Source organism: Clytia hemisphaerica, unplaced genomic scaffold (genome assembly GCF_902728285.1).
Source record: "Clytia hemisphaerica strain Z4C2 unplaced genomic scaffold, Clytia hemisphaerica genome assembly, whole genome shotgun sequence".
In the NCBI taxonomy this organism is placed as follows: Eukaryota; Metazoa; Cnidaria; class Hydrozoa; order Leptothecata; family Clytiidae; genus Clytia; species Clytia hemisphaerica.
The window spans coordinates 338,814-456,720 of NW_027104475.1; the positions used below are offsets into that span (position 1 = coordinate 338,814).

The window sequence follows — 117,907 nt, forward strand, 5'->3', positions numbered from 1 at the left end:
TACTTGGTGCTTCTTCTACAACAATAATGACACTCATCCAGTCATCTGGGGTAAGTGAAACCTCTTTGTGAGGGAAATTCTATAGCGGCCAATTTACAAATTTTAAAGCGCTGACAACCCGAACATACACAACGCCCACGGTATACGACCAACGAAGAACGTTAACTTCTGAAAAAGTTAGCTAATCCCATTGAATATGGATGTAGACAATTGAAAATCACCTCACATATACACAAACACTTTTATCGCAAACTTTGAAATTATCTTCCGCTTGCGATTGAAATGTGGAAAACTTTTGTCGTGAATTATGGACTTTCCTTTGCATGCGTTCCAAATGTGGAATACTTTTGCCATGAATTTAGAGATTTTCTTCAACGTGCTATTAAAACGTGGAAAACTTTTGTCGTGAACTATTAACTTTTCCTTTACATGCGTTTAAAATGGGGAAAATTTTTGTCGTGAACTATTAACTTTTCCTTCACATGCATTTAAAATGGGGAAAACTTTTGTCGTGAATGATGAACTTTTTCGTTTAAAATGTTGAATATTTTTGTTATGAATTTGGAGATTTTCCTTTGCATGCGTTCAAAATGTGGAATACTTTTGCCATGAATTAGGAGATTTTCTTCAACATGCTATTAAAACGTGGAAAACTTTTGTCGTGGACTATTAACTTTTCCTTTGCATGCGTTTTAAATGGGGAAAACTTTTGTCGTGAACTATTAACTTTTCCTTCGCATGCGTTTTAAAATTGGGAAAACTTTTATTGTGAACTATTAACTTTTCCTTTGCATGCGTTTAAAATGTGGTTTAATACTTTTGTCATGAATTTTCCTTTTTTGCATTCTTTTGGAAAAATGAAATTGTTTCCCTGGAAAAATGAAATAGTTTCCCTGGCTTGAAAGTTTTTCTTTTTGGCATTAGGTGAGACCAAATTAATTTGTTGTACTACAGGCCTGGCCGACCCTATTTTTTCAAAATAGAAAAAATGATAATATTTCAAAATAGAAAAAATAATAATATTGAATTTGCAACTGAACAAGTTGAAAATCAATTTGTAAATTCATCCCAAAACTTAGATGAATTCAAAATATCACAATGGAAAAATGACACAAATATCATTCATCAATAAAGAGGAAAAAGTCTGGTGCTTCAAAATGTTACAATTTTTTTAGATCTTGACCTTCTGACCCAAGATTTTCAGAGATTTAATTTTATTATATGCTGACTTGCTGACCAGGACTGACCCATACTGTATTCTTTGAAAGGCCTTCCTGTAGAACAATAAATAAAATTTGTTGTGCCTTATTTCAAAAAAATTATAGAATAGACCTTTTGTTATTTACGATTTCATATTGAATAATTAAAAACTCTAACATTAAAACAATAAATCACTAATGTATAATTAGTTAAAGTGGATTCTAAATATTATCATGTCATTGTTTGATACTGATGACTGAAGTCTGCTCTCAGAGTTTTTTATTCATTCTGACATGACATTGCAAATAGCAAAAGGTCTATACTGTGCTTTTCTTCCTTTTTTTCTGTATTTTTACACATGATAGTATGCAAAAAAAATCATCTCTCAAACTTTGACATTTTACTTGGTTTATTGTAAAACGGTCTCCATTTTGTAAAGTAAAGGTGTAAGGTGAAGCATGACGCTACAGATCAAATCTGTGTTTTGACTGGACTCACCAACCTTTATGATTATAAGGGTACAGTCTGTTTATTGCGACAACTCTTTTTAAATTCAAGATCCCCTGAGAGTGTTTAGTGTTTTCATCATAACTTTAATATACGGCGTTTGTTTGTCATTAAATTTTTTGTTTACAACTTGCAATAATCGAGGAAGCTCTGGATCGCTTCGCAACTTATAAACATGACTTTTACGGCTTTTTTTGTCACTCTCGTCTCTCGCATGTCTTTGCTATGCAAACAGAGTGGAGGGACGGAAGAGTTCTGAAACGCGCGCAACCCCTTTTATATTGATTCTACAAGATCTTCATTTTTTTCTTCTTCATTTTCATCTTCATTTTTAGAATTTTTTTAAAGATTTTTTTATTTCAAATTGTTCCACTCCCTATAATCTTTCCAACGAGACCAAATTAATAAAGATTGAAGAATTCATTCAAAAGTTACAGGTAAATGAAAAAAGAGTGCACACTTATCGTGAATAGACTTTTTTTTTAATACACTATTTCGACCGTAGCCGCCAACCCATCACGCTACTGATTTCGTTCCACTAAAATACACTTTTTCGATAATAGCCGCCGATTGCCGCGTGGGCTTTTTTTGTCCGTTTTACAACCCTAAAACCGTCCCAGTATTTTTTTTGCGCGTAAAGACAATAGAAAAAAGTGTAAAAAATGGATTGGGTCGAGTTTAAGGTGGTAAAACGGACAAAAAAGGCCCGCGCGGCAATCGGCGGCTATTATCGAAAAGATGTACTTTAATGGAACGAAATTAGTAGCGTAATGGGTTAACCAAAACAACGAAAGCGATTTTCAAAAGTTGGGATTTTGGTCCTTTGGAATGTAAAATATCTTTGTAAAAATGTCACGAGCGGGGAAGCGAGTCATGAAGGTTTTTGGGTATTTTTGGTATTTTTGGCTGAAAACTGCTGTTTCTAAGGTGTAATAAAGCAAACGAAGCAAAAGAGCGCCAAATTAGTAATCAGAGGCGCCTTTTTCCACCCCTTGTCTTTCGGCCCCACAAAAAATCGACTACTGGGAGCAATTGCCCTGTTGGTGCCAATTTTTTCTATTACGTTATATTTAAAAAAGAACCTTTCGTTTTATCAGTCTCTTTAAAGAGCAATTAAGCCTTCATGAACAACGGTGGATTAGTGCCAGTTAAAGGAACCTTTATGATTCTTATTTTGACAATACAAATTATTAGATTCATTAAAACTTAGAGGTATTGAGATTATGCAAGAGAATCTTTAAAAAGACCTGAAAACATGCGTATCCAGGTTGTGGCCTAATACACCTTTTCAACGGTAGTCGTGCGGTCAGGTGCATACCACTTTATTATTTAATTTACCACCCTAAACGAAAAAGTGTATATGTGACGGTTCCACACAAAATAGTTCTTATACTTTTATACAAATTTTGATTGCATTCAAAACAACAAAAAGCTCCTAAAAGGTAACTTGAAACCATCATCTTGCAACCATGAGGTAGTTGAATAGAAATAGATATTCGCACACAATTTAATAGTTGAAAAGCTACACACGTGTTAAAGAGTGCACAGTAAGTTGCAATATTTTAAAGGGTAGGTATTGAATGAGAAATTATATTATTGTGATTTGGCTCTTTATCACTCGCATACATATTTTTAATCATGATTGTATAACTGTTATGCAACTTGCGTTTGGTATACTGTTAAACGAAGGGGCTGTTGTGAGGTTTCTTGTAGACGAAAGGTTTTGAGAAAATGATCAAATTTTTGGTCCAGACCGTGGTATTTTGTAAGTTGGGATAGAATTGGGTGTCACTGTCGAAGATGAATCGGACATGTTAGTTATGCGTAAGATTGAGAGATCTGGTGCATGGGAACGTTAGAAAACAAAATAGAATACTATGAGGTTTTCGAATATAAGAAAATATGAGTCAATAACACCAGTTGCCTATACTTTCTTTCTTCCAGGGTTTTAGATTTTTCAGGGTCTTCCATAACATCTAAATTAGGTTTGTACTGACCATAATCGTTTGAGATGAAGGTTCCATAGTTACAAAGCCGAGGTACTAAAGATACACCTAAAACAAACTTTAATCTCATAGGATATCTTTTGGGCAAAACTGGATTACTAGTCCATGTCAGGGTCACTTCTTCCTTCGAGTTGAAAACAAATTGATCAATTCACAAGATGAGTTCCACGTAAGGTTTTTTTTTGAACGATAACAAAAGAGGCCCGAATTCCCGAGTTGAAAAATGAAAAATAACTCGAAAAGCTAAAAGAACCAAAAATTCACGAGTTAAAAAAATGGAAAATAACTCGGAAAGTTAAAGGAAGCAAAAATTCCGGAGTTAAAAAATGGAAGATAACTCGGAAAGTTAAAGGAAAAAAAATAAACCGAAATGAAAATGACGTCACTAAATTCCAAAATTGACGTCATAACTCGGAATAACTCGGTTTTTTCTTAACTCGGTTTTTTTAACTCGGAAAAAATAACTCGGGAATTCCAGGCCTCATAGCAAAACGCCACTGTCGGCTCTAGACTGTGTACGAGTCTAATTAAAATATATTTTGCAGATTTTTTAACGTTATTCAAAAATGTCAAAAAATCAAAGTCATTGCCGTTTTATTTAAACCGCAAAATTACGGAAAAGAATTTCAGATTTTAAAATAATGCCATTTTACATTCATACCACTTAATAGACTAAGGTCTACTTTTATGTCAAATCCAATACATAGCTCATAGGCAATGGGGAAAGTAATAATAAATTCATTTCATATAAGATTTGGTCAAATAAGATTTCTGATATTGAGCTGTAGTATTGAGCAAACCTCCTACATTCGTGCTACAATTAAATTTTTTTGTAAAAGTATATCCAGCTTGTGCGTGGCTACACAGAGCATATTTTTGCCAAATAGCAGTAAAACTGTCTACACTGTCTCTTACAGTCCCTGCTGGTTTCCGTTAAAATCCCAATGGGGATAGAAATTCTATTGTTCAAAGTTTGAATTATCCAGTGGAGATAGATGGTTTTGGAGTACAATTTTCATACACTGAATTTCAAATGGGGATGAAATCAAAGTCAATTTTCTAGGGAGGGGCTGAAATTGTAAGTTATTTTTCCTACTGGGAACGAAATTTTGGCAAAATTTTCCAGTGGGGTTGGCGGAGTCAACATTCCAAACATAAATAATCCCAAATGAAAATCGTTGAAAATGTGTACCCATTTCTGATGTAAAATGACATAACATCAATCTCATCGTATGAGACAGTAGTCGTATGACAGATTGACAATTCCAACAGACACCACAAGGTCAATATTTACTCAGCATGAAACCAAAGCCTGAAAACCGTCTCAAATAATTTTTTGGAAGTATCTAATTTTCAAGTTTTAAAGATTTTAACAAGCTGTTTAGTAATCCTTTTGTTAAGGGCACTTGACTCTATCTCAAGGGTTTGCTACTTGCTATAATCCTCTCAACCGGTCATTGATAGCGAGTTTATGTATGGTAAGTGAAGTCGATGCAAAACAAAGTCGATAGTAGATGTACTATATTACTTTTGTTCGCCTTGTACAAACGACGGTATATTGGTGTTTTTACCATCGTCGAGCAAAGCGGACGGCGATTTTGGGGACATGTCAACTTTACTTTGTACCGTCTCCTTCGATTTATGTCGAATACATAAACTCGCTTATATTATCCTCCCGGGGGGTAATACCCTTGTCGACCGACGGGGGTGCTCCGCTGAGGTTCGAAAAATGGACCTTACGTGGGACTCGAAATTTGCGAAAAAAGTGACCCTGAATGGGACTGAAATTGCAAAATTTTCTCAAATTTTCTACTTTTTCCCTAAATTTTCCAAAAATAGTCACCCTACGAGGGACAGATTTTTCTATTTTGGTGTTTTTGCGACCCTACCTGGGACTCGTGGAGTTTAAAAAAGGTACCCTGACCAGCGGAGCATCCCCGTAACCCGTCTTGCCCTAGTACCCCCCCCCCTCGGGATTATCCTACAGAGGGCAAATAAAGTATATCTACGTCCAACATATCATCAACGACTGAATCACCATATAGTGCTGACGTGTTTATATGTGTATGTTATTAACCTGAGGAATGGAGTAGGGCTAGAGTAGGGCTCTTTGTTGACCCTTCATCTACTGTCCATAACTCGAAACATAGACTTTTTGGGCCAAAACCCTCTAGGACAGACAGTTTCCCAAAGGTAGTAAGATTTTTATTTAGAGGCCGTTTTTTTAAGATCTCCATTTCGTCGTCCACATGACTAAAGATTCAAATTCAAAATAAGTGTTTTGGATGATTGAAATTCTTGCAATTCTGTTCTGCCTTTGAGGTTGGCCTTTTTGTCATGTGAAAACACTGACTATTCCTCTATATGAAAAAGGGCCATATAAATCTCAAAAATAACCACCACAGTAAAACTTTAAATCTTGTAAGGTACTAGTTTGAGGATTAACAAAAGACAAAAAAAAAATAAGGCTATCCTCAAAAAAGCAATGTGCCGTTCCATACTTAATAACGGTAGAAAGTTTTACATCGTTATGCATAACACGATGACCAATATACGTAATTGCTTCTCTAATATAGAAATTTACCATTGTCGCGCGCGGATAATTATCTTGGAGTCATCTTGTTTAATCCTGTACCCAACATCCACTTAAAGAATTCAGCCAACCTCACACCCATTGCCGCTTGTAACCAATTTTTCAATTTTACTGATGGGTGGACGTGATACAATAGTGAGCGCTATCAGGATCACCAAAAAACGAAATCTAAGGGATTAGACACGAGTTTGGACTTCAGCAATAAGTATTGACTGGGTTAGTTAGGTACTGGCTTTTTCATTTATAACATAAGGAGGAAGCTGCAGTTTATCTTAAAATGGAATTTTTTGTGCATTGGATTGAATATAATGTGGTTATTTGTTTGTGTGCTCGCTTGTTAGGGGTTCAGTTGAAATAATTTGGGACTGATAGATGGAAGAAGGTCAGAAATGAAAGGTGTGTAGCCTAAGGAAGCAAGCCTGTGATAGTTTTGCAGTATAATCTTTCTATAACGACTCTGGGTAACCTGGGTAAAGCTTCACCAGGCAACACCTGAAGTTCTTAACCCTTTAAGTACCACGGTTTTTTTTTCTAAGTTTTTTAAAGAAAATTGCTAGCTCAAACTTTAAAGGCTTATATCTCCGGATCTAGAAGAATTTGGAAACTCGTTTATAGTTCGTTGGATAGCTTAGAATCTCTTCTTTCTTTCGCTGCGCGGACCTGCCTGAGTGATAGAAAGGTTCCCAGTAGTAAAACTTCAAATTAATTCGCTAGAGGACAGAATCAAGTAAAGCGGGGCCAATAATTTTGGATGTTCTTGAATCACCCGTTGACCAAGAATGGTCAAAAACGGTCAAAATCTTAAAAAAGTAGATTTTTGTCAAATTTTTGCATTTTTTTTCACTTTTGGCTTAAAATTTCGCTGGAAAGACCATGAAACTCAATCAAGTTCCTATGAGTTAGACCAAAAATGACGATTTCTAACTCAATCTGGGCATTACAGGAGGGCTTAGGTTGGGAGGGTAATTTTTTCCATTGAATTTTAATCGGGGATGAAATCAAAGTCAGTTTGCTGGTGGGGCTGAAATTGTAGGATATTTTTTCCACCAGGGACGAGATTTTGGGCAAAATTTTCAGTGGAGCTGGGGTCTCAGCGGGTCTGTAACACGAGGGTGTATGTAACGAGATTTAAACGCTATGAACATTACAATATCTATATTGTTTTTACGTTCACGTGCGAACTTTAAATGGACTATGATACGCCATTTAATTATAAAGCGGTTCCATGTCAATATAAATTCTGAAATTTGTTTAATTTTAAAGCCACAACTATTAAGACTGAACTTTTGTCAAACGCTCCTTAATTTTGAGTCTAATTCATTATCTGCAACATATCTATATTGTGTGTACAAGCGCAAAGACTCAAAACGCACTGCTGTCTCTGTTTCTAGCGAAATGCTGATGAAGATGGAAATTGCAAGGGTATTTTTGTTATTTTGTGCTGTTTTTTCTAAAGCTTAAAACTGATATTCCTAGTGACGAAGGGAGGGTTCCTTGTGTTTTTCCAATCGAGATGCATCTTCTGAGACTGTTCTTTGCCCAATAATTAGAATCTATTTTATATACAAGATTGAAAATTCCTTATTTTTTATCGATGGACATAGTGTAAGATTATACCCCCTTTTACAATTACTTGACGTCAATAGGGGTGCAGTAAAGTCAAGGATCACAAGGAATCTAGAAACCTCTTTTCTTTTTAAGTTATGAATAATTGGGGCTTGGGATTTAGTGATGGGTGAAAAATTATTGCTATGATCATAGAAGGGATATGAACCTCTTAATGTTATTTTCAAATGAGATATTTTCTGGATATTTTTTCACCGTTGTGGAGATCGTGTTCCATCTTTGCAGTCGAGATTAGGCTGGTTTCGGCTTCCTTGAAAAATTAGAATTTTCTTAATTGAAGAATAGGAAATATCACCCAAATGCAAGCTTTTCTGCTTTTCTAGTTACGCCTAATATTTTTTTAACGCAAAGATTATACTAGTTCATTGGGGGAAATGAGATAAAATTTTAGTTCTTCGTTCTTCGATTGTTCTGGACTAATTACTAAAGTCTGTCCAGATATAATTGGCAGTGGAAACAAGAATGCCTGTAACTTTTGATAGTCAAATATAATTATGAAAATTTTTTTTGCTTGTTTTAGAGAATCAAAAGCGCTATATTTGAATGTATTTTTGGTTGAAAAATTCGCGATTTTTAGCGGTTAAATTTGCGATTGTAAAAATTGAGCTTTTTTTCTACTTATGCTATAACGTTCATTTTTACACCAGTGGTAGTTCAACCTTAGGTTAAGAAGTTTGTTGAATTTCAAGGCAAACAAAAGAGTCCTTCGGAAGATATGGGACCCGAAATACCCCTTGGTAGCACTTTTCTATGAAATATCAAATCTCCAACTTATTACTAAAAACGGGGGTTATGTTATCTTTTTTGAACAGTTCAATTAAAAGTTGGAAAATGTTAAGTGTTGGTGCATTGGTATTATTGGTATCATTGATTATTTCGAAACGAAGTGAAATCATATGCAATATAATTGTTTTTATTGAAAGGATAAGCATGAACTTATATTGCCTTTGTTATTTTTAAGTCATTAAAGAACTTTGCTAATTCCCAAAACACTAAACACAGTTTGGCTATGAGGTCATTAAAGAGATTGTAAAATGTGTTATGATCGAAAAACTGTTTCATCAATCATATCACTACCCCCGTTTTTAGTAATAAGTTGGAGATTTGATATTTCACAGAAAAGTGCTACCAAGGGGTATTTCGGGTCCTATATCTTCCGAAGGACTCTTTTGTTTACCTTGAAATTTAACAAACTTCTTAACCTATGGTTGAACTACCACTGGTGTAAAAATGAACGTTATAGCATAAGTAGAAAAAAAGCTCAATTTTTACAATCGCAAATTAAACCGCTAAAAATCGCGAATTTTTCAAACAAAAATACATCTAAATATAGCGCTTTTGATTCTCTAAAACAAGCAAAAAAAAATTTCATAATTATATTTGACTATAAAAAGTTACAGGCATTCTTGTTTCCACTGCCAATTATATCTGGACAGACTTTAGTAAATGCTCTCAGTACGAAATGACTATATAAGGCTGTCTTGAACAAAACTTATCTGAAAAGGCTTTTATTTTTCTAAGAACAGTTATTATTTTCTCAGTGTGGTTTTACTTGTATTTAAGCCCTCCTAAAAAGCCTATCTGCAATCTAGTGCTATTTTAAGGTCTACCTAAACTTGCTAAATTAAGTGTTAACTCACGATAAGATATGTGAAACTGTTCATTACTTTGCAGCTAATTTAAAAAGTACTTTTATAGAAAATGTTTTACATCCGGTATTCAAGCAACGAGCTAGCTTTATTTAATGTTTTGTTTTTTTTCAATCACAAAATCTGTCCCAGTAGTAAAGTTGTCCACAGGGGGGTCGTTAGAAACTTTGGCGGCTGCTCAATCCTTTTAACTTTTAGACGTATGGGAACCAAACTTCAAACGGTTTGAATATCTATAACAGGCCTTACCAAAAACTTGTTTAGCTATCATTGGAAAAAGTATTGTAAAAGATCGCCTGTCAGTCTAGAAAGGATTGAAGTAAAACCACTATATTTTTCAGTAGCGTGGTGGCAAGGGGGCAGGGGACCCGTAGAAACTCCCTCCCCCCAGCGGCCGATGTTTTGGGGGCGCCAAAAGACAAGGGTCGGAAAAAAGCGCCTCTGATTACTAATTTTGGCACCCTTTTGCTTTTTTACACCTTAAAAATAGCTGTTTTCAGCCAAAAAGAGAAAATATCAATAAAATGTTTCGAGCCCGCTTCACTTCATTTTTGTAAATATATTTATCTTTATTAAAAATAGAGGGCGCCAAAATCCCGACTTTCAAAAAATCGCCTCCCATTGTCGGACCACCACTCTACTGTCTCATTTTCTCCATAAAAGACTGCAAATCGTGAATATTCTGAGAAATAACAAATTTATGTTACTACCTAATAAGGAAAACACTGAATTCCTTATGTTTCCTATACTCCCCGCAATTTTTTTACTTTTTTATAAGAATGGTGTAAATTCATTTCATCATGGATATTCTTAACTTTTTTGGGAAAATCATCCTAAACGAATATTCTTACAGCATTCTTAGGTTAGGATCCTAATTCAGACTAGATTTAACATTTAGTACATACGTCTCACAATTCCATGATGGTGATATTCTTAGCATATTCTTAATTTGCCCATTTTCATCATGGACATTCTTATAAAGTGTATTCTTATAAAAAAAAGCGTGTAAATCCTAAAAGCCTAAAATACGAATTTTCTCGGAACTAAAAAGGTTCTTTTTCTTCAACTCCTTTTCTGATAAATCTTTTTGATTAATTATTAATCAAGAACGAAAGTACAAATTCGGAAAAAGTGGCACAAAAGTCTAGTAATTGAAATGGTTATGGTTGTGGTGGATTTTTTTGGTAATGTGGTCGGGGTGTGATCGTTTATCACAGTTTTTACACCCCTGTCTCACAGCCCCGGTAGAACTTTTTCCTCAGTGGGGATAAAAATTCAAATTGAAATACCAATCAGGATAGAAATTCTATTGTTAAAAGATTAAAAAATCGGAAGGGAATGGTTTTGAAGTGCAATTTTTAAACATTGAATTTCGAGTGGGAATGAAATCAAAGTCAATTTCCCAGTAGGGCTGAAGCTCCAGGGTATTTTTCCCACCAGGGGACGAAATGACCAAATTTTTCAAGTGGGTCCAGCGGGTCTGTGACGCAGTGGTGTGTTTTTACATGAATAATAATGATGCTGTGAATTAGAATTCGGTAAAAATTCCATGGTATAAAAGGGCAGGGCCCCCTCCCAGTGAACGATATTTTTGGGGGCACTAAGTAACAAGGAGTTTAAAAGGTGCCTCCAATTATTAGTTTTGACACCCATTGCTTTTTTATACCTTAAAATTAACAGTTTTCAGTCAAAAAATGAGAAAATTCCCTAAAATTTCCGTATCCTCGCTACACTCGTGTGATTTGAAAAAAAATATTTCCATATAATAGGTGGCGCCGAAATCCAAACTTTAAAATCTACCTTACCAGTTTGGCCCAATTTTAGTGGGATTCTAGTCTACGCATCACACTTCTGAAATTAACATATTAATATTGACTTTTGTGAGGTAATAAAAATCAAGTCAGAGTTTTTTAAAGCTTCCTTTCGATTATTCGTATCTGATGAAAGTTCGCCACTGTTTCCTGGCCCCTGCAACGACCAATGATGCCCGCTTACTATATTGGAAATTTATTGGTAGAAAATAAGATAATGACAACTTATCCCCACCTAGTCATAAAACAGGCATCTCAAATTAATGCAGTCTTTTTATCTGTGCTTCCTGTCTGCTCGGTTGGTGAAAACTAAATTTGCTTTTTTTTATTATTTTGGCATTTAATTTTGAATAGGAAAACCTTAGTGGTAATAGGCTTAAATGAAAAATAATCTTACTAAGTTCAAAGTCCACTACCCCCGTATGCTATATATAATTTCTCTCTGAACCTCGCATTAACACTTGAGAGAAAGCTTTTAAAGTGCCACCAGGTTGTCAAAAAGTTCTATTGATTGAAATAAGTGAATATTTTTGTTTTCTACACTCGCTTGCGTTTCTAAGAAGATAAACAAATTTCAGGGATTTGAATAGTTCTAAGAAAGTAAGTTTTTCTTGAGAAATTTATAGGATCTCGCAATGTTGAATTGGCGCTGGGTAGCAAGAACAGTAATTGACACTTTCCAATTCTACTGATCAAATATTTCCGGGAAAAAAGTTTTTTCTTGATACATTTATACTTTATTGCCGCCAGTTTAACTGAAACAAAATCAATACCTATATTGTTTTAATACCAACTATAGGTATTCAAAGCATTTTGTTTAAGATAAGAATCTGTGATAGAGAGGTATCAAAAGAGGGTTTTAATGCTGAATTCGATGCCATGAATAATAGAATGAAGAAAGTTCGAAATTGCGAAATTTATTGCCTGATTTTCATCATTTTGTCTCAAGAGGTAGCAAAGAAGTTCATTGGAATCTTACTTTTTATCTAGAAAAGTTGTTTCATAAGAGAAAGGAGAAGAAACTCAAAAGAAGAACATTGAAAGAAATACAGAAATTGAAAATCACAAATTTGACGTTAGCAGGATATAAATTAAAACGTGGTTTGTTTTGTCCATCGTGAATTTTCTTTCTCACGTTTCAAGACGGACGACTCCCTATGAGGAGGCACACAAAAGCCGCCAATATGCAGTATGAATTTAGGATTAGTTAACTTGTACGTCGTAACAATGCTCATTTTTATTTCTCCTTACACAACGAAACACGTAACACGTAACTCGACCACTCAAGACGTACTACGAATTATGGAAAACGCAGGGAAAGTGCGCCGAAACAGCAATGAAGTTTTGCAAAATGAAAATGCTACAGTAAAAAGTGTACTAAAAAAACCTCAGAATATTAAATCAATTTTATTTAAAAAACTTAGAGCAATGCTCGATTTGAATAAATATCGTATTCGGAACAAGAGACGTATCTCCAACAGACAATTGCGAGCCGAAAACTCGGTAGCTTATTTTTATGGACACGAAATTATTCGATATTCAAATTTGGATTTAAATTTCGACAGGTTCACGATTAGTTTTTGGATTTACGCGGAAGGCGGACAACAAAACAACGCACCTATTGTTCGAATTTACAATCATTGTTCTTTTGTCGAACTCTCTGCTTTGTCTTTCGGAATTCGAACGATCGAACTTGAGACTATCGTTTATTTCACAATGACAACGAGCCAATCAAATTCAACTTCAACGATAAAGTCTGAGTCACCGATCAAAATACAGACTTGGGTTCACATAGCTGGGTCTTATGACGGCCATAAATTGGTTTTGTATGTCAACCAAGCTAAAGTCGCTGCCAGTTATGAACAAAAAGGTATTTTTACATCTAACGTTTACCCAAAATGTACAACCCTAGACGTTGGTGGTGACTCAGAGAATCACCTTCATTATCGGGGTGCTGTTGATCACATCTTGATCGTAAACGAGGCTTTAAATCATAGAACCATATCGCGGAAACCATTTGTGAATTTAAAAAAACTTTTTGTACTGAGAGAGAATTTTGAATCTAAATACAATAATGGATATCATACCGTGCATGGACATTCACCAGGTCTAATAAAAAGGGAAGTAAAATCCGAAGAACAGGTTGAAGTGAAATTAGAAATTCCGAAATGTGGACATGCGATATGTGATAACTCTGAAGTAATTCAAAACTATGTTACGCATCCAAATACCTATATGTCGTTGAAAAAGATTCGATATAGAGTTGTACTAATAACTCAGGATGACCGGCGAAAATGCCGGCTGACGACAAACGATATACAAAAGAGACATAAATATTTGGTATCTGTTTTCAACCGAGAGAATATTCATCTTCATTTAGATATTGTCAAATTTAGGAACTCAAATTTATGTAATAAAACTGTTTTGATTTCTTGTTACCGGCCTTGTCCTGATGACACAGTTCATTGTCAGCAAAGTATACCGGTTGATCCTGTTGGTTGTGACCGGAAATGTACCCCGGATAAGCTAAATAACGGACATTGTGATATAGAATGTAATAATCCGGACGGAAACAATGATTGGGATCAAGGGGATTGCTGTAATCCAAAAGTCACCGATGTGACTTCGACTTGTTATGATCCGAAGTCGCCTTACAGAGCTTTCATAGAGGAAAGGGAACTCAAGAAACATTTGAATCTATCCAATAAAGAGGCTCTGGTGATTTATCCAGTATCTTTACCGGCGAATTTCCTTGGTAAATCTACTTACCCATGGACGGAAGATATATACGGTGTCAATGGTGGAATCACCATGAATTATAAGAGTTTTTTGCCATCATCAGATGGGAAGGAAAACGTGAATGATATTATCCATGAATTAGGACATGCTCTTGGGTTATGGCATGTACATAGAGGTGTCAGTGAAGTATCCTGCACCAATGAATGCATCGAGGACTCGCCATCTATGATTACTGGTGATCTATGTTCCGATACCACCCCGACCCCGATCAACTACAAATGCGAGGACAGAGTATTGCATCATAGACAATGTAATGGGAAGAATGAATCAATGGTTTACCAAAATACACCGTACAAGAATTACATGGGGTATGTCACAGGTATGTGCCTTCTATTCTTTTTATGTATATTATTCTATTCTATTGCATAGATAGATTGTTTTATTCTAACGCTTTCTAATTCGACGTTCTAATATTCGATAGGCTCCCTTATTTGATGAAATTTAAAGTCCCCGTCAACAAGAAACTCTCATAAACGACGCTCCCTTATTCAATAAGCTCCCTCATTCGATGAAAATCCAATTCTCCTTGAAGATCGATTTAGAGAGCGTCGACTGTACATTTCCGAGGCCGGGAAAATACTTCTTGTTTTTTTGGTAAAATTCCAGAGCAAGCTCAAAAAATGGATCATTTTATTGGAAGAGCTAAAAGATGATAAAGGTTTTCTGTCTAGCGCGTGTAGATTACGTAAATGTTTCTAATCTACTTTGGGATTTAAACCAAAAAATCAACAAGATCTAGGTCAACCTTTCTTAATAAATTTGGGACATTTGCTTTTATCAAGTTAGAGTATATACCATGCTTTAAAATTTCAATCGAGGTATAAAGAAAGCTATATAGAATGATACCGCTAAACTCTATTTTTGCATAATTTAATAATGCATATATAATCGTATTCAGCCATTTTGAATGCGTTATTTGAGCAGGTGTCTTTTGGTTTTCCTATTCAACTCAGGTTTCATATTTGCACGTGGTAATTGTCTTGGGAGATAGGAGACACCAAAAATGAAGTTATGATGAAATAACACATGTAAATGTCTTCCTTCATATTAATTTTTTGACATTTGTTTGTGTGTTTGGTGAACCTTGAATTGAGGATTTCAACCGGCATTTTGAAATACCGAGATTTTAAAAAAACTTTCGACCTTTTTCCCTCGTTTTTTTCTTTATTCAGATCGCATCCGAAAAAATCTCATGCATCATAACTTCTTGAAGCCATTAAAATCTTATTCTACTTTTGCAGAATACTCATAGAAAGTACCTGCCACTACACTCCTGATATCAGCATTTTCCTTAAATCATAAAATCGTAAAATCGGGATAAAATTCACGCTTTCAGGCAACAATTTGCGATATTTAAGTATTCATGAAAATCAAACGCCTAAAACTCAAAATAAAGAGTACATCAATGAAATTCCTTCCTAAAAGTAAAACCTTTTTCTTAGGTAGCTGTGCAAGTGAATTCACTAAACAACAAAGAGCTCGCATGCATTGCTATTTAGATAGCCATTATCAAAGATGGCAGATTAACAGTGTGCCACCATCAACCATTCCATTAAAACCAAGTTTGGTATCATACAAAAACAAAGCAGTATGTATGTTTGTTTAAACTTCATTTTCATTCTTTGTTTTCAGTGAATGGAATCCCAGTTCAGGCCGGCGGGAACTATTTTTCCACTTAGAAGTGAGCTCTTACGGGGCTCTGAGCCTGCTTAGAGATCCTTCCTCCTTAATGATTCTAATAAGTGCAAGGAAAGCGTTTTGACGTTAGAAATAGCGAGATTATACATCGGAGATATTCTACGGCTACGGTTGTGGGGCGGACCATGTCGTTGTCTACTTTGCTCTGTACGGGAAAAACAGCAAAGTCAACATAATGCCGTACGTCAAATATCGAAATTGCTTTCACCCACCATTACTTGCCTTACTCGCCATTTCCCTCCCCGCTTTAACCGTAGCCGTAGATATACTATGCAGCTACTGAGCAGGTTCAAGATAAAAAGCAAATCTACTGATGGAGAACCTAATGATCTTCATTAGCTGTTCATTATGACCGGCCTGAAAAGGTTGTTTTACGTCGGGGAGATAAATCGGGATAATCATTTTCAGAGGTGTGAATTTCTGTAGTACTTAAACGTTTCCAGGTGACGATAGCTTGGCATCCACCGGTAGGCTCTGGTAAACAGCACCAAAGATTTAAATGTCAAGATTGCCAACGAAATAACAGAGAAAAACAACAGTATGTTCAAAAGGTATACAAATTACATACTTTTTTGCCATGTGAATGACAGCAGCTTCCTCTCCTATTAGTAACTATTCGTAATTAGTTCGATGAAAATCAACAATTGAATTTGCCTGTAAGAGGCCTCCAAAAGGGCCCAAAATTCACGCTATTATGCCAATATTTTTACCTTCTGTAAAGACAAAATCACAAACCTCTATAACACCTAAGTAGTATAAGGATCACAAATCCGTTGGTTGGTGTAGTAGCCTTGGGTGTATTGAAATTTACTTTATTTTCTAGGTAGCCTTTAACAATGAAACATCTACTTCAAATTCCCTTTACTCACTGAACAAAATTATCGGACCACCAGATGCAAAGACCACGTGCTCCAGAGATGGAAACACGTGGTTTAGACAACACCCTGGCATAAATGATTACCTTGATGTATGGTTTAGTAAAGCTGTTGTACCGACTGGTTTGAATATATGGATAAATTATGATGCTTCGGATTCAATTGAGGATTTGCAAGTCATACATACGGACGGATCAAAAACGTCTCTAGGTAAGTTATTTTAACTATAACCAACAAAGATAATCGCGAAAGAGAAGGCGATCCTTAAAACGGCGACGCCTGAAAATAGGGGCTCCTGGTCCGAAGCCCTTTTTTTCTCAATGTTCCGTTCATATATGACCGATCCAATTAGTCGTGCACTCCTGGAAAACGATCAAGAGAGTCTAACAGTCCTGAGTCACTGGGCTGTCCAAGTAAAACGCCAACACATACACTTATTGGTCCAGCGCGCAGCAAAATGGACCTTTAAAAAGCAACTGATCGAAAAGATTTTGTCTTTGTCGGGGCCTGTGCGCGCAATAAATTAACAAATCCAGGCTAAACCAACCGCCGATGGCGGTTGCGAACCTTGAATGTTTGCCTCGCCTACCCGCGCGATGTTTGACCTATAATGTTTTGGATTGAATTGGTAGTAGAGTCAAATTTCCCGGTTAGATTAAAGGGTTGTTTCAGGTAGGGTCAGGTAGGGTCAGGTAGGGTTAGGGCTAGGGTAGGGGATGGGCGGGGGGATGGGAGTTAACCCCTGGTTAGGGTTTTAGCCCCGGGTAGAGTTTGGAGTAAATACCATGTTTATAAGGAACTTTGAAATACTTGAAACAGTTGTTATTCGATGGCCGAGTGGTTAAGGCGCTGGCGTTTTAATCATGGGTGCTCTGTATATAGTGGGTTCGAATCCCATCAGCGGCAAACGTTTCGGAATTTCGGTAAATGCAACAAAAACATTCAAAACTCAGCAATACAAAGAAAGTGTCAAAGAATAGAAGTTCAGAGTGGAGAATGGGAAGGAAATTTTTTTGCGTCACTTATAAGGAACCCGGTACGAACGACATTCGGTTATTGCCACGTCAGCTGGACCTTCACGCCGCTCCGGCTTCTTGTTGTACTTTGAACCAAATTGGGCAAAGAACGCATTTTTATCCTGGACACTCTCATTGACGGCCCCAACATCAGCAGGTCATTGTTTTTGATCACTTTACACTCAAAATATAAAGTTAGAACGCTAAGGTCGATGGTATGGTAAATGGATGTTTGCATTGCATCCCAGAGAAGAATAATAGAAGATAGTAATTTTCCAAATTATATTTTCTATTCAACAGGTCCAATAAGTACTAATTGCAGAACACCTTTCACAACTCTGGTCAAAATAACAAAACCCACCAAACATCTCCGTTTACACCTCACAAAAGATATCCATCGTAAACCTTCCATTGATGCAATAATGTTGATATCACGGAAAACATTTGATGAAAAGAAATGTAGAAATTGCGAAAAACTTCAACTCAGATATCGAGTATATCGACAACCTCAGTTTAAAGGTTCAAAACTATATCGATGCTCCGAAACAGTAAGCTTCACCGACAAGTAAGAACTGTTTGTTTTCAAAAGCCCTAAAGGCCACAGAAGTTGCTTAGGTCCCAGAGTAAGGTAGACAAGAAAGGAGCGCAAAATTTGTGTCGGAGAGCAGATTTTTGTGATACTATAAGTTTGTATTCATAATATGAAAAAACATTTAATGTGTAATAGAAATCTGCTCTCCTACACAAAATTTTCGCCCCTCTTTTGTCAACCTAATTGGGACCCCTCACCTTCACCTAAGTCTTTAGTCTTTCATCTATGAAGGTTTCGATTTTTTTTATGTTGCGTAATTTCTGCTACTCTTTAAACAATGTTGAAGCGTAAGCCTTTTCGAGCAACAAACAGAATTCAGGTATGCGTCCGATGCACTAGTAGCCTCTTCGGGTTGAAATTTTAACAACGCGTTGTTTTTAGAGGAGTCGAACCCAATACACTTTACACATACCGTATCCAAGCATTATCCGGATCCCTCCAAAGTCAACTCTCTCCACCGTTGACGTTTCGTCAGTCAGACGGTTTCTGTGGCAACGGAATTATAGAAAAACACCGCGGAGAAGAGTGTGACGATAGCAATCTCCGTGACGGAGATGGATGTGATGTAGAATGTCGGATCGAGGCTGTATTCAATTGCAAATTAGAACCCAGTCTATGCTATAGATATGATCGAGACGGTAATTATAGTAATTATCAATTTCTTTGCTCACTCACTATCAACATTCTAATACCTGGATTAGAAGTATCGTTTGGTTTCTACAGGATAGACCATTTAACAATTTTATCATTTTCCTTTCCTCAAGTGTATAGCCCCCGCTATATTTTTTTCGAATGTTAAATGCATTTTTTGCATATGTTGGGGAGCTTTGTCTTGTTGCGTATACACGTAATAGACAGGGTAAAGGCCGGACCACCTTCGCGCGAAATGAACGAAAAGTTTTTAACGTTTTTGTAAGGTCATTGGTCGGTTGAAAAATGAAACAATTCTATATTGTTTGAAAAAACTTTTTTTTTTCGTTCGCGTGAAACTTTTTTATTTTACGTAATCTTTTCTTTAGGCAAAAAGGTTGACAAAAAAATGTATCGCCCATTTTGCGCGAAAGTGGATGCAGGCCTTAAGGAATAAGTAGCAGTAAAACTTCAGCTAAACTGAATAAGAAATATTTTGTACATACGTGTGGGGGAAAAGCTCAAGTTGTGATTTTTCACATTCTCTCACTAGGTGTTTGTGAGGAGGAAGAACGCAAGCTAGAGACGCGTGACTGTGGTCTGTACACACCGAATGGTTATATTGACCAATGGGCGATCGATATCAAAGGGAAACCTTTGCAATCTTCTAATGAATTTTGTCCTGAACATATCATCACTGGTACACCACCGACGGATCTGGTAATTTTGATTATTCATGTGTGAAGAGGTTGATTGCGTTTCTGTTTTTTTAACTAATAGCGTGATAGATGTTCGTTTGTATCAGCTCCGTTGAGATTAATGCCCAAAGGGCTAGAGTATTATATTCAACGTTTCCCAAGTAGGCAAAACTAAAGCCTTAAGATATTTGCCTCATTTAGTATGACGAATCTAGCCTTTTCATGCGACATATTTTTCGCAATATATATTTTACTTCAAATCCAGCGTTTTTGTGAAAGTCACAGTGATCACGCGTTATGGGATTTGCTTTATTTTTTATCTAAGAATTTCATTTCTAGCCACTGCAGGACTCAATAGTTAACTCAATAGTTAGCGCCACGTGAATAAATATCAAATGTAACTTATTAAACTGTAATTTTCATATTCTTTTAGAAATGCGTGGATGGAATTGCAGAGGTGGATCCAAAGATTGGTTGGAGACCTTGCAATGGATTCAATCCAGAAACATTTGAGATATTCGAAGATTATTGGATCGAAGCGCATTTTGAAACAAGCGTTCATCCGGTTGCTGTTATTGTTCATATATCTTCTGACGGCCGATTTGACCCTTTCTCTCCGAATGAAACCCTATCTATTCGCTTACGAGATGATCAAGGGAAGTTAGAGGTCATAAATAGTAGGGTGGACATCAGTTGTAAAAGTAATCCTATTTATGTGAAAGTTGACAATAACTCGATCAAGAGTAAAATAGTACGTATAGATTTCGCGACTTCAAATTTAGCCATCTCTGGAATAGCAATGCGTTACTTGAAACCAAAAATATGTCCAAGAAATCAAATTTATGACAAAATAACGAAAACTTGTCAACCGAGAACAGAAGAGATTTTACCATGTCCGGAACTGACTTTACCGAACGCTAATACCACGTGTTCGAATGATGGCCAATCGTGTAGCGTCAAATGTCACGTGGGTTTTAAGAGAGCCAATCAGAATCCATCATTATGTGATCATGGTACATGGAGGAATGCGATTGGTTGTTCAATCATTGATTGTGGTCAGCCAGTAATTGAAAATTCCAAATCAGGTAGAAAAACATTTTTGAGATTTAAATGTATTTTACCTTGGATTCAGAAGAGAGTTATGCGAATGTGTTTTTCTGCGCCAATGAGTGTTAGCTTAGGATATGTCTGTCGACTGACGACGATAGCAAATCAGTACTTGGCCGTTCTTGAATTTAGGGTTTAAATCTGTGGGTTACTTCAAATCACTACGTGCACTCCGTTGTCCTCAGGAATGCAAATACAAAAATTGGAAGCTTGAAAATTTTGAATACTCATTTAGAAAGGAAGGACTATGGCCTTATTTTTGAAGATTAATGTTTTGTTTTTTTATAGCATGCGGTCATACTACTTTTGGAAGTGACTGCTCATTTATCTGCGACCCTGGAACTTCACAACATGGTTTCATCAATAAAATCACATGTCAATCTAACGGTCATTGGTCAAAACAACATTCATTTTGTGTGAAATTTTGTGCTGAATCACCTTTGAAAGAGAAAATGGAAACTTATAAAGAACAATTACCAGGATGTCTTTTGATGGAAGGCTCGAAGAATGGAATGGGTGCAAGATGCAGGTAATTAATTTACCAGAAATTGCCCAGCTACATACCCGTCTCACATCTATACAATTGAATCGTTCGAATTCGATCTTCAAGGGACCAAAAATTTTATTCAAATTACAGAGAGTAATTTAAACCACTTTGCAGCTGAAGGGACAAATACTTTAGTTCGAGTTATAGAGATTCGAATTAGAGAGAGTTGACTGTTTATCGTTTTCTTTAGGTGGGCAGCAAGTTTTCATATTAGGCATTTGAGCCAAATGTAGATAAACCTTCAAATTAGATATCTGTAACTTCTTTCTGGTGCTCGAGAATGTGAAATTCGGTATAACCATTCGTCAAGAAATGAAACTTTTGCATCTTTAAGCTTCTATAATTCGAACTCGAATATTTCCACTAATGAAATAAACCCTTAGAAACAAATTTCTAATTCGATTCCCTTGTGTTCTGTAGCTCAAAAAATATCACTTTCCTGTTCGAGATCGAATGCGGAAGATTTGGTATTTAATATATATAGAAGATGAAATTTTATTTCGCTTTCTTTGTATTTCAAGGTTACAATGTAAAAGAGGATACAGGGCTTCACAAAAACTAAATGACCGTTACCAACCAAACATCATCAATGCATTATGTAATCAAAATGGTAGATGGAGCTACGATAATGATTGTGATAAGATAACATGTCCGCTATCAGGTTATCAGAAAATGCTGTATTCGTGCACAGATGACAATCGATATGGAAGCATGTGTTCCACAAATTGCAGTGGTACAAAGGTTAGTTGTATTTAGGCTTTCCTGTGGTATCTCCTAACCGAAACTGACGAGGCAAATTTAATGTTTGTTCTATTCTGTAATTTGAAGATTGTTTTTAGTCTGGCACACTAGACCAATAATCAAGACATTAGTGGAAGATCGGCAGAAATAACAATCATCGTATTATCATATTACTACATTACCCATATTACTGTATTATCCATATTACTGCATTAAAAAGATTATGCTACTCCGGTCTAAGACTCGTTGAGCCCAAAAAGTCAAAAAAATTAAATTTCTACGTTACAGGCTGAGAATAAAATCGAATGTTTAAACACTGGTGAATGGTCTGGTTCTCTCGATGTATGCAAAAGTAACAAACAATGTCCGAAACTAGAAGACACCAATGGTGTGAAGTTTTCATCTTGTCATGATACGAGGGTTGGATCGAGTTGTCAACCGACATGTGATTTAAGAAAAGATTTGGTTAACCAGGTAGGATATTAGGTGGATGACTGGAAGGGTATTAGAGATGTCTGGTTTGTCCAGACCGGACCTCGGAAAACTGACTCATAGAGAGACAAAATCTGAAACTTTTTTGAATTTTCTTGCATTTAGGTTAGTATTCAGAACCTTATGGAGACTTTTCTGACTTTCCGTTGTTTTTGTAACCCTTTAAGAGAGCTGGTATGGTCCCGAAAACCTACCAATATGACACGCCAATACCAGACTATTTTTTGCCTGAAATATCCCCGGTTTTGGTGTTAACCTGTAATTTCTCTGGCTGATTCAAATCTTTCTCAGATATTGATCACCAATGTTCTATGAAATACAAATTTTTCTTGTTACTGACTTACTGCAAAGAATGATTTAACGGGATGAAGAAAATAGGACAACCTTACACTGTGATAGCTCATAAAAACAAACTTTTTACCATTTTAGAAATCTCCCACAAGGATTAAAAGCGCTGGTGATCAAAACGAGCTCCTATACTGTATGCCCCACACCAGATGGTCTAGATCCGCAACAGATTTCAGATGTGAGGAGAAATGTTATATTGGAGGTATCGGTGATAGTTTTTGTGACTGCCAAAACAATAGAGCACATTGTGACTTTGATGGTGGTGACTGTTGCAAAACGCCAGTTAGATTCTTAATACCAGAATTCGGGACATGTGGATGTTTACAACGATGATTGGATCTGTATTTTCTCCAATCCTGTCATCCTGTCTCAAAAATATTGAAGATGATTGACGGTGATGGTATACAATCATAAACTAGAAATTTTTGAGAAAAACACTTCAAAGACAAAGAAAATATCCCCCTTGATCCCAAATGAACATTGCAAATGGGTGGAGGGGGAATAGCTGGGAATATGCTTTTTTCTCATAATTTTTGTCCATGATTGTAGATCTGCAATCTTCAAATGCTTTTTACTGCTAGATATTGCCCAATAAACGGCCGATACTTAATCTTCCTCGCTTCTCGATTAATAAAAAGACTTTTGTTTCCATGTGTATTTTACTTGCATAGCGAATCTTGGACATTTTTTAACAAAGTTTTACGAAAAGTTTTTTCGATCCTATTTTCGAGCCTCTTTGGCACACTCTAAACCATTAATCAATGATTTTACCAAACTCCAGTATCTGAATAATCAATTCATCTTAGTGGTTGTCAGCGGAGCCGGGAGTGAAAAGTCTATCCCCTTTTTCTATTTGCGGTAGACCTGGGGAGATCAATGCTGAGTTGGAGCGCCACATCTTTCATCTCCCAGTAATTTGCCTCCTAGATCAGATTACCCAATCTAAGCTACTCATCATCTGCTGATTTGACCACAACTGGCCCACAACTCTTAGACTGTAAGGTGAATGCTCTACTGAGCTACCCGACCACAAACTCCAGGAAAGCTATCAAAACAATAAAAAATCAGCTTAAGGGACTTTATCTTGATTGATTTAGTTAGTCAAATATATTTAGGGACAACCATACCATACTAAGTTTTTATCTTGCAGTTAATGTAATCAAAATATAAGAGAGCCACGGCTTTCTTATAAGATGGTTTAATTTTATTTTCAACAGTATACATATATAATATTTTACAAAAACTTTATCAATTACCATATTTATGAACATAGGAGAAAATGTATTATTCAATTGACAACTTAAAGAAATATTACCCAAATTATGTTATTTTAAGTAAATTTAGCTTACTACAACGTGGTAGATATATTAGCATTTTGGGCAATTTTCAAAATTTAAAGCTCACTAGAGAATGGCGATTTCAGCATTTTTACCTTATTTTTGCAGGAAATTTCCTTTTCGATCTGAAAAGGAAAATATTAAAATATTTTGAAACGGCTTGTTTCATTTGGACTCGTGAAAGACTTAAGAGCTTCTAATTGTTCTATCAATCACCAAGGGAATTGCTTGGGTACCTCTCCTGTTTAGAACTGTAACGATATCTTTGTCGACCTTCTGATAGAATCTCATACACCCCTATCTCACAGCCCCTGTGGAGCTTTTTCCCAACGCGGGATAAAAAATTATATCGAAATCCGATTGGGGATAGAAGTTCTAATGTGATGGTTTTGGATTGCAATTTTTTTAATTGAATTTCAAAAAGGAATTCCCCAGTGCAGATAAAATTGTAGGGTAATTTTCCCACTGTGGTGAAATTTTGGCTACTTTAAGGGCAGAAACTTTCGCGGGCAGAAACATTCGCGTTTTTCGCGTTTTTGGCATTTTTTCGCGAAAGTTTCTGCCAGGTAAGAAATTTAACAAGAAATTCGCAAAAGTTAATTTTGCGAAAAATGAAATTTTCCTAAAAATCGCCAAAGTATTTTCCAGGTTTTAAAAGCCGAAAAATCGAAATAAAACGAGGACTCGGGGAAAGACCGGAAGAGGGTAAAAATAATTTCTTCCTATAAGGGAATGTAGATTCTCAAGACAGTTAATAAAAGACAGCTTCGATAGTTTATTTTTGTAATTTCTATAATGATTTACTCAATAGTGATACAATTTCCCTGCTCTTTTCTCTTCTTTTTACCACCTGACAACATTTCACGAATATCTCTGCTTCCATTTCCAGCTTCTTCATTCGACTTTTTCTTCCTTTAATTTTTCATGAATGGGGTGCTGGGTAGCTGAGGTAACGTCATCACAAAATGAGATTTGAAATAATTTCTTATTCACTTTCCCTAGCCATTCGCGAACGTTATTGCTACTAAAAATGAACATTAAAAAAAAACCGCGAAAGTTTCTTCCGTAAATTTTCTTCGAAAATTAAAAATCGTGAAACTTAAATCCGCAAAATTTCGCGACTTTTCGGTCTCGCGAAAGTTTCTGCCCGCGAGACGGGGGGTTCCATCGGTTCTGTGATACAGGGGTGTACCTCGTGATTACCAAAATGAATAAATATGGTGGACGTGGTTCAGTTAATTATTTCAATCAAGAAAAAACCGTCACGAGAGAAAAAAGCTTCCTCTTTAATGGCGAGCGAAAAATACAAATTCTTCCGCTGTTCATCTGAGATTTGTCATGATTGATGTGGAAACAATGAGGAAAAATGTTCATTTAATTAGCAAATTTACTTTCGGCTTTACTTAAGTTTTAGTTGTAAACAGAATGGTTGGTTTGAAGAGAGTTTGTTTAGGGTTGAATATCACAACTTGAATGAACTTTGAGAAATGAAGAACGCTGAGAGCTCTTTGATTATACACGAAGATGAAGGTACGTTCTAAATTTTGAATGATTTTATAACCATAATTTTACCACCTTTATCATTGATATTATACTAGTTGTTTGACATTTGAAGCTGAAAAGCCTGTGATGTTTTCCCGGAGGTAAAAGTGCTAGAAATTGGTAGATTCTCAAGAAGAGATACACCCCTATTCCTATATGTTATCAAAATATTAATTGCTCTGTATGACAAAAACTGATATTTTCAGATATGTCATTTAAAAAGTTAAACTCTTTTCTTGTTGCAGACACTATCAGTTATCATTTTGTTATCGATCCTCGGAATTAAACAATGTTCATCGATCAAAAAAGAGTTGTTGGATAAGATTGTTGACGATGTTACCGACAAAATACTCAGGTTAAACAAGTCTATTATTGGTTAAAAATGACGGTTGCCAAAAATTTGAGTCAATAGAAAGACCTTTTCATAAATTACGTCATGAGTAACTCTTACCTCGTTTTCAAAATATTGCTATGGTAATTGATTCCCAGAGGAGTTCATGATAAGTGTACTTTACTTGTGAAAGTATAAGGCTTAAGAAACAAGGCAGTTGTTGCACTCAAAATATAATTAATGAAGGGGCCTATTGCAATGTCTTGCGATATTACACCGTAGACCCAGTAGCTGATTCGTTGTAAAGGTTGTAAAATCAATACGTCACTTGCGACCAATCAGTTAGAGAATACCATGAATTTCATATCAACTGATTTTCTCTCTTTATCAATCAGTGATTTGGAAGAATTTAATGGTCTAGACATCGATAATGATGAAAATGAAGAAGATGAAGATGATGACGTCATGATGGAAGTTGAGAATGATGAAAATGAAGATCTAACTCCCAAAAGTAATACTTCTTTCGATTTGTTGATACCCGGAGCACAAAATTTACGCTTAAACAGTCCTTAAAAAAAGGGAACCGATTCTATACAAAACTTACATTTTTTTCAGACTAACAGCTTTAATCCAGATTTTTTAACCTTTTTATGGGGTGGAACACGAAACTTTTATTTTTGCTTGGGTTTCCTTAGGTAATGAAATTACCAAGTCGACATTAAAAATTACAGCTTTTTCTAAATAGGTTCTTGTAAATATTTGAATTGACATAGTACGCATGCACTGTCTTCTGCTTTGGAAATCGGTTTAGGAAGACCAGGTGATAAACCACAAACATCAAAAAGTTTACAGTCTGGATATCCAGGTTCTATCCAGGCTCAATGTTAATTGTGGCGCATCGAGCTTAGCATTAGGTAAAATTAGAGAATATTAGGAGAAAATCAGAATAAGTGTATGAGAGTAATATATCATGTTTCACTATTTTAGGGAGAAAAGCGGACCCATGGTTGAGAGTGCCACCGATTAGAATTAGAATTCCAGTTAATCATCCTCGACCTCATAATTGTCAAATCCATCGTGATCGTAAGTGATATTCTTTTTCCACGTCTCTGATTTCTAAACCTTAGAAGGATCTTAAACCAGCAAGGTGATTCAAGCAAATCTGTTTCTAATCACATTAATTAAGTTCAAACACATTCAATAAACTTTACTGTATAAATATTTCTGGCAAAATGTATGTATTAAAGGCTTGGTGACATCTGCGCTGGTGCAATGCAACATGTTCCATCCCACCAACACAAGAAAAAAAGTGCGTGTGTCATGGTTTCTTTTTTTGTTACATGAGACAAAAAGTGAGGGAAATACCCAAAAGACACGCTGATTTTGTCCCAGGGACAAAAGAGAGATTTAATTTTTATTGGTAGAAAGAAAAATGGGATGGAGACAAAGCGTTTCAGGTTGGTAGGATGGAGCATGTTGCATAGCACCAACGCGAAAAAAACTTTTCGTGTCCTTAAGCCTTAAGAAAGGGTGATTAGAAAGACTTTTAAGTCCAGACTAAATACAGCGCGGTTTTGCAGTCGGATGAAAAATACACTAGGAGTTGATAATATAAAATATTAAGACTTCAGACTTCAAAAGTGACTCACAGAGTGACTCACAAAACCGCTATCTATTTCAAATTCTGTCAAAAGATGCAACCTATTTTGTCTCCGCTGCAAATTAAAATGAGACAGTCTTTATGATTCGCTAACTGAATGAGCCAGTTCGAGAGATTAGAATAAAAGTTGGCGCTTCTTTTACTCCAATGAGTTATGCCCCATATGCTGTTATAAAAATAACCTTTTTTAAATTTAGAATGTGGAAGATTCAAGAACGGCTGTGGACCACAGTTCTACACAAAATATCTTGGTGGAAAAAATTTCTTGCCCCATGAGAGTACTTTCACTCAAGCATGTAACAAACATGACTCGTGTTTTGATTGCGTAAGTATGAGCTCGGACCCAGCCTCTTACAGTAGTTCGCTACTTTTTGATTCTTTAACAATCTCGAAGGATTTTACCAGCGTCCATCAGTGAAATAAGCTTCAAGAGGCTCTGGGTACGAATTCGGGTGACCAATCATCGAGTTGAAGCCACGAGGGAGCTAGAGATGAATCTCCAAAACCTTTCTATAGCAAGAAAAGTTTGCCTTTAAGTTTGCCCCGCATTCACGGCGATCTTTAATCGGATTCAGAAATGTTCAATTTTGGTCATAAATAAAAATCGATGATGTCTAAAGACATGATTTTTCCTTTATCTGATGATGAACTAAAAAGCGAATATACAGTGAAAATTTCAAAGTTCTACTCCTTTCCAATCCGGAATAATTCCAATTCCGATTTTGAGGGAGCTCACGCGGGATGTGGTGGGATATTGAGGGAGCTGAAAGTAAACATTTCCAAAATTATCCGATTTTGAACAACTGTCTTAAAAAAAAGGTTTTGTGTTAAAATTGTACATACTAGGGCTTTTTTCACCCAAAGAATGGGGTTATTTTAAGAACTTTTACAGCACTTTTTACAAAAATAGACTTTCGATTTCCCCGATTTTTAAACATTACTCTAAAGATCGCAGTGATTTAGAAATAGAAAAGGGTAACGTGTTCTGGATGGGAAATAAGTGGTATCATTTCACTTCATTTCCCATCCTGGAGTTTCGGATTTATTTAAATCAATACGACCAATAGTATTTCTTGCTTTTTCAAATCTTTCAGTAACCTAATTCACAGATTTTCTAAGATGCATTGCTCTTTCCGGCGCTTTTAAATGCGATCGATGTGAGCCTCGATTTGAAATTTGATTATCACTCAAACAAAATTTGTGAATTGATTTCATGGACTTCGTTCGGAACAAGTGAATTGCACAAACTCGAACCCAGTCATGGTTTCAGCCCACTTTTCAGGTGCCCCCATTGAAGCATGGTGCACCCAACGAGTTAGGTCCCCTTGAGAAATTGCTTTGAGGTAGGTACCCCAATCAAGCCGATAATTGAAATATTTTGAAGTATTCAATTTGAAAAATATACACAGCCCCCAGAGCCTCCATCAAAAGTACCCCAAAGAATTGCAAAATATTAGCCCCCAACCCCTAACCTGTCCTAGGTGCCCTACAGATTACACTAAGCACTCCCTTATTTCGCTTTTATTGATTCTGATATGAAAGCGCTCACGATTGTATCTATCAGCATAAAATTACAAATCCATGTAACTCGCTCGGGGTATGAGATTATGAATTGCATTAATTCGTTCTAATTTTTTCCTTTCAGTCGAACGAACATGGTTGGACTCAGAAGCAATGCGATGACCGGTTCCTACAAGATATGATCAAAAAATGTAAATGCAATTACTACAAATGGTATCATACAATTAAAAGAGGAGATTGCATTGCCTGGGCGCATGTCTTCTATGGGGCGGTACGAGCGGGCGGTCACCAGTTCATAGAACCACATAATATCAATCAGAATTGCTATCGACAATGTATGATACCTCTTGCAAGTCCACATGTTGAAGTTACGGAGTAATTGAATGTGGAATGATTTCATGCAAATTGTTTTTGATATTGCATCCTTAAATGTATGTTATAATTTTGAACTTGAAAGTTAAAAGTATATCCTCATTCTAAAACATAATGACTTCATTGGTCTATTCAATTTATATCCATACAGGGGGGTGAAGGAGCTTTTCCAGAGGCTAATCTGAAGAAAAATGTCCTTGAGGACTAAGGAAATAAAGTTTGTTTATTTTTCCATGGGTGAAAGACTGGTTTGGAATCTGAATGTTTTCATGTACGTTGTTTTAGAACATTTCCTTTTGAACAATTATGTTATAATCTCGAACTTAAACATTTAAAATACACCCTATACCTGCCTATACACGTTTTTAAAAATGGCTTTCATTTTACAGTATTTAACCTTAAGATACCGTTGGTACTTTTCATAAGTTGGTGAGTGTTTACAAGTTTTGAACATATTTATATTATTGTAAATCTTTCTATTTAACAGAGTTAGGAATAATTCCAACCTCGTTCCCTGTGTGTTATCAGCTTTTGTTATGCTTGATAGCGCTAGACTGGCGTCGATCAGTAACGTAAATAAAGCCTGGAATACACGGGGACGAGGTTGGAATAATATTTGAAAGATAATCTTTATAATTGATCATTGATCTTTGAATAAATTTACATTATTTTAGAAAATCTAACGAAATAAAAAAATTGAAATAAAATTTTATAAAAAAAATCGTCCGTTCTTTTCACCTCTCATGTCAAAGCATTTGTGTCAAATATTCGAAAGAGTAATTCGGAGAAGTTGGTTTCTTCTCTGGATCAATTAAAAAAGTCGTTTCCATTGTAGAAGCGCTTCGATCTGGAATTTTAATCCGGATATCTTGATCAACGGCGTTGTCCGTATTGTCTCTATTAGAAGGATTTCCAGTTTCCGGGGTTGTTCCGTTTGCTTGGTCCGAGTTCCGTTTACTTTCCGATGTATCACTTTCCTCTTCCTCCTCTGAGACATTTTCGGCTTCCGGCATTCTTTTACCCGTCTTAATTTTATAATTACGTAATGCTTCTTTAGCCAGAAATTCTTGACGTTTAATTTTTAAGTCTAGTGAGCGTGGACGGTCAGGGATGATCCAGGCTAAAATACGACCAGCGGCTGATACAATCCATTGGAAGAGGAAGGCAAACATTAGCCTGATTGTCATTAAATACCAATGAACCATGCTAAACTCGTGCGATTCGTTGTTCACGTGGAAACCAGGATATCTGATATTGAAAATATGAAAATCTTTAAAACTGAAAAATTTAGATCATTGTACATTTGTGAAAATAAAAAATCTCTACAATCAATCAATCAATCAATCAATCAATCAATCAATCAATCAATCAATCAATCAATCAATCAATCAATCAATCAATCAATCAATCAATCAATCAATCAATCAATCAATCAATCAATCAATCAATCAATCAAATAGTTACCTGCACACTGTCTTGTTCACCCTCTTAAAAACATGCGTCTGCAGAATTTCAATTTCCGGCATATTCAACGGACTCTCATCTGGCGAAAAATCGGAAATATTGAATTTAGATAAACTCCATTCCACATATCCGGTTAACGTCATATCCGGACTATACCGGTACTTGTAAACCAAACGTGGAATGAACTCGGATGTTAACGAAAGGACGAAACCATTTACCAAAACGGCAATCTAAAACGAATGTGAAATTACGTTACGTGGTGTTCTAAATTTACATCTCAAGCAAAAGCGTGCAGAGACATAAAAATACTCTACTAATTTTGTACTAGCGTCATATTGAAGAGAAAAATTGAACCCAAACAAAATTGAAGTCGCTGCCTTTTTTGACATTTCTTTAAAATTGATGTTTTAGTTTTTTTGGACATAACTTTTGAATCAATGAATTAAAATCAAAAAGTAAAACACCAAAATTGGGCTTTCCGAAACAATTTTTGAGAACTCTCTTTTCTACTGACTACAATATCAAATCAAAAAGGGTAATTTTTTTTTGGCACACCCGGTACAGTACGTCTCATATACACGTCTTTTTTATAAGAACATCCAAAATTCTTGAAGCCTTCGGATGTTCTTTACTTTTTCAGATTTAAGCCTAAAAATGTTCTTAACATGTTCTTACTTTCGCCATTTTGTGGGTATTTCTAAGAAATCAGGTGTTTAGAGTCCTCAAAGCCTTAAAATGTTCTTAACTTGTTCTTAAAATTTTGGCCATCAAAGCCTTATGTTCTTATATAGTTTGTTCTTATAAAAAAACGTGTACTTACCGTCGTTAAAGTGACCAGTATATCATACCACACACCGATCCCTTCCGATTTGTATGCGATCGGCCGTCGGTATGCTTTGATCATATTGGTTGCATCGATGCGGATTTCGATCAAGTTTGTGATGAGAGCAATGAGTGGCGCCAATGGGAATGCAGCCACGAACATCGTCACAAATCCGTACTGTAAAACTGACGAATGGAAAGTCCCGTTAGAAAAAGAAGAAAGTATACTTAACAGACGATTGAATACAGTAATTCATAAGTAGTCTCTCTATTGTTTTATCGTCATCAAAAAGACTTTTCCGGAGTTATTTTGATCTGATTACTCATTTTGAAATGTCAGTTTGTCTTTTTCTTATCCCTGGAGAGTTAAATGAATCTAAGGAAATTCCCTTTTCTGGGAAATTCCCTTTTTATACCACAAATAGTTATTAAGCGCTCTTCATAGGTTAAAAATATTACTCTACTCAAAGTATTCGAACAGTTATGTTGCTAAACGTGTACATTAGTAAAATAACATATGAAGAGCAGTATCTTCAGATATATACGCTTTTTATAGGAAAAACCAGTAAGTCATCATCATCATCCTTCGACCTAGGTCCGAATGGACCTAGGTCGGAAACAAACAATAACCCTCCCTCCACAGCTCTCGATCAGCCATTGCAGTGCCCAGTTCCTCAATCTCTAGCCCTGTTTCTCGTTTCAAAGTATCAAGAAAAGTGCGCTTTCTCGAGCGCCTAGTGCCCGCAGGACACCAAAGTAAGATCTCAGATACCATTTCGTTTTTCGCACGGAAACAGTGACCTGAGAAAGAGAGCATCCTGCTAGTCAGGACAGAGGAAATTCTTGGGAGTCCATGATATATCCCTTGAAGGGTTGGGTGGTTGCGCCAATCAAGATTCTGGACTCTTTTCAAAAGATTTGTATAGCAGCCATCAAGGCTCTTCAGCATGGTTTTTGTCATGGTCCAAGTCTCCGAGCCATATAGAAGAATGGGCTCGACAAGACTTCTAAAAGTTTGAAGTTTAAGAGCGTTAGACAAATTAGAGTGCCATATCTTGTTTAACTTATTACAAGCTTTCCAAGCTAGACCTTTCCTAATTTTAAAATCGTTTTCAGAGCTGTTAATATGAGAGCCAAGATATTTAAAATCCTTCACAAGTTTGATATTGACACCATTCTTGGAAGTTAAAGGGAGAACAATCCCAGAGGAGCTGATAAATTCAGTTTTTCCAGCATTGCAATAAAGACCGACTTGACTGGCCGAAGTTTCAAGTGAGTGAAGAAGACTTTCAAGATTTTGAATACTCTCAGAAACTAAGGCTAGATCGTCAGCAAAGTCAAGATCGGTCAGAAAAAGGCCGCGGTTACGCTTGCGCAGGGGAACCTTAATTTTGATTCCCTTGTCATTAGATAAGTCAACAGAAATTCTTAAAACATAATCTAAAACAATGATAAAAAGAAAGGGAGCTAAGGTGTCACCTTGTAGAACTCCAGCATGAATGTCAAAAATATCAGTGTCTCCGTCAGCTGTAATGACCTTTGCTTTGGTGGACACGTAGAGTGCCCTGATGACTGAAATGAGTTTCTCTGGAATGCCGTACAATTTAAGAATTTCAAACATTTTTACACGAGATATGGAATCAAAGGCTTTTTTAAAGTCAACAAAGCAAATAAAAGCATCTTTGTTAAGTTTTCGCATTTCTTCCAAAATACGCCTGATGGCTAAAATCTGTGTAAGAGTACTTCTTCCCTTCCGAAAACCATTTTGGTTTTTTCTTAGAAGAGGATCAAGAACTGGAACGATATGTTGTAAAAGAAGTTTGTTGAAGATTTTGGCGGCGATAGGCATAAGAGTGATGCCTCTGTAGTTGGATGCTAAGGTCAAATCACCCTTTTTTGGAACAGGAATGATACCGCCAGTTAACCAAGCAGAAGGGGGAGTTAGAAAACTCAAATGTGTGATTACAAAAATCGAGAAGCATTTCCATAAAGACGGGATCTTTCCAAAGCAGAGTTGGAATATCATCAAGGCCTGAAGATTTATTATTTGAAAAAAGTTTAACGCAATTTGAAAGTTCATCAATTGTAAACGGAGAAGTTGATATGTCAAGCTCATCAAAAATTTGAGTTAAAGGGAGAGCATTAATATTTAAAATAGGTTGGTTTCCAAGTAAAGTTTTAAAGTGGTTGAGCCAGTTTTCTCTTCTTTTATCTGGTGAGCCACCTTTGAGCTGAATAGAAGGGTGGTCTTTTCGACCTGTTAGATCATTGATCGTTTTCCAAGCGGCCGAGTGCTGATGGCTAACATGAAGATTGGAAATTGAGTTTATCTTACCCTGAATAAACATCGATTCGGCGTTAAGGTAGGCATCATCCAGATCTTTTTGAGCATCAGAGAGGATTTTTGATGTTCTTCTTGTAGGGCGTCGCTGATGTTTTAGTTTGGCCTCTACAAGTGCATTCCGTGCATCAGAAACAAGGTTGTTTTCAAAGAGATATTTCTTTTTGACTTTTTGTTTCTTTGGTAGAAGAGCAAGACTAACTTCTTTATTAGCTTTAATCAGATTTTGGTAACTTTTCTCAATGTCGTCGTCTGCTTGAGCCAATGTATCAAATTTATTTTTCACTTCAATAGTGTAAGTAGTTCGGAGGTCGTGGTTACAATAAACCTGTTGCCAATCGATGGATTTCATTGGGTCAGGTTTAGACTTTTTAGATGATCTAAGGCTAAGAGAAATGCGACAGGAAACAATTCTGTGGTCAGAACCAACAGAAGAAAAAGAAGAATAGGACTGAGCATTGCGAACACTGTTCCTCCATTTGTTTCTTACAATCACATAATCTAACTGAGAGAGGCTTCCTGAAGGGTGTTGGAATGACCAGAGTTTGGAAGCCTTTTTCATAAACATTGTATTTGTTGCTAGTAATTGAAACTGTTGCATGAAGTCAAAGAGTTTGTTACCGTTCCGATTAGTTAATGGGTGGAAAGAGAACTTAACGTTGTCTAGGCCAAGCTGAGCATTAAAATCACCAGATATCACCAAGAAGTTGTGGGCAGGGGTGTTAAGGACAGCCCTAGAAAGAGAAGAGTAGAATTCATCAACTTCAGATTCATCAGAAACGTTGGTGGGGCTATAGCAAGAAATGAATGTTGTTTTCGGATTGCTATTAAATTCGGCGACAATAATACGGCTTGATACTTTTGAAAGTGAAATTAGGTTGTTCGCTGCCTTAGGAGAGAGTAGTAAACCTATGCCCCCTATGGTCGAACCCTGAGAGTTTTTCCAAGCAGAGGATGTTATAAGTTTATTTTTACCAATATTAGTATGTTGAAAGTTAACCTCAGGATGTAATGTTCTATGTTCTTGGAGACTAAGTATATCAATATTGCATTTGGAAAAACAGGAGAGTAGTTCCTGTTTGCGACTAGTTAAAGTAAGAGTACGCGCGTTAAAAGTGCTAAAAATCGTAGAGTGTTTACATCTAAGAAGTTTGCGGTTATTATTTTTGGTTCCAGACTCTATCCTATCACCGCCTTCTCGCTCAGATGAGTTTGGAGAAGGAGGTTCATCAGTTTCTGAAGAAACAAGGTTAGGTTGTAGAACCGGAAAAGCAGGGGCTTGAACCCTGGTGCTGTTTAGAGAAGTCATGATTATTTCTTTCGATAGCTTTTTGTTTCGAATGCTCCACGCCACTGGATACACCCTAGAGAGAATGACAGTAACAAGTGTCTAAAGAGGTCAATCACCCCATGAGGCATAAGAGAACCCTGCAAGACGCCAACCTGTACAGGGGTGGTTTTATATCAGAATTTTCCTTTTCCTATTTGGATTGCCGTAACCGGGCTATAAGATGCTCCAACTACACCTAGTTCTCCGAAGAGATGGAATGAAAAGTAAAAATAAAATTCTTAAAATATGATACAGGTTATATATACTAAAATTCGCGGTTTATATACAGTTAAAATTCGGTTGTATGCAAGTTTTAGAGAGAAAAACATATTCAAGTAGCTTTTTGCATTTGACAATTTTCAACACTGAAGTGATTAAAGTCGTCTCTAGAAAATTTTCAATTCAAAATAAGTTTCCTAAATAATCCAGTAAAACTACAATGAAGTAAAAAAAGAAAAAGAGACTCTCACAACAGAAGTGGAAATGATGGAACTGTCTGTCTAGCAAAACTTTTAAACGATCGATAGATCTATAATGGCTTTGCAGGGCAAGGGCGCCAGGCTTCCCAGAGGAAGCCATCCTTGAGGATGGCTAACTGACATCCCGCATACCCTAAGAGTAAGTCATATGATTCTGGCTGGGCTGTTCTTAAATTTATATGAGTTTTTCAGCCTTAAATGTCAATATTGATTAAAATGGAAACATGTACTTTTCAGTAATTTCTGAAATCTGAGGTTCAGATTCTTCTTAATTTGTTCTTAGGTTTTGGCCAAATTTCAGCCTCGTTTTCTTATGAAATTTTTCTTTTAAAAAACGTGTAAGACAAGGCACGGATATCACTCTAAGTAGACTATAAATCACTCCCTTGACACATTTGTTAGCATTTGAAAGAATTTTGTCTCAGATGAGAGGTCTCTCTTAACAAAAATTATTGTAGGGCAAAATGCAACTTAAAAGAGTTTTTAAAATAAATTTAGACTGTTTTATCTGAAAAATCATGCAATAAGATAACGAAAATGGTGTCGTTTTTAGATTGCATCACAATTAATTTCTACTGGTAACATAGGATACAAAGATAGATGGACAGGGTCCACGCCATGAAATTGAGTGGGTGGAGGGGTGGGCAATGAATAGTCTAAGGAGGCGCAACCAAAAAAATTAATACTTCGCAAAAAAGTGGAGGACATGGCCCCCGCCGGTGGCGTGAGCCCTGATGGATTTTGGGTAAATTAAGTGAAAATAAGTTGACTGTCTGAACTTACCGACTTCCTGATATTCCCAGAACAATTGTAATTCTTCTTGTTCAGCTAGTTGGTAATCCGCTTCCCATACGGTCATGTTTTCATCAGATTTGATGTTGTTTCTCCATCGGTTGTACTTCTTTTGTAAATATCTGAAAGTAACGGATGGAAATATTTCACCTTTTTTACCCTGACCTTTTTTTATAAACAACCAGTTTGCTAAGTCTCGATTCCCCGAAATTAGCCATTTTTTTCACTTTCTCGTAAAGTAAAAGCTTTTCAGATAACATAAGTAAGGCAAACGCCCTTGACACAAGAAGCATAACATCAGGGATTGTCAAAGCAAATTTTCCAGAAAAACCATGAGCTAGAGGGCTAAGCAACCCCTAGACTAGAGTCTACTTCTGGCTGAACTTTGCTTTTTGATGATTTTTGATGACGCTGAGTCCAGTGAAGTAGACTAGGAGCATTTGGCAAGGTCGCCATTTTGAAAATGAAATGTTTAAAATCCAAATAACAATAAAACTACTTGGAGTTGAAAGATGTAACCAAAAAAGAGAAACAAACATCAATAACAGATTTGCAATCCCTTATTCTCAAATAAAAACATTGCTTCGTACTGTTCTTTACCTTCCAAAAACAACTAAAATCTGGCGGACTGTTTTACAGTCCGCCTAAGCAAAAGCATTTTACCATATACTACCGGGCCACTTATTAGCGCAAAAAAGTCCATAAAGAAGCTCTAAGTGGATCCCGGGCTAAGCAACCCCAAGCTCAGACTCGGAAATTGGAGTTGCTTCTATGTATTGGGTAACAAGGCAGACTCCATGCTTATCGTTCAGTAGCACAAATTTTCACCAAAAATTTAACATAAATAGCCGGAAAATAGTTTTATCGGTGTATGCACTTTTTTAAAACTCAAAATGTTTTAGAACATCAAAAAAAAATTAACAACATCCAAAGTTTTTTAAACCCGCAGATATTTTAACCTTTTTGAGTTTAAAGCCTACTAAAAATCTTTGAATATTTTTTGTGCGGTTTCTCAAGAAACTGGTGTTGTTTTAGAGTCCGCAAAGCCTCAAATTGTTCTTAATGTTCTGTCCCTCAAAGTCTTTTTATATACTTTCTTCTTATAATAAAGATGCATTTTTTTCCTCAATATTTTCAAATTCAGAACAGAAAATAGGATACTGTATGTAAACTTTTAAGTATTTCCAATCAAACATCAGTTTGGATTTATGAAATGAGAGGGGATTCTATTATTAAGTGCGTATAGAAAAACCAGTCGTAACAATGGACCATTCCATTTTATATCCATACAGGGGGTGGACGAACATTTCCAGAGGGTATTCCGAGAAAAATTTCCAGGGGGGTGTTTTTCATTTTTCTAGGGAGTAAAAAGTTATTCTAAAATTTCCAGGGTGTAAAAGCCTGATTTTAGTTCGTCCACCCTCACTTTAAGGTATGAAAAGAATCTTTCCAAGGGTATTTTTTGCTAATATTGACATTTTCCAGGCCGTATCCACGCATTTTCAATAATTTTTTTTTTACTTGAATAGGTTCGTCCACCCCCTGTATGGTTTTTTAATGAAACAGCGCAATCAATGTGTCATGGAACAAATAAACAATACTTACGGCCAAAATATTTCGACGAAATTTCCCAACAACTGTTGTCCACCCATCAAAATGACCAATTGTATACAAAGTTCAAGAAAGCAACCTTGCTCTGAACATCCTTCAAGGCGACTTCTCTTGGTCCCAAACCTCCTATAATTACCAGGGTATCCAACGAAAAATTCACTTTTGAAGAAAGCAACATAAAAAACGGACGAGAACATATTACAGAATTGGAACCAGAACATCTTCAAAGTGAAGGACTTCTCATAAGAAGTTCGTGTTCTTGGGTTCTCCCATTCTGTCATAATCAAAGCTAATTTGCGATAAACCAACTTTAACACGTTAATGACGATTAAATTAATCGTAGCTGCTGTGCCGGTCACAAACAGTTTTGAATTTTTTCTTAAACGACCATCAGCTGCGATAAGGATCCCGAAAATGACGGCACGATACACGATAACGCCGATTAAAGCTGCGATTACGAGTGCGATGAAGAATAATACGACTGAAGCTTCACCGGCGATTTTAAGCATTTGTTCTTTCTTGGATGCGATCGGTTCCATTTTTCGGGTAATCGGGTTCTGTTTAAATTTCTTGGCCGATGCTGTGTATTGAGGTCTCACGACTTCTTCTTCACAAAAATCCATCGTGTGCCATTCATAAGAAAGACTCCACTGTTGTCTTTTCCAATATTCCAGATAAAATACAGACCAGATTGAAATGAATACAGCGAAAATGGGAGTACCGTCGTTATCGAAACAGTGAGTCATTTTGGAGTAAGTGCATGAAGTGTTGTGTAAGAAATAGTACGAACAAACTTTATCGCATAATGGACACATGAAAAATGGCTTTTCGGCGTTACATATTTCTTGGACCGGTATAAACCATAAGTTTGACAGACAACCAAAAAAGAAGAAAATTAAACCAATCAGGGATGCTGGAACGAGCCACGTGGTATAGAACCCAATCCACGCAAAATAAAACGCGATTTTAACACCGAAGTATTCTTTAATACCTTCAATGGGTTGGTATTTAAAAGTTTGTCCGAATGACGCCCATTCACGGGATAATTTTTGACGGTTGTTTAATAAAGGTTCGTTTTCGTTGGGTTCGAGCAAGCCGTCATGAATAGGGTAGGCGGCCGTTAGAACGCCTTTTTCTAATAATCCGTCTTTCCCGATTTCATCATCATTATCACCGTACTTCGTGCTTTCCAGGATGTAAGCTACTATCCGGGACCTTTCCGTAGGTGAAAACATTTTTTCTGGGTTATTCCCGTTATGAAATTCTTCGACTCGATCTTTATCGAAGTTGTCGGCAAAATATGATTCGGGTTTGGAGAAATATGAATTGTGAACGAGGAATGGGTTTTTCTTGTTCCACCATTCTAAAATTCGTTTGGTCAACTTCTCATACCTAGGAACAAAAATTGTATGATTATGAGTGAAAATATTTAATAAATTCCACACATTCAGGATTCCATAAAATATTTCCTCGAAAAGAACATCAATATTAAAAGAAGATCCCAATTTATTTAGACAAACAACATCCAAAAACATCGAAGAGCCCCCTCCCTCCAGTGGAATCCAAAAGAAATTCTAATCACGTTATCACGCCAAGAATATCTTCTCATCATTCGCCATCAAACCAAAATAATTCTCTTATCAACCAGACATAACACTTTTTGAACTCGAAGATTACACCATCACGCCATCACGCCATCGAACCGAAATAATTCTCTTAAATAAATCACATATCAACGCTTTTTGAACTCATAGATCAATCCATAAAAAGCCCAATCATGCCACCACGCTGGGGGCCTCGTCGAACGTTCAAAGAGACCGAACAGAAATTATTCCATGACGTCATTTTGCCCCTGTTTTGGCGTACCAGTATTACCGACAACGTCGTATGTTACGCTAGCTGGGTAGTCATTACCTCATCCCTGTTTTATGGAAATTTATTTCAAAAACGGATACATACCAAAGCATGACAACGATGTCGTTTTTGACGGTTGGTAAACGGACATTCAAATCTTCTGCTGTGTCAGCAAGAACGTCGAACGGAGCGTGAACATGCCAAAAATAAGTCTTTTCATCCTGGAAGTGATATAAAAGTTACATGTTTTTTATCTTGATATGTGCAAGCTATAAAAGAAACTTACTTAAGAGAAACACAGTGGTCAAACCCGGCTTTTTTGGGTGCTTCTGTTAGAAAATTTGACGTCGTCTTGACTTACACATACAAAGGATAGACTCTTCTCATTATTTTAAGAAAGAGAGAATCGTTTTGGGTAAGGTTGCACTTCCAGCTTCCAGAGGAAAATCAGCACCTTTGGAACGCTAACCAGTTACCTAAGTCAACATAAGATTTTCCGTACCGCTAGAAAACACCACATTTTACAGTTTAGGGCCGGCTATCCGGAAATAAAACAGCGGAAACATCCTGGGAAGGTTAGTGGAACCTCAGCTTCAATCTAAAAGATTGAGTCTGAAAGGAGATCAAAGGCTCAAGGTAGATAATCAAATGTTTATCAATCGAATAAAAACATACTCTCTAACCGAATTAATCGCTTTAAGAACATTTTAAACGATATTCACGGAAACCTTGAAAATAAGATTTCGATTTCAGTTACCACAATTTACAACATTTCTCGGGTAAGAATTCTGCTCCATATTGATACTTTATAATGAAAACCGCTCTCCTTACCTGCGACATGAAAGGCTTCGAAATCTTGAGTCTTTTCTTTTTCAAATTGTGGAAATATTTCTTGCGCAGGTAATCAAGTTCTCGTTTTTTCTCCGTCAAATCATCATAACGATCGAAATTCTTGGCAGCCAACACAAAATCAATATTTAGTTTCTGTTTCTTGTGCTGGAAATGCTTATTGGATTTCTTCCGATGACGCTTGTGCCCGTCGACCGTAGATTTTCCGTTTGCCGAGTTTGACCGACGCCCGTTTGATTTTCGGCTACTTCCGGTATCCGTGAAATCCGTAAACTCGACCAAATGTTCATTTTCGCTTGCAGACATTGTGATTTATTCAGGATGGTGACAACTTTAACTTTAAGGAAAAGTAAAAAAACATCAGATATCCGATTTAATAAGAAACAAATATTTGCAAACTTTTCAGATATTTACCTCTTCATTGGAAGGGTGATATTCAAATGTTTATAATTTTCTGAAAATGTGAAATGTAACCTCACTAATACTAGCAACTACTGATGAAAAATTGGAGTCAAAATTTCAAGAATTCAGGCACCGTTATCACAAATCTTCGCACTGTAAAATTTTAGAGATAAAGTAAGAAATACTTTTGTTTATGAAAACCAAGATATTATCTTAAATCTTTGTTAGTAAATCAAGAATAAGTTTCAGGTAAAACAATGTTAAGTTAAAACTCGTCCTAAACTTAAACATTTAGATTTTCTTTGAGAGAAACAATTTGTTAAACAAACTTCAGTTCTTCATAAAATTGAGTAAACTTTAATCGCGTTTCAACCGCGTTATAACCAAATTTTTCCAAACATTTCGAAAACAAATATTCTCTACTCTAATAGTTTTGAAACCACGAGTTGAAAAAAACGAAGCAAGAAAAATGAAGAAAAATAAGGGAAGAAATATTTTAAAATGCAAAAACAAAGGATCTAGAGAAAACCAAGAGATCTACCGATTAGTAGGAAATTCACTCACAGAGAGGATAAACTTGTTTGTTATAACGAGATAAGTCATTCGTAAGTCCAAAAAAGTTTTTATTGTAAACAAAGTTGTCTTTGAGAGAATTTATGGATGTTTGACTCAAATTTTTCCTTAGTCTGAAAAAAATTAAAATTATTTTACAAACACTTTAAAAAAAATAAAAATCAGTAAATTTTGAGGCTTCACTGTTCCAATTTTTTAAAACTTTGAGCCTCAAATTGTTCCTTTTCTTATTCCCTGCCCTAAATCAAAAAAACCGTGACCGTGTATACAAGTTGAGTGAGTTTTTTTTTGTTTGTCAATTTTGAAATCCTTAGGTAGTGATCCCTCAGAATTTGAAGAAAATTTAGGCGTCAAAACGTCGCTTGACTGAAGGATGGGTTCATTGGCTCGATAAGGGCCGTGACTTGAAGGAGTTACACAGTTTTTTAGGCTTCTGCTCATCCTCTAGCGAAAAACGTTTCTTATAGTTTGTATATAGGAAGTATATACAAATTTCGCAAGTACTGTTATGTCCCTTTATTACATATATTAATCATTGGGAAAGAAATTAATAAATCAGTTAAGAAAGCTTTTGATAATAGAACAATCGCCAAAGTTGCATTCAAAGCAAAAAAAATTGACATCGTTCTTCAGTGTTAAAGATAAAACCAAAACCGAACACAAACACAATGTAGTGTACCGTGTGAAATGTCCTGATTGTCCAGCTTCCTATATAGGTGAAGCAGAAGAAGAATACAAGAAAGAGTAGATGATCACGGTGGAAGAGATATAAATAGTCTTGTCCTGAAACATTCAAACTCTCGGGGACATACAATAGTTAAAATGAAAGACTTTACCACATTAGGTAATAATTTTATGACAGAGGATCACCTGAATATTAGCGAGGCATTCTTTATCAGAAAACACTAGCCTGGATATCCAGACCGTAAACTATTTCACCGTCTAGTTTTATTTAATAATTTGTCTCTGGTTTACGGTCTGGTCCAAGTAACTCGTCTGCAGGGATATCTGTCCCTGCATATGCGAGTGTCTCTAATTGGTCAGTACGCGCCCAGTCACTGAGCAGAATTTTCGCGGGGTTTTTGATATTTTTCGATGCGCGTGCATAATTTATGGAAAAAGCTGACCTTGCAAAAAAAGATAAACAAATGAAAATGAAAACGCAGGTTCATTTCTAAACAAAATGGCCGCTGGAAAAGAGCCTTTATAAATGTGGCTGATGTTTTGATGTAGCTTCAAGTAGTTTTGAAAGTTTTTTTGAGTTTGTAAAAGAGGTTTTACAGTAAGTTAATTATGTTTGTCTGCCTGGGTTTACAAAGTTTTGATAGTCTGTCAACAAGGGTTCACTCACAGGCAGTATCAAACAAACTGTGCCCAACTTTTTTAGTTGCATCAGACTCTAAAATTTTAGAAACTTTGTATGTTGAGGTAAGAGTGTTTTTTTTTCTGAAATTTTGAGTCTGGATACCCAGGCTAAGAAAACACAAGCCCACGATAAATATTCAAAGATTATCAATAAAATATTTTGTTATTTAATTAGAACCTTAAAGAGGCCCTTACCTAGTCGTCATTTCCCTTAAACACACATTCACTTGAGAGTCATTTTATTGCTAATTTATTTATTTATCAATTGATTTTATAGCAGATTTTATAGCGTATTGTTTTATTTGATCTTACCAATTATCCTCGTTTGTACATTTTTTTAAACAATTTGTTAACACTTTCAGATTAGAAATTTTCATTTTAATGTTTTTAAACTGATGATGGTGGTCGGATGACACCGACACGTCTTAAATAAATTTTTGATTTTATGAAAATAAAATGAAGTCGCTTCTGTGTTTGAAATTGTTATTGAAATCATTCAGGAGGATCAACCAATTTGAACTGGATTAATGTAACTTTTTCATAATTTTTGAATGAAAAGAGATGGTTGCACGTTAATCTTTTCTTTTCAGAAAAATATTGTATTTCCCAAAGCAACACAGGAGAAAAATCGTTGAATCTTTTGTATTTTCACGCATTTTCTAATCCACTAATACATGGTCGAGGGCATATATGAGAGAACAAAAGAGCGAGGATACGAAATACAAAAGAGTTGCTGTGGGAAATGAAATTATTTTTACAAAAGGAAACACTGAGGTTAAGCATACCAGGATAATCACGACGACGGACGAAAATATAATAGGCTAGTGAAAATACGAAATTTGATTGGTCGAAACTCACTAGCCTGTTAAATTTTCGTTCGTCGTCGTGATTTTGTCGATTTGCTTCACCTCACTAACATAAACGTGTAACCATCTCTTTTCATCCACAACTTATATGAATAGTTTTGGGTTATTCAGCGTTTTATTACACGTTCTGTTAATCCTATTAGCTTAGGCTGCCAGTGGAAAAACACCCCGCAACTTTTTTATTCGTAGGGCGAGCTTGGTTATAATAACATACTTCTCCTATTTTTTTTTATACCTCCATGATTATACTTAGACAGACTTAAATCAAATTTCAATTACAGTAAAAACTAGCTCTTCTCCACAAATTTTGCGCCCCATTATGGCGGAAATCACGTAACTTACATGAAAATTCATATGGAGATTTATCAAGATATCCGTTAATATGAATTACCATCGGACTACCAGCAATTAAAAAACATCTTTTTGTTCGAAATTCTAAGGGTAATTATTTTAGACCTCATTACCATTGAATGCAATCAAAAGAAAATGCTGTTTTATAAGAACCATTCTTAACGCCTATTCCTCGGATGTTCTTAACTAAAAAGTTTAAGTTTAGATGTTCTTAAGATGTTCTTAGAACGTTTACTCTATCTACTGTTGACTTTTTTCTGACCTTGGACTCGGCTTGTTCTTAATATATTCTTAGGTTTTGACCCAATTTCAACCTACCTAATGTTCTTAAGAAACAACTTCTGAAATTTTTTTTTCTAAAGGATTTTCTTCAATTGTCATCCTGGCACAATATAATACCACAATCTATCGTAACAAAAGGATTACTGAACAAAGAAGGTCTGACTGTCAGATAGCCAACTGAGCCATTTCTCGTACAGCAGCTTGAGTTTCAATTATCTCATCTCAATATTTTGTGACGACGAAAAGGATATATGTATTCCATTTCTTTACAAGCCTGGTAGCCTTTTCGTGGATATTCTAGTTATTTGTTGTGGTTTGTCTTGTCCTTTTGTTTTGTGGGTTTTATTCTCTGTGTTTCCATTTGAATAGTTGAAGGTTGCATACTTCTAGACTATATATACTTTTGTAGAAACGTTACTAAAGAAAATGTTAAAAGGAGGTTCACACACAAAGTTCTTTAAATTGTAGGATTTTCTAAAATGTTTTGACGATAGTTTTGATCAAACAGGTCTGCCTGGTTGATATTTATATTCGCTCTGGAAGAGAACTTAATGTGACATCCAATTCATTAGATTATAGCGTTGATGTCAAGCTTAATATCACATTGTATATAGAATAAACTATTAATTTAATTTGTTGGTTGGTTGGTTGGTTGGTTGGTTGGAAAAATACGGAAGCCCAATAGTGCCATTCAGATTTTCCTTTAATCTTTTAACGACGAAACTAAAAAATTGACGACGAAACTCAACATAAATTGTTACTTCGTTTCGTCGTCGAAAAAAATCGACAACGAAACAATGAAAATTGAAAATGGTGGCCCTGATGGTTGCAAAATGGAAATATTATTGATTCTGGTATTTGATAGTTCTGGTAAATGCAATGCTGGTGAAGATGGTTCTTGTGAATAAGATGCTGGCAATGATGAACCAGCTTAAGGATGTGATGGTGGAGATTGTTGGAATCACCGGTGTCAATGGATCATTGGAATTAATCAATAGTGCAAATGATGGAATCAGAATCAGAATCCACCAGAATCAATGAAATTTCCATTTTGCAACCATCAGGGCCACCATTTTTAATTTTTTTTTAGTTTCGTTGTCGATTTTTTTCGACGACGAAACGAAGTAACAATTTATTTTCAGTTTCGTCGTCAATTTCTTGGTTTCGTTGTCATTTTCTTAGTTTCATCATTGAAAAATTAAACTAGAATCTAAATGGCACTAACGGGCTTCCGTAGAAAAACGTTCAAAAACCTTTTCTGGTTAATTAAAAACCTTTTATTTTATGAGTTATTTCAAGGCATTGTTATCAATAAAATTTCAAGACAAAATTACAAAAGTATACAAGACGAAACCAATATGGAGAAAGCAAAGTTGGTGTTAGGTATATGTTGCTCACTTGGCTAAGCCCTTTTATTTCAAGTTGGGGACATGTTTTACAAATATACTTATAACCATAGTTCAGTGCATGCTATAGAAACACTGCTAATACGTTACGTCATCAGTTTTGTCATTATATCATCAAATATGGCAGCTGAGCGTCTGTCACCTTTTGATTCACTTAAAAACACAGCTTTTTTGGTTGTAGCTGGATTGTTTCGACTTATTGGTGTAATTTTACTGAATATGTCTCTTGCACGTATTGAGCTTGGAACTCATGCAGTTATCTTAGCATCACAGCCAACATTTGCTATAACAATCGCTCGTTACATGCTGTCCGAGAAAATGGCGCTTTCTGAAAGTTTACTCGGACTTGTCTCGTACACTGGAATTATAATAGTAGTATGGGACCGACTTACGGAGCATCGAGCGTATCCGCATGAATACGTTATGGGACTTATTTACGGCTACCTTGCTTTGTTGGCCTTCAGTTTCTACTACGTTAATCTACGCCGTGTCTCTGGTACCGTTAGCCTGAGAAAATCCATCTTTTACACTACCCTGGTTGGTGTGATTATTCTCCCATTAGCTTCATTTGTCCCGGGAATGGATTTCGAGCTAACGAAAGTTCCTGTGCGATTCACATATTACGTTTTAACTGGTGGTCTTATATTATTCTTTGCCTTGATCACAGAAGTTGTCAGTTTAAAATGCTTAAATATTGGGCTTGTTATGGTATTAAGAAACACTGAATTTATTTGGGCCTATCTTTATGACATTGTAATGACTCGCGTATACCCAACACTGTTGGTGGTGATTGGAATGGTACTACTGATTGGTTCAGTATCTCTCATTGCTATTAACTTAATACGTGAAATCCCGTATAGAAAGGGCCGAAATTATTTGATATCTAAAATACATGCATGTTTTTGTTATGGAACAGACGACGGTTAGTTTTGTTGGACAAAAACATACGCATCTTCAGTTCTATGTTTATTTTCTTTGTGTCTAGAACAAATCGGTGTATTTTCGTCTTCTCTTTCCTAGAGAAAATTACAATTTTCAATTTTTGTATTTTATCCATTTTATTCTATTGATTATTTGCTTAGGTACAGTTGATCGAAATAAACATTATCAATAAATATAATCGAATGGAAAATTTCTTTTATATTTCTCTAAATGGGAGATGCAGACCTAAATTCTGTATGCTTATGAGGTTGCAGACCTCATCATTATTGATTTCAATAGGCAGCAATGGACCATTCCGTTTTATATCCATGCATGGAGGTGAACGAATATTTTAGGGGGCTACTCGAGCAGAATTTCCAGGGGGTCTAAAAGAGTGCTTTGTCGTTTTTCCAGGGGGTAAAAAATTATTTCAAAATTTTAAAAAGGTTGAAAGACTAATTTCATCCACTCCTTTGAATAGAAATTTAACGGAATGGCCCATTCATTCGTGTCTTACTTTTATCAAATTATCAAAAAAGTATATTTGGAGCATCATTTTTGAGTTATTAAAGAGTGGCATCATTGAAATAGTTTGGCCCAACCCACAAAACACAGCTTGTGATAATTTCAATGGGAAAGCTTGTATTCGATTCATCCGAAAATTGCATTGAAAAGTTGAAAAATTTGTTCATTTTAATTACAATAATTGTATGGTAATTATAATCAACAATTTAATTCTAATTGGCATATTTGATAAATATATTCGTTTTTTTTATGAGAACAATTTAAAAAAAAAGGCTCAAAGATTATTATTAAAGACAATTATTCAAGCAAATTAAGGGTCTAATTAGGAAAAAAGGGTTTAAGACCTAGAATATGAAATAAGAAGAGGATAAGAACAATTTTAGGCTAAAAGGGCAAGAAAAATAAGAAAAGCCGAGCCGCACCAGAAGACTAATGACTCTTATAAAAAAATAATGTGAGAGAAAAAAAATGCAGCTTCTCTGTAATTCTTGATATGCGTAAGTCATTTTTCTAGCGGAAACACCCTAAAAAAGCCGGGATTTGACCTCCCTCTGTTACTAAAAATAGAAACACAGAGGTCAAAAACCGGCTTTTTTGGGTGCTTCCGTTAAAAAAATATGACGTCATCTTGACTTACGCATATCAAGAATCATCAGTTATTCATGATGTTCATAAAGTAATGTTTTCTACCGAAATACCTCGGTTTTAGCCAGTATTGGCAAATTTAAACTGGAAAAAAGTTGTATAAAATTTGCCACTATGGCAAAAACTTGGGTCTTTCCGTAGAAAGCATTACGTCAAAGCATGAAATTTCTGCAACTAGGTCAGGAATAAATATATAGTAAATACCTGTGTCACTTTTTTTATAAAAACAAGCACATTTCTACGACTCGATTTTTAAATTATAATAATAATAAAGCTTTACAGGTTTGCAGGCCACCGTGAAGACACATGGGCCTCTATAAACCGCTCGTACTTTTTACAATGATCTTTTTGAAATAGAGTTTTTTTCGCGGGCTCCCCCGGACTTTCCATTTTGTGTTGTCTTCCTTGATTTTAGCATTCATTTGTTCGGCTTCCTTACACCATTCTTTAATTATCTGTCTTTCATTTTTGGTCAAATCCTCTGTCACTCGGTAAGGAAAGCCTTTTTCTTTTGTTATTGCTTGCAACACTGTGTTCTTGTCCTCTTCGTTCGTAAATGTGACTTTAATTGGTCGGTACCTCGCTTTAACTTCTCTTTCTTTCGTAAATTTCCCGATCCGCTGCGTCTCGGTAATCTTTATATTCCTCAGATGGAGCCGCCAACCAATAATTTTGTCATGGAAAAATTCTTCGTCCTCGATTTTCGTTTCTTCTTCAGTTTCTTCTGTCGATTCATCAATCCCATGAAAAATTAGGTTGCGTGCTGTAGATCGAATCAGCTGCTCCTCCTGCTTTTCTTTTCGAATCGCATTTCCAATGTTTTTCTCGATGTGTTTGGATGTGATTTTAGCGTAGCTCATTGGTGGTCTTTTCTCTTCTTTCTTTTCGATGATGTTTTCAATCTTCTTTTCAAGCGTGGTTATTCTGTTGTCGATAGTTTCTTTCATTTCGTTGACCATAACATTGACGTCTTGTGCTTTCAAATGGTTTATTTCTTCGTCCTGCCTTTTCATTATATTCTCACAGGCTTTGATTTCGTTTTTGAATCCTTCAATTTTTTATGTTTCATTTGAATTATACCTTTCCATTACCTGCGGTGCGATTTTGGTACAGTTTTGACACTGGAAAGTTCTTGATTTGTATGACAAGCATATCTGGATCTGGTAAAGTGGCAGTTCTGTACAAAGATAATGGACTAAACGGTGGCACTTCCTGCATTGTAGGGTATCTTTTAGTGCGTTTTCTTCATTTATGATGCACTTTGACGGGCTGCAAAAGTCGTTTATTGATGATGATTTTTGATTATTTTCTTGATTTTTTTCCGCCATCTTTGTGCATTTTTCAGACGACAACCGTTCAGTTTTGTATTTGACGTCAATAAATATGCATCGAAATACCTTGCTTTGTTTTTTAACCCTAGTTATAATGAATTTGATCCCTGAATTTTTCTAGTCCAGGCTCTGAATTGTGACCCGATTTTCTGATAAACTGATTTCAGAAAGACGAAAAACTTAATGAAACATGACTGAATTGAGGAACAATAGTGAATATACCTTAGTTTATAAAGAATAATTTTATAAGGACATATATCTGAAATTTATCTATTATCTAATTTATGAACAATCCTAACCGTCCCAAGACCGTTCATTTCATTTGCTTTTCAAACCACTTGTAATGCTACAATAATATGTGTTACGGAATTATCTTATATCTAAGAAAAGTTTGAAAATCTCTCATGGATCAAAACACTACCCTCAACATAATTTCAGCAAAAGCTGAAACATCATCACCCCCCAATTGCTCGACCGACAATACCAACAAACATGATACAAAACAACAAAACATTCAAACAAACAATTATACAAAGAAAAAGAAAATGGCAAGATGAAGACAAAGCCTAGAGTCAGGTGTGGTACCAAGAGTAAGCACTCTCTGGCGCCCGCGAGCCACCCGTCATCTTTACCAAAGAAGAAATAGTGTTGATCAGACACTATTTCGTACATAAAAAAACAGAGAAGAGGGATTAAAATAAAACAAATTGTAAACAAAAAAGTTTAAAATTTCTGACCATACAGTGAAGTACAGCAGAAAGAAAGAGAAAAAGTTGAAAGGTTGACCGAGAGCCCGGTTCGGAACCCCGTAACCGAGTGTACACATTGGAAACGAATTAGGAAATGAGACAAACTCAACAAACTTAGACACAAACTACAAATATACTGGACAGAGAAAAAGATACAACACATTGAAATATAAAACGACTCCATCGATTAAAAAGAAATGAAAATTAGTAAATTAGTAGAATTATTGTTCGCCGATTACTAGCAATCTTTTTACCAATGTATAACAAAGAAATTCTTAACGCCATAATATTAAATGGATTCTTGTAAAACTGTCAGAAATCGAGTAAAATCAAGATAAAGTTATAATTTTCTCGAGCTCTAGCTCTACATATAATGGTGCGGTCATGATGCGGTTATATCAGTATAATCGCTGATGCGCTGGGACATTTTGAGCAAGAAGATATAGGCACCTTTTCGTATAGGAGAGGTGTACCCAAAATATAAGCCCTAAAAGTTTGCGTATAATTAGGCTTGAAACAAAAAAATTTTGTCACAACACGCTAATTATGCAGATTTTTTAAAGCGACAACAAAAGAAACCTTTTAACTCGACATAAACTCCCTTAAGGGCAAGAAACCTGGTATATGACGAGCCGTTTTCCATTGTTTTCAAGAAGCTGTTTTTCAATCTCTTTACATTCCTCTGGTTTAAGAAGGAAAACCAAGTAGACATTTCTTTGTATTTTAGAAGGGAAATAAGCAGGTAGTAATTTTACAATTAAAACATTTATTGAAAGAGAGTCGTAGGAGAAATGGATCAGTCACCCCATCACGATGGATCATTATTTAATTGCATTTTTGAAGGAAAATCAAGAACTTGTATCTTTTGAGGATATAGTTTAGTACAAATTCATGCTAGAAAAAGGTAAAAAGTGGAACAACTGAAACTCACTGGAATGTTCTTTGTCGTTGATATCTTTGCAAAATAGATGAGATTTTCCGATGCAGAATCAAGTCAAGCTCTTTTAGCGATCCAGACGAAATGATGCCATATTACTCATTTTTCTCTTCTTATTTATAACCTATCGAAAAACAAAACAAAAATACATTTAGGTAAGCGAACAGCTGGAGAAATGAGATATTGCTTAATACCAATTTAATATAACTTAATTACATCATGAACATATAAACGACTGGACATCTATCTTTTATTGTCTCTTTGAAGCGAGCTTCGTTGCCGCCTGTATTTCAAAATTGCTATAAAAAATCCGACAATATTCCGTCGTAATTTTATTTCTTTGAATTGTTTAGGTAAAATGATTGATAGAGCTTGAACATTACTCCTAATGCACAAAAAAATCATTTTCAAATTTTTTCACGGGTTTGCAATATATTTTATCAACATTTTCAACTCTGAAATGCAGAATTTCAACTGCGTGTATACTTTTGAATCCCTTTTGTCACTCCAATAATTTTTTTTATGATTTGAAAAAAATAGCTTGCCAAAGTTGAGAGCCTGTGTCATAAGAATGTCGAAATTAGAATGTGACACTCTTTAAAATTATTAGACACTTTTAAGTCAAAATTTGGAAATATTAGTCGGAATTTTGACAAGCTGACGATAATTTTGCCTCTGTTATCTTTGTTATGATACAGATAAAAGACTTAGGAAAAGTAGAACAACAAAGACTTTTGTCGAAATTTTGACGTTGTTAGCAAGGTATTCCCAAGAGGTATACCATCAGAATTTATTGTTTCATTTGATGATTTTAACGAGGCGGCAACGAAGCTAGTAGTGTTATCTTCAAAAATACAAAGGAGATGGATGTCCAGTCGTTTATATGTTCATGATTACATTTTGGTATTATTAGCAGTGTAGTTCAAAAAGCTCTTAGGATATAAATGTGAACTGTGATTTTCAATAAATCAGACAGGAGAGATTACACATTTGCAAATGCACGAGAAACATATCTTGTTAGGAAACTGAGAGGCAGATCGTTTTGTTATAAGAATTCAAATTATTGAATGTTGTTAACTTTCATTTTGAAATTTTAACCCTTCCTAATCAAAATGTCTTTATTTCAGAATTTTTGATTTTGGTTGATATTTTAAGGAATTGCTTGTTGTAAAGTATGGCAAATCCCATCATACCATGCTTTCTAAATGTTCCTCGGCTTTTTAGCCTAAAACTTCTTTCTATACAATACTTTCTTATACAAAATATGTATATCCTTTTTCCACATCAACCGTTTTGGTTTTGACATGTTAGATGAAGTCAGGTCAAATTTTAAAAGAAGATACTCAGCTGTCGCACAACGTTGTTTCAACGTTCATCTATCGTTATGAAGATGTTAGGGTTTCAATTTTTTCAGTTCTTTTTAAAATTCTAAAATCCTGCTTAGAATGTTTCTATATAGACATGAACGAACATGAAATTCTTTAATTACATGTTTTTTATGAGAAAAAACTATATAAGAACATAAGGCTTCGATGGCCAAAATATTAAGAACAAGTTAAGAACATTTTAACGCTCCATCGACAATAGAGCAGCCAATATACTCAGAAAATGATGAAAATAAGAAAATTTTGAGTATATTTTGAGGCTATTAAAACTCAAAAAAGTTAAGGATAGATGTTCTTATAAAAAAGCGTGTATGAGTAAATACATGTCTCAAATGATCAAAAGGAATCTTGTAATACCTGCCAAAGTAGAAACATTCATGCAGCTAAACCGAAGACCAAGAAGATAAAAGCAATTTCTCAACTCACTCTCACACGAATGTTTTTGTTACGAAATGTTGTAAGCTAGAAATATACACTCAATAGTATAAAAAGAAAGTCAAAAAAATATGTTTAAAATGTTCATTTTTATCGCGCCTGAATACGATAAATTGTTAAATAATGTAAAATGATTCTTCTTAAACAGATTCCAGCTTACATCTTACTGTTAGTAACAAGTATTCAACTGTTTCTTCATTGATGGCCGACACTCCAGAGTTTTCTATTAGAAAATTATTTCCAAATTAGCTATATATTGAAATTGAACTACTTTTTGAACATGACATAAATTTCCCCTTCTAAAGTCGATCCTGCGCATGAAATGCTTGACGAAACAGCTTAATAAAAGGGGTCTGCAGTGAGGGTAAGGTTACTGCTATCGTTACAAAAAAAAGGTCAGAACAACATAGAATTTCTTATATAAAACACTCTACAACACTTATCCTAATAAATTAGAATATTGGGCCAACCACTGGCCAATTTTCAAAACATCTTATAAAAGGAATAGATTGGGTTCCTTAGAGATCAAATTTCAAAATAACATTACTGAACATCAAGTTTGGTCTGTTTTGTGTTAAATTCAAAGTCTATTCGTTTGATATGTATGATATCTTGTTCCCTAAAATGTGGAAACCGTGTCACCGTGATTAGACTGCAGTCTAATCTAATATGTAAAAAAAAATTCGCTTTAAATTAATTCGCTTTAAGTAAGTGTGCGCTCACTTTTTACTATCATGTGAAAACCAGTCTCAAGGGAATCATGATTCCCTTGAGACTGGTTTTCACATGATAGTAAAAAGTGAGCGCACACTTACTTAAAGCGAATTAATTTAAAGCGAATTTTTTTTTACATATATCTGGCTTCAATTTACACAAATTGTTATTCTGCCTAAACTTAAAAGTAGAAATGAAAATATAAATTTGCATTTTTTTGGAGTAAGGGTGACTCTCCCTAATTCGAACTCGAGAGGGGAACCTTATTTGAAGGTCAAATTACAGAGAAATTCAAATTATAGTATTTCAAAGTATTTTTCGAATACGTAAGCCAGAGTCTACTGTAGATTTCTTTAGTTTACCACGCTCTCTGGTAACGACTTTCTTTGTCTAAAATTCGGTATGTTGCGTCTAACCACCGATAAGTCGTTATAGTGGCACAGTCAGTCTTGCTTCCCCATGATTCATTTGGTTCATAAACGGCCAAAAACGGTCTCAATCTTCACCCATTTGGAGTCTAACCCCAACAATATATTAATTAAATCTAAGCTTTCAGAAACAATTATTCATATATTGTTGTAGGATCATTGCGTCTTGATTCAGAACGCCATACGACCTAAGCCCTAAAAACATTCTGTCACAGAAAATGACAATCTAAGTGAGATATGCTAATCTTTCTTTAAAGTTGAGGGAAAATAGAACAAAGTCTCCAAAACAGAACCTCAACTTAGGAAAAAAATAAAATTCTTATAAAATTATGATAATCTGTGACAAAACCCTTTGATGTGTTTTTGCGGTTTTGTCACTACACAAATAATCAAGTCAAAAGGGGGACAAAATCCCATCACCTATTCATCAATCATTTAGAACACACGAAGAATCAATATTGAAAAATTTACTTTTATTGAAAAAAGGAAATATATTGGCAGATTATTCGTTCTTTCTTTTCACCCAGAAGGTTTTATCACTTAATAGTTTTAAAAGGCACATTTTTTTCTAACAATATGCTTTTTATAAGAACACGAGGCTGAGAGAATCAAAAAACTAAAAACACATTTAGGAGCCAAAGTAGACTTAAGAAAATACTGGTATACCTTTTTAGTTAAGTCCTGAAAGTGTAAAGAAAATTTCAAGAATAATTACATGTCTACTTGTCTAAAAATCAGGAAAAATAAGTAAGAACGGCTAGGGCTCCATATACATATACTATAATTCTTATAAAAAAACATTAAGCTCAGTATTTCCCGAGTTGCTCAAACCTTCTGCCTCTAGCTTATACCCATATCAATATCCTAAAATATGTTAATAATTCTAATATTGATAAGAATATTTCAATTAATTTTACAGATAGAACGGTCTAGTAAAAACCTAAAACTTTGCAGATTGGCAATTTATAGGTCAAAATCCATTTTAAGTCTCAGACCCCAAAAGATGGCACCTGTTTCTGTAACGTTTATTGGTTTAACCTTAAGTTGTGGTGTCAGCATCGAAGATTCTACCGAATTCATGATTTGCACCACTGGAGAGTCTCCTGAGAACTTTTTAAGATTTTCCACCCAATACGTCACGTAAATAATAGAAAAAGTGACGTATTGGGTAGAACAAAAACAACAGAAAAGTTGCATAATTTCGTGAAGTCATTGCAGTAGTGCATATTATGAATACATAATTTGGAGACGAAATTTACATTTTGGCATGGCAACCTCTTCTGGTCTGTAAAATACTGATGTTGGTCTTTTAAAACAAGATTAAGAATACCACTTTCTTGAACAATAAGGCTCAAAAATGCCAAAATATAAGAGGAATTTGAGAACAGTCCTCTTCCTGGAGAGGTTAAATTTTAAGTAAATTAGGGTAAATATAGTAAAAAGTCAATTTGGAATTAGAAAATCAGAGCAGAATACACCTTTTCGACCGTAGTCGCGCGGTCAGGCGCGTGCCACTTAATTATTTAATCATCCCCCTAAACTCGATCCAATCCTTTTTTGACACATTTTTCTTTTGTCTATAGGTGCGAAAAAGGACTGGGACGATTTCAGTGGGATAAAGCTAACATAAAAATGCCCGCGCGACAGTTGGCGGCTACGATCGAAAAGGTGTATAAAACAAATTTTAAGCTCAAAATGCCAAAAAATAAACAACAACCGAGCCTCAACAAAAGTTCAGTGTTTATCATAAATAAGAGCGTAGCAGAAGAAAATTACCCATCTGAAATTATTGACAAGATGACAATTACAATTTCACCTAAAAATCACAGCACTTTTTCTGGATTTAAAGACCAATTCATACATACAATAAAAGTAATTCTACTAATTCTACTATACGCCAACACGATAATTTTTAGGTGCTAAATTTATACAGTGGAAAGCGCTCATTTTCTACTGTATAAATTTGGCACCTAAAAATTATCGTCCAGGATCAGCCATAATGTAAAATACCGTGTAAACTTCCGAAGAGAAAAGAAACAAAGAAAAGAAAAGAAAAGAAGACAGACAATGAGGACTGCCACAAACAGGGCAAACACACAGAAAATCATACAAAATATACTCTTATTTTTCCAAAAATGTTGAATTTTCAATTTATTTTGGAACAAAGGAGTAAGTTAGCTACATACACGTTTTTATAAGAACAAACTATATAAGAACAAAAGTCTTCGATGGCCAAAATGTTAAGAACAAGTAACGAACATTTTAAGCCTTTGCGGACTCTAAAATACCTGATTTCTTAAGAAAATGGACAAAAATGCTCACAAAATGGTGAAAATAAGAACATGTCAAGAACATGTTCTTAAGAACATGTAAGGCTTCAAAAATTTTGGATGTTCTCATAAAAAAAGAACATCTTTTAACGTACGGTATCTCCCAGAGTCATTTGATTGCACTGCATTTTTAAACAAAAGAAAAAGCACCTCCCGTCCGCGCTTGTTAAACCTTGAGATCATATTGATTTCAAAGCCCCGAAGTGGCTAGATAATGAAAGTGAAATTAATCAACTATCTAAATAAAGTTTCCTAGTTACGCCCAACAAAAATCTTTTTGATTCGCCATTAAAATAATCCCCTGAAAATAATTCTTGTAAATTAATCGATGGACACTTTAAAGGAGTGATAAAGCTGTAGAAAAAGCAACTTTTTATTATCAAAAGTATTTATGGATATTTTTGAAAAAAATACAGGTTTTTCATATAAGAACAAAGGAAGAACATTAGGCTTCGAAACCAAAAATTTAAGAGCATTATAAAACCTTACAGACTTTCAATTTCTTAGGATATTGGACTAAAATACTCTTAAATACAAAAATGATGAAAATAAGAACACCTTAGGAACAACATAAAGCTTAAAGCGCAAAAAGTTAAGAACATACGAAAGCTTATAAAAAAACGTGTAAAAAGTCTGTTTCCCTTAAAACCAACTTTGGATCTTTCCCCTCCCCTACTGAGTTTCAAGGGTTTTTCAGGAATAGTTTTCAAAGGTTTCTAAGAACCTTGGTTGATAGCAAAATTGGTTTGGAAAAATCATAATATTTATATAGACACTTGGTTCATTATTAATAAAAAGTTTCCAATTCATTAGGAGAGATTTTTCTTACTGTGGATCAAACTCTGCATTTAAAATGTTCTCCGATTTCTATTAAGGTTGTTGATCAAAAGAACTCATTTTAAGTAGTCCATATAATTTCTTAATAAGCTCAAAATAATTAGTCTATTCTAATTCGAAGAGGACATTTAATTGCTCGAATTAAAGAAATATCCGAATCAGAAAATCAATCTGAATTAGCAATTTCTTTAAACTTCAAAGAAATAAGTACATCGGTTTTTTGTAAGCCCTGGAGTCATTTGCGATACACTCTTTATTGGACACGAATACACGTTTTTTTATAAGAACATCCAAAATTTTTGAAGCCTTCGGATGTTCTTAACATGTTCTTATTTTCGCCATTTTTGGAGTATTTTTGTCCATTTTCCTAAGAAATTTGGTGTTTTAGAGTCTGCGAAGCCTTATAATGTTTTTAACTTGTTCTTAATATTATTGCCATCGAAGCCTTATGTTCTTAATAGTTTGTTCTTATAAATATGTAATTTCCCCGGGATTAATTTGCTCCCTCTCAAAAAAGTATAAAAATGCATTGTATTTTTGATGGTATAATAGTTTTTTAGGACCCTCACCGGTCCTTTTTACGCCGGTCCCTTTTACGCAGCGGCCCTTATTCCGCCACAGCCTTATTTTGGGCTTACGCCAATTAGGGCCGTAAATAACGCCAAAACTTGTAAAAATCGCTATTCAGACTTCAAAACAGTAAGTATTAACTAACAACTTCAACCAAGCACTTTTTCCTGAACGCTTAAAGCGGGCCACAATAACCCCAGTCTTCAAAGAAGGCGATCCAACGAGTGTTAAAAACTACAGACCTATTAGCATACTTCCTACAGTATCCAAAGTATTTGAAAAAATCATTGCCCAACAGTTAAATCCTTTTCTAGAAAACTGCTTCTCAGAGTTACTGTGTGGCTTCAGAAAAGGGCACAGTACACAGCATGCTATATTGCGATTATTACATCTCTGGCAAAGGGCACTTGACGATTCAAATATTGTGGGTACTGTACTCATGGATTTATCTAAAGCTTATGATTGTCTACCCCCTGATTTACTTATCGCAAAGCTAGCAGCATATGGTGTAAACCATAACAGTCTATTATTTTTATATGATTATTTGACAAATCGCCAACATAGAGTTAAAATTGGAAATAGTTTAAGTAGTTTTTTATCTATTAGTATGGGTGTTCCTCAGGGATCCATTTTAGAAGGCCCAATTCTTTTTAACATATTTTTTAAACGATCTTTTACTCTCTACCCGCGAGGTTGAACTTTGTAACTTTGCCGATGACAACACCCTCTTTGCAATCGCACAAACCCTTGCTGAAGTTATTTTGAAACTTAATATCGAGATTCAAGATATTTTTACACTGGTTTAAGATCAATGGGCTTGTTGCTAACCCTGGCAAGTTTCAAGTTATGTTTTCTCGGTAGATTCGAACCTATACATATTTTTACTATAGGTAATATCAAAGTCAAAGTCAAAAATCAGGTTAAACTATTAGGTATATTTATTGATGACAAACTACGCTTTAGCTCTCACGTTGAATTGAAATGCCAAAATGCGGGAAACAAAATCAGCGCACTTAGACGCATCCGCCCCTTTCTTTCTCTGAAAACGGCGAAGGCTTTATGCCACGCCTATATATTCTCAAACTTTAACTATTGTCCACTAATCTGGATGAATTTTTGTAAAAACACAACAATAAGCAAATTCAGAAAATTCAACGTAGAGCATTGGCTGTAGTTCATCAAGATCATGACTCTAGTTTATCTCAATTATTAACTATATCTAAAACAGCATCTTTTCACATCAAATTCATTCTTAAAATCCTGGAAGAAATCTATAAAACTTTGAAAAAACAAAATCCCTTATTTCTAGCAAAACTTTTTACCATTAAAACTTCTGGCTTCAATCTAAGAAGAGGAGAACAGCTTATGCTACCTCCAGCAAACACTGTCAAGTTCGGTTTGCAATCTTTGAGTTTTGTCGGCTCTTTAATCTGGGATCGTCTCCCGAAGGATGTGAAAAGCTCTGCAACATTTAATATTTTTAGGGGAAAGCTAAAAATGCTTCCAGAAAATTTTTGTACTTGTCCATTATGTAAATTGTGGTAAATAGCTATTTTTATAAAAGTTGGAATTTATTAGTAAACGGTCACGGCTGTAACTATTTAGGACACTAGGTCCTATCGTTGTTACCAACTGAAAATAAATTGATAATAATAATAAAATTTACATTAAAATGTCATCTTTCGGTATTAAACTGTTGAAAATTCCATTGAAAATCATTGCTTTTTGTGAAGTTTTGGATATAATTGAGGGACGGCGTAAAAGGGACCGGTGTTAAATTAGGGCCGGCGTAAAAAGGGATAAGGTATATAAGGTATCACGGGACCCAGGCCAGGCCCGAATCTTTATACAGTAAATTATTAAAACTCTCAAAAACAACATAATTATCTAAAAACAAAACCTCTAATGTGTAACTTTAATTGTCTTCTTTCTGCTACTTTCCACAAAAACAACTCCTCTTGCATTGCGAGTGATAGAAGAAATTTGAAAATGTGAAAATATTAAAGTTGTTAAAACAAACACACATATCTTTTGAAAAACATATACAGTATTCGTTCTTACAAGAAGACATTCAGTATAAAGTCTTAAAAGCAAACCAAACGTGTAAGATGTTTTAACACAGAAGGAAGCGATTGAAGTTAAGACAGCTCTTATCAAAACTACGATTTCTTTACACAAAACGCTAAATAAATTGTGTTTTGTAAACAGAAAGAGTCGGATTACATGATAATTCTATACGCTTTTTGTTTTTAATATCTAGCCTCTACTGGAATTACACGAACTTCTGACAGACCCACTGGGATCCCTTCCCATTGGAATAATTCACCAGAATATCGTCCCCGTTGGAAAATTATCTTCCAATTTTCGTCCCCAGTGAAAATAATCAAATAAACCGATCCTCACTGCAAAACATTATGCTATTTTTCCCATCCCCACTGAATTTTCTGACTTGAAAACAAAAGAATTGAAATCAATAACCATAAAATAAATTTAAATATCAATCCCCATCGAGTTTCAGCCCGTTAATTTCATAGGCGAAGCGAGATACCCTGCAAAATTTATGAGGGATTGCAGACGTTTATAACATATTCATTATCTTTTGATAAAACAAAGACAATAACTACAATGTCGTAAAAACCGCTCTCATCCATAAATTTTGCAGATGAAAATTTTTCATCCTCAGTGATTGAAAAATCCTACTAGGTCTGTGATAAAGGGTGCCATGTACTCGCTACAATGCAAGGGGCCCCTTCAAACGTAGACATGAGACAAGTCCTGTATTTTCATAATCTAGTATATATACAGGACGGGTTCGAGCTGTGAGGCAGATTTCTGACTCAAAAAATTTACAGTGAGAAAATTGAAATTAGCGCTGTCCAAACTTACTAAAATTAAAACCAATTTTTCCAACTTGCGCTTTCTCTAACAAAGTGTGATCAGTGAAAGAATAGCAAAATTTGATTGGCTGTGTTTTCAACCGTGCACAACCCGAACCATGCTGTTCATTTCGCCATCAGTAATAAAAGAAGAAATCGTAGCATGGATCTCCTGGTTACTTCAAACGAACCTGTTGAACATGTTGAGGCTAATACACAAAATCTTTGTCCTGAATCTGAACGTTTTTGTGATGTATTACTCTTTTTAATAAATGCTTTCTACCAAGAAGCGAATTGATGCCCCCTTTCTCCTGAAGACAAGAGAATCGGATTTTTGTCTGCGAGGGGAATTGGATATTTCGAATATGTAGAGGGGGGCTGCAGGATAACATGTGTTGACTGTGGATCTAAACCCTTCATGTGTTTTCGAGTTTCATGACACTCATGTAGAAAAAGTACAATCCAAATAAAATTCCTTACCTTTCCCAGAACGAACCCTCGATTTCACTTTCTTTTGAAAGACGATCGCATCATCAAAACAAATCACCAACACAACAATTTTTGCATTAAATGTTTTTTTTCATTAGTGTTGTTAGTTATTATCTAAAAAAAAAATGAAAACAATTAATTCGATATTCAAAATTGTAAATTATGATTTCTCATCGATCTCATTTTTATTGACTTTCCTGCATTCATACTTTCTTTAAAATTAAGAACCATAACTCATTTTAAAAGCACTTAAAGGTTTTGTTTTTACTTAAGAGTCATATCATTATGGCTTACTGATCAATTTTAATTTACAAGCTTTTTCACATTGGATTGACACGGATGTGGAGCAAGATTTGTCAGAAAGAGGAAAAAAAACATTTTTTGCTTACACCAGCATGATATAACAATAGGTAGACACTGTCCTGATATGAGACGGGAACACTTATGTAAAAATAAAACCTTTAAGAACGATAACTCATTTTAAAAGCACTTATTAAGCTTGATAGACAGAAATGAAAAATCCGACAAATCAGGACAAATTGGTATAGATTCGCAATAATATTTTTCAAATTATTCAAAAAAAAGATTTCCACCATACTTCTTTTCACATCGTATATATTAATCAGTTAATAAGTTAAGATAAAAATCATCATCCAGCCACCTAATCATTCGACGACATATATCTCCTCAGATCTCTTTCCCAAAAACGAGATTTCTTTTTCTGTTGTTTCCACTGAGACAAATTACCATCCGTTCCAGACTTTCCTTTCCTTTTTCTACGTTCCGTTTTCATAATATCATCATGAGTTCTTTTACCAATAGCCTTTTCTTCAAAAGCAGCAAAATGACTAACCCTTTCTTTCGTTTTATGTAAACCCAGCCCACTCTTATCAAGTTTCAAAACTGTCTTGATTGGCTTTTTACGACCAGCGCCGTCAGGTCCCAGACCCTCTTGTTCCCAACCTGTCCGTAACATCATTTGAAACCCGACATTATGTTCCGGGATGGTATACGAACTATCGGGTAATGTTTTTGAAGTGTCTTTCAGGAGATGAGTCATGGATGTTTCGTGTTGCTTCTTGAAGGAGGTTGGGAATGAAACTCCACATAACTCACAAGTTTCTTCGTCATTATTGCTTACACTAGACATTCTAATATCTGCTGCTTCACTCCATGAATTTGTGCTGACATCATCAATATCTTGAGATGAACAAGGACGTTCATTTGAATCGTTTATTGCAGTGTATGTTCTAGAACTCCTAGTGAAGGTACAGCTATCGGTGGGAGCATTTCCAGATGGTTTCTTATTTCGAGAAAAGCTTGAATGCTTACTATTTGACCTGTTGACAGTATTTGTTCCAGATATCGAACAATCATCACTTCTCACACCAGATCTACTAGAACCACTTTTATTTGTTGGTATATTGGGTCCATCCTCATCATTCGGAAACTCATTTTTGATCATCCTTTTAGAATCTTCCTCTAATGAAGCCAAATAATTCAAAACATCTAACGCATCATTTCGTTTACAAATATCTTGGACACTATTACCAGCTTTATCGGAAAGGTTTCGGTATCTAGCACCATAATTAATGAGTAATTTGACAGCTTCCAGATTATTAGAAGCTGAAGCACTCATAAGGGCGGACCACCCATACTGATCAGAAGAATTGATGAATTTGTGGAAGTCGCGATTCGTTGACAAGGCTCGTAAGTGGCTTTTGAGGTCTTTCACGTTCTTACGATTCTCGCAAAGACAGAAAAGCGTGGCTACGTATTTCTTTACTGCATCAAGAGAAAATGGTACGGATTCTGACACGGATTTAGAATTCCGAGAACTGCGTTTACGTTTTTTCTTCTTACCATCCTTCCTTTTCGATGATGTTGTATTTATTATAGTATCGTAAAAAGATTTTGCTTGGTCACCTGTTACTAAGCAACTTGATGTGGACTGGTAATTAATATCATGATCACGTGATTTAACAAAACGACCTTTATATTTGGTCACCAAATCATCTGTAGTTATAATGTCTCCATTTGATTCTTGCTCCACCTCGACAATACTTTCACAATCCATTATCAGCTCTTTATAATTGCATTATCTGATGTACCGTGCTAGAACACACGTACCTAGCTTTTATGCTACCCAACTTTGCACTTGCTGGAACTCTTTATTTCATTTGTTTTAATTAACCTTAACAGTAAGAAAAAATATGTGATTAGATTTGAAAAATACTTAATATTTGTTCCTTTACACACCTTTCAAACATCTCTCGAGAATTTTGTCAAAAAACCAATGGAGAAAAACACCCTAAAATTTCACCCCACTGAGATAATAACACGGTCTTTTTTAAAACCCCTATGAAATATGAAATATATCAAAATTTTCAAAATTCATACTGGGCTTTTGAGCTTTTACTAAAATCAAGAGGTTTTTCAGCCTGATTAATATTTTGATCCTTTTATAACTGACTGTCTTCACCAGATCACTCAGTTAAAAAGGATACTTTACAATGCTCCACTAAAATTTTGAGTTACAATAAACAGATGACTCTCGCTAATTCGAACTCGATTCGTGTAATCTTTACTGTTCGAATTACAGAGAGATTCGAATTAAAGAAAGTGTGACAAGAGGGTTTTTCTTGACGGGGACTGGGAATAAGTTCGAATTATAGAAAGATTCGAATAATAGAAGTTCGATTAGGCGAGAGTTTACTGCACATCAAATATCCCCAATTCGCAACGAAAAGCATTTCAACACGAGGAAATCCATCAATACTATCTATTATGGTTGAGTTACAGGAGGCTCTGGGAGCCCATTCTCGCAACTATAGATGCTTTTGAGTAAGCATCCCGTCAGCACCTTGAACTGACTACCCAATTCCCCTTACATGTCATGGGTTGACCCGGGCGAAGGTAAACCGTTGCGAGTGGGAATCGAACCTTGGTCGCCTGTACAGGAATCAAGGTTGATGTCCACTATACCACAACGCCTATACCACAATTCATTACATTAAGTATTGATTTCAAAGAATCAACTCAGTAAATGATTTATTCTATTTACAAGATATTTCTCCATCAAACTACGCATGCGCGCGCACGATCAAGAAGGTTTTCTACCAGAAGCAAGTTCCAGTGCATCTAAGAGTACATTATCAAAGACTCTGTGTCTCATGATTTCTTTACCATTGATGTGGACAACTGGGATATCATGTTTATAAAGGTGGTACCAATGTTCATTCCCCTCAGCTGTAATGTCTACTTCATTGAACACGAACTGAAAGAAAAAGAGTGGATATAAGCTAGTTGAATATAGTATGAGACTAGTAGACTCTAGTCTGAAAATAGTACACTCAAGTCAGACCTCTCGGCTGAGATGAATGGAAAAATCAATTAGTTAATTAGCTTAAGTAAAATAGATGAGATTCATTGCGTGCAAAAATGTATCGAGGAAAAGTACTTGTTGGCGAAGGTCAACTAGGCCTGCACCAGCCGGAGATGCATTTTTCCAGCAACTTCGTATCAAAATCGTGTGGTCGGCTAGTACAGGCTCCTTAACTTGAAGAAAGTATGTTGAGAGGATTTCTTCTTGACAGAAGCTGGGAATAAGTTCGAATTATAGAAGGATTTGAATAATATAAGTTAGTCTACTGTCAATAGGCTTGAACCTGTGCACAAAAAAAAGCATTATCAAAACGTTCCTTTGTGATATCTAGATGTGGTCTGATACAAAATCTTCTTTGCAAATATACCTTAGACATCCACCACCAAGAATTTCACAGACGATGCCAATCGAACGAAATCGTACATCAAACAATCGCAATCGAAACTCAATCGATTATTACCCTGATCTTCAGATTCGGTTGTGGTTCGATTAAAGTTCGACATAGAGATCGACATAGAGAATAATCGACAATAAACGACATAGAGATCGAATGGTGAGTTTCAGATAAAGATTCGATTACGTCTGGTAAGTTTGACATTGGTCTACAGTAGCGTAGCCAAGAGGGGCGCAAAGTTTGTTTAAGAGAGCAGATTTTTATTACACTGTAATTATCTATATATTATATATTATGAATAGATAAATACAGTGTTATAAAAATCTACTCTCTAACACAAATTTTGCGCCCCAATGGCTACGCTACTGATCTATACATACCAAATGACAATGCTTGATAAGAACTTCTTTTGCATCGTCGCACAATGAACAACTTTCTGCCTATGGGAAGATAGAGAACGAAATCACTGATATACCTCAATTCACGATATCATTCCATAAAAACTCTTGGAATTTTAACAAACTAATGTAATGAAATCAGGGTACAAATGTTAAAATACCTTAGAGTACACTAGACTGAAAGTAATAAATAATTAAGCTCCAGTTTAGACGGCCCACTTTTCACCCTGGCTATTCTAATTGTGAATTAAAGTGGACAGATAGTTGGCTGTCTAAAGCCCTCTTTTGACGCCAATGCAATGTTTTCTTTCAATCTTTTCCAAGCAAAGATTTTGACCATGTTCACACATGACAAAAAGAAGCCGTTCTATTGGTTAAAAGTAATGTAAAACTTGGATGTAACCAATAAAATAGCTTCATTTCATTTCGGAGCGAAACGGAATCGTAACGTCTGAACATGATCTTTAACTGCCAACTGTGCGCTCAGTGTTCGCCTTCTCAAACAATTAGAATAGGCAGGGCAGAAAGTCGACCGTCTTAACCAGAGCTTAGAAGAATGATCTACCTTCGAGTATAATGTTAATTCAGGTATATTCTGCTCATAACTGGTGTTTCTTTTGCTTTGGTAGACTAGTTGTTGTTGTGTATTGCGAAGTAATATTACTCTACTTTGTTGTATTAATTTATTTAAATATCTCATGTCTGAAAAATAAATAAACGGAAATTGAAGAACTAAAAGAAATGATAACAGACTTATCTTTCAATAAATCAACTCTTCCCAACCTCGCTCCCTGCGCATCATCAGCTTTTTTTGTTTCTTGATGGCGCTAGATAATATTCTCTAGCGTCAATCACAGTAACGTAATATAAAGCCTGGAATACACGGGGACGAGGTTGAACCTTTCAAACACCTTCCTATCTTAGTAGGAGAAAACATGCATGGTTGGTATTTTACAGACTGGCCAGTATTCTACCCAAAATCCTAACTTTCAGCATAACCACTGATCCTATTTAATATACATTCACTTTTAAATCATCAGCAAGGTGAACATTAAAAAAATAGTGGCGAATCAAGTGTACACGTTTTTTTCATAAAAACATCCAACATTTTTTGAAACCTTCAGATGTTCTTAACTTCTACAAGGTGTTGATTTTCTTTTTCTTCATTTTTTAATCTTTGTTTTTACATTTTTATTTTTTTTATTTTTTTTATGATATTCCACTCCAGATTATCTTTTCAACGAGCACAAAAACGCTATCTAATTCAAATTCTATCAACAGTTGACAACCTTTCTTGTCGCCGCTGCAAATTATATTGAGACAGAGACTTTAATATGTTCTTGTTTACACCATTCTGTGAGTTTATTTTTTGTCAAATTTTCTAAGAGTTTACAAAGACTTAAAATGCTCTTAATTTGTTCTTGACATTTTTGCCTCGTATTTTTATATAGCTTGTTCTTATATAAAAAACATACACTCGACTGTTAGAGCACTAGAATTTGAAATCTTGATTACAGTGATATTTTCACTCTCGAAGAGTAACCTCTAAAGACCGCTAAAGTGTAGAAAGTTATGATTTACAGTCGTTCTCGGCCAGTCAGGATCAAACCTAATAAAAAACTCTCCACTGCAGAAAACACTGCATACAAAATCTAACAGACCATTCTTCATGCCTTTTAGGCGTCAGACCCTGCCCTTCTTTGTAACAAATTATGATTTTCTGTGGAGAAACAGTAGGAAGTGCCCTTTTTGGTCTAAAACGGACGCTACCCTACCTTTTTAGAATATGGCTTGTCTAAGGAAAATATCTAATAGCAAGCATTAGGATCAAGTTTTTTGTAAAAACCTTATATTATCTTACCAGTTTTGTTCGTAGTCATAAATAGGAAAATGCACATCAAAAATAATTCTCTAAATTTGTATTATTGTCACCCTAAGTTAAAAATGAACTACCGCATGCAAAGTCATCATGAACTAAAAATCACAATATATAGAAACATCTAAAATATCGAGAAGCGAAAATGATACAACAATATATATAATGTTCATTGTGAAAACAATTGAAAATGGGCTTTTTCAGAAAAAAACCGTATACCCAATGTTGAGGAGTTCATTTCCGTTCCAAAGGGGGTAAGGTTTGATATGTGGCGGAATTCCATATTGAGATACAAAAATCTGTCAAAAATAACTGGAATTCCATGGGGTAGCTTTTTAAATCCTACTAAAATTCAGAATTCCAGCCACAGAGGAAGGGCCCTCCTCAACAGGGGGTATACGGTTTTTTTTCTGGAAAAGCCCAATCACACCCGCCGCAAAATTCACATAGATATCCAGTCAAGTCAACAAACGCTTTGGTTCGCATAGACAAATGTAGATTATCCAAAAGCATGGACAAGAAGCATTATCCAAGAAACATGCATTTGGTGATCACATTGTACATGTAAAAGTGGGTGATGCAATCCAATGACAAACGTTATGTGATTAAGATCAACCAGAACATATTACATAATTATTACTCAATATTTCATTTTACAGGAGGTTGACCTTGCTAAAGCCAAGAGATGTTAGCCTCACAGAACGCGTCAGTTACTCAATAACCTTCTTGTAAAAATCAAGATAATTTTTTCAATTTAATAGGGCCAAGAAAAAATTGATTGTATTACACTTGAGACGTTAAACCCACACGGCTTGTTTTGTTTGGATATTGGTATATCGTTAGGACTTGGATAATACCTAGAACAAGCCCAAAGAAATTGGGTACCTAGAAAAGAAGGGAAAATAAAAAAGTAAGCAAAATGAGAAGATAGATTTGTTAAAAGAAGTTACAACAATCCCAGAAAAGGGGGTGCATAACATTACGTACATAATGTGAAACCTCCGAACATCCCAAACGATATAAAAGCGTAATTAATTATCTATTAAAGGCCTGTTTCCATCGATCACGCGAGCGTGCACGCTAGGCCAAAATTCTTAAAATAGATTTGGCCGCACACTCCGCGCGATCAATGTTTGATTTCCATCAAAAACATACATAATCTGTATGTTTACATTTTTTTGTTTACTCAGCAGTTTTTCTCTTTCTTGATTGGTTGAAAAATTATCAATTGAGATGTGCGCTCCTGTACGCTCAAAAAATTTGAAAATTTTCAGCGTAGAAAAGAGCACAAAAGCGTACAAGAGCGTACACTTTTTGAGTACAAGAAAATTGAATTTGTGACGTCGATAGGTTATTTTAGGAAATTTTGCCCTGGCGTGCACGGTCGCGCGATCGATGGAAACAGACCTTAAAACACATGACATCACGTCGAAATTAAGGGAAACTTAATCAAGGGTAAAATACCGTTACTTTAGAAATGGGCTTAGAACGTGCCCATTTAAGGGAACCAGTCACTATTCAAATTGAGAATTATTCGCTGGTCCAAACACGAAGATTTTCATAAAAAGAACACCACACAAACCTGTACATAGCTGTCTTTGATAAGATAACCATACACAAGCCAGGAAAAACAATTACAAACGGTCATTAGAGATAAAGGAAAAGAAATTTGTTCGGAACTCTTCGTTGCTATGACAACACGCTGAAAACGAAAGTGATAAAGTGACGATTTAAATTCAGGTGCAGAGAACTCTCTCTCTCTTTCGTTTAAGTAACGTAATTTCCGCCATTATGGAAGCGAATGTTCGTATCTGTAAGACAATCCCTTACGCAAATCGAACGTTTGCTTCCATATTGGTGGAAATTCTAAATGCTCCTATTACTAATTTTATTGGACCACATTTAACATATATAGGACAATTTTAATCAAAAGATTTTTCTCAATTTCTTCGCCAAAGAGTTATCCTCTTATATAAGTTTATCAGAAGATGAAAGGGCATCTAAAGTCTGGAATAATACCATCATAGCGTGCTCATAGATCCAAGAACAAGATAATATTTTAACTCGAACCCAGTCCCATTGTTATGTAACCTATCGGCCAAAACTTAGTCGGCCCTAATTTTAGTCACCTCGTCAAAATTTAGTCACTAAAGGCCGACTAATAACTAAGTTTTGGCCATTTCCAAATTTTTAGTCGGCCCTAATTTTAGTCACCTCGTCAAAATTTAGTCACAAAGGGCCGACTAATAACTAAGGTTTGGCCATTTCCAAATTTTTAGTCGGCCCAAATTTTATTCGGGCCAAATTTTTAGTCTGCCCTAATTTTAGTCACCAAGCCAAAATTTGGTCACTTGGGCCGACTAAGTTTTGGCCGATAAGGTATTGCAGATACTTACTAGAACAGATAATGGTGAGCCGAACATAAGAACGGTAACAGTGCTAGCGAACAAACCAAGCGACCGCACGACATCGAAGAGATCTGTACCCAGGTAAGCGAATGATAATGCACCCAAACATGTTGTCAGTAAAACAAACACCTTCTTGAGATAGTATGGCTGAAAAGTCCAAAATTACTTCCACGTTAGACTTTTTAGGCTTTTTTTTAGCTTAAAATTAGACCACTTTAGGTTGGTTTTTGATGGATTTTTAAAAGTCAAAAAATCGATAAAAATGAGGCGTAAAGCATCAGTATGGTCATAACTCAATTTTCCAAAAAATAGACTTAAAGCTTTTTCTTTTAATGCGAGAATATGAGATTAAAACACCAGTTCCCCTAACTGACCTTTATATAGCCTGTCACAGTTTCTCGATCCCGACCAAGCAAAGTCTTCAACCAGAGATTTTGAAAGTGGTAACCCTAATGGTAGCGCTCCTCAACGATGTTTAAAAAATTTTAAGCGGAAAATTTGATTGAATTACAAATTGACCATCATCCAGTCGTGCTACCATTAGGGTACCACCTTTTTCTAAAAGCTCCAATCAAAGAAGGTGGATAGAGCTTGGTCCATGGAAAATAAAGAAATATTTTTGGGGCTCTAACTTCGATTTTCATAGAGTATTTTAGCAAATCTTAAATTCAAATTTTGAAATTTCGCAAACTGAGGCCCACTTAAATTTTTTCGAGATTTATGCCTGGACATGCTTATAAAAAATAAGTGTATATTGATTGTATATAAAAAATTCATCAAAGGGTATAGACATATGAAAACAAACCACGAACTGAAACAATGTAATGAAAACCTAAAAAATGATGAATAAAACATTATATTACCATAGTTTTAATGATATGAAAACTATCCGAATTGAAAAAAAACACTATCAAGATTCAAGTTGAGAAGAAATCTTGTTGCAAAAAGGATGACTTGCGATCTTAGACAGAAATTGTTAACATTAAAACCAAGAGATATTGATTATACAAAATGTACAGTACAAAAATCATTGCATCAACAGGTTTCGAGGGATTCATCAAAAACTTTGAAGCAGCAAGCTAAACAATTCAACCTTGGTAATGGCCAAACATTCACCGATCCAATTCAAGCTGCCGACTACTTGCTTGAACGAGAGTATGGAAAATCGTCAATTTTCAACCAATCACGGCACGAGCCAGTGTTTATACCACCAGTTTTCCGATCCAATCAATACACCAAAAAATCATCTCTGCCACTTCTAGATTATGACATTGAAAAGCTGATTCTCGAAACACTGGATAATATGCTTAAGGAGTCGAAAGAAAATTGGTTCACGGCAGAGTTGCAGCAATTTCTTCAGTTGGAAAAACTTTCAAAGGATAATATTAAAGATATAAACGCCAAAGCTTTCAACCAATGGGTACTGAATGCAAAAATTATGTCTATACATGCCAAAAAATTGAGATTAAAGAAAATAAATTTTTCGACAATTTCAAAGACGGATGTTTTCATTCAGAACTGTATTTCTGAGTTGGCAAAAGAATCACCAGGATCTGAGCTCGAAACTAAGCTTCAGACTTGTCTTCAGAAATTACAAAACAAAAACAAAAATGGTAGATCGTATCTAAATCGAGAAGTTGAAGAGCTGATTCAACAAAACCCACCTGAAGATTCAAACATGAGATGGTTTTTTGAATTAAAGCTTCCCGAACGAGGCGAAGAGATCGAGCATAAAATTTTCGACCGACTTGAATCCATGAATAGAGAAAGCATCCTGAACGATACAGTGATTCTTCAATCAGTCTGTTTTCTAACCAACGTCAAAAAGAAGATGCACCAAGAGTTTGATCTTGTCATTTTCTCTTGGTCCAGGAAACTCGTCATCGGGATTGAAATGAAACGACAACTCACTGATAAGGCATTTGACCAACTAGAAAAATACCACAGTTTATTCGAAGAAAGACTGGGTGATCAGTTCGGTGAAGGTTGGACGTTTTTCCCTGTAATATGTGTCGGCGTGGAGGAACTTATGTTTGAAAGCTTACACTATATCAGCACTAAAACTGATTTGCAATCATGGTTAGAGTCCATCTTTAGGCACTTTCCTATTTACCATTTCGAAATTACACCATTATTACCTCCAATATATCAACTCAAAAACGTCTTAAGATTGATTGTGTTCGCTATACACGTGTCAAAGAAGGGTCAAATAGCACCAATCACAACCACAAATTGGGTAGAATACATCAGTGAAGCTATCGATTCAGTATGTACCAGTCATACCATTCTGTTCCATTCCAAGGAACAACTACCAGCGCTTATTAGCGACGAGCCTCGATACCGAAAAGTCATAATAAAGGGTGGTTACGGTACAGGCAAAAGTTTTCTTCTCCAACAAAAAGCTCTGTTACTGAGCAATGACCCGAAGTTTCAGGGAAACATTATGTATGCGGTTCATAAAAATAATGGGCCACAACTAGCAGGCTTACTGGAAAGACGACTGAAGTACGACTTACAAAAACACGGCATTGGAATAATAGCATCAACAGTAAGTCATACTGAATTTGGATTCTCGCCATGATTTTTGTAAACTCTATGTTTGAGAACTCGATCTGGTTTTGACCTGTTTCTATATCCCTAAAATTGACATATTTGTACTAAATCATGATGAAAAGGCAAAATAAGTTTCCAGTTTATACTCGGTTCTAAATTATTCAATAAACGCCTCCTTCTTTTAAACGCTCCCTCGAATAAACACCCCTCCTAAAAATCTAAAAATTTTCGAAGTAATACGGTATTTTATTTTCAATATAGGAAGAAAGTTTGCGAGTACGACAAGTACTTTCAAGAGGAATCAAAGCACTTTTCTTGGACGAATGGCCTATCGAGGAAGAAATTGAGCTCCCCGCTTCAATTGAAGTAATTTGGATTGCCTCAGCTGCTTCCATCCGCCAACAGTTTATAAACATAAGTGCATATACAACAATAAATCTCACACTAAACTTAAGAAATAGCAAAGAAATTGTCTTAGAAGCCCAAAAAATCGCAAATGAAAAAAAATTCCCCTATGCTGATGCATTGACAACGCCACCGCCCAACTTTCCACGTGGGTGCCACCCAATTTATTGCAGTACAGTAGTCCAAGCATTGGACAAAGCTAGAGAGCTGACGACTGGTGGAATATTAGTTATCGAGGGTATTTTAAGTAAAAAATATTCAGTTTATGACAAAAATAAAGATGACGAATGGGCTCAGCGTGTATTGAGCGTCGGTCCGTACGAAGTTCTTTTACAAGGAGGTGCACAAAGAAGTAGTGGTGCCGATCCGTATGAAATTCTTCTACAGGGTGGTATTGTATGTGTTAATTGGGCTTTCGCACATGGTTTTGATTGGCCGACTGTTATAGTCAAAAGGAAACGCTCGAGGGGTGGTATCATACACAACCACGAGTGTAATTTTTTGATGAGGTGTACGACAAATCTCTTTTTGGTAGGAGAAAAATAAGAAGCATATGAAATGTCCATAAAACGGTGAAAGACCATTTTTACAAAGATTTATACTTTTACAGTAGTTAATTAATTCTATTTTCTATGAATTTAATGTTTGCCTTACTGGGACGGTTTTTTTGGTCCCAGAGAGAAAGTTAGGTTGAAGCCAGGTCAACGATATTTAAATCGAAGCCTGTTGAAAATGTTGACCTTGCGAAATCAATACATTATCAAAACGAATCATGGTGATTTGAACGTGCTAGTGAACGTAACGATAACGATAACGATTTCAAGTGGGTCGGATAAAATGTCCGATCAGGGTTGCTTCAGCTTGAAAATTATGATTTTTGGGTCGGACATGAAGCTATTTGGGTCGGACAATGTCCGATGTCCGACCGTTATTTCGAACCCTGACGTAACGCGACGCACGTAGTTGAGCAGTTTTGTTTCTTTTTAGGGGTTATGGTTTTAGAGGGAGTAAAATTTGTGGTACCTGGAAAATCAAATTATTCAAGAGAGTTGAGCGTTGAGCAAAAGATACAGATGATCTGGAGTTTTTACAACGTCGGCTAAAGATTTCTTCCTGTGTAGTTCTTCCTTATTTTTGCCAAACCAAAGTGTTTTGTTTAAATAAATTTTGAGGTGAGTAAGTAAATGCTTTTCTTGCTGTTCTGTAAAATTCAGAGTATTTGTGTCTTATAAAAACCCCCAGACTGACCCAAAAGATACCTTACCTTATTATCACAATTCTGCATGAAGATGAAAATGTAAATCGCTTGCAATATACATCCCACTGCGTTGACCAATATCAATAACCAATCGCCCTTCAAATGACCATAGATCGTCCATAAACAACAACTAGTAGAAACAAAAAAATCGAAAGACATCTTGAAACCTATCTATAATCTGTCTGTATATTGTATATAAATTATTGTATAAAAATTGAAATTTCAATTTATTCGATGTTCCCTAAGAATCACATGTTTCTTCCTTTTCCCTATTATTAGCGGGCTTATTATTAGCGGGCTTATGTATCTCCCTTTTTTAAGACAACGGAGCGAACATAACATTTAGACGGTTACGATTTGGGACAGCCCTAAATTTTGACTTGCAAAATCAAGGACGGTTAAAGTGTTGAATTACCGCCGTCTCTGTCCTCTGACCTAGACAAAACAAAAGCTAACCTTCTCCGTTACAGTAAAAACAGCAGACCTAAACTCGCTAAGCGTGATCCATTGTAGGAAACGAGATTTTCGAATTCTGAAGATGTGATTTCGAAAAACAGAGTGTCTACTGTAGTAAAATATGCAAAGGTTTCTCGTGAAGAACTAGATGACGGCCAAATCAAAGGAAACCATAGATTTATATAAAGCTCGAAGGGTTAGATGTCGTGCTTTCGCTGAAAAGTGTGCCAAGGTTAGGTAGGAAATCTTACCTAGGTCATGTGATAATAACAATAGAATTTCAGCGCTTGACCAATAAGATACTTCGCGGGTTTTCGAAAACAAAAGCAATATTTTTTTTGTGATATTCACCTTTTTTGCATGGAAGAGCTTAAAACATGACATCTAGCCCTTCGGGCTTTATAAATCTATGAGGGAAACACAGAATGGGACAAGAAACAAAAAAAAAGTATTATACCAAAACTCACTTCAGAGTAGCAGCAAGATATGGCAAAAAATTGACATTTTTAACAGATTTTTGTTGGTGGACTTTCAATACAGCTGCGCTGAAAATAAACGAGAAACAATTCAAAATGTGATATGATTATAATGCTTATCGCCTGCGCCACAAATGTCCGGGCACAAATGTCCGGAACCAGGCTGTTGACTATAATGAGAAAAATAAACTCCGCGAAAGACCCTCTAGATATTTATATGCTATATGGGAAAAGTTTCCCCTACGCAGATTTTGAAAATCGTAAAACAGACCTTCTACTGTAAGTTGGTTCTGGTACATAAATATAAAAGGTCTCCCATAGGTATTTTCTTTTTTGAATATATGACCTATAAACTAACTCTTAAAACCATGAGCGGTGTAAAAATATCATGAAATCATAAGAATCTGAAACGCAAAATAAAGTTAAATTTAAATTTTTTTACCTGAAATGAAACGAATAAATTAAATTTGGCCGGAATTTTTCGGCAGATGTCGCAAGAAAAACGGAGGAACCTAAAAACTACAAATCAGCAAAATTTTCTTTTCACCGAAATTTCTACTGTAATGCATAATAAAGTTGACGCTCTCTAATTCGATCTTCAAGAAGAATTTTCATCAAATAAGGGAGCTTATCGAATAAGGGAAGGTCGTTTAGGAGAGTTTCTGTTGACGGGGACTTTAAATTTCCTCGAATAAAGGAGCTTATCGAATAGTAGAACGTCCAATAAGAGAGCGTCAACTGTCTTATGAAAATCATAAAAATCAGAAAAATTTAAAATATGTATACCTTCCCGAAAAGAAGAATCCAAAAGTGAAGACCATTGCACATCCTTGTACCAGAGTTATCAAATCCATTTTTCTATATTTTATATTATTTATTATATGTTACCCTGAAAAATATAAACGTGGAAATTGTTTAAAGTGAAATTTTTTTTTTTTTGAATAAGCATGGGATAAATATTACCGACCTCAGAGAAACAGGAGAAATGAATATACCGAGTGTCCCAGAAAAAACTTTACATGTCTTCAAAAGCTAATATTTCGACATATTTTTGTTAAAACACTTCGAGATTTTAAGAGTTTCTTAAGAATTCATATTTATATCTTTGTGCAAAATTTCAGGTATATTTGATTTGTTGATCGAGAAATAATCTTAAAAGAGTAACAGTTTTTTGGGACACCCGGTATATAGTCACGTGTTATTCTAATTTACAACAGATCATCCATTCTGCGCATACCACGCTCTACTCTAAAGGGATATGGCGAATGTGAAGATCTGACCTGGTTGTTCAGCCGAAACAATCGAAAGCACGTTGCTTTTTGCTTGAAATAAAAAACGGTGCGATAACCTTGGCAGATTCTCTTACGCCTACGGGGGGCATGACAATTAGAGTGAGTACGTGTCATGCGGGGGGGAACCAGGATCTGCTCGTAAGTGTTGACCTTTAGTTTAATGGCAGACCCTTTTTGAATACTTTTCACAACACCCGAATCAACTCCGATATTACACATCAGTGAAATCGCTCTGCTTATGCCCCCTTTTTTGCATATGTTTATATGGTTGGTTTATTTAACTATTTATATAGTGGGTTATAAAAAAATAATATTGATCCATTGAGATAATATAAAAAATGAGTAAAAATGAATACCAAAAAAGGGCTTTTCCGGAAAAATAAACACACAACCCCTGTTGAGGAGATCAAACTTTATTGACGGTAACTCCTTGAAATTCCAGGTACCCTAACAGAGGTTTACTGAAATTATGTAGGATTTAAAATGGACACGGAATCCCAGTTAGTTTTTTGCCGGATTTTTGTAAATCTCTTGAATTGGGGAGATGACCTACTCAGCAGGGGTATACGTTTTTTTCCTAGGAAAACCCATAATAGAAAAATAAATGAATAATACATTTAAAGTAAAAAAATTGTCGTAAAAATAAATGAAAAATAAAAAACTCTCCCTGTTTCCCAAAAACATTTTTTAAAAGTCCATGTTATATTGCGATTTGAAACGAAACTCTGCTAATATGCTACATTTAGCTGATCTGATCGAGCACGAGTCCATCAATTTCTTCATAAGTCAGTATTCTTCACAACACCGATTTTATAGGCTCACATTATTGGATAATGTCCCCAAATTTGCTGTTGCTATAGACTGATACAGGATATCATCCACTGAGACAAAAGTCTGTATATTCTCGCACAGATTTCTTCAAAGCTGTTCATCTCCAATAACGGTTCCATTTTTAGCGTCTTCAATATTATCCATTGTGACGTCTGACTTATTTCCGTAATATGGTAAAAATGGAATATACTTACAAACACGGTGCTTGAATAAACTTCCGATGAACGGAGGGTCGTAGACGTGAATGGACGCCGTTGTTCCAGTAGAATTGCCTAAGAGTATGAGTAACATATCTTACCATCAACATTAAAAATATGAGCAATCTGATTGGCTAAAAACGCGTACATAAATGCTGTATTTCATATTGTACCGTACAAATAATAAGACCGCGTTCAAAGAAGGGGTCTGGTAAGCGAGAGAATATTTTGTACAATTTTATGATAAGAAACGTTTTCTCTTCGCTTCCATTAATACACAACAACTTATCAAAAGAGTTTATGAAAAGAATGTTTTGATCTTTTTATGACCATTTCATTCTTTTTTCGAGCGTTTTGATGTTAGAGTTTTCTATATTTTCCTTGCCAAAGGCTCGGAAAATATGACGAAAAATCTGAACTCGAAAAATGTATCCCATATTGTACTCGGTACCGTGTGATAACTATTACTTAATAAGTTTAAAAGCGCTGGTCTTCAAGGACAAACATCAACGAAAGGGATTCACGATATTCATTGCGTACGGTTTTCTACGGTTTTTGGCAAGTGCTGGCAACACGTAAACGATTCTTTTCTAACCTAAATTTGCCACTGATGGCAAAGACCGTGTTGTTTCCGTAGAAAACATTACGTCATGAATATCATGAATAGAAAATAACTGAAGTCGACGCGCCTTATTGTACAGTGACGGAGTCCTAGAACGTTGACGGGACGTGATGCCTAAAAAGATCTCTTAATAAAGGCAAAAACTTTCCATATTTTCATAGATCAGGTCAGGTCTGATACAGACAACAAACAGTGACTTTTCACATAAAAAACACATTCCGTAACTTCGTTTTATGCTGACATACCTTGTCCAATTCCGTCATTGCAACTATCTGGTCTGCAAAATAGTTAGAGTGAAGGTTTTATTTTGAAAAACATTTAAAAGACCAGATACCGGGTGTCCCAGGAAAAAGTTTCTTTGAAGTGAATTTTCTCGAGTTTTGTTACTTGTCAGATTTGGTTAACTAGATCAAAAGTTATGGTTTAAATGCTAAAAAATTACCTTTCAAAAAAGTCAAAAAAAGGCAAAAAATGTAGTTGCTATGACCGAATTAGAAAAGGTATGTCGACATTACACGGTTGAAAAATTACGGTTACGATTCTTACCATCACCATCAAAGGAGCGTTTCCATTTTATAATACCGCGTTCTTCTTTGGTTCCCGGTAGAAGGTTGTCCAAGAAGAAGCCAGTCACTCCACCAACGAACATATTGGTCGAAAGAAGAACTTTGATGATCTGATCGACAGCTGACGAACCTGGTGAACGAAGAATTGTAAAATGAGACTAGGGATTTAGATGGCAAAATGAAAGTGCGCGCTTTTTTAACATTTAAAGGGACGTAAAAGTACTGACGAAATTTGTAAACAAGCCGTATGCAGCGGGATACAAAATCAAAACAAATGTCACATGTCAAAATAAAGAATGATTGTTTCAATTGTTTAACAAAGTTTGTTTTGGACACGTGATTTTAATTGTTCTCTTTAATGACACGTGGTTCGCGCAATGTTTACATTTTACTACTTTTATGCCCCTCTAACCCTTCAAGCGTCTTTCTTATTTTTTTACTAGCAAGGGGGAAACATCTTTCAAGTCAAGTGGATAAATATTACGTAAGTGTTAGTTAAGGGAGGGGGTACTCGAGCCAACCCCCCCCCCCCATCCAAAGATAGCAAGCAAACAGCAATAGTTTCGAAAGAAGTACTAATCTGAATTTTCTCAAGCTTCGAATTTATAAGTTTTATGCAGTTATTTAGGTTGTAACCAGCCAGTGAATACCTGTATCGATAGATTTTCCATTTTCACCAATCCATGCAGGGATGACCATACCAAAGAAAAGAGATGTTCCAAGGACGAACAAGTTCCTCATGGAAGATAAGTCCACGTATTGTAGTGACGATAACCCCACAGCTGTCCAAGAAACAAAAGAATAATACGTTGATCTCTTGTTAATATCGACACACTCCGAAAAAAGGATATTTTTCTCAGTTTTGACCATTTCTGTAAGAATGGTACCTGGCTTCTTCAAACCGGAATATTTGAAAATTTCAAAATAACTCTGCTTCAGCTACCGTTATAAATTAATGTTCAGATGAAATTGGATGTATCAAATTATGGTTAACGTTTCGAATTAGAGAGAAAGTCTTTTAATGAAGATACCATCAACAACAGAGTGAGTGAGCAACCGTTTTCCCTTTCCAGTAATTAGAATTTCAAAATTGCTTAATATATTACATATCCAGATGAAATATCGAATTATGGAGAACGCTTCGAATTAGAGAGAAAGTCTTTTAATGAAGATACCATCAACAACAGAGTGAGTGAGCAACCATTTTCCCTTTCCAGTAGTTAGAATTTCAAAATTGCTTAATATATTACATGTCCAGATGAAATATCGAATCATGGGGAACACTTCGAATTAAAGAGAAAGTCTTTTAATGAAGATACCATCAACAACAGAATGAGTGAGCAACCATTTTCCCTTTCCAGTAGTTAGAATTTCAAAATTGCTTAATATATTACATATCCAGATGAAATATCGAATTATGGAGAACGCTTCGAATTAGAGAGAAAGTCTTTTAATGAAGATACCATCAACAACAGAATGAGTGAGGAACCGTTTTCCCTTTCCAGTAGTTAGAATTTCAAAATTGCTTAATATATTACATGTCCAGATGAAATATCAAATTATGGGGAACGCTTCGAATTAGAGAGAAAGTCTTTTAATGAAGATACCATCAACAACAGAATGAGTGAGGAACCGTTTTCCCTTTCCAGTAGTTAGAATTTCAAAATTGCTTAATATATTACATATCCAGATGAAATATCGAATTATGGAGAACGCTTCGAATTAGAGAGAAAGTCTTTTAATGAAGATACCATCAACAACAGAATGAGTGAGGAACCGTTTTCCCTTTCCAGTAGTTAGAATTTCAAAATTGCTTAATATATTACATGTCCAGATGAAATATCAAATTATGGGGAACGCTTCGAATTAGAGAGAAAGTCTTTTAATGAAGATACCATCAACAACAGAATGAGTGAGGAAACCGTTTTTCCCTTTCCAGTAGTTAGAATTTCAAAATTGCTTAATATATTACATATCCAGATGAAATATGGAATTATGGAGAACTTTTCGAATTAGAGAGAAAGTATTTTAATGAAGATACCATCAACAACAGAGTGAGTGAGCAACCGTTTTCCCTTTCCAATAGTTAGAATTTCAAAATTGCTTAATATATTACATATCCAGATGAAATATCGAATTATGGTGAACGCTTCGAATTAGAGAGAAAGTCTTTTAATGAAGATACCATCAACAACAGAGTGAGTGAGCAACCATTTTCCCTTTCCAGTAGTTAGAATTTCAAATTTGCTTAATATATTACATATCCAGATGAAATATTGAATCATGGTGAACGCTTCGAATTAGAGAGAAAGTCTTTTAATGAAGATACAGATTTATGAGTGAGCAACCATTTTCCCTTTCCAGTAGTTAGAATTCCAAATTTGCTTAATATATTACATATCCAGATGAAATATCGAATTATGGTGAACGCTTCGAATTAGAGAGAAAGTCTTTTAATGAAGATACCATCAACAACAGAATGAGTGAGCAACCATTTTCCCTTTCCAGTAGTTAGAATTTCAAAATTGCTTAATATATTACATGTCCAGATGAAATATCGAATTATAGAGAACGCTTCGAATTAGAGAGAAAGTCTTTTAATGAAGATACCATCAACAACAGAATGAGTGAGCAACCGTTTTCCCTTTCCAGTAGTTAGAATTTCAAAATTGCTTAATATATTACATGTCCAGATGAAATATCGAATTATGGGGAACACTTCGAATTAAAGAGAAAGTCTTTTAATGAAGATACCATCAACAACAGAATGAGTGAGCAACCATTTTCCCTTTTCAGTAGTTAGAATTTCAAAATTGCTTAATATATTACATATCCAGATGAAATATCGAATTATGGAGAACGCTTCGAATTAGAGAGAAAGTCTTTTAATGAAGATACCATCAACAACAGAATGAGTGAGCAACCATTTTCCCTTTCCAGTAGTTAGAATTTCAAATTTGCTTAATATATTACATATCCAGATGAAATATTGAATCATGGTGAACGCTTCGAATTAGAGAGAAAGTCTTTTAATGAAGATACAATGAGTGAGCAACCATTTTCCCTTTCCAGTAGTTAGAATTCCAAATTTGCTTAATATATTACATATCCAGATGAAATATCGAATTATGGTGAAACGCTTCGAATTAGAGAGAAAGTCTTTTAATGAAGATACCATCAACAACAGAATGAGTGAGCAAACCGTTTTCCCTTTCCAGTAGTTAGAATTTCAAAAATTGCTTAATATATTACACATGTCCAGATGAAATATCGAATTATGGGGAACACTTCGAATTAAAGAGAAAGTCTTTTAATGAAGATACCATCAACAACAGAATGAGTGAGCAACCATTTTCCCTTTTCAGTAGTTAGAATTTCAAAATTGCTTAATATATTACATATCCAGATGAAATATCGAATTATGGAGAACGCTTCGAATAAGAGAGAAAGTCTTTTAATGAAGATACCATCAACAACAGAATGAGTGAGGAACCGTTTTCCCTTTCCAGTAGTTAGAATTTCAAAATTGCTTAATATATTACATATCCAGATGAAATATGGAATTATGGAGAACTTTTCGAATTAGAGAGAAAGTATTTTAATGAAGATACCATCAACAACAGAGTGAGTGAGCAACCGTTTTCCCTTTCCAATAGTTAGAATTTCAAAATTGCTTAATATATTACATATCCAGATGAAATATCGAATTATGGTGAACGCTTCGAATTAGAGAGAAAGTCTTTTAATGAAGATACCATCAACAACAGAGTGAGTGAGCAACCATTTTCCCTTTCCAGTAGTTAGAATTTCAAATTTGCTTAATATATTACATATCCAGATGAAATATTGAATCATGGTGAACGCTTCGAATTAGAGAGAAAGTCTTTTAATGAAGATACAATGAGTGAGCAACCATTTTCCCTTTCCAGTAGTTAGAATTCCAAATTTGCTTAATATATTACATATCCAGATGAAATATCGAATTATGGTGAACGCTTCGAATTAGAGAGAAAGTCTTTTAATGAAGATACCATCAACAACAGAATGAGTGAGCAACCGTTTTCCCTTTCCAGTAGTTAGAATTTCAAAATTGCTTAATATATTACATGTCCAGATGAAATATCGAATTATGGGGAACACTTCGAATTAAAGAGAAAGTCTTTTAATGAAGAAGATACCATCAACAACAGAATGAGTGAGCAACCATTTTCCCTTTTCAGTAGTTAGAATTTCAAAATTGCTTAATATATTACATATCCAGATGAAATATCGAATTATGGAGAACGCTTCGAATTAGAGAGAAAGTCTTTTAATGAAGATACCATCAACAACAGAATGAGTGAGCAACCATTTTCCCTTTCCAGTAGTTAGAATTTCAAAATTGCTTAATATATTACATATCCAGATGAAATATGGAATTATGGAGAACTTTTCGAATTAGAGAGAAAGTATTTTAATGAAGATACCATCAACAACAGAGTGAGTGAGCAACCGTTTTCCCTTTCCAATAGTTAGAATTTCAAAATTGCTTAATATATTACATATCCAGATGAAATATCGAATTATGGTGAACGCTTCGAATTAGAGAGAAAGTCTTTTAATGAAGATACAATGAGTGAGCAACCATTTTCCCTTTCCAGTAGTTAGAATTTCAAAATTGCTTAATATATTACATATCCAGATGAAATATCGAATTATGGAGCACGCTTCGAATTAGAGAGAAAGTCTTTTAATGAAGATACCATCAACAACAGAATGAGTGAGCAACCATTTTCCCTTTCCAGTAGTTAGAATTTCAAAATTGCTTAATATATTACATGTCCAGATGAAATATCGAATTATGGGGAACACTTCGAATTAAAGAGAAAGTCTTTTAATGAAGATACCATCAACAACAGAATGAGTGAGCAACCATTTTCCCTTTCCAGTAGTTAGAATTTCAAAATTGCTTAATATATTACATATCCAGATGAAATATCGAATCATGGTGAACGCTTCGAATTAGAGAGAAAGTCTTTTAATGAAGATACAATGAGTGAGCAACCATTTTCCCTTTCCAGTAGTTAGAATTTCAAAATTGCTTAATATATTACATATCCAGATGAAATATCGAATTATGGAGAACGCTTCGAATTAGAGAGAAAGTCTTTTAATGAAGATACAATGAGTGAGCAACCATTTTCCCTTTCCAGTAGTTAGAATTTCATAATTGCTTAATATATTACATATCCAGATGAAATATCGAATTATGGAGAACGCTTCGAATTAGAGAAAAAGTCTTTTAATGAAGATACTATCAACACCAGAGTGAGTGAGCAACCGTTTTCCCTTTCCAATAATTATTGACACAATTGCTGATCCCAATGAAATATCGAATTATGGAGAACGCTTCGAATTAGAGAGGACACCTTACCCGTGATCATTCCAAACATGATGATAAAGATTCCACCAATCACAGGGTCAGGAACGGTGGCAAATAATGCACCGAACTTTCCGATGATGGATAGCACGATCATGATCATGGCGCCACATCGAATCACTCGTAAACTACCAACCTGAAGGTAAATAATATGTTCCGCGTGAAACTCAAGGAGACATTATTGATTTCAAAAGGAAATCAACGCAGTTTTTGATTGTTTTGGCTGAACAACAAGGTCAAATCGTCAAATTCGCCCTACCCCTTTAGATCATAGCGTGGTAAAGCCTACGGGGTCCACGCTATGAAATCGAAAGTGGGGAATCGATGGAATATAGAGTCTAAGAAGACGCAACCAAAAATTTTTACTTTGCAAAATGTGGGGGCGTCCCCGGTGGCGTGGGCCCTGTGGTATGCGCAGATTTCTTCTCGCCACTCCTTTTTGGTTTCACGCCACTTGAAAAGCTCCACGCTCGTGTAAAAGAAAGCAGATCGATTTTATGTATTTTCTATGTCGCGATGAAGACCTGTAGATTACCCGCTTTCTTGTTTTCTATTTTGTCGTCATGGATATTCGGTAAATTACAGTGCCGTAGCAACTGGGGGGCAAGGGGGGGGCTATGCCCCCCCAATAATTTTTTCAAAAATGGTTATTTTGCAAAATGCAAAGTTTTTCTTTTTTAATTTATCATAATTGTCTTTATGTGCATGTTTTGAGTGTATTTTTAAGCAATCTAGAGCTCAAATTTTCAAAATTTTCCCCCTCGGGCCAAACCATGGTTGGCCCTCGCGGTGTCACTAAACTTCAGCCCCCCCCCAATATGAAAATGCTTCCTACGGCACTGAATTATCCTAAAGAATTCTTAAGAAGTCTCACACACACCTCATGCAAAATAATAGCGTTTTTGTGAAAGTTCTGAGCATCATAGGAGTGGATAATGGCAATTTGGAGGTAAAAATGTTTCAACATAAGTGTCTTTTTCACATTACTACCTTATCGGCCCGTTGTACGCCGGTTCTAATATAACGCCGGCCCCTTTTAACGCCGGCTCTTATTACGTCACGAGCCCAAAAATAACGCCAATAAAGGCCGGTGTAAAAAGGGCCGATAAGGTAATTAATAATTAGCTCTCTATTTTATTCTCCAGCGTAGCGTCTCAACTCATTAGTGTTTCGCGTAGTCCCTTGAGACTTTCGATACTATTTTTCTATTGTAGAATTTATTTTAGCTTTTTATATTTCAATTAGGCAAATATGACGTAGAATTTTGAAGACGTTTGATACTGTTTGATAGCGTTGCCTTTCGTTGTTTTTTTAGTGTCTCTTTTTTCGCGTCTTGTACTGTACAGAGAGGAGAGAAGAGAATTTTGATATCTTTCAAGAAGGGATTTTTATGCTCGAAACTTAAAGTAATTTCTTGTTATTGGTATGAATTTGTTACATTACATTTGAGGTGAAGCTTTTATCACTCACGCCAAAGTGCTTTTTAGTAAGTATATTTTTTCACCTAGACTTAGCTTTGTTATTTTGTTATTATAGAGCCTAGATGTCTTGTAAGCAAATTTTTAGGCCTTGTCAAACATTTTTCTAAGCGAAAGTTTTGTACTTATTTTTAGCCTGCATTCGAATGAATAAATGCTGAGTCAAACATCAAACGTGAATGGTTTACATCGAAAGAAAACATAAAACTGAAGGCGTGCGAAAATTCTGTTATTTCTCAGAAATTTAAAAAAGAAAGAAAAAATTCTAAATGACTTAAGCTACTCCGTTAGGCCGAAAAATTCGAAGAAAAATTCGTTGACAAAAATAGAGTAATTCTCTACTTCGTGAAAATTAACCTTTTTAAATCACATGAAAACACACAAAAGAGAAAAGACCAGTTCATTTTACAAACACCATAAAAGAGCTCAAAGGTTGACTGACGCCTTTAGTAAATTGACAAAAAACTTAAGAGTCGAAGGAAAATATAAAACTGAAGGCGTGTGAAAATTCATCTTTTTTCTCAGAACTTTAAAACGAAGAGAAAAAAATCAAAGTGTCCTAGTCCGTTAAGAACGTAAGGCAGAGGAATTCGTTGACACAAATAGAGTAATTCTCTTCTTCGTGAAGGTTAACATTTCTAATCACACGAAAACACACAAAAGAGAAAAGACCAGTTCATTTTTAGAAGAAGACATGGTTGGTCACGGCAATATAAATGCAAACTTGCTATAGTCAGCTCTAAATCTGGAAACGTTTCCTATATACTGGTAGCCCGATCCAGTCAAGTAGTTAGAGATGAATGATATCTACTCAAAGAGATGTTGTTGTTTTTTTTCAGACAACCTGTATCGAGCTAAAATTCTATTTTTTCTGAAATTTAACAAACTTGGATGCCCGGGCTAAAGCCAGAAGCAGACCTACGTAGGAACAAGTGATACTTTTAGGGACCTACCTGGTTATGCATTTAACACATATATAATTGATATCTACGTGAGCATGACCGTTAAAACAATCATTCAGAACACAAATAGTGACGATCTATTAAAATTAGTCGTTTGTTTCTTATTTAAAAAGACGTTTAGAAACCAAAATTTCATGCCCTTGAAATATTCTTTCATATTCAAGACTTCATAAGCAAAAAAAACATCTATATTTTATCATCAAAAAATTGAGTAATTTGGATTCTATATAGATAAACATACGTTTTATGAGCTGAAAAATTCTTTTTTTACAAAAATCTGCTTGAGCCATCTTTTACCTACTTTCATGCAAAAAATCAGAAAAAAACAATGATCCAATATTTCACAAAGTCCAAAAGACCCTTTTTTAGCCGTTTTTGGCCCAAATTTTGCCCAAAAACATTATTTTTCGAAAATCAGGCTCCGTCACATTCGAGTGTTTATAATTATGCATCTTTGTGCAAAAAATCATAAAGAATGAAAGACCCAATCTCGAGAAAAGCTAATACCTAAGTAACTGATAATGTCCTTATAAAAAAATATCAAATTTGGCCAGTTTTTCTATAAAAACACGCCAAGCAACCAAAATTTCATGTCTAAGCACATATATTCTTCAAAAGTAAGCCCTCATGAGCAAAAAAACATCTATCTCATAAATAAATTGAGTAATTTGACTAAGAACATTGATGTATGCTTATTAATAGTGATTCTTATAGATAAACATGCGTTTTTTGAGCTAACAGATTTTTTTTGCAAAATTCTTCTTGAGCCATCTTTTACCTATGATGGTACTTCCATGCAAAAAATATAGAAAAAACTAATGATCCAATTTTTCACAAAGTCCAAAAAACCCGTTTTTTAGCCATTTTTTAGCCATTTTTTAGCCGTTTTTTGGCCTAAACCTTTGTACCAAAAATCAAAAGATTCCTATGATTCAATCCTGAGAAAAGTTGATAACAGACGAACAGACGAACGAACGGGCGAACAAACACAGGTTAATTTAAAGAACCTCCACCGGGGTAACTATTCTAATGAACAAACTATCAATTATAATATTGTCTGTAATATTGAAATAGATTGTAATTGCCATATGAGAATAATGTTTTTTTATAAGAACATCCAAAAATTTTTAAGCTTTGAGATGTTTAGTTTTAAGCCTAAAAATTTTCTTAACATGATCTTATTTTCGCCATTTTATGAGTATTTTTGTCTATGCTCCTAAGAAATCATGTAATATATGTATTATCTATATCTTATATAGTTTGTTCTTATAAAAAACGTGTAATCATTAAGGTTTCGTACGGTGGTAATTATGTTTAAAAAAATCGGGATTTGACAACATGATAACAAAATATGCATCGTGGAAATGTGTTTCGTTCAAAATAGACTGAGTCGAAAAGTTTATGTGAGACGGGGAGAAATGTTAAATCAGCTTCCTGTAAAGAGGATTATATAGAAAAGAAGTAATCAGCAGCTTTAAGATACTGTCAAAAAATCTGCGATCTAGCCCATAGGCCATTATTGCTTTTTTTTAGACTGGATGCGGATAGAAAGCATCTTCTTTCTACATTTTTTTTCAGAATTGAAATGAACAGGTGCGTTTTTAACGAAGCAAATAAATGTTCTGCATTGGTTTCGTAAATTTTGAGATTGGCTTTAACTAAGGATGGATTTCAAGGTTGTAAACCTTTTTATATTTTGATGTTTCTAGTTGAAAATGACAAAATGGTAAATAAAGACTATCATCGGTTAGACAGTCTATGCCACTAACCCGATCGGGAGAATTTGTCCGAATGGGGAAAAAACTTCCCGAACGGGAAGAATTTAATCAATTTTTTTTGCCCGTTTGGGAAAATTCTTCCTTATCGGGAAGATTTTTCGGCGAAGCCGAAGTTCAGGGGTCACATCATGATAAAAACAATTTCCAATTTTCGGGTGTGTTAGATGGATATCCAGACTTAGCAGCTATGTAAATAAGGAACTCGATAAGGAACTTTGAGGCTGAAATTCTCTGTAAAAATAAGGAACTCCAGGCTCAGAGCAAAGTTAAGGTTCCTTATAAAAAAAAACGTGTATGAGAAAAATATGAGGTGTACTGTATTCTACTGAGTGAATGAAGAATCTTGACATTCTACTTTATACTATCGGAGGGTGTTTTATTATATTTTGAAATTTCGGAAAAATGAAAATTGTTTATGAGGTACCTTGAGGTAAATAAAGATCCCTTTAGAATTAAGGGATCTTTAAAATTCTTTCGAAGGTTTCCCTGCCCCTATATTATACCTTGTTAACTTTTGAATTTTTGGAAATCCCGAAAATCACTCAAAAGTTACAAAATAATTCCTACAGGGTGTTTTCAAATTACCTTAACGGTTATTAAAAAATTTGTACCACGGAAAGTATCATTTTAATTCTTAAGCTTTTTTCACATATAAGTAACATTTTACTTAAGACATTGCAGGGTGGAGAATTTCCCTAAGCTTACGTAGTGTTTTAAAGCCTTATGTAGAGTTTGCTTACGTTCAAAAAGTTTTGAACGGAAGGAAAAGTCACGTAAGATTCTCTTAATCAACAAAAACTCTACATAATGTCGGGGAAATTCCCAAAAGGAATATATTTATTCCTGAAAAGGGAAAAATTTGTTATTTTTTTAAATAAGGTAAATGCGATCATTATTAGAACCTCTAAAAGTACTAAAATGAACCGCTAACACTTTCAGTGCTCAATTATCTTTCTCAAATTATTAAGCAACTTTTTTTTCTCATTCTCGCGCATTTTACCTTTTATAACAGAAATGAATATCTCGAAAAAGAAGCATAACAAGCAAATAATTGGTGTCCTTATTACTTCACATCGTACTTTCTGAAAAGAGAATAATGTATTTAAGAGAGGGTTCTGCCGTCGAGAGTTGCAGGACATTTAGAAAGCATAACTGCTCTGTTGAAATATGATGGTTCTTCTAATGTATCGTGTAATCAAGATGTCTTATCAGTCCGGAGGGGGGCATTCATATGGTCCGACCCACGGCATGTGCCGCACTTAAGGGTAGGTTTTTCAAGACCCTCGAAATGCACTGTAAAGCTTTTTTCACATGCACGTAAAATTTTACCTTAGACCTTACGGAAAATCGTTCGTAAGGCTGTCTTTTGGGAATTTCCCCGGCATTATGTAGAGATTTTGTTGATTAGTCTTACGTGACTTTTCCTTCCGTTCAAAACCTTTTGAACGTAAGCAAACTCTACATAAGGCCTTAAAGCACTACGTAAGCTTAGGGAAATTCCCCACCCTTCAAGGTCTTAAGCAAAATTTTACGTACATGTGAAAAAAGCTTAAGGGTGTACCTTTGATAAAGTGCACTACAAGGGTCTTCTTTTAGCTGGATATACTGTAATGGTGTCTTTGGGGACTGCTGAATCGCAAGTCTGACAGTAGAAATCTGATGTAACTTTATAGTTTTGACTCGCACCCATTTTGATTTGTTTTGCACATTATTCCGACATCTTAGACTCACTTTTGGGTGGCTTCAGCAAAGTGAACCCAGCAAAGTAAGATATGTAATCAAAGTACACTGTAAGGGTGAGAAACATTCGGTAAAATGCACTGTAAGGTATAAGAACATAGGTAACTATTGCTCAAGAGCTGCACTGTATAAGGGTCCGATTTTGAAAGGCATTTTTTGGGCGGCAAATGCCATGAAATCGAGTGCCCCCTCCCTAGGGTTTATCAGAGTCACCTTATCCGTTCAGATTTTTAACATTTAAGTTGTCTAAAGATGAAAAAAAATAACTTTATTTTAAATTTTTGATTTGTTAAAGAAAGGATAAAAATGTTTCTGGTCTGCCCCCCCCCCCCAATTTTTTTTTTTTTAAATTGGGCCTTTTTCAAGTAAATCTGTTTTCGTCAATGAAATAGTGAAGCACCTCAAAGAAAGAAATAAAACAACACCAGTGCCATTTAGAGATATTGAAAATGCAGTTTTAAATAATTTTTTAGTGAAAAAAACAAAAACTCGGAGGCTGTATTGCCGACCAAGGACAGATCACACCCGCACAACTCCATTGGAAATAAAAACGCCTCTTGGAAAGAAAGAAAATCAAAGATTATGAATATTTGTTTGATATCATAGAAAGTACCTTTGCACTTATCATCCAATACAGCACAGTCATCTAGCGTAAGTTGCTGAAGTGGTTGATTAATAATGGAATATTACCACCACGGTATAATCCGAATCCCGCTTTCAATAATCGGATTACTGGTGAATACCTTAGCTCTCTATTGTTTGGTGAAGAAGAATAAAGGGCGCCAAATCTCAAACCCTGACAGACTATTGGTGGCTTTGAATTTATGGGATGCTTTCACATGTTTTGTCATAATGCCTTTCAAAGCTATTGTTTATATTGGATTCACACCAGATGAGAAACCATTGTCTATTCGGTATACAGACATTGTTAATAATTGGGTATCGAATTTTCTGATCATTCTTATCGCGTTGGATCGATATTTGAAAATCTCAAAACCGTTACGATATCACGCCTTAATGACGTCGAGACGTATCAACGTATCATTGGTTGGAAGTCTCCTGATCTCGTTGATCGTTTCATCAGTTATATTTATTAATATGGTGATAATGGGGAAAATCTACATAATCTTCGCTACATTATGTATATGTAATATGTATTCGCTACATATTTATTCTACTCCTCATGTATCGAATGATCATGAAAGGGATATACCACCTGACGCGAATCGACCGGCTCCGCAATAACCGTAACGCCCACCGCAATTTACGCCGTAACGAACGCGCTAGCAAGAGTGTTGTTACTTTATTGATCGTTTATATTTTTTATTCCTCTTGTTTGTATGGTATGATTTTACTTTTCGTCGCATTTCCTGACAGCAATGGAGAAACAAAACCGATCGAAATCGGAGTGACTATATTTGCATTCAGCTCTGTATGTAACCCTATCATCTATGTTTTAAAAAACACTTCCTACAGACGTATTTTGAAGGAGTTATTCATGAAAGAAGAGGAGGATCCAGAAGTTCAGAAAGGACCAATCATATTTCACTTTCACATGAACAAAGTGGAAGTCCTTGATCCGGTGGAAAGAAGGAAGTAGCTCTCTTTGATTTTTCTATACATAACCTTTATTAATTTCTGCGGCGGCGGCGGTGTTCTCGGAAAAAAAATTAGAAAACGAAAGTACTCGATACGGTGGACGAACTTACTAAATTTAACTTACACTTTACACGTTCGTTTAGCCCCGGACGATTTTCGCGCGTTTTTATAGTGGTCCGATAACTGTGGAGATAATGAATTATATCAAGCCTTTTTGACGACTGTATTATTAGCTCCACAGTTTGGAGCGTACGGCTCCATAACTTTCTAGATAATTAAAATTACGCTAGTACAAGAAGGGTAACCAAGCATTTTTGTAAACATTCATCGTGAGAACTTTTTAATGGCTTTTGAAACTTGCTGCTGCTGTATCAATTTTTATCATGTTTTCTGGCCTTTTGTAGAGTATTTAAAGAGGTTTATTATTCGTTTACTACTAAGTATTTTATGTTTGTGTAGTTACTGAATGCACCAATAAATTGATAATGCTCAGTAAGTAGAATAAAAAGAGTTACTTTTTCACAACAACAACAACATAAAACCCTGCCTCTTCTTCACTAAAACTACAAACAGCGCAGGTATGATCTTTTTTTTTCCTTTTTTCACCAGATAGTAATGTGTTAATAGTGAAATCAGTTGTGACAAACAGTCAGTTTTAGCAAGTATTTTTTAGAAATCAAGTTAATTGAAATTCAGCGCGATCATTTTCGTAATCGAACTGTCAAACTACCGTGAGATCGGGTAACTTGCGTCAGTGGAGGCTAATGCATAGCCCCTCAAATGAAGTTAAATGGTAGAGTAGAGCTTCGAGCAGAGCTGCGCAGTTCTTTTGTTTTGTAATTTTGATGGCTATATGTAAGTTTCCCTCCACTGATGCAAGTTATACCCAACTTCACAGTATCCATCGAAATCAAACAATAGCTGTTCGATTACCAAACCTTATTTGGTAAGAAATGTTTTTGATTAGTTTGATTATATAAGTTTGATGACAGTTTTTTATCCGATGAAGTTTGATTGGTGTTCGATGGGTTTGGTAAGTAAAATTTTCCAGCTTTTCCTCCCCAATAATATGATAGATATTGGCCTGCTCTTTATGGTTTAGCGTGGGCGTCTGCTAATAAGTCGTCGGAATGTAAAAAGAATGAGCAACAAGGTAATAAATCAAACTAATCGAGCTGCAATTAAACTTCACCGATGTTGATACACCTTTTGCTAATCTGGATTTTCATTTTGATATATAAAAAACTCCAGTGGTACCGTTGTTTTGTATAAGATTCCCATTTCCATACTAAGATTCTTGTTGCTTTTCTGGAATCTTTCCCCTATATATTTTTCACGGGATAACCAGCAAGAGATTGGGGAGGGTTTGTCTAATGGGATGCAGTTTAAATAGTTACCGTCAACTGCTCTAACTTTGGACTATCTGACAAAACATGGGACGGCAATTCGGCCACCATTTCACCAAACCTTCAAAGTCATTTGATTTGAGTTAAGGAACGGCGTATTAAAAAATACAGGATTTCTCTTTCGATTTTACAGTAAGTGAAAAAACAGACCAGATATGCAACAGTCCTATGTTTCGACCAATCGTCCCAAGTTAGAGCAGTTGACGGTACAAAATAGTCATTGTTGTGATTTGCTTGGCCCTTCCATTAATCGATTACGTATAATATTGATTCTTTTACTGTTTTAGCACTTATATACTACTTTCACTTGAATGTAAACATTTATTTTATGATTTTGTAAGGCTTACGGTCAACCTAGAAATAATTAATTAAATAATTTTAAAGGTCTATTACATCATCAGAAGAATAATTGCATTACTTTACAAGTGAGGTTTAAGTCAATTTGTATCTGGTGGGAAAATTTGAGTGACAGTGGTAAATAAATCTTGACCGAAGTCTGTATCCTTAAAGGGACATAACAGTACTTGCGAAATTTGTAAACAAACTGTATGCAGCGGATACAAAATCAAAACAAATGTCACATGTCAAAATAAAAAATCAAACCAGATAATGGCTAATTCTGATTGTTCAATTGTTTTACAAGTTTGTTTTGTACACGTGATTTTAATTGTTCTCTTTAATGACACGTGGTTTGCGCAATGTTTACATTTTACTACTTTAATGTCCCTTTAAGTTACAAGCTTTTCTTAATATATTTTCATACGGATTATTGCATTGAGATTTTGGAAATTTTTGGCAAAAATAGCCAAATTTTAATCTCAAGGAGTATTATTTCTTTAAAGCTTATAAAGTTGACTAGTTTTTACCCTGCCATTTTCTAGTCCAGAAGCTGGAGCTCAACAACTCAACTGTTTTTTTGCCTATGATTTTGATGGTGGTGCACCATCATTCATATCAAAAAGGGAAGATAGTATACAATAGATTTTTCTGACAAGCCATTTTCTCAATTTTAGAAAATTCTACTGTTTATAGAAAGAAGCTGATATAAACTTTGCCCAAGTGAAGCACAAAATGAAGTTCCTGGCATCAAAGAATGAAAAGTTCTTTTTTTCTTCTTCATTTTCAAAGAATTTTAAAATTCATTTTCTCAAGTTTATTACAGTTCTCTGAATTATTCTTCTGAATTGAAAGGTTATTATACGCTTATATATAAAAAGGAATTTTTTAGTCGCATTTTTTTAGGAATCTTTTTGTTCTTTAATGGATTTTTCATAAGAAAACAGGGTATTTACGACCTGTATGTACAATACAATGTGTATTTTTTGTGTAAAGCTTCATTCAAAATATATAATGCATAATGCTGATCTTTTATGTTCAAATATTATGCGGAATTTTCGACTTTAAGTCGTCTTGTTTGTATTGTTTTAATTATTTTTGAAAAAAAAAATATGTAGAGCTTTAAAATCTTCTCAAATTCATCTTTCCCAAGAGCACTTGTATCAAAATTGGTGGACTGCCAATTTTTTGGAACGGTCTTCATAGATCGGGAGACAAGAACCAAAATAAAAGTTGTTTTTGGTTAAGTGCGAAGGTACTTGATAGGGGACGATAGGCCTCAATAAAAACTTTTTGAATTTACGGGGAGAAACATTTCGAAAACTAAACCGACTGTTGTTTTGGCACCATTTTCGAAAACAGCCATTATCATCTTGAGGTGAAAATTGTTTTAATAGTAAATGCCATCGGGAAGGTGTTTTTTAACGTCATATTGATGTGTTGCCCAGAGATGTCTTATATAAAACACTAGGTAGAACTAGTTTGTGTTCCTGGCTGAAGCAAAATAATGCGACATCTTCATAAACTTGGAACTCAGTTAGGTGCCATTCCTTCGCATTGTCTTATTTGTTTTGTTGACGAAATGCCGGCAACGAAATGTAGTTTACAGCAGTTTACAGTACTTTAAAGATGACACATCACTTTACATTAGCTATCGTGGCTTGGGAAAGACTTTATATAGATATCTGTGCTATTACCAGGGAAGTTGGAAAATCAGGAAGTTTTTTCCCTTTTTGCTAACAATTTGTTTTCAGAGTATGATACTTCACCCAACGATTAACGGGAAAACATTTTAACTGGAGAAAGATAACAGCCAGGGCAAGTTAAAAATCTTCTGTGCCAGCTCTTATTTCACATGTTCGGGAAGCTGTATTATTTAGAAAGAAAGAAAAGAAAAACTTACCCGTGTTATTCCAATAGCACTGATGTTCTCGCTGTAAGATGTAGTTCCGTTCCCAGTCCCCCACGCGCCAGTGATCAAACAACCAAGCCCTTCAAACCCTAACCCACGGTTCAGGGCGTGTTTAGGGGGCGGTGGGGCGCCAGAAAGTTTGGCACACGCGTAATAGTCACCAATGGATTCGAGCATTGAAGCGAGAACGCCCGCCAACATTCCGAAAACTGCCGCCACGTTAACTGTTGGGGTACCCCATTGACCTTCGAATAAAATGAATTGTTATTATAAACTTCAGTACTGAAGACAAAGAACATATTACACAACTTCCTTTCACTTGCTCATGTCCTCTCATTATTTCAGGAGGTCTCAGACCTTAATGGGTTAAACCGAAACAATTCGTCAGTTTTTTTAACTTTACGAATCCTTGGAACCCCCTGAATATCCACAGAGTCAAAAACGAAATCATTGTTTGATTGATGTCCTGTCTAAATCCAGCCTTTTCAATGTTTCAAGACCCTTTTCGTCCTGCCCTGGATGTTCAATATTCATTAAAATTCTAAGACAAATTACAGCTGACGCTCTCTCATTCGATCTTCAAAGTGAATTGGATAATCATCACATAAGGGAGCTTATCGAATAAAGGAGCGTCGTTTATGAGAGTTTCTTGTTGACGGGGACTTTAAATTTCATCAAATAAGGGAGCCTATCGAATAGTAGAAGGTCGAATTGGAGAGCGACAACTGTATCTGCGAAAAAATTCCAAACGTATCACCTGGGTACGGAACACGAAACCAATCGGATTCCCGCAAGACATCAATACGGTAATCAGTACGTGCTTTGTCCGATTCTGCTATACCAGCTGCCGTTAAAATAGCAGAAAGCGCCCATGAAACAATAATAGCGAGCAGCACCTGGAAATCGAAAACAAGATGGGAAAGAAAAAGCGATAGAAGAAGGAATTTTGATCGATTTTTTTTAGTCAAAGCACGTGTTATACATTTTTGGAAAGTCGAAAATAAAATGTTTTCTCTGTTTCGGACACTTGCGTATTGTAACTCAAAAACTATTTGTGGTGCAAAATCTCGGTCAGTTTCTGTCAGGAATTCCGTGTCTCGCTGCTAGTACTAGTTTTTGGTACCATATTACCGTAGGAGTGGTCTTGTGAAAAAGAAAAATACCATTGCATTGATTCGAGAAAAGGAACGCCACTTAGTTGAGATTGTTTGAATGCTAAAAAACACAATGCTCCACCGCAGATACATTCACAGATATTTGATAGAATGTCTCAGACACAGAATGAGGCCCAACCTTTAGAATGAAGAAGAGTTTGGTACAAGCTATGGATAGATACGTACTGGGAAAAGTTTGAAGACGGGTATAGGATCACCAAATGGGTTTGGTAGACGAACTTCTTTCAAAACTTGCGAGAAGAGTGTAATACAAAACATTGTTCTGGAAAAGAAAAACATTAACATTAATGTGCTATATTTTAAAGTTGATGGCCCGGTTAATCTCATCTCTCTCGTCACTCGAGACAAAACAGCGAAGAATAGAAAAATAATTTCGAAAATATTTCGAAATGACGAACACTTATTTAACACTTAGAATTAGCATGGAACTAGGTAACAAACAACTAAAAAGTTAAAAAACAAAGTGTGGGTAGTAAAGGGAAATACAAGCCATCTGGAAAGGCTTTTTAGGATTTGGCTTCATTTCGATGGTCCAAAACAACAACTTTTTGAACTTTTTCATGAAAAGACATTTTCAACCATATTCTCGTTCTTTTGCGGTCAGGTCGGATTCAAAAATATTCCTATTCTGTCCAGGGACATGCTAATTTATTAATTTCGTCGAACAACCTTGTATAGCGGCTTTAAAATCGTTGAATATGATATTAATTGCCTAATACACGTTTTGTTATAAGAATAAGTTATATAAGAACATAAGTTGGCTTCACTGGCCAAAATGTTAAGAACGTTTTAAGGCTTTATGGACTCAATCAAAAACACCCCATTTCTTAGGAAAATGGTCAAAAAATTCACAAAATGGTCAAGATAAGGACATGTTCAGAACATTTTTAGGCTTAAAACTCAAAAAGTTAAGAACATCCGAAGGCTTCAAAAATTTTGAATGTTCTTATAAAAAAACGCGTATTAACTATTGGGAATCAAGCCGAAAAAACATGGAGTCTTTAGGAGATTAGGTCACCGAATTATCCAGTTTAACAATAATAACACAAAATGCTTACACAAAAGTGACACCCCATGATGTTCCTATAAAAGAAAGAAAGAGAAAATTAACAGAAAGTACGCTGAAACCAAAACTGTATTACAATAGACCATTTCATAAATGTCACTAACATCACTTGTCTCATATTCAAACAATTACCATAGTGATTATGTCCCTTGAGATATTAAATGATTTTTTGTAAATACCTTATCGGAGAAAACTTCATCGGGGAGAAGTGACGAAATTTTGGACAAGTGACGAAAATTTTCCCCGGCCTTAATGCGTTTACCAACTACCAGCAAGTGACAAAAATTTTTCCCGATAAGGTAAAAAGGAGTTTTAGTAAAATCCGTTGGGAGTTAATCACCATGGCAATAATTTCAAAACGAGGCAAGTGACTTAATTTATGAAAAGGTCTTTTCCGGATTCAAAAGATGAATTTTCAAAACAATTGAACGCGTTTTTTTTTGTAATGTGTAATCAAAAGAAACCCTAACGTCTTTATTCTACCCTCCTGAAAGTTTTTCCGCAAGAGAACTTTCGAAAGCGTTGCGCAGTTGAAAATTACATTACATTACAACAGGAGGATGATTCTTTACATGTATCACGAAAATATTTATCACGAAAATATTTTAAAAGAGCGGTTTTAGAGTATTTAGGCAAAAACCATATTTTTAAGGTTTTTAGCATTTTAAAAACTTTTCAGTATTTCTCTATTTAGACACAAAAATACTGCAAAACTACACAATCGCTACAGCAAAATAGATGAGAATGATATACCTGCAAAATTTCCAGCTACACCGAACAAGGGCAAACCAACGAGAGCAATGGTCGGGCATATGGTTAATGGTCCGATGTAACGTAACACGAAACCCATGATCCCGCTGAAACCGATCACGATTTGGAAAAGAGACGAAACCATAATGGCGCCTTGAATCTAAAAATAAATACCGGTATATAAAATCTCGCGAGACATTCCATCGGTAATGAGCGCGGTTCGTCTATAGAGTCATTTTTTCTTTTATTCTAAATAAAAATACCCATCTTTCGTTTTCTTACAAAATTATTCTTCACTGGCTTATTCTTAAGTCTAGTCACCCCTCTCCGATTTTAATAAAGGGGTCTAGGTAAGTCCATCACAAGAAAGGACATAGACCACTTTGAAATTTTAAGTGTTATACAAAATATCATCTTTTTTTATCATGACTTGAGTGAAGTATGTAAATTCACAGGAAGTTAGTGAGGTAAATCAAGTCCACAGAAGATGAAATTCAGAATCCTAGATATTGTGAATGAAACAGATTTCCAAACTGGTGTACTTTGAAGTACCTTGTTATTCAAAGATTCTTCTAATATACTAATAAAACCTTCCAAGTAAGGTTGACAGTTCCCTGCCGTAAAAACGCTTACCGCACCCATTGGTTTATCCTTGAAAGCAACACAACATCAACTAACAACATCAACAAACAACAACTTATACAAGCAACTAGATGTTTAAGAAAGATACAACAAGCAACATGCTGAATGGACCTACCTAATGATTAACATCAGATGAAAATAAGAAAAAAGTGACAATAATTGTACAAAAATTCAGAATGGAAAAATAAAGCTTGTGCGTTGAATAATGTAAAATGGTAAAAAGGAATGTCCCCAAATACGAAAATCACTTAAACCATTCAGTCCCAAAAAACCTTTTAAGCTGTTTTTGGCCCAAATTTGCCCAAAAAAATTTTCCTTAAAAATCTGGCTCCGTCACATTTTGGGCATTGCCATTTTACATGATTGTGCAAAAAATCAGAAAAAAATAATGAGTCAACTTTGAGAAAAGTTATATTTTCTTATTTGGTTAAAGGGAATTTCCCCAAAATACGAAAATCCGTTTTTTAAGGCGAATAAGAATTTTCCGGGAAAAACCACTTCAGCCATTCTTTAGAAATCTTGCCCTCCATCTTTGTACAAAAAATCAGAAAAAAAGTAATGACAGAATTTTCACAAAGTCCAAAAAACCCTATTTTTAGGTAGTTTTTGGCCCAAATTTGCCCAAATATATTTTTTTTCGAAAATCGGGCTCCGTCCATTTTTAGGCATTGCCATTTTTGCATCATTGTGCAAAAAATCAGAAAAAATAATGAGTCAACTTTGAGAAAAGTTATATTTTCTTTATTTGGTTAAAGGGAATTTCCCCAAAAACGAAAATCCGTTTTTTAAGGCGAATAAGAATTTTCCGGGAAAAACCACTTCAGCCATTCTTTAGAGAATCTTGCCCCTCCATCTTTGTACAAAAAATCAGAAAAAAGTAATGACAGAATTTTGCACAAAGTCCAAAAAACCCTATTTTTAGGTAGTTTTTGGCCCAAATTTGCCCAAATATATTTTTTTTCGAAAATCGGGCTCCGTCACATTTTAGGCATTGCCATTTTGCATCATTGTGCAAAAAATCAGAAAAAAATAATGAGTCAACTTTGAGAAAAGTTATATTTTCTTATTTGGTTAAAGGGAATTTCCCAAAAATACGAAAATCGTTTTTTTAAGGCGAATAAGAATTTTCCGGGAAAAACCACTTCAGCCATTCTTTAGAGAATCTTGCCCTCCATCTTTGTACAAAAAATCAGAAAAAAGTAATGACAGAATTTTGCACGAAGTCCAAAAAACCCTATTTTTAGGCAGTTTTTGGCCCAAATTTGCCCAAATATATTTTTTTTCGAAAATCGGGCTCAGACACATTTTAGGCATTCCCATTTTGCATCATTGTGCAAAAAATCAGAAAAAAATAACGAGTCAACATTGAGAAAAGCTATATTTTCTTATTTGGTTAAAGGGAATTTCCCCCAAAATACGAAAATCCGTTTTTAAGGCGAATAAGAATTTTCCGGGAAAAACCACTTCAGCCATTCTTTAGAGAATCTTGCCCTCCATCTTTGTACAAAAAATCAGAAAAAAGTAATGACAGGATTTTGCACTAAGTCGAAAAAACCCTATTTTTAGGTAGTTTTTGGCCCAAATTTGCCCAAATAGATTTTTTTTCGAAAATCGGGCTCCGTCACGTTCTGGGCATTGCCATTTTGCATCATTGTGCAAAAAATCAGAAAAAACTAATGAGCCAATCCTGAGAAAAGCTGGTAACAGACGGACGGACGGACGAACGAACGAACGGACGGACGGACGGACATGGGTTAATTTATAGAACCTCCACCGGGGCACCCGGCGGTAGGTCCAAAAATAACACCATATACATAGACGGCCTCAGACCCTTTTCATCGCCCAATATAACCGTCCAAGTCGGATAATAGGCTATCATAAAAATAGGTAAAAGTAGATTTGATTTTTGTATAAACCTCTGTGATTCTTGACTTCCATTCTTCGGGGTCTGGTATTGAAGCAGTTGCATTGGTGGTCGCTGATAACAAGAAAGGTTTTTAAGAATATTCACGGTCGTTTTGAAAATGTTACAATTTGAAATAACTTCTTGTGAAATAACAGCAAAATGGAGGCTTTTCGGTTTCTAAATTGTCATTTTAAGTTTTACGTTTTTACGTATCATAGAGATTGGTTTTTAAAATGTTTCTATATAATGCATTTCAACTACTTTAATAACTTTGATGGTTTGTCGATATGGGTGAATGTTTTTTCTTAACGGAAAATTGCATTGAATTATAAATTGACCCACATCGATTGCTGCTACCATTAGGGTACCAACGCAATTTTTTTCCGTCAGCGGACGCAGACCTGAATTAGCGGTTGCAGACTTGATTTAGCGGCCGAAGACCTGAATTAAAAACTGAAGACTTGATGCAGCGGTCGAATACATTTTTTAACGGCCGAAGACCTGGAGAAAATGGATTTTGGAAATTTGTAATGAAAAAAAATTTAAGGTAAATGATTTTAAACTAAAAAGATTGAAAATTAATGCCAATAACTCGTCTCAAACTACCCATCTTTCGTTTTCGATAACACTGCACGAACCACTGGACCATCGCAACTGGTGCTTTGCCGAGTGGTTCAAGCTAGTTTAACTGACCCTTACTTATCTATCAGGTATTTGGCCGGTGACTTGCTAAATCAGGTCTTCGGCCGTTAAATCAGGTCTTCGGCCTTTTAATTCAGGTCTTCGGCCGCTAAATCAGGTCTGCGTCCACTAACGGAAAAAAAATTTGCGGTACCACCTTTCTAGAAACTCTGATCAAAGATTGCGGATTAAACTTAGCCCAATATTTTGAATACAGATTAGTGGTTTAAAGCTGGAAACACATACCGTTAACAATGACAGTAGTAAAACAAGAAGTCGTTCTTGCTCCCATGATTGCAAAAGTTGGTGCGAGAAATGTGTATGTTCCTCCTTGAACAATTGGTAGCCTGAAAGAAAAAATCAAATAACTTCTTATTCATGATATGCACCATTGTAATATCTTCCAAGGACCCAAAATCTGATTGGTTGAAAGTGACGCATTGACTGATTTTACGTCATTTACAACCAATCAGCTGTTGGTTCGGTGATGTAATCTCAGAAGACATTGCAATGGTGCATATCATGAATTATGTATAGATTGTCTTTCATCGATGCCGTACTTTATTTTTAGCCAAGTTATAATTTCTTGATTTAGAATGGACAGTTCCCTATTAGTTAAAAACATTTGTTCAAATTTTCTGTCTCGGCTCTAGAGGGTTGAATCATTGCTCAATTTCGAACAAAGCTTTTTGAAAATAGTTTTTCAGATCATCAAATCAAGCACACATAAAAACAAATAAAAAAGGAAATAATTTTTGAAATAAACCTTTTCCCCGTAGTCGCGCGGTCACACGCGTGCCACTTAATTATTTGACCCCCCTAAACTCGATTCAATCCTTTTTTGAAACATTTTTCTATTGTCTATAGGTGCGAAAAAAGGACTGGGACGGTTTTAGTGGGATAAAGCGGACAAAAAAATGCCCGCGCGGTAATTGGCGACTACGGTCGAAAAGGTGTATACCTGACTCCGAATGTGGATTGCAAGAGTGTCACCAAACCAGAACAGAAGAACAGTGTGCTGATCAATTCACCAACGATGGTGGAGTTGTTACCAAGACATAAAGCACCTGCCAACGCAAAGGGTAATCCTACTGTAGCCCCAAACATCGTCAGATAGTGCTGAAAAACAAAGGTTAGAACTGAAAGGTGGAGAATCGGGCAGAGGCTAAAGCAGAATTCATGTAAAAGAACGCGTTTTTAAGGAAAACAGTATAATTGTCTCTTAGACATAATAATCGATTTATAATAATCATTTTTTTATCAGAATTTCATGCTCTATCCGAGGGTATCAATCATTTTCGTTCAACTTAGAAAAATCATTAATTTGTTCACTATTTTTGGGGTTTAGGATTACATACCTACGTCAGTTTTTTTCCCATAAAAACTTTGGCAAGGCCTCATTCGCGGACCCCCTCTCAAAAAAATCTCAAAAGTCCTATCTACTTTCGAACCAATCACATGCGGTTGCGTCCCAAAAAAAATGCTACGGATCCTTTCCCCCCTACTTTGTTGCAATAGTAAATGCTTTTGGTGAAGATTGCTTCAAAAAAGAACTGCTATTTTCGCAACTCGATTACTTAGAAAATCGACCAATAATTATAATAACCCAGCCTTTAACAGACTTTTAACTTTACGAATAAATTATACCTGAAATCCAAGAAGCATTGCCAAAGGCCATGATGGATCTTTATCGATACGATAGAGTAGTTCATCTTTTGATTGTTTCGCTCCACTCTTTTCTGATTCTACTTTTTGACCCATCTAAAAGTAAAAGAATAGATATTCAAATCAAATACCGAGGTTAATAGTAGGTAAAATAAATGCCTTAAATAAATTGTTCTTGTATTTTCGTAGTCTAGCAAGCTAGACGACTAATTCAGACATAGTAGAAATAAAGCAAAAAGTAATGGAGGGAACAATTTTAGTCGTCTAGAAAGCTTTGTGCAAACAAATTGTGCAAACTCCAAATCAAAGAAAAATGTCAATATTTCAATTATAATTTTTCCCGCTCAAAAAAATTATTGAAAAAAAAAATGTGTGTGGATTTGTGTGTTAAAAGTTTTTCATTTTGAGTTGATTTTGTTTTGGGAGTTTGTTGTTGCTTGATAAATTGTTTTCTCGCTACGCAAGTTTCTGCGTAGCTAGCCGGGGTATTTATAAGGCTGAAACACCGGATTCTTCCAGTCGTTTATACAAACTAAATCCCGTATTAGTATTAGTATTATTAGTATTACAGGCATTATAAACGACTCCAGTCTAGTATTTTCGTTACCATTCTCCTCAAAAGCTGACCATGCAGCTGAGAGTTAATTGACGTGTAAAGGATGGCAAGTTAGGGTAGACTGTTTAAATTCAGTGTATTACAACACAACTTCTCTCCACTATTCTTGATGAACCTAGAGATAAAATCTCTAGCTCCAATCAATCGTAAAAGGGGTTACGCACGGATTACGAGTCTCGTGTTCGCAAAGCGAAAGGAATTCTATAGACGCCAGGTAGACGCCCAAGCCCACTGGTTATGTAAGAAGAGGTGGGAGGGGCTATCAATCCGCTGCTCAAAAGAATATCGTACTTTTTTTCCGAAAATCCCAAATCCCAAAGAAATTCCGAAAATCCAAAATTCCATAAATCTAAAAATTACAACTTAAAACGGATCAAAACTCAAAGTACTGCGAATCTTGTGATGATGACGTACCTTAAAGGAAGAAATTTTGGCGGGAATTTAATTTGGCGGATGGCCGAAAAAGTTTTTTAGAGGGAATTTAATTTGGCGGATGGACGAAAAAACTAAATTTGGCGGGAATTTAATTTGGCGTTTGCTGAAAAATGTATCCTTAAAATGGCGTAAAAACAGCAAAAAAATGCAAAAACACCTTAAAAGAGATCATATTTTCAAAAAGTTTAATTTGGCGGGAATTTAATTTGGCAGATGGCGGAAAAAGAAATTTTGGCGGGAACTTAATTTGGCGGATTCTGGCCAAATCCGCCAAATTTTCTTTCCGCCAAAATTTCTTCTTCTTTAAGGTAAATCTATTTACAGAAAGTTAAAGGAAGCAACAATTCCCGTGTTTAAAAAGGGAAAATAACTCGGATAGTTAACTTAAAGAAGGCACAATCTCCCGAGTTAGAAAATGAAAAATAACTCGGACAGTTAAAGGAACCAAAAATTCCAAATTCAAAAAATGAAAAATAAAGTTAAAGAAAGCAAAATAAACCGAGCTATGAAATGTAAAATGACGTTATAACTCGGGATTACTCGGTTTTTTAACTTGGAAAGAATAACTCGGGAATTCCGGGTCTCTATAATTTCGAATGTTTTTGTTCGAAAATCTTGTTAGATTCGAACGTTAGATTCGAACAAAAACATTCGACAATTAAGTTCCCGCCAAAAATATGCACATCAAATTAAATAAACAATTTTTTTGATTCAGAAGCTTCAAAATAAATGCAGCAGCATTTTCAGTGATGTGAAATTATCATTATACGTAGAAAAAGAAGATGTATTGTATTTTTTTGATTGAGAAGAATTTCTTCATGATTGCGTTTCTCTATAAGATTGATAACACTTTTCGATGTTTTTGTTTCGATGCATGGATGACAGAAATTTGCATACTGGTTTAAATAGCTATAAATGGTCTGAAACAACATTTTTGCAACAAAAACTAAATTAAATGGGGAACTTCTCGACTTTCAACTTTATTGTCAAGCTGTATGTAAACGTGTCGAATTTTCGAAGTTGTTTGAAGAATTGATGCTGAAAAGTTAAAGACACAGTTTTGTGGAGAATTGGCTGGGAGAGACACCAGAGAGCTTTTACAAAAATCCCTCGTTACATGGTTTAATCAAAGACATTGAATTTCCCTTGTTTTGTTATGGAAAATATTCTTGACAAGTATTAAAGAATTTCAAGTTTTTATGCATTTACATATTATTGTATTGATAAAAAAAACTGTTTGGTTTTCACGAACGAACGTGCCAGCAAAAGCTGAATTTATCTCTGCTTTGGGTTGTGTCACGTGTGTGTCGAGTAGTTTTGTAATAATTTCTATATATTTCATCAGATTTATTTGCACTGACTTTTTGGAAAGAATAGAATAAGAGTTCATCAAAAAATGGTTTGTTTTTTTACGTTTTTCCGTTAGCATTATTTATTCCGAGAGTTCAGTTCTTTTTCCGCTGTTTTGTTTTGATTTTCTCACACCGCTTACCCAAATGTTAGCTAATTTCTATTTTAAGTCGTCCTTCCTTTCCAATCTCGAGTTATCGCAGCCAAATTTGAGTCCTATTCAAGCGTTATAAACTCTTCAATCTCATTCCCCATAAAATTCCCGATAGAATGAGGGGTCAACGACCTCCCAACTCCTTTCCAATCTCACGTTATTGCATTTTTTTGTTTTGATGACGTCATCAACTGAAAATGGCTAAAAATTCAGCCAAATTTGAATATCCTTTTCAAGTCTCATAGATCCTGTTATCTCATTCCCCATAAAATTCCCGATAGATTGAGGGGTCAACGACCTCCCAACTCCGTTTCAAACTCGAGATATCGCATATTTTCTGTTTTGATGACGTCATCAACTGAAAATGGCTGGCCACATTTAGAAGTCCTACTCAAGCCTCGTAAATCCTCCCATCTTATTCTCCATGGAATTCCCGATAGAATGAGGGGTCAACGACCTTCCAACTCCTTTTCAAACTCGAGATATCGCACTTTGAAGTTTTTTACCAAACCTGTGACGTCATTGGGTCCCTTTACCCCTAATGTTATCAACGGTCAATTATCGAATTTAGGAATTTTTGCGGTCAACAGGTACCTTATGCCCCAAGGGTCCCAAAAAAACAAAAAACGTCAATTTTTTCCAAGGGAAAGTGGTTTTTTAAATTTGAGAAAGATTGACACTACAACGACTTCTTCTTAAAAAACGCTAATTTTCACGAAATTTTCAAAGTTTAAACATTCCAGAGGCTAAACATGGTGGAATAACGGCTAGACGAAAAAAAAGGTGAATTTCCATTTTTAGGGCCCGCATATCATTGAAATTTTGTAAATTTTGCTTACGCGCATGCGTTTGCCAAAAGAGTCGCACTCCGCTCGCTTACGCTCGCTCCGTGCGTAATCAAAAAGGTCTGTTATACACGGGAATGAAGCTGTTTAACATCGTTCTGGTAAAGCAATTCCTGACTGAGCCCGATTCTTGCTATAGGTCTGATATAGAAACGAAAAGTGAAATATTCTCTCAACTTTTTCAAACCCTTTCTACAAACCAATTAATATACTTGAATGATAAGAATTCATAATATGCACCATTACAATGTCTTCCACGGACCCAACAGCTGATTGGTTGAAAGTGACGTATTGACTGATTTTATGTCACTTACAACGAATCAGCTGTTAGGTCCGTGATGTAATGTCAGAAGACATTGCAATGGTGCATACCATGAATAGCCCCCAAAACACTTTCCCCTTATAAGGTCGTCCAAACAAGACAAGAAAGCATGTTATTCACAACAAGTCTTCCCGTCATCCAATGTGTGGCTTTCTAAATCCCACTGTCACAAGCCCCTTTTTGACGTGATATTGACATGTGACGGGAAGGTGTTATCTGGCAGTGGAAGAAAGAACCATACAAATACTATATATATATATGAAAACTAAGGATTTTCGCATCTAAATATGAAAGTCATCAAGTATAGTTAATGATGATTATTATTGCTGGTTATTGTTTTTATTGTCACGTATACAAATTTCAGTTAATTCAATAATTCTAACAAAATGACACTCGAAATTCTCTAATTTGAAGTCAACAGGCAATCTCGAATCATGGAGAAATTCGAATTATAGAAAGCATTTTACGAAGATTCCTCCTTGACGGTGATTGAGAATTAGTTCGAATTATAGAATAAAGATTCGAATAATAGAAGTTCAATGCAAGGAGAGCCCACTATACTATTTCATGCATTTACAATTAAAACTTTTTTTAATTTTCTTCAAAAATAACTCTTCTTCTCAAAATAAAACTCAAAATCAAATTAATGTATTTCAAAAAAATCAAATGAACCTGTATTTGTCAATCTAAATAGTGAACAATTTCTGTGCATGAACAAGTATGACCAAAGAAATTTGATACCAGAATCACGTATAGAAGGGGGAAATTTGTATTCTTGACGTAAAAATGTTTTCTACGGAAAGACCCCGGTTTTAGCCAGCAGTGTCAACTTTAAACTAGACAAAAGTTGTATAAAATTTGCCACTACTGGCAAAAACCGGGGTCTTTCCGTAGAAAACATTACGTCATGAATATCATGAATTGGAAGGGGAAAATTCATATTAAGGTATCCAACAAGTCAGAAAACAAATGTCGATACACAGTACTCCCTCCATACGTAAGTAGAGCTAAGGTATTGAAATTCACGACAAACAAGAACAATCAAAAAGTACGAGACGTTTAATAAATGTGGCCGTGTGACCCGGGGGGGGGCACTCGATTTCGAAATGACGGTATGTGCCGCGCAAAATCTGCTTTTCAAAATCGTACCCTTACAGTGCAGTTCAATATCGCTGAAAAGGTACCCTTTCAGTGCATTTCTCTTGGTGTACCCTTATAGTGCACTATATTTCTCAGCTGTAAATCTGCGTGAAAGAAGAAGCTTGGAAAATTTTCTGTTTCAAAGAAAAGCTGAGAAAACTATTCTTATTAGCTGTAATTATCAGTCAATAGAAACTTTTTCAATTCAGACAAACGAGAAGTAAAAACCTTTCTTTTTAACAATTACTTTGATTTAGTTTCAAAATTCGACCCTTGCAGTGCAATCTCACAGAAACACATCCTTACAGTGCATTTTGGGATGCTGAAAAACCTCATGCGGCACATGACGTAGGCTAGATCATATGAGTGTCCCCCCCCCCGGGCCGTGTGACCATTCGTCGCTCACATGACTAAAGGTTAAATCTCAAAATTAGTACCTTACAAAATTAGTACCTTACAAAATTTAAAGTTTTACTGTGGTGGTAATCTTTGAGATTTAGATTGTCCTTTCTCCATGTAGAGGAATAGTCAATGTTGTCATATGACAAAAAGGCCAATCTCAAAGGCAGAACAGAATTGCAAGATTTCCAATTTTCCAAGACCCTTATTTGAGATTTAACCTTTAGTCATGTGGATGGTGCATTTTTGACATATTTTCCCATTAGTAGAGGCTTGCTCGTCATGTACAAGGTAGCCAAGTTATATTTATTCCAAGAAGACCAGCCATAAGAGACCAGGCAGAAACCTTTTCTGCTTTTTTTTTCACTTATGACTTTGCTTTACAATGGTTTATGAGATTGAATTCATGATATGCGCCATTGGGCTTTTCCAGAATAGTCCGTGCCCCCCCCCCTGTTGAGGATATCGGATATCCAGGGGGTTAATGATTTTTGCTCAACAGTGGATATCCAGGGGGTAAAGTGTCTTTTCAAGACACTTTTTCAAGACCCGAAACGAAACGGTTCCGAAACACTGTGTGAACGTCAAAATTGGAAACGTAAAAAAAGAAGACCGTTACAAAGCAAAACAGATCGAAACGGTTTCGCTCCACTATTTTCATCAGAACGGAAATGATCCGTTCCGATTCCGTTAGCGATGCGCAACCGTAACGTCTGAACATAGTCTAAAAATGGTTTGTTGGCAAGGTTTTAAACTTAAAAAAACTTAAATCTCACAAGGAAAATCGTCCACGGACCCAAAACCCTTTATCGCACACTTTCCGCCCCTTACTACAAATCCATCCCAACTAACCTCTTTACAAGTGTATACTATATAGAAAATCATAACATAATCAACTTGTTCAAAATTCCAAACGCCCAGCTCCATTGCACTCGAAAATAACCAAAGTTTTTTTCGTTTTAATATAAATCATACACGACATTAATTTGATAAAAATAACCTTTAGTGTCAATTGCTTTCTAACTTTGTCCCCATAACACACAACTCATATTTCACAACAAATCATTTACCCTGTGTTTGATGCATTTTCAAATTTGGTACAAAAGGTTTCAGAAGCCTTCAATTTGTATAGTCTACACAATAGACAGCTTCAGGCTGTTAGGTCTTACTCTACATGAAGAGTAGGAGTTTTACACTCGAAACGAAGAAAGATATGACGTAGCCTATCAATTTACTTCTCAAAAAATCATGCAACCGTTATTAGCCACTGTCTACAAAGACTATGTTAAGTCATGAATTACGGGTTCGAGGAGGCTTTGTGGTGCATGAATTACTTGCACATTTACATCAAAATATACTCATAAAATGTTACAAATAATAACATTTTTAATAAGAACATTAGAGTAATTTATAACTTATGGACCAAATAATTTAACAAGACCCGAAATCTTCACGTTTCTAAAAAGACATGGTAGTCATAATCAAAATCTACCAACAAAACGTTTACTGTAAACCATGACAAACTGGTCTTATCAATGGATGGCCTCAATCCAAATGAAGTCTCAAGATAGTTTGCAATGCAGGGATCAACACTAACCTAATTCAACTTTCAAAACTTGTCAATCAAATGGCGACAATTAACAAAAACAACACTTATGTGTGTTTTTTTTCTAGTACTGCCCCAAGTCTAAAAAAAATATGACAGTCTTATACGAAAAACATATTGATTCTGATTGATTGACAAAGGATTCGCGGTGTCGGTGACTCAATTTCGGACAACATGCTTTCATGATGGGAAGATCCAAAAAAAACTGATGATGATGACTGGTTCCTCTTTACAGAGGAAGTCTCGTTCTGCTTTGGGCGGGTCAAGGAGTTGTCTCGTTAGAACTGTCTTACGCTAGAGTTTAAATATTGCCTGTCAGCTTGTGAGGCAGGAATAAGCGGAATCTCAGATCAAGTGCGTTAATCGGCGTGAACCACTAGGGAACAAGGCCAGCGCACTCTCTCCTTATTCGCGGTGTATTGTGGAGTCGATACCTGATCACAGTCAAAAATTGTGTGATATTTTTGGAAAGTCAAAAAATTACTCTTTTTGGTAAATTTAGAATAAAATCATCACCACATCTTTTAGTAAAAACTATTTTAACCTCTAAAAACTTGAGAGCATACTCTATACTGACATGGCAACACTTGGTCAAAAAAGGTGCGAAAAATATTGAAGATTTGGTGTGATTTTTTCAGGTTACTTTTCGGTGGATTGTAGTAACCTCAAAAACCCATCAAAATTTGAATTTTAAAGATTCTGATTTCTTCTACTTCTAATAATCCATCTTGAGATGTGATTTAGTTTATGATTTGATGTTATAGTCATGCAAAACAAATAATATTGATCTTTGATTAATAGCCTTATTAGCTTTAACTTAACACAGGATTACAGTGAAAATGGTTCTTTTCTACAAGAGTAACCTTAAATATACAACCTTTTTGTTTATCAGTCATAATTTTCTTGATGAATTTAGCTTCTATTACCTTTATCAAACCAATTGCCAACAAAATATCCACTTTTTTTGAAGACAATTAGATGATAAAAGGGGTTTATAAAATGAAAATTGTGAATTGGTAACCTCAATTTAGCCCCAAAAATACAGCTTATAGGAAATCCAAATTGGTTTTTGCTTAGAATGAGGCCTACTTGAGGCATATTTAAATTTTGAGCAATTTTGCTTCAGTAGGTATCGATTTATAAGCTTTAGAATGAGGTAACCTCATTTGGGTAACCTCAATTTAACCACGTCATATTTCTAAGTATTACTCAGGATTGAAGTAACCTCTTAAATTCGCGTTTCTTCTAAATCCACGAGAAATTTCTATACTTGAGTTCTTCAAAGTTTTGATATGGTAACCTCAAAATTCCACCAGATACCATATAGATCAGATATGACAGAAGGTAGAAATGTCACAAAACCCCCTTTTATTTCTGACTGTGTGTTCACCTAGCACAGTCACCACCACAGTCTTCATAAGTTCATGTCTACCAAATTCCCCTCGCATGGCATGGGTTGGCCCAGGCGAAGGTACATTCACTTTCCAATTGGATCACAGCAACGCGTGGAAATCGAATCGAATCTCGACCTCCAGACGACAGTCAAGATTGATATAACCAGTACACTACTACGCCAAATATAGTACTGGACTAAGTAGAAATAAATATTGTTAACCTTTATGGAACAACTTAATTTGACTCCACCTGACACTAGTATTTCAAATGATAACTAATACGATGCACGTAGATTTTAGTGAAAATTATTATTTAGATTTTAAACTCTATCACACCTCACTAAACTATCCAGTGTTCGTTGTTCGTTCGTATTTGATGACAGAAATAAAACCCTAACCCTTGTTCTTACCCAAGGTATGTCTTAAAATATCCACAGTATAACATTAGGGGAGGGACTATGACATAATTTTTTTATGGACCATATACAAAAGTTGCTAAATATCCTAAAAACAGGTAAGAAAGTGAAATTTTTGATGGGGGACCCTTTTTAAGGGTCCCCCGGACCACACTTATGCGGGGCCTATAGCGCAAACCCGCCTACAAAAAAGGCTTGTAGCAACTTTTTCAAAACATAGGCATGTGACATACCAAATTGTCAGAAATTTTATGTAGATTCCAAAAAACATCACAACTAGGGGTCAAAAATCAAGCTATAAAAAGTAATGGCTATTTTTTGACAGCTTTTTTACGAAAAATAATGTAAAATCATAAAATTTTATCATAAAGAACACGTATACTTTGAGCTTGAAAATATATTTACATACAATACATTAAATATCACTAAATGTACTAGTATAATGGTGAAACTGGTGAATAATAAAATCATCTATTGTTTAAAAGTGTTCAATTTTCTTGTTATATCATCTGCAAGCTGTTTTGGTATGAGGCATAATTCTAACGGTGCACTGGTAAGCAACCTTTTCCACTATTTTAATAATTTGTTCACACTTTGTATTTTGAATGTCTGCTTCCTCTGGGAATGTCCATTGGCTGCCAGCTTTGTCCTTTCTTGAGAAATAAGAAACTTTCAAGCAATTATTGTCAACTGAATCTATCACACCTATGAATGAAAAGAGAACAGTTAGCATGGTTCTAAACTAAACTGGAAAAAGGATGAACAAATATTACATTGCAACCTAACTCACCTAAATGCCATGTATATTCTGTGCTATCCTCCTATACTATAGCCATGCAGCTGCTACATGCATTCCAGGAGTGTATTCGTTTTTCTCAGGATAGGACTCACGTTCAGTATCTTTAGATTGTCCTTCAATAGCGGCTGCCTGATCTTCAGGTTTATCGATCTGTATTGAACCAAATGCTGTCTCAGAAAATATGACCAAGTTTTTTTTGATTATCCATGGCAGAGTAAACAAGCTTAGTCCAGTACACTCCTGACTTACTTACTTTCTTTAATCATGATTTTCAGAATAGATATGGATATTCTTTCTCTTACCTTCTAGGGCACACAAAATGTTTTTAAGATCAGCCATGGATATGCTTTTTGCTTCCTTCGCTCCTTCAAAGTATCTTTCTCTTTCTAAGCCATCCTGATAATCATCTGAGCTAAGCTTCTTTCCATTTTTCTTTAATCTGAACATTGCCTTGTTATCACCAAATCCTGAACAAGCCTTGGCATATCTAACTCCTCTATACATACGATCAACCAGAAGAATTTAGGAAATACAAGGCACAATCTATAGCAATTGAGTCCATCAAAGTAAATTGGAATGAGAAGATGAAAAAGCTCCAGGAAAAAGATTACAAAGAAAAAGATTTACTGAATGCCAAGAATGAAGAGAAACGGTTGAAAGATTTACATTTTTTTAAAAGTCAAGATATTCCTGGACCATTCACATGCAAAGAAGATGTCATCAAATTCATGTAATCGTTTGAAGAATGTAAAGAGAAGGTTGATCGTATGTATAGAGAAGTTAGATATGCCAGTGCTTGTTCAGGATTTGCTGATAACAAGGCAATGTTCAGATTAAAGAAAAATGGAAAGAAGCTTAGCTCAGATGATTATCAGGATGGCTTAGAAAGATACTTTGAAGGAGTGAAGGAAGCAAAAAGCATATCCATGGCTGATCTTAAAAACATTTTGTGTGCCCTAGAAGGTAAGAGAAAGAATATCCATATCTATTTTGAAAATCATGATTAAAGAAAGTGAGAAAGTCATGAGTGTACTGGACTAAGCTTGTTTACTCTGCCATGGATAATCAAAAAAACTTGATCATATTTTCAGAGACAGAATTTGGTTCAATACACAGATCAATCAACCTGAAGATCAGGCAGCCGCTATTGAAGGACAATCTAAAGATACTGAACGTGAGTCATATCCTAAGAAAAACGAATACACTCCTGGAATGCATGTTAGCAGCTGCATGGCTAAATGAAGATAACACAGAATATACATGGCATTTAGGTCAGTGTTGGGTTGCAACAGGGGCCTCTGGTTGCAATGTAATATTTTTTCATCCTTTTTCCAGTTTAGTTTAGAACCATGCTAACTGTTCTCTTTTCATTCATAGGTGTGATAGATTCAGTTGACAATGATTGCTTGAAAGTTTCTTATTTCTCAAGAAAGGTCAAAGCTGGCAGCCAATGGACATTCCCAGAGGAAGCAGACATTCAAAATACAAAGTGTGAACAAATTATTAAAATAGTGGAAAAGGTTGCTTACCAGTGCACCGTTAGAATTATGCCTCATACCAAAACAGCTTGCAGATGATATAACAAGAAAATTGAACATTTTTTAAACAATAGATGATTTTATTATTCACCAGTTTCACCATTATACTAGTACATTTAGTGATATTTAATGTATTGTATGTAAATATATTTTTCAAGCTCAAAGTATATACGTGTTCTTTATGATAAAATTTTATGATTTTACATTATTTTTCGTAAAAAAACTGTCAAAAAATAGCCATTACTTTTTATAGCTTGATTTTTGACCCCTAGTTGTGATGTTTTTTGGAACCTACATAAAATTTCTGACAATTTGGTATGTCACATGCCTATGTTTTGAAAAAGTTGCTACAAGCCTATTTTGTAGGCGGGTTTTGCGCGCTGGGCCCCGCAAAAGTGGGGTCCGGGGGACCCTTAAAAAGGGTCCCCCATCAAAAATTTCACTTTCTTACCTGTTTTTAGGATATTTAGCAACTTTTGTACATGGTCCACTAATTAAAATCAAAAATTTTTTCTCACAGTCCCTCCCCTAATAACATGGTATTCAGTTTGGCAAATACTTACACGATCATATTTTAAACCATTTAATGTATGAAAATAAATTCCCTTTCAACTCCCTTTTAAAGGCCTGTTTTTAGGACCCCAATCAAATGACAAACGCTTGTGTTTCAGTTCATTTCATCAATGAAAGTGTCAGAAAATATTTTATTGGATTTATTTTATTTTATTGGATTTATTTTCTTTTATAGTATTATGCGAGTCATAAAACTGTGGTCAAAGCTAAACCCCCATATCAAGGAACGATATAACCAAAATGGTTGAAGGCGTTTGAAACTAGAGGGTTCACGGTTCAAACCATTGACCCCGTGAAAACATGTTTGAAAGACTGTTAAAAGTTCTAGATTACTGGGGATATCTATGTAAATCATGGACTATAAAAACGATCTATGAGTTATTCCATGCTTCCGGACACTCTTAAAGAATAAAATACATATCTTGTCCTGAAGTAGATCTAATCCTTCTACCATCAAGGCCCTTACAAAGAGTAGAGGCAAATTAAAGTTTTCAAGAAATGATATACCTCTCTTAAACCATTCAGCGAAAAGTTTTGATAAAACTAATAGTTTAGATTATTGTTTATCCATTGGCAAATTTTTGGATAGACACCTTCTTGCAAATTTTTTTGATAACATCATTGTCACCTGACGACATTATGAAATCTTAGCACCTTAAAGAAAAGGTCCTCCCTCAGCTTCAAATTTATCGAAAGATAAGCATATTTTTTCTCGGAAGATTGGGTGAATTTCTACCACCTTTAACTAATATGTTCATTTTGTAAACTGTAAATTTGGTTATTTTGCCTGATTCAGGCCCTTATAATCTATGTTAAACGGTGAAAAACGAATGAAGCTGTTATATTATGATTTTTCCCAGCTTAAATAATTTAGAAATGCCATTCAATTGAAATTTAGAGAAACATTCTTAGAGATTCGTTTAATGTTTTGAGTCTTCCCTTCAGGCCCTTGACGACCGAGGAACAGTGAATCTGAAATTATGGATATCAGCTTAAAAGGCTAAAAATTATTAACAGGAACTTCAAAAAACTCTTAGATACCTTTCTTAAAGTAAACAATAAGGCTTACCAAAGGAGATTGGACATCGATCGAATCTGCATGAGCCTCCGTTTTTGTGTCCATTTCAGATGATATTTTTTGTCTTTTTGTGTCTGTCCCCTATAAAACAAGAGAAAATCAACCTAAATTTTCCAGTCAAAATACAAGCTTTATTTATAAGAATACTGTTTTTTTGGCTGAGTGTGAAGTATATTAGTAAACAAGCCCAAACTAAGAATGAGGTTTTCTTACTTTTCATACGATATTCATATTCTATAACTAACTTTTTCCGAATGGTTATTCTATTGTGACTTTTAAATATATCTTAACATAATTTTACCCATATGGCGTTGAACGGAAGGAATGAATCACTAAAAACTCTGCCGGGGATATTCCCGAAAGACAGCCTTACGAACGATTTTCCGCAAGGTCTTAAAAAGATTTAGTTAAAATTTTGCTTCTTTTTATTTTCCCACTCATTCCCGCCCATTTCTTTTATCAATTTGAAAAATCTCACCCAGGAGATATCCCGACGATTTGGTCGTTTTTTTACCCTGATATCTTATAGACAGTATTTTTATATTCGTGTAGTAATACGAAAGCCTATAGATACACCTCCCAACTTTATTGGAAAGGGGCTAGATTTGGAGGTCATGCATTCTGTATACGCATGGGCATTTCACTAATTAATCGTAATTCAACTTTTCATCGATCCCATATATGTAAAGACCCATTGCTACCAAACCATCAACAAAACACACCATTTCATGGTCTAATGTTTCAGTTTAAGGGCTGAATTTTGTGCAAAACAGCGTGTTGTAAATGAAAGCAAAGAAAGTCAGAATCTATCAAAATGATGGTGAGGAAGTGAAGGGAAGAATTCAAAACAAGGAAGACTTTCTGATTGACCTTAATTATTGACCTCTCATTTAAAACATTGAGGAAAAATTTCTTAATTCCTGCTTTCTTTTTGGAAAAATGATTCAAAAGGGGGAATCGTTATAGTCAAATAATTGTAGTACAAATGAATAGGCATGAAAGTAAATATCGAAACAATTATCTAAAAACATTTTATTGTAAAATCATTGCAAAAACATGATCATCATTGTGTATATCTCCTGATCGAAAACAGAACCACTTAACAAACATTACAACCAGCATACTTCAAATTCTCATTTCACAGAACGCAATTCCCCCTTCTCTTAAAAGTATAATGTAAAACCACGTATTATGTCTCCAGAAAGCCAACTGTCTCATTTGTCTCTCTTATGCTCTAAACTATAACATGATTATTTAAATAGGACAATTATAGTGTAAAGTAGACTATCTATTACAATAGGATGTACTGTGCAATTGGATTAGCTATTAACTTGTGATAACAGATCCTAAAATAAACTTCTAATCATTGAAGTTGCTAATGTAACAAACGATATTAAGCTTGAAACGTTATCTTTATGAATTCATTTGGTAGAACCTCCCCTTCAACTTGAAATTAGAACCAGTATGTCAAATTATATCTACGTTCTCAGCCATTCTCAATATTGCTACATGCATGTAACTCGGTGTCAAAGCCTTATAGCTCCCTAGTTTAAATATACAGAAAATTCTTTGTAAAATACAACATTTTCCTAAGTATCTATTTCTCCTAAAAACATTATGTTACGAGTATTTTCCATAGTACTAAAGCCACATTATAGAGATAAAAAGATCATATATATCTTGTTCTTGTGAAAGATATCACATCTTTTCCATAACTTTTTCAAGGAGAAAAATGATGAGAAGTTTTGATAAAAAGTAAGTGTTTTAAAAATTAAAAATCCTCAAAATATAAAATGCTCTAACGTAAAAAAACTTATAAAAAAGGGGAAATCTCCAAGCTAAGCTCTCACAAAGAGAACCTTGATAGATCTACTTGAGATATCGCAGCAATTTTTCTACTCCTTCAAGCTAAACGTTTTATCTATAAGAACAAACTATATAAGAACACAAGGG

General features: G+C 35.2%; 7 protein-coding genes and 1 pseudogene across 10 annotated transcripts; 3 read left to right on the plus strand and 5 right to left on the minus strand.

The window, feature by feature from the left end:
• Positions 1-12,272: 12,272 nt before the first annotated feature.
• Positions 12,273-23,616, plus strand: LOC136821395 (pappalysin-1-like). Its single transcript, XM_067077633.1, has 12 exons — positions 12,273-14,510; positions 15,634-15,779; positions 16,333-16,440; positions 16,713-16,974; positions 18,081-18,345; positions 18,754-19,010; positions 19,556-19,722; positions 20,134-20,785; positions 21,096-21,336; positions 21,876-22,095; positions 22,384-22,569; positions 23,017-23,616. Exons 1-12 carry the CDS (start codon positions 12,584-12,586, stop codon positions 23,266-23,268), a joined length of 4,683 nt encoding a protein of 1,560 aa, XP_066933734.1. The 5' UTR covers positions 12,273-12,583; the 3' UTR covers positions 23,269-23,616.
• Positions 23,617-25,679: 2,063 nt separating this feature from the next.
• Positions 25,680-30,262, plus strand: LOC136821420 (uncharacterized). The gene is made up of 6 exons (XM_067077656.1): positions 25,680-25,802; positions 26,060-26,169; positions 26,541-26,656; positions 27,133-27,228; positions 28,003-28,130; positions 29,451-30,262. Exons 1-6 carry the CDS (start codon positions 25,797-25,799, stop codon positions 29,703-29,705), a joined length of 711 nt encoding a protein of 236 aa, XP_066933757.1. The 5' UTR covers positions 25,680-25,796; the 3' UTR covers positions 29,706-30,262.
• Positions 30,263-30,327: 65 nt separating this feature from the next.
• LOC136821414 (anoctamin-7-like) lies at positions 30,328-61,773 on the minus strand. Of its 4 annotated transcripts, none has more exons than XM_067077648.1 (9): positions 61,649-61,773; positions 51,588-51,717; positions 41,223-41,571; positions 40,497-40,612; positions 38,532-39,929; positions 36,918-37,048; positions 31,983-32,170; positions 31,163-31,392; positions 30,328-30,946 (listed from the first exon to the last, which is right to left on the minus strand). In XM_067077648.1, exons 3-9 carry the CDS (start codon positions 41,544-41,546, stop codon positions 30,445-30,447), a joined length of 2,889 nt encoding a protein of 962 aa, XP_066933749.1. In that variant the 5' UTR covers positions 41,547-41,571; positions 51,588-51,717; positions 61,649-61,773; the 3' UTR covers positions 30,328-30,444. The 4 variants fall into 4 exon arrangements, with proteins under 4 accessions (XP_066933749.1, XP_066933746.1, XP_066933750.1 ...); XM_067077645.1 differs by having other exon boundaries at positions 41,223-41,577; XM_067077649.1 differs by lacking the exon at positions 61,649-61,773 and adding an exon at positions 53,336-53,403.
• Positions 61,774-62,202: 429 nt separating this feature from the next.
• On the minus strand, positions 62,203-63,863 carry LOC136821422 (G patch domain and ankyrin repeat-containing protein 1 homolog). The gene has a single exon (XM_067077659.1). The coding sequence runs from the start codon at positions 63,732-63,734 to the stop codon at positions 62,319-62,321; it is 1,416 nt and encodes a 471-aa protein (XP_066933760.1). The 5' UTR covers positions 63,735-63,863; the 3' UTR covers positions 62,203-62,318.
• A 798-nt stretch (positions 63,864-64,661) lies between these two features.
• Positions 64,662-66,571, minus strand: LOC136821424 (glutaredoxin-like protein C5orf63 homolog). The gene is made up of 3 exons (XM_067077661.1): positions 66,400-66,571; positions 65,817-65,876; positions 64,662-64,934 (listed from the first exon to the last, which is right to left on the minus strand). The coding sequence occupies exons 1-3, from the start codon at positions 66,532-66,534 to the stop codon at positions 64,761-64,763; spliced, it is 369 nt and encodes a 122-aa protein (XP_066933762.1). The 5' UTR covers positions 66,535-66,571; the 3' UTR covers positions 64,662-64,760.
• Positions 66,572-67,655: 1,084 nt separating this feature from the next.
• LOC136821423 (sugar transporter SWEET1-like) lies at positions 67,656-76,151 on the minus strand. The gene is made up of 6 exons (XM_067077660.1): positions 76,053-76,151; positions 75,258-75,335; positions 74,341-74,464; positions 70,107-70,265; positions 69,293-69,412; positions 67,656-68,595 (listed from the first exon to the last, which is right to left on the minus strand). Exons 1-6 carry the CDS (start codon positions 76,118-76,120, stop codon positions 68,494-68,496), a joined length of 651 nt encoding a protein of 216 aa, XP_066933761.1. The 5' UTR covers positions 76,121-76,151; the 3' UTR covers positions 67,656-68,493.
• A 625-nt stretch (positions 76,152-76,776) lies between these two features.
• Positions 76,777-116,029, minus strand: LOC136821415 (solute carrier family 23 member 2-like). Its single transcript, XM_067077650.1, has 14 exons — positions 115,946-116,029; positions 103,272-103,385; positions 102,586-102,743; positions 101,871-101,971; positions 100,954-101,015; positions 98,399-98,555; positions 97,638-97,662; positions 96,745-96,841; positions 96,162-96,300; positions 95,396-95,649; positions 84,188-84,329; positions 79,425-79,556; positions 78,755-78,904; positions 76,777-77,661 (listed from the first exon to the last, which is right to left on the minus strand). Exons 1-14 carry the CDS (start codon positions 115,997-115,999, stop codon positions 77,477-77,479), a joined length of 1,770 nt encoding a protein of 589 aa, XP_066933751.1. The 5' UTR covers positions 116,000-116,029; the 3' UTR covers positions 76,777-77,476.
• Positions 90,629-92,273, plus strand: LOC136821404 (adenosine receptor A2b-like; annotated as a pseudogene).
• Positions 116,030-117,907: the final 1,878 nt, after the last annotated feature.

What these genes read in the sequence shown, in the direction of transcription:
- LOC136821395 (XM_067077633.1), top strand. Translation starts at nt 12,584, where the DNA reads ATGAATTTAGGATTAGTTAACTTGTACGTCGTAACAATGCTCATTTTT. An exon ending in CGGATCAAAAACGTCTCTAG is followed by an intron (nt 16,975 to 18,080) that starts GTAAGTTATTTT and finishes TCTATTCAACAG; the next exon opens with GTCCAATAAGTACTAATTGC. An exon ending in GAAAAGATTTGGTTAACCAG is followed by an intron (nt 22,570 to 23,016) that starts GTAGGATATTAG and finishes TTACCATTTTAG; the next exon opens with AAATCTCCCACAAGGATTAA.
- LOC136821420 (XM_067077656.1), top strand. An exon ending in TGAAGATCTAACTCCCAAAA is followed by an intron (nt 26,657 to 27,132) that starts GTAATACTTCTT and finishes TCACTATTTTAG; the next exon opens with GGAGAAAAGCGGACCCATGG. An exon ending in TTGTCAAATCCATCGTGATC is followed by an intron (nt 27,229 to 28,002) that starts GTAAGTGATATT and finishes TTTTAAATTTAG; the next exon opens with AATGTGGAAGATTCAAGAAC.
- LOC136821414 (XM_067077648.1), bottom strand. Translation starts at nt 41,546, where the DNA reads ATGTCTGCAAGCGAAAATGAACATTTGGTCGAGTTTACGGATTTCACG. An exon ending in TTCGTCGAAATATTTTGGCC is followed by an intron (nt 37,049 to 38,531) that starts GTAAGTATTGTT and finishes CGTTACTTTCAG; the next exon opens with ATATTTACAAAAGAAGTACA. An exon ending in GTGAACAAGACAGTGTGCAG is followed by an intron (nt 30,947 to 31,162) that starts GTAACTATTTGA and finishes TTTCAATATCAG; the next exon opens with ATATCCTGGTTTCCACGTGA.
- LOC136821422 (XM_067077659.1), bottom strand. Translation starts at nt 63,734, where the DNA reads ATGGATTGTGAAAGTATTGTCGAGGTGGAGCAAGAATCAAATGGAGAC.
- LOC136821424 (XM_067077661.1), bottom strand. Translation starts at nt 66,534, where the DNA reads ATGAGATATTTAAATAAATTAATACAACAAAGTAGAGTAATATTACTT. An exon ending in AATTAACATTATACTCGAAG is followed by an intron (nt 65,877 to 66,399) that starts GTAGATCATTCT and finishes ATCTTCCCATAG; the next exon opens with GCAGAAAGTTGTTCATTGTG. An exon ending in TTATCAAGCATTGTCATTTG is followed by an intron (nt 64,935 to 65,816) that starts GTATGTATAGAT and finishes TTTTTCTTTCAG; the next exon opens with TTCGTGTTCAATGAAGTAGA.
- LOC136821423 (XM_067077660.1), bottom strand. Translation starts at nt 76,120, where the DNA reads ATGGATTTGATAACTCTGGTACAAGGATGTGCAATGGTCTTCACTTTT. An exon ending in GCTCACCATTATCTGTTCTA is followed by an intron (nt 69,413 to 70,106) that starts GTAAGTATCTGC and finishes TTTCGTTTTCAG; the next exon opens with CGTGTTGTCATAGCAACGAA. An exon ending in TCAAAGACAGCTATGTACAG is followed by an intron (nt 68,596 to 69,292) that starts GTTTGTGTGGTG and finishes CTTCTTTTCTAG; the next exon opens with GTACCCAATTTCTTTGGGCT.
- LOC136821415 (XM_067077650.1), bottom strand. Translation starts at nt 115,999, where the DNA reads ATGGACACAAAAACGGAGGCTCATGCAGATTCGATCGATGTCCAATCT. An exon ending in CCGTCTTCAAACTTTTCCCA is followed by an intron (nt 96,301 to 96,744) that starts GTACGTATCTAT and finishes TTCGATTTCCAG; the next exon opens with GTGCTGCTCGCTATTATTGT. An exon ending in TGGAAAATCTATCGATACAG is followed by an intron (nt 78,905 to 79,424) that starts GTATTCACTGGC and finishes TTCGTTCACCAG; the next exon opens with GTTCGTCAGCTGTCGATCAG.